This window comes from Leptodactylus fuscus, chromosome 6 (genome assembly GCF_031893055.1).
Source record: "Leptodactylus fuscus isolate aLepFus1 chromosome 6, aLepFus1.hap2, whole genome shotgun sequence".
NCBI lineage: Eukaryota > Metazoa > Chordata > Amphibia > Anura > Leptodactylidae > Leptodactylus > Leptodactylus fuscus.
In genome coordinates, this window is record NC_134270.1 from 76,454,871 (window position 1) to 76,599,049 (window position 144,179).

The following is a 144,179-nucleotide window of genomic DNA, read 5'->3' on the forward strand; positions in this document are numbered from 1 at the left end:
CGGCGGTATCCGCCACATGTCCGCAGAGTGACACTCCCTCCCAACTAGGCCCATTCATTTGGGCCTAATCTGTAGCAGAATGCTAGTCGCGGCTAGCCGTTTTTTGGACCGGATTCTGAGGCGGCCTCCACATCAAATTCTGGTCCAAAAAACCCTGTGTGAACTTACCCTAACAGTCACTGCAAAGTGGAATCTTATCCACACATATGCGCAATGGAAATGCTGCTATGTCAAAAACTGTTGCGTTTTTGGAAATCACAGGGTGTCAATCATACCTATGGAAATGCTGGCAGTTTTCCTATAAGCATAATGGAAGCAGCAAGTCCGCAGAGGAAACCTCTGCAGACTTTCTGTGGAAAGTGCTGCAGGAACAACCATGATGCGCTTCCGCCAAAGTTTTTCCACAGTGCTTATTTGCTGTGGCTGACTATGTGGGGCCATAGCCTTAAGGGGTTTTCCAGCCCCAAATAGATTTTTCACAGAATAAGTTATTAGTATATGATCCATGAAGTTTTGACACCAAGACCCCAACTTTTTTTATATATATCTTTTTTTATTATTATTTATTTCTTGGGTATTTTTGGACACAGCAGTGCCTATTGTGTTTTTATATACTTTTGTTTATTGTTATACCTGATTTATAAAATAGTTTTTACATTTTAATTATTTTATTTTTGCTTACTTTTATTTATAGACCCTCTAGGGCAGGGGTAGGGAACGTACGGCTCTCCAGCTGTTGCAAAACTACAACTCCCAGCATGCATACTGGCTCTGCTGTTCTTGGAACTCCCATGGAAGTGGATGGAGCATGTTGGGAGTTGTAGTTTCACAGCAGCTGGAGAGCCAAAGGTTCCCTACCCCTGCTCTAGGGTGTTTGAAGCCTAGCGACTCTGATCACCCATACTATATACTTTAATACTAATGTATTGCTGTATATTGTGAGATTCCTGGTCTTCCATCACACACTATCCATGGCTGTGTCTAATAAATATTAACTGAAGACAAGCCTGGAAGCCTTTAATAAGATTCCAGCTATCACCGCCACAGATTGCTGACCCCCAATGACATTACAGGGGGGAAACAATATGGTCTAGCCTCCTTGTTCGAAATTAACCAAGATAGCTAAAGTGTTAACAGGTTAATTCCTTAAATCTCTCCATATGTTCTGGCCATATATCTTGTTTCGGGGAGAGGAATATTGGTTTTCATTATCAAACAGCTGTATTCACAATACAACTCTCATAAATCTCTTAGAACAATACACTGTATAGTCAAATAGTTGAAATATTTTTACAAATATATATCAAATGTTAAGATAATATATAAATAATAAGTGTTTTCTCTTTAGGTGATGGAGCTTCAGAAGACTTGTACAGGAACGACAGCATCAGTCCAACTACTGACGCAGCCAACTGGAACAGCCCAGGAAGCCAGATCATGGTGGTTAGTTGGTTTCCATTTTTTTCTGCAAAGTGACAAAAACCCCTAATGTAACATTTATAAGACGACTGCAGTATTATACCCTGGTATGGAGTGCACGCTGTAATACCCACATGGTCAACTGGAATTCTCTCAGGCTGACAATGCTATTAAGACTGTAGGATAAATATCAACCTCTGCTGGTACCTTTTTATGATTCTTACAGTATTGCTAAGGTTGTTCTTTGCTTCACAGGACAGAAATCTGGCCCATGGCATGACACAAATGCAGATCTCTCATAGTGATGAAGGTAATTACTTTTATATATTAGCAATGTATTCTATATCAAACAAATTAAATAGAAACAAACAAACTTAAAATATACTGCAGAATAGAGATGAAATAGTAGTACATGCAAAGTACTTTTTATTTCATACCTCTCATTATTATTATCATTATTATTATTATCATCAGCAACACTGTTATATCATTATTATTCTTAAAGAGGACCTTTCACGTCCTCAGGGCACATGCAGTGTAATACACCGCTAGAAAGCAGACAATGCACAGTGCACAATGCATCGGCTTTCCCGTTCTGTGTCCCCGCTGAAAAGCTATCAGTGCCGGTACCATAGCTCTTCAGTGTCAGAATGGCGTTTCTGACAGTCAGTCAGGAATGCCCTACCTCACAGTAGCAACTATTGCCCTGTACTGTGAGAGGGGGCATTCATTACCACCCAGCCATGATGCTGAGCGGTGAAGAACGCCCCCTTCCATCATTCCATCACTTAATAGACGTGGCTCCAATTATTCCAGCACAGTTGGATTTTTTTCTCTAGCCCTATGTTCCCAAGCATTATGTGCTTTTACTTTTAGTGTCAGGCAGGAACAGGAAAAGAGGTGTGACTCAGAAGAGACTGAATAGCATATAACATTGCCTATTGCTCAGGAATGGTGGGAGCAAGAGAGAATATTAAAACAACTGTGTAGCAATGAGTGGAGCAGCACCTGTTCACAGATACTAAGAAATGGAGTTGGTGGAGGTGCTGAAAGGTCTTCTGTAAAGGCCATGTCCTTATATTGGAAACCTTTTCACAGTCCAATTAATCTAAAATAAAAATAAAAAAAAATAGGCAACTTGGAAAATAATCTTGCTGTAGATACAGCATCTATAAAAAAAAAAAAAAAAAAAAAAAAACAACCAGAACCAGAGCCATTTGTTCTGTTGTATTTTACTCAGACATCAATGTTAATATAAGGGCACATTCACATGGAGGAAAATGGCGCTGAATTTTGTGTGGAATCCGCCTCAGATTCAGCGCTGAAAAAAAAGCCTCCCATTGACATCAATGGAGGAGGAAAGAGAGGTGCTCAGACCAGGATACTTAGAAGAGGGAGGTGAATAGAGAGAAAGTATGAAGTATGCTCAGCAAGGAACACTAATCGAGCTATGAACTTGCAGCTCTGCAACCAGGCACAGAAATCAGGTCTTGAAAATAAAAGAAGCAATATAGACATCAACCATTCCAGGAATATTGTCTGCTGACTCCATACATTTATATTATGTCTAGATCTGTACCTTGCGCCAGAAGACATAGAAATCCCACTTGAATCACCAGGCCAAGAATGGTATCCTAGCATGTCCTCTCCTGATGTGTATGTGGCTGGTTCTGGTGCTAGTCCTGGCTGCTATAACAATTTAACATATCCGATATTGGAAGAGTCATCCGGTAAGTGCAGTACTAATGATAATCCTTATTATATCAGTAAACAACAATAAATAGAAGGTAACGGTAAGTCCTTAGGTTAAAGTTAAAGTTGATTTTTCCTTTTTTTTATTCTTATTTTTAACTCTCTGTCTTCCAAAAGTACTTCCAATTGTAATTTTTTATTTTTCAGTTCACAGAACCATATAAGGGCTTAATTTTTAATTGATAAATAGTTTATAGTGGTTCCATTTAATATTCCATATGATGTACTGGGAAAACCAATTCTTAGGGGTTTTGTTGTTAAGGCTTTCACTATGTAGTCAACTTGACATATTATTTGTCCTATAATAATATACTAATACATTTTATTTATATAGCACCAACATTTTCCGTAGCACTGTACAATTAGTAGGGTTCAAATACAGACAAAAAGATACATTACAAAGAAATAGTCACTTCACACAATGGGACTGAGGCCCAGCTCGATAGAGCTTACAATCTATGAGGTAGAGGGGGTGACACAAGGTAGCAGGGGCGGCATCGGAGGTAGCATTGCTTATACATGGGTCAGACAATTTTATAATAGAGGTTACTGTCATTACACAAACATAAAACTACGAGCCGACACAAGTTGTGTCCTATGTTCTGTAAGTCAGATGGGAATAAAGCACCTGGAAAAAAAATCTAAAACCATTATTTTTTTTTTTGCTTGGAGTCATCATATTCTCACCATATTCTGACACTCATAACATTTTTATATTTCCTTATATAAGTTTGAGTAAGGCAGGTCCAGGTGCACTTTTTATCGGAACCATTCTAGTGAATACAAGATGTTTTATATGTGTTCATGGGGCTGTTCCAGCCAAAATGACTGCCGTTAGAAAGATGGCGAGGAATCTTAAGGGCTACGATCAGAAGCATGTGTCCAGAAAGGGTTATTAACCACACTTTATTCACCTATAACCGAACAGTATGTATCATTCCGTTACAGATTTAGGGTGAATTCACACTGAGTAAACGCTAGCTTATTCTGAACGTAAAACACGTTCAGAATAAGCGGCGTCTAAAGCAGCTCCATTCATCTCTATGGGAGCCGGCATACGAGCGCTCCCCATAGAAATGAATGGGCTGCTTCTTTCACTCCGTGCAGTCCCATTGAAGTGAATGGGGAGTGCCGGCGTATACGGCAAGCTCTGCTCATGCCGAGCCGTACACGCCGGCACTCCCCATTCACTTCAATGGGACTGCACGGAGTGAAAGAAGCAGCCCATTCATTTCTATGGGGAGCGCTCGTATGCCGGCTCCCATAGAAATGAATGGAGCTGCTTTAGACGCCGCTTATTCTGAACGTGTTTTACGTTCAGAATAAGCTAGCGTTTACTCAGTGTGAATTCACCCTAAGATCTCTGCTTGCTGTCATTCAATAGGAACCTTCATTACTTGAGCCCAAGAGACAAAAATGCTACCCATTGTAAAAAGTACTACCCATTATAAAGGGGATATTAGACCTTTAATAAGTCGACATCACATCATTAAAAACTGAGTCACATCTGTTAAAAACTCTTTGTATAATGTTGTTTGTCTCCTTTGTATTTACAGGGCAAGGCGTTCCAGTCGTTCCAGTGGAGACACAAGAATCAGTGCAGCAAAACTTAATGAATCAGTTTTTCCCAAACAATAGCTTTGGTAACTTTTTTTCTTACTCAGTTTAATGGTTTCCAGATATTTCATAAAATATTATAGTTTATTTCACTGAACTGTAGGAATAAAGACTGCACATTCTAGAGCTCCCTTTGTCTGTACAATATAATAGACATGTCGGGTCACTTGATCCTTCATCTGTAGCCATGTTGAGACCAGAGCTCCAGTGATATAAAGTGGAATATACAAGGGTAGGCAGTATACAGAGAACAGACATCAGATCAGTGAAGATCTTCCAATTACATTATACAAGTAAGTGCCAGTCCCATCCAAGCAATGTCTTGGGTTGGAGGAGTTGAGCTCTATATCAAGCAGAACAAAACTCCGATTTCTATATAGATTTATTGTTATCATACTTCTCAGGCCTTAGACTTACATGAATTTTCTAGATCTCTCAGGCTGTCATATATCATACAGTGTGTTGACTTTAAAGGGATCCTGTTAGGTACATTTGGGACACTAAGCCACCTGAAGCTCCTTAAAGGGGCTCTATCAGCAAAAAATGGCCTGGGCGCATGCGCAGTAGCATACGGCTTCTACTACGGCTACTGCGCATGCGCCCAGGCCATTTTTTTAAATCAGTGTCAGCGAGCGCCGGAGGAGGACGGGATCCGAGGACATCGGAGGAAGAGGAGGCGTGGAAGAAGAAGAAGACACACCCTGAATGCCCGCCTAGCGTGCATGATACATAAGTAGATCATTCTTTGTTAGGTTTTCCTGACAGAGCCCCTTTAAAGATTGGTGGATTAGCATCCCAAATATTCCTATAGTATGCATGTATGTGCCTGGGTATTAAAAATAAGCCTGTATATAAGAGATAGGCCCTTCAGTGAACAGTGGCAAATAATGGGTGCACAAGCAATGAGGCCAATGAGAACATCTCTGAGCAGTAAGGTGCTTTTTTATACACTCTGGGCACAAGCAGCTGAACTATAGAGCTATTTGGGACATTATACCAGCAGTTTATAGAGACCTGCTGGTGGATTAGTGTCCTGTATTTACCTGACAACTTTCCTTCACCTAAACAAGATAACACGTACAAAAAGAGCAAGAGGTCGGGTGAACATAGTTCAGGGATTGTGCATCCATTTAAAATATGTTTTTAAATATGGCTGCTGTATATTTCTGTTTTTGTCTTGGAACAACTTCAAGAACGTAGTTAATATGGTAGTCAACATGTCAAATATGGCCCAGATGTGGCTACATCAAGATAATGAAAAAGGTTGTTGGAAACTGGCATATGCATAAATATGGTAGCTGGAGTGGCACTGACTAGCTAATCTTGGCTCATTTCTTAGTATATTCACATAGGTCTTAGCAGAGGTCAGATGTGTACGTGGTTAGCATGGGTAGAAGCCACACAAGTTTTGTTCCTTTCACCATGATAATTACATTGGCATGTCAGAACTACAGGAGTACCGATGTGCGCAGATGCACAGTAACATAACTCTTAGATGCCATTGTCTTTATTAATGGCTGTGATTAAGGGATTAAACAGTCACGATTGATGTTTTCACTGCTGACTGCTTTTGCAGCATGGTGTTAGTTGTGTTATACTGCTGCTCGTGGTGCCAGCTCAACTCCTGAATAGGTGATAACTCAGTGCCAAAATAGTACAGAATTTCATGTTAACCACTACCTGACCATGACATGATAGTAGGCCATTGAAGTCATTAATGGTGAAGCATATGTATGTTTGCCATACCTAAATATGCCCCGATAACCTGCCCGACAAGCAGCTCTCATGTGCCTGGTAAATAGATCATTTAGATCACATAAAAATGCTCATTGGGCACCAGCATATCTAATGCAAACAGGGGATATGCTGTGGACAAATGGAAACTGTATGGGAATGAAGGATTCTAAGTCATTACCATACTAATGCCAGTTATTGATTGTGTATTGTGTACTGGCTCTTGTTAAAGGATAGAATTGTTGTTTCTAGTATTTCAGCTCAGTTCCAGTTGAACTAAATAGGACTGGGCAGCAATACCACCCTCTTGTGGACAGATTTGTCACTGTTTCTGGAAGAAAGCATCCATGTTTTTTAACCCCGCAAAATTCTTGTTTGTTCTCCATTTTAGCATTATGTAAATGTAATTTTATTTCTTTTCATTTTTTGTTTTGTTTTATAGCAACTGAATTTGATGTGAAGATTTATTACCGTGGAACACTGGTAAAGAGCACCTTGGTAAAGAACTTAAATGGCTTCCACATCACTTCAAGAAGACATCCAGATCCTGAAAGTTATTTAGAGACTGTGACACTGCCACCACCATCTGCAATTCATGACCAGAGAGTCGCTGCTGAAATAAATAAACTTCTAGAGAACCTGCAACAAGGCACAGTGGTGGAAGTGCGAGATGGCTCAATATGTGCCAAGCGGCTGGGCAAGTGCAGGAGCTTTTGGTCAATGACGGATATGCCAACCATACCTCAACCCAATCCTATAGACAAAACAAACTATTGCGTTCTGTATAACTGTCAACAATTTGTCAAAGGTATGTCAAATAAATTCATGAATATTGCATTAGGATAAGTTCATACGGGGTTTTTTTTAAATCAATGGGAGCCGGTCAGTTCTTTTTTCCGAGATGCGAGATGCTCATTCTTCAGGCGGAGTCGCCTTGCAATTCCGCCTGAAGACACTCCCTCCTCCCAACTAGGCCCATTCATTGGGCCTAATCTGGAGCGGAGTACGCGACTGGATGCTGGTGCAGTGCACCAGCTTTCAGTCGTGGTTACCCGGTTTTTAGTCCAATTCTTATATATATCTCATCCTAAAAAAGTTGGCTAATAAGCAGGTCACCATAAATAATTCCCACAAAGGTTATTGCCCAGCATTCTGGGATTCTCATCATCCTGCCTAGTGATGCTGCAACATGTGAGCAAAACATGTAACAACCTCCTTAAGCTGGGATTTTTGGTCAGGATTTTGATGCAAAATCTGCGTCAAAATCCGGCTCAAAAAAACGCCTCCCATTGAATTCAATGGGTTCCCTTTTCCACGAGCGGTTTGTTCCCGCTCGCAGAAAAAAGAAGCGACATGCCCTTTCTTCAGGCGGATACTGCGGCTGATTTAGCTGCGGACATCTGCGGCTCGACACTCCCTCCAGACTAGGCTCATTCATTTGAGCCTAATTCGGCATCCAGTCGCGGCTTGCCGTTCTTTGGACAGGATTCTGAGCCAACCTCCATGTCAAAATCCGGTCCAAAAAAACCCCTGTGTGAACTCAGCCTTAGGGTATGTTTGCACAGAGCTTTATGCATACAGATTTTTAAGTGGAATCCGCCTCCTATTCATTTCAGTGGGAGTCAGTAACAGTTTTTTCCTCTAGCTGATTTTTTTTTCGGCTAGAAGAAAAAAAGTGACCTATCTTAAGGCGGATGCCACTGTCAAAACCCCACTGAAATTAATGAGAATTTTGATGCATTTTATGATGCAGTTTTTGCAAAAAATCGCATCAAAAACCACTAGCGTTTTTTTTAAAGAGAAGTTTCCCAGTCCATTCAGTGTGCTGGAGCAAAAAAAAAAAAAAACACGACAAGAAAACAATAAAAACTGCATAATGTAAAAAAAAAAAAAAGTTTTCTAATTCTTGGAGCAGATTTTTTTAGCTTACTAAATACTCCATGTGAACATACCCTCAGTGCTGTATTGGTGGACACTGTTAAAAGTCTTTGCTTTTGATTCATATTATGTTTTGGGTAGCATGTTAAAGTTTAATCGCTGACTAATAATACGGTGGTCTGCAAGAGGGCTAAGGGTACATCACGGGAGGGGTCTACAGCTTACTTCCTTTGCATTCCACAGAGGCAAAGTCTGTATGTTCATAGTGTTATCAATTCGGATATGCTGCAGGTTTCACCCTACACAATGCATAGTGTCATATCCGACAAAAAATTCTGCAGCTTGAAAATCCATGCCAAAGAGGTGTTCTGCTGCTGTTTTGTTTTATTTTGTAGCATGTGTATATGATCAGTTATAGTCTGATCGACTTCATGGGACTGTAAAATGAAGCAGATTTTCTATAGATGAGCTGCGAACCCATCCTGTGTGAACATAGGAGATTAAATATTTTTACACATGTATTGTGTAGCATATTCCTCATTCAGCATATCTTCTGGTGCAGTATAGCAAAGCATTAAACCAATACTTATAGAACATATCAAGATATTACCATGTTTTATTTATTTTTTATTTTTTTACAATATTACATTTCTACAATAAATTTCTTCTTCTCTTCAGAACTGATTGAGTTCATAGAACAAAAGAGGAAGGAATCCCCTCAGTATTCCATTTGGATTTGTTTGGGGGAACTGTGGCCAGATGAGAGATCTTGGAAAAAGAAGTTCATTATGGTGCAAGTAAGTTTCCTACCTGTGAAATGTGTAAATCTATTAGACTGTACTAAACATAAATTTTATGACTATCCTTTAAGTTATGGCTCCACGCAGCAGGCCGCAGAAAAAAGCGCAGCAGAAACTCATTGTCTCTTTGTGGTTTTTCCCACAGATCTTTTAACAGAAAGTCCGCAATTTTCCTCTACGGAGCATTTCTGCTTCGGGTATTTTTTTGCAATGTATGAATGGGGTTTACTAGAATCCCATCCACTTTGCAGGGACTGCAGGGGATTAGAACAGATTGAACAGAAAGTAGTATAAGGCTAGGTTTACACTTGCGCTGTGCTTTTCTTTGTTCGTATCTGCCATGGGACCCGAACAACGGAGAGCCTGCTTTCTAAAATAGTGGTTTCCACCAGTTTTAGCATTCCATGTAAAACTTTTCTCCTATTCATTTGAATGGGTTTTAAAAGTAAATCGCCAGTGTTCATATGCAGCCTCTCTGCGAGGAAACAGAGTTTTTTGCATGGACGCAAAGTTGGACATACAGGACTTTGTGTCTGGCCAAAAAAAACTGTTTACCCGCGGAGAAGCTGCATACGGACATTGGCTATTTGTTTTTAAAACCCATTCAAATGAATAGGTTTTAAAACTGACCTCCAGGAAGCCGTCCCCTATCCAGTTTCTCTGGGGAATAGGACGGAGACCCGGCGGGCGGAGACGAGTGCAAGTGTGAACGCCCCCTATGGAGACTACGGCGCAGATGTGAACGAAGGCTCAAAAAAGTGCAACAAAATTTTCAACAAAAAAAAGCTACATTTTTGCAACATGGGGCCTCAGCCTTGGATTTTTTATAGTTATGATCTATCCACAGGATAATTCAATAGTACATGATCTGGGAGGGTCTGACACCAAGATCCCAGACAGATAAGCTATTCTGGCAGTCTCCAGGAACAGGAAGCTGCTGCAGTGGATGAGGAGTGTGTGTAGTCTGTTTCTATTCAACTTAAAAAGTGGGCTGCTCCAGTCAAGTCCACTGTATATTGGTCATTTCAAGGAAGTAGCATCACCACTCTTATTACTTGAATAAGAACAGCCTACATGCACTCCTTGTCCACTATAGCAGCTTGTGGCGCAAGGAGGCTGCCAGAAAGACAGGTGTCAGGCCACTACTGTCACACACTTTAATCATAGGGCCAACAGTGCACTTGCATCGGGCCTCATGGTAGCTGGGGCCCTCTTTGGACAGCGGGACACTTCTGCATTTGCTGTCCCGCTGTCCAGGGCAGTAGGTCCAAGCTACCCAAACTTATTGAATTGAAGCCAGTGGTGAAGTAGGGAGCTGTCCGCTCTCTGCTTCACCACCTGGATACTTTCTTTGCTCCAGGCGGCCTGGGAGCCGGAGGTGTGATGTAGTGATGTCACTTACATCGCGCCTGTTACTCCTTAAAGACTCCGAGACCAGAGAGAGGAGGGAATGGGGGAATGGGGAAAGTTGAGTATTAAGGTTTGTTTTTTTCTTTGTATACAGTGGGGGGACATGATACGGGGGAAAAGGTTTGGACATAACCCTTTGGAGACAACCTGGGAGGTGGGGGGACATGATACTGTTGGGGTAACCTGGGGTGAGGACATAATACTGTCGGGGCAACCAGAGGGGCATGTCAGTGTGGGGGGACATGACACTATGAGGGCAACCAAGGGGGTTGGAGGACATGATACTGATCCTGTGGGGGCAACCTGGAGTGTAGATATGATACTGTGGGGGAAACCTGAGTGGGGCATGTCAGTGTGGGGGACATGATACTGTGATTGCCTCCCTAAAAATGCACCCCAATATAATATCCCCCTCCATGTCTCCCTCAGCTGGCCCCCACAGTTTAATATCCCCCTCCAGCTACCCCCACAGTTTAATGTCCCGCTCCAGTTGCCCGTAGTTTAATGTCTCTCACAGTTGCCCCCTGTTCCCCTGCAGTTGTCTCCACAGTGTAATGCCCCCCTCCTACCAAACAAAAAATACTCACTTCTCCTCACTCCCCTGCTGTCTTGAGTCTGGAGTCTTCAGGGAGTTGCAGTCGCAATGTAAGTTCCGTCAATACATCACACCTGCAGCTCCCGGGGAAGAGAGAGGATGAATGGTGAAGCAGGGAGTGGACAGCTCCCTACTTCACCATTGTATACAACTCATCACCGTCCAAAGGTGCCAATGAACTGACATTGGACCACCCCGAACGGCAGAGCAGCATATGCAGGACTGTCCTGCTGTCCAACGTGCACCGCTGACCCTATGGTTAAAGCGGCCCTGAAACTGTCATGAGTAGCAATGTATTTTTCAAAGGATCTGCAAATCGCTGTAGTAGAATATGTCCTTTGAATATTTATGCATTGTCCCTCTTAATATTTTAGATCACACCAATCTCAATGCAAATGCTTCATGAGCTGAGTTACAACACCGGAGCTTCGTCTCTACGTAGCAGTGAGGTCAACTTGCAAATCTCCGACTCTTTGTCTCTACAAAGTACGAGTGAGCTGCTGAATTTTCTAAAAGAGTTTGAGGAGAAAATGGAGTGTGCTTAGAACACACAAAGATCCGTGCTTCCACTGTAATGTTAAAAGATCATTTGCAGACAATAGACATGAATTAAACTATTTTAGAAACATAACAAAAAAAAGGCCTTTTCTGAGAATACCTTCTACAAAAGACTTGAGACTCTCAACATCCTTAAATGGGAGTGACTACTGGGATCTGCTGCATTTTAGACTTCTATCAACTGCTTATATACTGTATTAGGCCTGGTTCACATGTGCTGCTTGCAGGACTTTTCTATCCGCATGATTCATGCGGACACCGCATGGTAAACACACGGACCTCATTATAGTCTATGGGGTCCATGTGGTTTCTTAGCTAACCGCTTTTTAGTGCATTTGGTATTCCATTTGGGGGGTTCCCAAGTGGACTCCCTGAACGGAACACCAAATGCAGATGTGAACCAGGCCTTAGAAAATCTTCTCTGCTTTTGGTGTGCTACAAATTGGGCCTTGTTTGTCAAAATTGTTTAGCAGGAAAACAAGCGTCATTGCCCATAGCAATCCTCTATTATTGGTTGCCATGGATAATAAGGCCAGTTTATTGTTTAGATAGTTATGATAAATAAGACCAAGTCGGGACAGGACAATGGGACATGCAGGCTACATAGGTGCTAAAAGGGGAGGGGTATTTAGGGGTTTTAGATAAAAGTGGCTTCAAATGGGTTTGTACCACCAAGTACAAAGAGCACTAAACTAGTATGGATTCACTTCCATTTACCAGATATAGATGAGATGTAAAGGTGTAGGCTCAGAGAGAAGCTGCAGCAGCTGGTGGACCTACCTCAGATTTGTACCAAGGTGGTCAGCAGACCTTGTATTGAGGACTACATATGTATATTGATAGGGGTTGAATAGAAATGCACAGCATGCATTATAAATATAAACACTAGGGATTGGTTGTGAAGGAAGCAACAAGGGTTGGTCAAATGAATGACAACCCCCCAGATTTCAGCTGCCATGTCGAACTGAGGATGGTTAAGCTCACCTTACAGACCAAGTATTATATTCTGTATTTCTTAGTTCTACATCTTCTTGTTTTATTCAGAAGTTAAACAATTTCATATAGATTTTACTCAAGCACTCCTATAGTAAAGTCAAACCTATGTAGCATTTAGAGATAGGTTATTTTACTGTACTTAGAATTTCCTTAACACTTCTATACAAGCTCTTGAGGTCACCCGGACAAAGTTAAGAAGTTGTTAGGCTATCTGAAGCAAAGTCACTGTTTCCATAAGGGTTCATGCACATGGTTGTTTTAATCTTCCATGCATTGTCTTTGTTGTCACACTGACTTGTACAAGAACAGGGGCTCGTGCACACATCAAATTTTTTTGGATGGTTTGTGAATGGGTCTCTGAAAAAAACATTTGTGTGCCATCCTTTACATTTTTTTTTTGGATGATAAATGGCAATGGCTGTGTGCTTGAAGGCTTAGCCTAAGGCTGCTTTCACACGGAGTAACACGTGTCAGAGTGAGCGCTTCAAAACAGAATCCCATTGACTTCAATGGGTGCCATATTACGCGCGCTACACATTGAATTCAGTGGGTTAAAAAGCCTCCCATTGATTACACGCGTTTACGTGTCAGAATGAGGTGTGCGTTACTCTGTGTGAAAGCAGCCTAAAATAGAACTGGATTCGGCAGAAATTCACCATAACATTGTTATGTTTGTACGTACTGCAATAGAGTTTGGTTTTATGACTTGAGGAATCTTGTTTACATCTTAGCAAAAAACAGTGAATTGAAGATACATAAATACAGCAACTGTGAACACACATGTAATACAGACCATAATGTGCTCCTAATAATACTTGGTGTTTTGTTTTAATAAAAATGTTCATTTAATGTGAGAGATATTATCCAGTTTGTTATTGATGGGATTATGATTATAGCATGTAACTGGCAACAATGCCAATATCTTATGTTGGTGTAGCAAGTACCATGGTTGTTAGGATCTGTTATCATTTGTGTAATAAATGTGTGCATATGGCCAAAACCATACCCTGAACATTCTGCCACATCTATAAAATAAGTACCAGAATGCTCTCAATAACAACCAGTATACATAGCTAAAATTGTTCCTCGTGAATAGGGCAGGTCAAAAACTGAGAAAGAGTCTTCATTTAACTTTGCTAAAAGTTACCCGACAAAGACTGGCACCATTACAAATCGCCTCTGTTTCAGCAAACCACCACATATCTAGTGCCAGTCAATGATGGCTCCCATTAATAGTGATGGCCCAAGAATGCCCTATAAACAATGCTGTGGCCTTATTAACAGTGGCAGGCATCAGCCACCTACATTAAAAGTAACGCAAGGACACATTTGCCACTTGGAAGCCAGTAAGTGGATATTTTAAACTGATACATTTGACATTGAAATTTCTGCTTTCATGGAGCCATCCTGAGTTTCTCAAAGTGATACAATGCCAAATATCTTGAGGGTGGAAGGTACATATATGGTCCAAAATTATTTTAACGTACGGGAACATAGATTTTACATTTTCACTTGAAGCTTGGATTTTCATACTCACATTAAAGAAGTCCAGGCTCCCCAAATTAGATGATACAGGCTTGGAATCCTTAGAGGCTCCAATAACGCTAAAGAATTTTTGAGGGTGATTATGGAGATGCATACAGGAAAGGTCCCAGGTTCTGATGGACTCCCTCTTGTGTATTATTAAAGACTAAGTGAAGACTTCTCCTCATTCCTACAGAAAGCAGTCAATTGCCTCATATTGGGTTCTACTCTTCCTAGAGATTCACTCCATGTCCACATTGCAATTGTTCCCAAACCTGACAAAGATCACATACTATACTTCAATTACAGAGCGATTTCCCTCCTAAATGCTGATAATAAATTACTGGCCAAGAATCTCACCACCCAGGTAATACCCCTCATGCGAGAAGTAGACCACTTGGACCAAGCTTGGTTTGTAATAGAGAGAGGTAAGAGATACCATGACAAATCCATCAACCTAATCCATCGGGCCTTTCGTACTACTTTCCACCAATGCCAAGAAGGCCCTTGATCAAGTGTGTTGGCTCTTCATGGAGGAGACACTACAACATATAGATATTCGTGAATATATGATGAATTGGATCCTTTTCTTCCATTTGGGTACTATGGCAAAAGTATCTGGTCAATGGAATGCTCTCAAACAAATTGACAATAATGAATGGAATCCATCAAGGATGCCCTTTATTGCCCTTCATATTCACATTGACACTAGAATCATTCCATTGGAATTTTCAGAACAACGCCAACATTTCAGATATACCATCCAGACATCTGAAATTAAAATGACAGCTTTTGCAGACACCTGCAAATATCACTCCCTAATATTATAGTTGTTGAGTGTTGTGGGGGACTAGTATAGATTGCTGTCGTATAACTCTTTCCATATTTGTATGTTATAGCATTGTTGAAATAATAAATAAGATATTTGACATTTCCAGAGTCCAGTGGTCAGTCCAAAATATGTTATCAGCAATTCATGCCTTAAAGGGGTTATCTCACGTCACATACTCACCAGTCTTCGTTGCTGTGAAATCTTCTGTCTTCCGGCTTTGTTGCGTCATTGGTGGGCGGGGTCACATATGCAAAGCCAAGCGGCGAGATGCCGCTGGCCCTGCGCGTGCGCTCATAGACCAGTCTAGCCTTCACAATGCGAATACAGACCCGACATCCGCCTCTCTCTATTACAGCGGGTGCCGGGTCTGTATTCGCATTGTGAAGGCTAGACTGGTCTCACCATCTATGAGCGCGCACGCAGGGCCAGTGGCATCTCGCCGCTTGGCTTTGCATATGTGAATACAGACCCGGCATCCGCTGTAATAGAGAGGCGGATGTCGGGGAGTGTAGATGCCGGCACAGATGCCTGCAACATCGCTATGCTTCTGCCCTGCATGAAGCCAGCAGCGGCAGAAGCGATGCTGTTATTCCGCGACTCCACCCCCCCCCCCTCCCGGAATAGCAGCATCGCTCCTGCAGCTGCTGGCTTCATGCAGGGCAGAAGCATAGCGATGTTGCAGGCATCTGTGCCGGCGTCTAACCCTCCCCGGCATCCGCCTCTCTATTACAGCGGATGCTGGGTCTGTATTGGCGGCTCCTTCCCCCCAAAGGGTAAACTACCCCCCCCCTCCTTGCTCGCTCCCGTGCACTTAGCCCCTCCCCCCTCAGAGCAGCAGATACATCACTTGACTTATGACCAGATAAGTCAAGGGATGTGTCCCAAAAAAATTAATAAAGTAAGATAGTGGACAAACAAAGCAGTTTTGCTGAAGCAATGTATTTAGGAAAAGTCTTACATCCACATTAACAAGCAGTATAGATAGGATCCTTGTGATGGGACAACCCCTTTAAAATAAACTCTTAAGCTTTCTGAGGTCCAAAACATGGAATATCACAGCAGAGTTTAGGTCAAATATCATATATCTTATGGTCGCTACTCACTCTACTGTATATAATGAAGTATTTCATACTTGAGAACGAATTCTTCAGGATGACAGCCAATCTCAGAAAGATGGTGCTCGATTAGAAGTGATAAATGAATGGTGTCATTTCAGACAGTGGTAAATGAGCAGTAGAAGGAAACACATTTATGATTTATGCATAATGCTTTTTACGGCTTCAATATTCTTCCTCATCAAAATGCATCAAGATGCCTGACAGCTTGCATGAAGTGCGCTTTGGCTAAAACAGATTTGTATCATAGTATATGGACATGCACATCCTCAGTATAACTTTGGTCCTTGTAATCCCACAATACATACTATTTCATGCATTCCTGACTGATCCCAAAATGCCTCTTAATATTCGCTATACTTTCACAAGAAAACGCAGTTCATTGTCAAACTAGCCCCAATCTACTCATCTAATTATCACCAATGTGATAAATCAACTTAAGCATTACTTAGTAGTAAGAAAAAAATGGATCCCAGTGCCCCGTGACACAGCAGTGGTAGGTTAGTAAGGTGATAGAACAGTGTTTAGTTTCTCAAATGGGACTTGCTGCTGCTCTTACCCAGTGACCATCCAAACTTGTTTGGTAGTAAAGTAATGCTTAGAAAAGTGGTAAAAAACTGGGATTATTGGTTGATTGCTGCGGGTCAAGGCGAGTTATTAAAATAGTAGCAAAGAAAAAATGCTTTAGGTAAAATTACACATTGTATTGGTTCCAGTCCGGACCTAAATTAATAGGTTATGCGTTTCGATGCTGTGCTGGCATCTTCATCAAACATATATTGGTATTTTCTTGTGATAGACACCAGGAAATTTGTGTTGTCTCCAAATAGGCATTCAATGATTCTCAGTTGCATCCCATTGGACTATCTATGATTCCCAAGGAACATACAAGACACCTACAGGATTTTAATTCAAGTCAGTGTCTGAGCATATCCAAGTTTCAAGAGGATTCTCAAATTGCTGTAGCAAAAATTGTCTTGGCTTGTAGAGTTTCAAATACAGCTCCCATACAATATAAAGTCCTGTAGTGGTCTCCATGCAGTATAATATCCCATAGTGGTTCCCATACATTATAATATCCCATAGTGGTCCCCATACATTATAATGTCCCATAGTGGTCTCTATGCAGTATAATGTCCCTTAGTGTTCTCCATGCAGTATAATCTCCCATAGTGGTCTTGATGCAGTATAATGTTCTATAGTGGCATACCTCCCAACTTTTGAAGAACCGAAAGAGGGACAAAATGTGAGGCGCGCTACGCGCGCCGCAGCAATTTAGCCCCGCCCACTTTTGTGTTGACTCCGCCCATTCTCATTAATTTTCCATGTGCCCACACACTGTATAATCCTCCTACAGTCACCCGTAAATTATATGTCCCCCCTCTATCTCTCCCCCAGTTTCATATACACCCTTCATCTGCCCCCAGTTTCATGTCCCCTCCATCTCTGCCCCCAGATTCATGTCCCCCCATCTCTGCCCCCAGATTCATGCCCCCCATCTCTGCCCCCAGATTCATGTCCCCTCCATCTCTGCCCCCAGATTCATGTCCCCTCCATCTCTGCCCCCAGATTCATGTCCCCACAGCTCTGCCCCCAGATTCTTGTCCCTCCATCTCTGCCCCCAGATTCATGTCTCCACATCTCTGCTCCCAGATTCATGTCCCCTCCATCTCTGCCCCCAGATTCATGTCCCCACAGCTCTGCCCCCAGATTCATGTCCCCTCCATCTCTGCCCCCAGATTCATGTCTCCACATCTCTGCCCCCAGATTCATGTCCCCTCCATCTCTGCCTCCAGATTCATGCCCCCTCCATCTCTGCCCCAGATTCATGTCCCCACAGCTCTGCCCCCAGATTCATGTCCCCTCCATTTCTGCCCCCAGATTCATGTCTCCACATCTCTGCCCCCAGATTCATGTCCCCTCCATCTCTGCCCCCAGATTCATGTCTCTACATCTCTGCCCCCAGATTCATGTCCCCTCCATCTCTGCCCCCAGATTCATGTCTCCACATCTCTGCCCCCAGATTCATGTCCCCTCCATCTCTGCCCCCAGATTCATGTCCCCTCCATCTCTGCCCCCAGATTCATGTCTCTACATCTCTGCCCCCAGATTCATGTCCCCTCCATCTCTGCCCCCAGATTCATGTCTCTACATCTCTGCCCCCAGATTCATGTCCCCTCCATCTCTGCCCCCAGATTCATGTCTCCACATCTCTGCCCCCAGATTCATGTCCCCTCCATCTCTGCCCCCAGATTCATGTCCCCTCCATCTCTGCCCCCAGATTCATGTCTCTACATCTCTGCCCCCAGATTCATGTCCCCTCCATCTCTGCCCCCAGATTCATGTCCCCTCCATCTCTGCCTCCAGATTCATGTCCCCTCCATCTCTGCCCCCAGATTCATGTCCCCACAGCTCTGCCCCCAGATTCATGTCCCCTCCATCTCTGCCCCCAGATTCATGTCTCCACATCTCTGCCCCCAGATTCATATCCCCTCCATCTCTGCCCCCAGATTCATGTCCCCTCTATCTCTGCCCCCAGATTCATGTCCCCTCCATCTCTGCCCCCAGATTCATGTCTCCACATCTCTGCCCCCAGATTCATGTCTCCACATCTCTGCCCCCAGATTCATGTCCTCTCCATCTCTGCCCCCAGATTTATGTCCCCTCCATCTCTGCCCCCACATCGCATCTACAAGCCAGTAGGCGGCGTTTAGCGGCGACGCAAGGAGCTGACCTGTGTCAGCTCCTTGCTTCAGCCGCGTATGTGTTCAACTCAGATCTGCGTCCTCTGGACGCAGATCTGAGTTGAAATCGGGACATACCTCCCTCCAACCCAGGACCGCGGGACACATCACCGGAATTGTGAATGTCCCACGGAAATCAGGACGGTTGGGAGGTATGTAGTGGTCTCCATACAGTATAATGTCCCATAGTGGTCTCGATGCAGTATAATGTTCCATAGTGGTCACCATGCAGTATAATGTTCCATAGTGGTCACCATGCAGTATAATGTCCCATAGTGGTCTCCATGCAGTATAATGTCCCATAGTGGTCTCCGTGCAGTATAATGTCCCATAGTGGTCTCTATGCAGTATAATGTCCCATAGTGTTCTCCATGCAGTATAATGTCCCATAATGGTCTCCATGCATTATAATGTCCCATAGTGGTCTCCATGCATTATAATGTCCCATAGTGTTCTCTATGCAGTATAATGTCCCATAGCAGCCTTCTCCGCACAATATAATGTCCCAGAATGGCCCCAACATTAATAATATGAATGCAGTGTGCTTATTCTTTGCAGTCTTTCATGACTACACTGAACTGAGCTGGGCAAGGACCAAAGGAGTGAAAACTAATAGGCAGTGCCCTAGCTAAAGTTTTGGGGACCCAATGCAAACTTTGACACAAAAAAGCAACAAAATGCAATGTGTGTCTCCAGCCTTATACTTTGAAAAATGAAGTATTTCTAGAAAATGTCCTAAATCTTATTCTGATCTGTTTAGTGGAAGCACAAGGCTGTCATGTCAAACCATAATACAGACAAACACAGGCACAATATGTCACTCTAAAACTGGCATTAAAGATGCTTCAATACATTATATTCACTATAGCACAATTGTCTTTTTACTTACATTTCATTTATTACATTTCTTTTTCCTAAAATTTCAAATGAAAATTTACATAAATGTCATTGACTCTATATAAGGCATGGACAAAATCCACAAATATTGTAAAAGAAAATGTCTATAACGCCATCTAGAGGAGTAAAGATCCAGTTGTGTCACAAAAAGTGGGTGGAGCAGGAAACAATGCAGAGCTCCGGAAAATGAAACTTATGCTGGTATGAAAGAGACAGCTTTCCTGACAGCTTGAAACCAATGTACAGAGAGGAACCGCTGGAAGGTCTAGAGGGCTGCAATATATTAGGTCAGTATTGTTCAGCTTCTCAGGGGCATATCAGATATATCCTACAATTAAATAGCACTGTTTATTAGTGGACATCAATTATGAGCATAAGTTTAATATTGTCATATACGCAATTCTGTGTATATTTGAGGGAAATGCTCTGTTTGGACCTTAGGGAAAATTATGGGAATCCTTTGATAATATTTACAATGTGTGAACCTACAATACAGATGACACCTTGACGGTGATTCGTAGAGATAGAATTAACCCTCTAAAGAGAACTTGTCTCCTGTTCCAGTGCTAGTTTTTATTATTTGTGTATATAGATAGTGACATAGTCATATTAGGCTGCTTTCTGTGCAACGTTCAAGTCTTTTTACTACATTTTTCTGTACAAAATGGTAGGAATACAGAACCCTACAAATTGTACAGTGCTGCGGAATATGTTGGCGCTATATAAATAAAATGTATTATTATTATTATTATTATACATACAGACAGACTTGGTTCTACTTGGTTCTACTTGTTCACATTTTTTATTCAATATTTGAAGCCACAACCAGGAATACATTGAAATAAACAGGAGCGGCGTTCTGTACGTATTCTTGTACTTTACAGTGATAAAACAGCCACAACATAACTTTGAGGTGATATGTACATGAGGCAGTGGGTGCACTAGGAGTGGTCCTTTAGCTCTCTGGAGCACTACTTTTGTAAGTCATGGATGGATGATGGGATAGCAGTGTGAGGATCAGCTCCTACTGTATGGGGTAACACATCCAGGAGATAGTAGGGGTCTGAGTGCAAGAGCAGCAGCTAAAGGCCCACCCCTAGTGCACCAACTGCCTCATTTGCATAAGGCTTCAAGGTTATTTTTTGCTAAATGTACAAAAGTGACTCCCTTTAATGATCCACAACTGGTTTCAGTTTAAAAAATTGCATTAATGAACATGTGACGTTACCTTTTAGGGGTCATACACACCACAAACCCTGTACAGTCTGTGTGGATCCCTAGTATGAAAATATTCTCCTTTAGAAATCAGGGGCTTGGACCGGTATAATAGAGAGCTTATGGACTTCTATGATGTCCCTTTAAATGCATTGTACAAAGGTAAGCCATATTATGGCTCTGTGCATGCGCCTGTACATGCTAGCTCCCTCTCACCTCCCTCCCTGTCTCTCTAGCTATCCCGCTCACAACTACAGCCCTTCCCTATCTACTCAGCTCAACCCTTGACCCCATGATCTACTTACTGCTCTTCCTTCCATTCTGACTGCTATAGACCTAGCGCTGCTCTAACGCCTGCGCAGTAGATGGTGGATTATCGGCTGCACAGAGCAGTGCTGGGTCTATAGTGTGGGCAGATGTCACAGAAGGAGGAGGAGCCATCCCGCAGGAAGAAGCCTGGAAGGAAGAAGATAGGTAAGCATGATGGAGTGGATGGGGGAAAATGGATCCTCACTGGATAACCAGCAAATGTTCCTGGGGTGGTTATAGGATATGAATAAATATACATTTGTGATTAATTATGTTATTTAGAAAGTAGGTGGGGGTGTGTGTTTAGATTAGTGTAGGGATTTGCAGTTATCCCGGACAACCCTTTAATCAAATTTTGGACAAAAATAGAGGGCATAGTGTCCAAGGAGACATTGTCTAGGTTAAATTTACTTATTACGTTCAATAAGACAAAATAAAGCAAAATTGTGGTGCTAATCGGTGCAGACATACATTTTATTTTCTGACCATTTGAACGCTCAAAATGTACCTTATTAAGATGAAAGGACCTATTAAAGAGATTTTCCAAGACTTTCTTATTTATTTTACAGATTTTACACTTTGTCACTTTGGCTAGAATAAAAGTAAATGTCACTAAACACCAAACTTAGTCCTTAAACAACAACCAGTGGAATCCAAAGTATTCCACAAAAAACAAATCTGGTGGGCGCGCACTCCTTTAAAGGTGACAACTTGAGCCGGAAGTGGCAAATGAATCAGCTTTTATTAATAAACAGATAACGCGTTTCGGGGTCTATGGGTGCGCCCACCGGGTTTGTTTTTTGTGGAATACTTTGGATTCTACTGTTTGTTGATTCACCATACAGCCTGGTCTACGAAGATGTCTGTCCTCCAGGTGTTGGCAACCTCTTATTTGGCTCAAGAGCCAAACCCCTAAGGGTTAAGTGGTAGCTGCTTGGTCCAAAAGAAGGATCATAGACCCACTGCGTGGAAATACAAGCCGTTCCCAAGAAAGGAAGCACAGATCCTCCCATTGTTGCAATTCCTCACATTACCAAACTTAGTCCTTAGTCATACAAATAAGTTGCTGCTCTGTTTTGCTGTTTGTGATTGGACACACAGATCTATTTTAAGAGACCTGAAAGTCAATGGCTCAGTCAAAAAAAAAAGATGACACAAGCAATGCAACTTGGCACATTTTTATTCCTGTTACTGGTTGCAACACGTGCCTATGAGGATATAATAAAAAGTGATTCTTTTTGGCGCAGACATACGAGTGGGACTCTCAGTCACTAGCTATAGTCCGCCTCACTAAAAGTGTTCAATGAACCTTAGGGAAAATGAATGAAATTGATTTTCAATTTCAAAAATTTTACCAATAAAATCTGCTGTGTATGAATGCAACCTACATCATGTACTGTACAGACAGAGCCTCCCCGATCTTTCTAGCTTCTTTCAAATTTTTTTCCATGGCCACATCACTCCCTTTTCACAATATGGAGCCCTTGGGTAAGTGTTCATGTCATTGCCACGGCACGCTGCCTTTCCTGGTTTACAAAGTCATACTCGGTTTACCTTAGGTTCCTGAGTAATTTTAGTTAGATCCATTAAAATGGTAACCGGTGGTCTGGGTGTTGTAGGTAATATAAAAGCCAAAATACCACCATATGGCAAGTTCTTAAATCTAGAGGAAGAGTAAATCAGTACTTGAAGAAGTACTTGGAAGAAGGGGTGCTTCCTAAAGGAAAATGACACCAATATATTTTATTTGCATTATTTGCTAAGCTAAGGTTAAGACTACAGACACAAGGTAACTGACATGTTACTATTAGACTGTATCATGCAGTTGTAATGTCATTTCTGTCTTTTTTGCAGTCTCTTACCCCCCAATTTTCCCGTCATAAACATGAGCTCCCAGAAGCCTCGTATTGTCCCTTGGCTCATCAGTCAGATTGACAGCAAAAAGTACCCAGGCCTGGAATGGGTAAACAGTGAACATACCCAATTCAAGGTCCCTTGGAAGCATGCGCTTAGGCAGGACCGCTCTTCTGATGATTTTAAAATTTTTGAGGTAAAATAACATTTTTACTATTATTAATGTTTACAGATTAATGTATTTTTTTCATAATTGTGTTGTTTAATTCTGTACATCTGTATAAGGGGTGGTCCATGATAATTCAAAAGTCAGAAAATATGATAAAATAAAAAGAATCTATAATTAACCATTGATCTTTTCGATGCCCCTACACTGGGGCTTCCTACCATAACGCCATCCTGACTCCTGCTCACAGCTGCCTGCGCTGCCACTTCTACGGAGGACGTTGTGAACAGGACCCGGGATTGGTAAGTAAGGCCACAGGCCCGTGGACCCCACAAACACTATCATTATACTCAAGAGGTCTTTTCAGGTTCGGTTGGGGTCGTCGGGGATGGGGGGTTTCGGTCTGGTTGGGTGGGGGGGGGGTATGCCAAAAGTTTGCCACGGGGCCCCCCCTAGTTACACCACTGAACAGCGGCAACTGTTGATCAAGCTTATTAACCATTTAGATGCTGCAGTCTATTGCAACTGTGGCTACTGACGGTTGTAAAAAGGCCTTCTGGTACGTTCTCTTAGCCACCATTACTCCTCCAACATACCTTTATGGGGGAAGGAGTAGGTGCTGTTCACTTGTCATAACAACCAAGAGCCTATTGAAGGCTCACAAGCTTTTCAATGGAGTTGATAAACTTGGATAAAGACACAAGTCCATCAAATCCAACCTGTAACCATACAAAATTGATCCGGAAGAAAGAAAAAAAAAACCCACAAGGTTGACACCAATGTCCCCATTAGAGGAAAACATTTCTTCCCAACTACAGATATCGCAAATGGACTTAGTCCCAGGATCCTATCAGAAAAATATCTAAATCCTATAATCTATGATATTCTTAATTTCAATAATCCAACCCCATCTCTAACTTGTATAAATTATCTGTCATCACCACATCTGAGTTGCCCATAAACCATCTTTTTAGAAACTGATGTATTACAGGCAGCCAACAGCCTGTAATAGCAGACCAGTAAATTACAAGATAATGCAATAAAAAATGTATTCAAATGATGGTATGTTCAAGACAGTTATGGGGAAATATATAAAATATATGTAAAAATATAAAACACAACACAAGAAAAAACTCAAATATTCAGAGAAACAGGAAAAGGAAGCAACAGGGATGGAAGCCAAAACCAGGATGAAACCAATAGCCAGCATGAAAGAGAGAAGTGGAGGGGATTATAAAGACCCAGACCAGCACATAAATTAACCTTAATTTCTTAAAGGGGCATTCATTTCTGTGGACCCGACAGCCTTAAAGGGGCCACAGCAGATGTCTCAACTGTATAATTTTGTATAAAGCAATATAACAAATTTATAAGGGGCAGAATATGGAGATGAAAAGAAATAGTTTTTTAGATAATTTTTAAGTTGTAAAGTATAAAACAAGATGAACAAATATGATCTATGACAGAATCTTAACCCCATAAAGAATTTTTTTCCTGTTTTGCAGTACATCGTATGAAACATTAAATGGTGCCATTATTAGAGATGAGCGAACACTAAAATGTTCGAGGTTCGAAATTCGATTCGAACAGCCGCTCAATGTTCGTGTGTTCGAATGGGTTTCGAACCCCATTACAGTCTAAGGGGAACAGATACTCGTTAAGGGGGAAACCCAAATCCGTGTCTGGAGGGTCACCAAGTCCACTATGACACCCCAGGAAATGATGCCAACACCTCTGGAATGACACTGGGACAGCAGGGGAAGCATGTCTGGGGGCATCTAACACACCAAAGACCCTCTATTACCCCAACATCACAGCCTAACAACTACACACTTTACACACTCAATACCACCTCTCTGACAGTAGGAAAACACCTTGAAACATGTGTATTTGGCACTTGCAGTGAGGAGAGCTTGTCACCAGCAGTGAATTTGGCCCTTGTAGTAAGTTGAGGTTGGCACCAACATTTGTTTTGAAAATCAGGGTGGATTGAGCCTCTAACCAGCAGAGTTTGGGCAAATTCATGGTGGAGGGAGCCTCTAAACACCCCAGTTTGGGCAAATTCATGGTGGAGGGAGCCTCTAAAAACCCCAGTTTGGACCAATTCATGGTGGAGGGAGCCTCTAACCAGCCCAGTGTGGGCAAATTCATGGTGGAGGGAGCCTCTAAAAAACCCAGTTTGGACCAATTCATGGTGGAGGGAGCCTCTAACCAGCCCAGTTTGGGCAAATTCATGGTGGAGGGAGCCTCTAAAAAACCCAGTTTGGACCAATTCATGGTGGAGGGAGCCTCTAACCAGCCCAGTTTGGGCAAATTCATGGTGGAGGGAGCCTCTAAAAAACCCAGTTTGGACCAATTCATGGTGGAGGGAGCCTCTAAACAGCCCAGTTTGGGCAAATTCATGGTGGAGGGAGCCTCTAACCAGCCCAGTTTGGACCAATTCATGGTGGAGGGAGCCTCTAAAAACCCCAGTTTGGACCAATTCATGGTGGAGGGAGCCTCTAACCAGCCCAGTTTGGACCAATTAATGGTGGAGGGAGCCTCTAACCAGCCCAGTTTGGGCAAATTCATGGTGGAGGGAGCCTCTAAACAGCCCAGTTTGGACCAATTCATGGTGGAGGGAGCCTCTAAAAAACCCAGTTTGGACCAATTCATGGTGGAGGGAGCCTCTAAACAGCCCAGTTTGGGCAAATTCATGGTGGAGGGAGCCTCTAACAGACCAGTTTGGACCAATTCATGGTGGAGGGAGCCTCTAACCAGCCCAGTTTGGGCAAATTCATGGTGGAGGGAGCCTCTAAACAGCCCAGTTTGGACCAATTCATGGTGGAGGGAGCCTCTAAAAAACCCAGTTTGGACCAATTCATGGTGGAGGGAGCCTCTAAACAGCCCAGTTTGGGCAAATTCATGGTGGAGGGAGCCTCTAACCAGCCCAGTTTGGACCAATTAATGGTGGAGGGAGCCTCTAAACAGCCAAGTTTTGGGAAATTCATGGTGGAGGGAGCCTCTAACCAGCCCAGTTTGGACCAATTCATGGTGGAGGGAGCCTCTAAACAGCCCAATTTGGGCAAATTCATGGTGGAGGGAGCCTCTAAAAAACCCAGTTTGGACCAATTCATGGTGGAGGGAGCCTCTAACCAGCCCAGTTTGGACCAATTAATGGTGGAGGGAGCCTCTAAACAGCCAAGTTTGGACCAATTCATGGTGGAGGGAGCCTCTAAAAACCCCAGTTTGGACCAATTCATGGTGGAGGGAGCCTCTAACCAGCCCAGTTTGGGCAAATTCATGGTGGAGGGAGCCTCTAAACAGCCCAGTTTGGGCAAATTCATGGTGGAGGGAGCCTCTAACCAGCCCAGTTTGGACCAATTAATGGTGGAGGGAGCCGCTAAACAGCCCAGTTTGGACCAATTCATGGTGGAGGGAGCCTCTAAAAACCCCAGTTTGGACCAATTCATGGTGGAGGGAGCCTCTAAAAAACCCAGTTTGGACCAATTCATGGTGGAGGGAGCCTCTAACCAGCCCAGTTTGGACCAATTAATGGTGGAGGGAGCCTCTAAACAGCCAAGTTTGGACCAATTCATGGTGGAGGGAGCCTCTAAAAACCCCAGTTTGGACCAATTCATGGTGGAGGGAGCCTCTAACCAGCCCAGTTTGGGCAAATTCATGGTGGAGGGAGCCTCTAAACAGCCCAGTTTGGGCAAATTCATGGTGGAGGGAGCCTCTAACCAGCCCAGTTTGGACCAATTAATGGTGGAGGGAGCCGCTAAACAGCCCAGTTTGGACCAATTCATGGTGGAGGGAGCCTCTAAAAACCCCAGTTTGGACCAATTCATGGTGGAGGGAGCCTCTAAAAAACCCAGTTTGGACCAATTCATGGTGGAGGGAGCCTCTAACCAGCCCAGTTTGGACCAATTAATGGTGGAGGGAGCCTCTAAACAGCCAAGTTTGGACCAATTCATGGTGGAGGGAGCCTCTAAAAACCCCAGTTTGGACCAATTCATGGTGGAGGGAGCCTCTAACCAGCCCAGTTTGGGCAAATTCATGGTGGAGGGAGCCTCTAAACAGCCCAGTTTGGGCAAATTCATGGTGGAGGGAGCCTCTAACCAGCCCAGTTTGGACCAATTAATGGTGGAGGGAGCCGCTAAACAGCCCAGTTTGGACCAATTCATGGTGGAGGGAGCCTCTAAAAACCCCAGTTTGGACCAATTCATGGTGGAGGGAGCCTCTAAAAAACCCAGTTTGGACCAATTCATGGTGGAGGGAGCCTCTAACCAGCCCAGTTTGGACCAATTAATGGTGGAGGGAGCCTCTAAACAGCCAAGTTTGGACCAATTCATGGTGGAGGGAGCCTCTAAAAACCCCAGTTTGGACCAATTCATGGTGGAGGGAGCCTCTAACCAGCCCAGTTTGGGCAAATTCATGGTGGAGGGAGCCTCTAAACAGCCCAGTTTGGGGAAATTCATGGTGGAGTGAGCCTCTAACCAGCCCAGTTTGGACCAATTAATGGTGGAGGGAGCCGCTAAACAGCCCAGTTTGGACCAATTCATGGTGGAGGGAGCCTCTAAAAACCCCAGTTTGGACCAATTCATGGTGGAGGGAGCCTCTAAACAGCCCAGTTTGGGCAAATTCATGGTGGAGGGAGCCTCTAACCAGCAGAGTTGGTGGAAATCAGGGTGGAGGGAGCCTCTAACCAGCAGAGTTGGGGGAAATCAGGGTGGAGGGAGCCTAGTATTAGCAGAATTGTGCAACGCTTATGGTGGATGAGTATGAGGATGCGGAGGAATTGGAGAGGTTGAGTACAGACATGGAGTTTCATGTTGGGGTGCTTTACACAGGTGGGCACAAAAATGACGGCTCTACCCAGTGGTGGTTCATTTTTATCAAAGTGAGCCGGTCGGCACTCTCAGCTGACAGACGGGTGCGCTTGTCAGTGATGATGCCACCGGCTGCACTGAACACCCTCTCAGATAGGACGCTGGCGGCAGGACAGGACAGCACCTCCAAGGCATATAGGGCAAGTTCAAGCCACAGGTCCAACTTCGACACCCAATACGTGTAGGGCGCAGAGGGGTCGGAGAGGACAGGGCTGTGGTCGGAAAGGTATTCCCGCAACATGCGCCTATACTTCTCACGCCTGGTGACACTAGGACCCTCCGTGGCGGCACTTTGGCGAGGGGGTGCCATCAAGGTGTCCCAGACCTTAGACAGTGTGCCCCTCGTTTGTGTGGACCGGTGAGAACTTGGTTGCCTACTGGAGGAACTGCCCTCCCTGCCGCCAACGTTACATGCTGGAAACATCTCCATCATATTCTGCACCAATTGCCTGTGGCAAGCATTGATGCGATTGGCCCTCCCCTCTACCGGAATAAAAGACAAGATGTTGTTTTTATACCGGGGGTCAAGGATAGCAAAGATCCAGTACTGGTTGTCCTCCATGATTTTGACAATACGCTTGTCGGTTGTAAAGCACCCCAACATGAACTCAGCCATGTCTGCCACAGTGTTAGTTGGCATGACTCCTCTGGCCCCACCGGAAAGTTCAATCTCCATTTCCTCCTCATCCTCCATGTCTACCCATCCGCGCTGCAACAATGGGACGATTCGAAGTTGCCCGGAAGCCTCCTGTATCACCATCACATCATCGGACAACTCTTCTTCCTCCTCCTCCTCCTCCTCCTCCTCCTCCTCCATTAAACGCAGTGAAGCGGACAGATGTGTGGACCTACTCTCCAGCTGTGACGGATCGGATGCTATCCCTAACTCCTCTGTGTGATCTGAGTTATCCCTGATGTCAATCAGGGATTCTCTCAGAACACACAAGAGCGGGATTGTAAGGCTCACCATCGCATCCTCAGAGCTCACCCTCCTTGTGGACTCCTCAAAGACCCGTAGGATGTCACAAAGGTCTCTCATCCATGGCCACTCATGGATGTGAAACTGAGGCAGCTGACTTTGTGGCACCCTAGGGTTTTGTAGCTGGTATTCCATCAAAGGTCTCTGCTGCTCAACCACTCTATTCAACATCTGAAACGTTGAGTTCCAGCGTGTGGGGACGTCGCACAAAAGCCGGTGTTGTGGCACATGCAGGCGTTGCTGGAGAGATTTTAAGCTAGCAGCGGCTACTGTCGACTTGCGAAAGTGGGCGCACATGCGCCGCACTTTCACCAGTAGCTCTGGAACATTGGGGTAGCTCTTTAGGAAACGTTGCACCACTAGGTTGAAGACGTGGGCCAGGCATGGAACATGTTGGAGTCCGGCAAGCTCCAGAGCTGCTACCAGGTTCCGGCCGTTATCACAAACGACCATGCCTGGGCCCAGGTGCAGCGGCTCAAACCATATTGCCGTCTCATCGAGGAGGGCATCCCTCACCTCGGAGGCAGTGTGCTGTCTGTCCCCCAAGCTGATCAGCTTCAGCACAGCCTGCTGACGTCTACCAACGCCAGTGCTGCAACGTTTCCAACTCGTAGCTGGGGTCAATCTAACAGCGGAGGAGGAGGCGGTGGCGGAGGAGGAGGCGGTAGAGGAGGAGGAGGAGGGGGGTGTTCTTCTCGTGTCCCTGCCAGGAATGTTAGGCAGGGAGACGAGGTACACCGGGCCAGTTTGGGAAGCAGTCCCAGCCTCAACTACATTCACCCAGTGTGCCGTCAGTGAAATGTAGCGTCCCTGTCCGCATGCACTTGTCCACGCGTCGGTGGTCAAGTGGACCTTTGTGCAAAGCGCGGAACTAAGGGCCCGCCTGATGTTGAGTGACACGTGCTGGTGCAAGGCGGGGACGGCACACCGGGAGAAGTAGTGACGGCTAGGGACGGCATAGCGAGGTGCCGCAGTTGCCATCAGGTCCAGGAAGGCGGGAGTTTCAACAAGCCGAAACGCCAACATCTCCTGGGCCAGCAGTTTAGCGATGTTGGCGTTCAAGGCTTGCGCGTGTGGGTGGTTAGCAGTGTATTTCTGCCGCCGCTCCAATGTCTGAGAGATGGTGGGTTGTTGTAAAGAAACGCCTGATGGTGCCTTTGATGGTGCAGGAGAAGGAGATAAGACAGGACCAGGGGAGGATGAGGTAGAAGTCAACAAAGTGGCGGAGGCAGATGAAGTGGTGTCCTGGCTCGTCCTCTGGAGTGCATCGCCAGCACAGTCAGCAGTGGCAGTGGCAGAGGCAGAGGCAGTGGCAGAGGCAGTGGCAGTGGCGTGAACGGCAGGTGGCCTTTGTCCTGCCGTTGCTGCCTGCCACTGATTCCAGTGCTTGGATTCCAAATGACGGCGCATTGAAGTGGTGGACAGGTTGCTCTTCTCAGAGCCCCTAATCAATTTCGAGAGGCAAATTGTGCAGACAACACTATATCTGTCCTCGGCGCATTCCTTGAAAAAACTCCACACCTTCGAGAAACGTGCCCTCGAGGTGGGAGTTTTTCGGGGCTGGGTACGAACTGGAACATCTTGGGAGATTCCGGGTGTGGCCTGGCTTCGCCTAAGCTGCTGACCTCTGCCTCTGCCTCTAGCTACCCTTTTTGGTGCTGCACCTGCCTCAACATCCACACTACTTTCCCCGCTTGACATCCCCCCTGTCCAGGTCGGGTCAGTGTCCTCATCATCCACCACTTCCTCTTCCAACTCCTGTCTCATCTCCTCCTCCCGCACAATGCGCCGGTCAACTGGATGCCCTGACGGCAACTGCGTCACATCATCGTCGATAAAGGGTGGGTTGCTGGTCATCCACCACCAAATCGAACGGAGATGGAGGAGACTCTAGTGTTTGAGCATCTGGACACAGATGCTCCTCTGTTAGGTTCGTGGAATCGTGACGTGGAGAGGCAGGTTGAGGGACAATGAAAGGAGCGGAGAACAGCTCTGGGGAGCAGGGACAGTTTGGGTTATTGTTCTGTAAAGCTTCGGAATTTTGGGATGAAGGAAGACAAGACTGTTGGGTAATAGGAGGAGAGGAGGCAGAGTCTGACTGGCTGCTGGACAATGTGCTGTAAGCGTTCTCTGACAGCCATTGCAAGACCTGTTCCTGGTTCTCGGGCCTACTAAGGTTTGTACCCTGCAGTTTAGTTAATGTGGCAAGCAACCCTGGCACTGTGGAGTGGCGCAATGCTTGCTGCCCCACAGGAGTAGGCACGGGACGCCCTGTGGCTTCACTGCTACCTTGCTCCCCAGAACCATTCCCCCGACCTCGCCCACGGCCTCGTCCACGTCCCTTTCCGGGAGCCTTGCGCATTTTGAATTCCTAGTTAGAAATTGGCACTGTATACCAGTAGTAAAAATTGTGGGTGCACGTAACCCCAATATATTCTTTGAATTACCAGTCAGAAACTGGCACTATATGGCAGTAGCAAGAAATGAGGGTATTTGTATTCCCAATATATTCTTTGAATTCCCAGTCAGACAATGGCACTGTATACCAGTAGTAAAAATTGTGGGTGCACGTAACCCCAATATATTCTTTGAATTACCAGTCAGAAACTGGCACTATATGGCAGTAGCAAGAAATGAGGGTATTTGTATTCCCAATATATTCTTTGAATTCCCAGTCAGACAATGGCACTGTATACCAGTAGTAAAAATTGTGGGTGCACGTAACCCCAATATATTCTTTGAATTCCCAGTCAGACACTGGCACTATATGGCAGTAGCAAGAAATGAGGGTATTTGTATTCCCAATATATTCTTTGAATTCCCAGTCAGACAATGGCACTGTATACCAGTAGTAAAAATTGTGGGTGCACGTAACCACAATATATTCTTTGAATTACCAGTCAGAAACTGGCACTATATGGCAGTAGCAAGAAATGAGGGTATTTGTATTCCCAATATATTCTTTGAATTCCCAGTCAGACAATGGCACTGTATACCAGTAGTAAAAATTGTGGGTGCACGTAACCCCAATATATTCTTTGAATTCCCAGTCAGACACTGGCACTATATGGCAGTAGCAAGAAATGAGGGTATTTGTATTCCCAATATATTCTTTGAATTCCCAGTCAGACAATGGCACTGTATACCAGTAGTAAAAATTGTGGGTGCACGTAACCCCAATATATTCTTTGAATTACCAGTCAGAAACTGGCACTATATGGCAGTAGCAAGAAATGAGGGTATTTGTATTCCCAATATATTCTTTGAATTCCCAGTCAGACAATGGCACTGTATACCAGTAGTAAAAATTGTGGGTGCACGTAACCCCAATATATTCTTTGAATTCCCAGTCAGACACTGGCACTATATGGCAGTAGCAAGAAATGAGGGTATTTGTATTCCCAATATATTCTTTGAATTCCCAGTCAGACAATGGCACTGTATACCAGTAGTAAAAATTGTGGGTGCACGTAACCCCAATATATTCTTTGAATTCCCAGTCAGACACTGGCACTATATGGCAGTAGCAAGAAATGAGGGTATTTGTATTCCCAATATATTCTTTGAATTCCCAGTCAGACAATGGCACTGTATACCAGTAGTAAAAATTGTGGGTGCACGTAACCCCAATATATTCTTTGAATTACCAGTCAGAAACTGGCACTATATGGCAGTAGCAAGAAATGAGGGTATTTGTATTTCCAATATATTCTTTGAATTCCCAGTCAGACAATGGCACTGTATACCAGTAGTAAAAATTGTGGGTGCACGTAACCCCAATATATTCTTTGAATTACCAGTCAGAAACTGGCACTATATGGCAGTAGCAAGAAATGAGGGTATTTGTATTCCCAATATATTCTTTGAATTCCCAGTCAGACAATGGCACTGTATACCAGTAGTAAAAATTGTGGGTGCACGTAACCCCAATATATTCTTTGAATTACCAGTCAGAAACTGGCACTATATGGCAGTAGCAAGAAATGAGGGTATTTGTATTCCCAATATATTCTTTGAATTCCCAGTCAGACAATGGCACTGTATACCAGTAGTAAAAATTGTGGGTGCACGTAACCCCAATATATTCTTTGAATTCCCAGTCAGACACTGGCACTATATGGCAGTAGCAAGAAATGAGGGTATTTGTATTCCCAATATATTCTTTGAATTCCCAGTCAGACAATGGCACTGTATACCAGTAGTAAAAATTGTGGGTGCACGTAACCCCAATATATTCTTTGAATTCCCAGTCAGACACTGGCACTATATGGCAGTAGCAAGAAATGAGGGTATTTGTATTCCCAATATATTCTTTGAATTCCCAGTCAGACAATGGCACTGTATACCAGTAGTAAAAATTGTGGGTGCACGTAACCCCAATATATTCTTTGAATTACCAGTCAGAAACTGGCACTATATGGCAGTAGCAAGAAATGAGGGTATTTGTATTCCCAATATATTCTTTGAATTCCCAGTCAGACAATGGCACTGTATACCAGTAGTAAAAATTGTGGGTGCACGTAACCCCAATATATTCTTTGAATTCCCAGTCAGACACTGGCACTATATGGCAGTAGCAAGAAATGAGGGTATTTGTATTCCCAATATATTCTTTGAATTCCCAGTCAGACAATGGCACTGTATACCAGTAGTAAAAATTGTGGGTGCACGTAACCACAATATATTCTTTGAATTACCAGTCAGAAACTGGCACTATATGGCAGTAGCAAGAAATGAGGGTATTTATAACCCCAATATATTCTTTGAATTCCCAGTCAGACAATGGCACTGTATACCAGTAGTAAAAATTGTGGGTGCACGTAACCCCAATATATTCTTTGAATTCCCAGTCAGACACTGGCACTATATGGCAGTAGCAAGAAATGAGGGTATTTGTATTCCCAATATATTCTTTGAATTCCCAGTCAGACAATGGCACTGTATACCAGTAGTAAAAATTGTGGGTGCACGTAACCCCAATATATTCTTTGAATTACCAGTCAGAAACTGGCACTATATGGCAGTAGCAAGAAATGAGGGTATTTGTATTCCCAATATATTCTTTGAATTCCCAGTCAGACAATGGCACTGTATACCAGTAGTAAAAATTGTGGGTGCACGTAACCCCAATATATTCTTTGAATTCCCAGTCAGACACTGGCACTATATGGCAGTAGCAAGAAATGAGGGTATTTGTATTCCCAATATATTCTTTGAATTCCCAGTCAGACAATGGCACTGTATACCAGTAGTAAAAATTGTGGGTGCACGTAACCCCAATATATTCTTTGAATTCCCAGTCAGACACTGGCACTATATGGCAGTAGCAAGAAATGAGGGTATTTGTATTCCCAATATATTCTTTGAATTCCCAGTCAGACAATGGCACTGTATACCAGTAGTAAAAATTGTGGGTGCACGTAACCCCAATATATTCTTTGAATTACCAGTCAGAAACTGGCACTATATGGCAGTAGCAAGAAATGAGGGTATTTGTATTCCCAATATATTCTTTGAATTCCCAGTCAGACAATGGCACTGTATACCAGTAGTAAAAATTGTGGGTGCACGTAACCCCAATATATTCTTTGAATTCCCAGTCAGACACTGGCACTATATGGCAGTAGCAAGAAATGAGGGTATTTGTATTCCCAATATATTCTTTGAATTCCCAGTCAGACAATGGCACTGTATACCAGTAGTAAAAATTGTGGGTGCACGTAACCCCAATATATTCTTTGAATTCCCAGTCAGACACTGGCACTATATGGCAGTAGCAAGAAATGAGGGTATTTGTATTCCCAATATATTCTTTGAATTCCCAGTCAGACAATGGCACTGTATACCAGTAGTAAAAATTGTGGGTGCACGTAACCCCAATATATTCTTTGAATTACCAGTCAGAAACTGGCACTATATGGCAGTAGCAAGAAATGAGGGTATTTATAACCCCAATATATTCTTTGAATTCCCAGTCAGACAATGGCACTGTATACCAGTAGTAAAAATTGTGGGTGCACGTAACCCCAATATATTCTTTGAATTACCAGTCAGAAACTGGCACTATATGGCAGTAGCAAGAAATGAGGGTATTTGTATTCCCAATATATTCTTTGAATTCCCAGTCAGACAATGGCACTGTATACCAGTAGTAAAAATTGTGGGTGCACGTAACCCCAATATATTCTTTGAATTACCAGTCAGACACTGGCACTATATGGCAGTAGCAAGAAATGAGGGTATTTATAACCCCAATATATTCTTTGAATTCCCAGTCAGACAATGGCACTGTATACCAGTAGTAAAAATTGTGGGTGTATATAGCCCCAATTCTATTGCTAGGGGACTTGCAGGGTATTTCTGGGGTGAAGGTGGGGGGGCACACCGTTGGAACGGGTATCGGGGTATATATCGGGTATACGGGAATACACTGACAGTGTATTCCATTCAGGATCCTGGGAAAGCTGGGTTGCGGCGATTGAGCCCGTCAGTGCCACGTTACACTGACAAGCTTCTCCCTGGAATTTAGCTCTTACAAGAGCTGTTGTGGTTGTCTTCTCCTTCCTATCCTAGCCTGTCCCTGCCTACCCAGAATCTAAGCCCTAGCTAGCTGGACGGAAACCTCCGTCCTCGGTGAATTGCAAGCTCAGAATGACGCGAACCTGGGCGGCGCTGTTCTTTTAAATTAGAGGTCACATGTTTTCGGCAGCCAATGGGTTTTGCCTACTTTTCTCAACGTCACCGATGTCGTAGTTCCTGTCCCACCTACCCTGCGCTGTTATTGGAGCAAAAAAGGCGCCAGGGAAGGTGGGAGGGGAATCGAGTAATGGCGCACTTTACCACGCGGTGTTCGATTCGATTCGAACATGCCGAACAGCCTAATATCCGATCGAACATGAGTTCGATAGAACACTGTTCGCTCATCTCTAGCCATTATGAAATAAAACTTGTCATACATAAAAATATGCATCCATAGGCAGCACGGTGGCTCAGTGGTTAGCACTGCAGCCTTGCAGCACTGGAGTCCAGGGTTTGAATCCAGGCAACATCTGCAAGGAATTTGCATGTTCTCCCTGTGTTTGCGTGGGTTTCCTCCCGCACTCCAAAGACATAGTGATAGGGAATATCCTATTAATATTATAAATGTGAAATGTTTGTGAGTTTGTGACTTTGGATGTTCGGATGTTTGGCGGTCAATCACGCAAAACCCGCTCCACCGATTTGGCTGAAATTTTCCACATACTTAATATACCCGATTGCGCAATAGGCTACTTTTGAACACAATAACCCACATACGTTTTCCACACGAACCCCACAAAAAACAAACTGACATCACCATATCTGTAATCTCACACACTTTGGACCATAGCAAGCCCCTAAACTTCACATTACCCTCTACAGCCTAGCCCCTAACTCCACACACTCACATTCACATATACTTTCCCACTTTCACCCTCACCTTCACCATCCTGCAGGAGCCTACCTCTGTCACTCTCTGGACCAGCCATGTTTGCCGACCCCCACCGCTGGGAGGATCCGCGGCACCGCTCACCACACTACTCCACTACCTTCAAAGGAGCATGCACACTTTGCACACATAAACAACGTGTTACTAGCACGCCACCATTTTGCGCCTCCACCTTAGGCCGCAGCACACAAAATCCTGCCTCCAGCCCGCAACAGTACCCGACGCCGCTATCACCTCCCTGCTGTTTCCTCTGCATGATCCATCCACCAGTTCGACACTGGTAAGTTCACGTACGCCATAGTCCTTCCCTTACACAATTGCGCATACACTGCGCTACCCCCGTCATGTCTCCGATTCCTGCCAACTTTGCGTCCTCCGCCGCCTTCTCTTACCTGTCCCGCGGCTCCCGTCTGTCCCTCGCTGCGCGGAGGCATCCTCCTGCTCATCTCCGCCGCCTACACTGGGCTAGGCTGCCGCCGCGAAGGTTCCTATAGCAGCCGCAAGCTCTCCCACGCCTCCCACACAGCTCAGTGTGTCCAGGCTGCTGCAGGCTATGCTACGTAGCCTGCAATAGCACTGGCACGATTATGCAATACATAGCAATATATTACGATTGCAATGCATTGCATTGTTCAGGACACCCCCTGCTGGTGTACAACGGTATTGTTTTGCAAGTTGCTGGATGCAGCCTGCAAACCTCATTAGCATTAAAATAAAAAATAAATAAAAAAACAATAAAACAATACTGTGAAACACACACATTACCTATCCCCGCCTCTGAAATCCCCCACTCTACTAACTGAACTAAACATTACGCCTGCATACACTCACACTATTAGGCAATGCATTGCAATACATTACTATTGCAATGCATTGCATTATTCAGCGCACCCCCTGCTCTCCTTCACACCCACTAAACGCTCATGTATTTGATGAAAATACACGTCTACAAATACACGTGTAAGGGTCCATTCACACGGCGTAACGCGGCGCTCATTTGGTGCTTATTTTTATGCCGAGCGCTGCGTTACGGGAGCGTTTGCACCGCGCTATTTACGGTGTGTGTTTACGGTCGTAAAATTTCACCCGCGACTCGATTTACACACTTCTACAATCACTGCAGATGAAGTAGCAGTGGCAGCTAATATATATATATATATATATATATATACACACACATATATATATATATATATATATATATATATATATATATATATATATATATATATATAGATATATATAGATATATATATATGCACCCCCATAACCATCTTAATGGGAAAAAAAAAAGTTTGGTCTCTTGGGAGCTGTGGGACAAGGAGTTTAAAAAAAAAAATTAAAAAAATGAAAGTGATGGAACAGAAAATTGTTCCTTTTCTGAAAGGGTATAAGCAAAGATCAACTTGTTACTGTTTCTCCAGGCCTGGGCCATTGCCAGTGGATGCTATGATCCTTTGACTGGTCAACCAGATCCAGCACGATGGAAAAGAAATTTTCGTTCTGCCTTGATTCAGAAGGATGATATCCACATGATTGCTAACTGCAGCTCAGATTCTGTTAATCCCTACAAAATATATGAGATCAAAGGTAAACTATCCTTCTGAATGGGTAACATAAGAGTTACATAATAATTGTATCTACAGACACGGGAGAGCTTGATGATCCCATACCTTCTGCTACAAAGTATTCTCCTCTCCAGAGGAAATGCATTGTTAACAGGTAAAGGGTGGAGAATGAACCAATGGTCAGGTCAAGGGTGTGAATGGGGAAAAAAACACCCGACCTCTCTATTTTGGATGGCGGATCCAGCATAATAATTTGAGTGTCCAGCTCAATTTGTGGTATGGGTCTTCTGCCACTAAATCTTGTTGTCAGGACCCAAAGGTTCTACCCTAGTATTTTTCCTATCCTAACATAATACTATCACTTTCTAACATAAGAATACCCCTTTAAGCTGCCATCATGTTTTTACAAAGCAGAGAATGGATACATTGAGAGCCAACCTATTACACATTTATGACATATTCTGTGGATATGTGTCTAAAATGAGAATAACTTTATACCCTTAATAGGTTCAACAAGTAAGGAGCATCATTGTGTCACTCAGCTCATCAATTTCCTTAATTTTAGGATGTAACAGCAAATAGATTTCCAAATTTGACATTTGCTTTTACTACATTAACAATAACAGATGAATTGTTTCTTCCTTGGTATTCTATAGACCAGTATAAGAACTGATGAGACAGATGACTTGATTCATTCATCTCTGCTAGTAACTCAGAGTTCCAGAGTGCTTTGTTACACCTAGGCCCTTATGCAATGCCACAATAGTTTATACAATACCCACCAATAATACTGTGGGTATGGAAAGTATTCAGACTCCCTTAAATTTTTCATTCTTTGTTTCATTACAGCCATTTGCTAAAATCAAAAAAGTTAATTCCCTCTATGCCCAACAGCAGCACAAGATTGGGGTATTCCTGCTCCTGTGTGCTGTTAGGACAGGTGGAAGTTTTAATTAAACTAACAGATCCCCTATAAGAGGCCGGAGAGACCTCCCCCACCCTGTGTTTTCTTCTGTCCTGTGTGGGGACAGGTGGGGGAGGGGAGGTGTCTCTTCTTCATTTGTATCTTTTCAAAATGTCAATCAAGTCATTATGTTACCAGTTTTTTTTACATAAGTTGGATTTGGTAAGAGTCCTGCGGATCTTCTTAGATCGGACATCGCCTTTCTGAAGATCAGAGAACTTACTTATTAATACCTGTGGTTATAACAGAGGTATCAGAGCATCTAAACCCACTTTATCCAGGTGGGTTAGGGAGCAGGGTTGAGCCAATCTTGAAATTTCAGGATTGTTTTTAAAATCCGATTTCCGATCATTTTCCATTCAAACCCGATCCCAATGCAAGTCAATGGCATTTTTTAAATAATCGGTGATCAGATTTTAAAAACAATCCTATTCACTACACAGCATGTAGTCCAAAAATTGTTTCAATTTTTGGACCCCAAGCTGTGTAGTGATTAACCACCCACCACCACCACCGGTGTCCGCTTACCTGCAGCTCCCAGTTCTTCTTGGTCCGGTCCGGTCCTCTGTCCTTCACATGTCTTCAGAGCGCTCTGCAGTGGTTAGCAAGTGGTCTGCAAGGAGTTTGTATGTTCTCTCCGTGTTTGTGTGGGTTTCCTCCAGGTACTCCGGTTTCCTCCCAAAGACATACTGATAGGGAATATAGATTGTGAGCCCTATATGGGACAGTGACTGACAATATCTGTAAAGCGCTGTGGAATATGATGGCGCTATATAAGTAAGCATAATAAATAAATCTAACCTTTGCAAGACACTATAGGCTGGATTGGCACACCTCTGAAGCAGCTGCTTTTGGCCATTCAGTCTTGTCATCCACTTGCTAAGATCTCCCTCCCTAGGGGATTATACTTGCTAGCTCCCCAATCTTGTGCTGCTGTTGGGCGTAGGGGGAATGGAGGATTATATAGATAATCTGTTTTCCCTTAGCCCAAACAGCAGCACAAGGCTCCCACCCTGTTATCTTGTTGTAATATTTATGTTATATCTGTACTTATTTTTTCATATGTATGATACTTTATGACTAACACAGGGTGGGGGAGGTCTCTCCGGCCTCTTATAGGGGATCTGTTAGTCTAATTAAAAGGTCTATCTGTACTAACAGCACACAGGAGCAGGAATACCCCAATCTTGTGCTGCTGAAAATAGATTATCTATATAATCTTCCATTCTGTTTTTTTTCTGTCAAGATGGGGTGCTGAGTGTACATTAATGAGAAATAAAATGAACTTTTTTTTTTTATTTTAGCAAATGGCTGCAATGAAACAAAGGGTGAAAAATTTAAAGGGGTCTAAATACTTTCTGTACCCACTGTATGATGCCCTCTAGTGGTTTTATAAAACTTGTAGTAATTTCTCAAAGAAGTGTGACATATTTGTGTTAAAAGACCAATACCCTGTCTCTTTAAATTCCAGCACATGGAGCTGTTCCTGTAGAACAGCCTAACAGCGCTAATGCAAACCCAGCTTTAGATCCAATATCCTCCAACAACCAAATCGCCAATAGCGCAATGGTGAGTATAATTTTTTAGCATATCTAGTGATCCTGTCATACTCATTGAGCTCAGATCAGAACAACGGACAGATGGACAACTGTAATAAGTTTCACACAGGCTCCGCTGACTACAAAGGGTTTCGTTGTGTGTCTGTGATCAAAAACTGAAATCGGTTTTGTTGCTGGTTGTGTATAATAATTCTGTCATTATAATAAAATTTGCTCTTCAAGTACTGATTTGCTTTCGCTTATTAGCAGCCAGTCTGAAGAAGCAGAGCTGCTGTGTAAAGTATAGTGTACAAGCATTAGGCGATGCAGCTAAAAGGGAAACAAGGCGCAGGAGATGAGTGCAATGGAATTTCAATGACAGAGGAGAGGTAATAGAGCAGTGTTCAGACCACAGCGTGCGAGAGAGGAGGGTGGCGCAGAGACCGATCAGACAGATACATTACAGCTGTACATTTGATTTGATTTGAGTGTCCTTGGTTGAAAGGTTAGGTAGCTTTAAATATGGCAGTAATGTGTGTCATCCTCTATGTTATACACTTCATATTAACATATTCATTATCCTACTGTCACCTATTGTCCTATTCTGCTTTCCAGGGAACTTTATATCAAGACTTGGAATTTCTGAATCTATACCAAGACGAAGAAGGTAACCTTGATTTATAGATAAAGGAGGTTGTATGTTACGAGGTATATATTTTACAGGTCCTTTCTGTACATTGCTTTTCAGAGTTGTACCGTCCTTTTGATGATTTTCATACAATTATGGAACAAAATGAGCCAAATAAAGCATTCTTTCCCGAAAAAACTTTCCACAATAATATTACATTACCAGAAGAGCATTTAGATGGAGCCACTGCTGCAGCCGTCCCTGTTTTCCAAGAAGGTGAATATACTGTCTGCAATGATTATCTTATATACACAACTACAAGTTGGTAGGTTCTGCTTTTTTTTTTTTAACTCTATCTATCTATCTAACTTTAAATCTATCTATCTATCTATCTATCTATCTATCTATCTATCTATCTATCTATCTATCTATCTATCTATTTGTTCCATGAAAAGGAGCAAGACCTCCGTATCTTATAGTGTGCCCTCTATCCTTTATTTGTATCGCAGAAATAGTGAAAAATCACAGCCCAAAATAAGCAAAAATTATGAGAAAATAGCATGTATATCAAAAATGATGCACGAGAATGACTTCCCGATAAGAGGCATAACTTATGTATTTTCTAATTAAAAGTTATGTTTTAATATATTTCTTCTGACAAGAACATTTTTTGGTGCTGGAACTTTTTTACTTGAAGGTTACTTTATCCTTTAGGGCGGGTTCACATCTGCGCCCGGTCTCCTGCCTCTGTTTTGTGCAGGAAACGGAAACCTGCAGAACTCTCTCAAACATTCATTTGAATGGGTTTGAAAGATGTCCGGCCGTGAACGGCTGTGAGCGTTTTATGCTCTCCGCCACGAACCCGTTTTTTTAAAACCGGACACAGAGTTGGACATGCACTACTGTGTGTCCGATTTAAAAAAAAAACGGTTTAGTCGGAGAGCATAAAACGCTCACCGCCGCTCACGGCCGGACCCGATCTGACAGGTTTCCATCTTCTGCATGCAGAAGACGGAAACCACAGAATGGACTGCCAAACGATAGTGTGAACCTAGCGTCACTTGCAATTATACCGCAGCCAATTGTGTGGGGTCGTATGCTCTGTTCTGAGATGATAATTATACAGCAGGTTCTATCCTGCTCTATGATATTGGATTGAAATGGGACAATTCCTCCCCCTCCTTCAAGAAATGAATGAAGCATGGAAGACACTCAGGTGTCATATGAGTGTGATCCAAGTGCCTTCTGTTAAAAAATCCACCTGGGGCTCTCTTGGCCCGCAGACTCAGAACACAGTGCTCGAAACATCAGCACAATAATCCCACTTTGGCTAATAAAATGTGCAAGACACCGAATGCCCCTAGTTACAGTATGTATGTGGCCAACAAGGGTTACACAACTACGTCAGCTAACTAGAGGTTGGTCTTCACCCCTTTACTCATACAGGGATAATGTACAACATGGATGCAACGATTATATTGGAGTTTTATTTTCATTATAGAAATCATTTTTTTGCAGAACAAGTTCTGTCCCAACTAGATGAAGACCAAGAAACTTTCCAGCAAAAGATAATGAAACATTTCAGCAACTATTCATTTCGTAAGAACCTTATTATGTTACTACCTACTGAAGACTTAAAAATATATTGCTGGGGCTAGAGAGCATTGAGTAAAATCTACTATTATACTGTGGGTTTTCTTCAGACCCCCAGAGTATAATTAGCAGAGGCCCAGGAGAGGTGAGTTGGGAATTAGAAAGTGATTTTGGGATTTGTGTGGAGGGACCACTATGGGACATTATACTGTGTAGAGGAGGCGCAATTGGACATTATATTACATGAGAGCCATTATGGAATATTATTCTTTGTAGAGGGGTAATATGGGACATTATTCTTTGGCATAAATGGAGCACACTTTTTAAACAGCTCATGGTCCCCATAGTGCACTCTAGTGCTAAGTAATGAATGCAGCTTATCACAAACTTCTTAATTGTCACTGTGTGTGAGGGCAATTGTATTATGTGGGGACATAATATTATATATGGGGGTCACAATGGTTGCAGCTGAAACTGGGATCAGAAGCCAAGGGGGCCAATAGGTCACCAACAGCACACTAGGGCTGGGTATTCCTTCTGATTGTGATACCTTTGGACAACCCTGTATCTATGGTGTTATATGAGGGCAGCATGGTGGCTCAGCAGTTAGTCTTACAGCGCTGGAGTCCTGGGTTCGAACCCTGCCAAGGACAACATCTGCAAGGAGTTTGTATGTTCTCCCCGTGATTCCATGGGTTTCCTCCAGGTAATCAGGTTTCCTCCCACACTCCAAAGACGTACTGATAGGGAATTTAGATTGTGAGCCCTAAATGAGACAGCAACTGACAATGTCTGTAAAGTGCTGCTGAATATGATGGCGATATACAAGTAAATAAATAAGCTCTGTCCTCACTAACCACATAGGTGAACAGGTTGCTATCCTTATAACGTCATCACCATTATCTTCTGCAGCAGTTCCTGAGTATGTACTTATCAGAATTAAGCTGTTTTAGAAGCATAGACATTCATACAGTCGAAAAGGAAAGTCTTAAGAAATTGTTACCTCCCATGGCTATCCACAAGCTAGTCAGTAGACAGAGGCTGTTTTAATGGCAGTCTGTGTCTGCCCCTCCAAAAGCAGAGTAAAGAACCCAGCTGGCCTCCAAAAACTTGTAGCACTTACATTGAATGTTATCATATAGATGTGTTATTATTTTCTTCCATGAATCATCTCCCTATATCATAAAAATGAATTTCTGTCTGTCTGTCTGTGCTCTAATGCGAACCAAACGACTGGACCGATCTTCACCAAATTTGGTACAGAGACACTTCAGGTATCCGGGAAGGTTTAAGACGAGACTCCAACTCACTCGGACGTACCGTTGCTGAGATACAGCATTCTAAACACAGTGCCCCCCCCCCCCTTAGCCAATACAAACCTGCAAGTCTTTCACTCATATTCCAACTGCAATACACACGGTCACTCCACATGCACAATACAACACTGATATCCAAACTGAGATACACGCATCAGAGGATTAGATACACAGATCAGCACACAGTATCACACTCCAGAAGATTAGATACACGCGTCTGCACACAGTCCCACAAACCAGAAGATTACATACGCGCTTCTGCACACAGTTCCACACACTGAAGGATTTGATACGTGCTTCTGCACACAGTTCCACATGCCGAAGGATAAGATACACGCGTCTGCACAAAGTACCACACGTCGGGGGATTGGATACATGCGTCTGCACACAATACCACATGCCAAAGGATTGGATACATCTGCACACAGTTCCACACACCAGAGCATAAGATATGCACATCTGCACACAGTACCACATGTCGTCGGATTAGATACGCGCGTCTACACACAGTTCCACACTCCAGAGGATTAGATACGCGCGTCTGCAGACAGTTGTACACGCCATAGGATTAGATACACGTGTCTACACACAGTTCCACACACCAGAGCATAAGATATGCACATCTGCACACAGTACCACATGCCGTAGGATTAGATATGTGCCTCTTCACACAATACCACACGGGAGGATTAGATACGTGTGTCTGCACACAGTACCACACTTTGGAGGATTAGATACATGCTTCTGCACACAGTACCACAAGTCAGAGAACTAGATACGCGTCTCAGCACACAGTACCACACAGGGGAGGATTAGATACGCGCATCTGCACATAGTACCACATGCCAGAGGATTAGATACGCGCATCTGCACACAGTACCAAACAGGAGAGGATTAGATAACCACATCTGCACACAGTACCACATGCCAGAGGATTAGATACATGCATTTGCACACAGTACCACATGCCAGAGGATTAGATACGCACGTCTGCACACAGTACCACATGCCAGAGGATTAGATACGCACGTCTACACACAGTTCTACACGCAATAGGATTAGATACACGCCTCTTCACACAATACCACACAGGGGAGGATTAGATACGTGTGCCTGAATACAGTACCACACTTTGGAGGATTAGATACATGCCTCTGCACACAGTACCACAAGCCAGAGAATTAGATACGCGTCTCAGCACACAGTACCACACAGGGAGGATTAGATACGTGCGTTTGCACACAGTACCACACGCCAGAGGATTAGATATACGCGTCTGCACAAAGTAACACATGCCGTAGGATTAGATACGCACGTCTACACATAGTTCCACACGTCGCAGGATTAGATACGTGCCTCTTAACACAATACCACACAGGGGAGGATTAGATACGTCTGTCTGCACACAGTACCACAAGCCAGAGAATTAGATACGCGTCTAAGCACACAGTACAACACGGGGAGGATTAGATACGCACGTCTGCACAAAGTACCACATGTCTCAGGATTAGATATGTGCCTCTTCACACAATACCACACAGGGCAGGATTAGATACGTGTGTCTGCACACAGTACCACACTTTGGAGGATTAGATATATGCCTCTGCACACAGTACCACAAGCCAGAGAATTAGATACGCGTCTCAGCACTCAGTACCAAACGCCAGAGGATTAGATACGCGCATCTGCACACAGTACCACATGCTGTAGGATTAGATACGCGCCTTTTCACACAATACCACACAAGGGAGGATTAGATACGCGCATCTGCACACAGTTCCACACACCAGAGGATTAGATAAGCACGTCTGCACACAGTACCACATGCCGTAGGATTAGATACACGTGTCTGCTTACAGTTTCACATGCCAGACGATGAGATACGCACGTCTTCACACAGTTGTACACGCCATAGGATTAGATACATGCGTCTGCATACAGTACCACATGCAGCAGGATTAGATACGCGTGTCTACACACAGTTCCACACGCCGTAAGATTAGATACGCGCCTCTTCACACAGTACCACACTTTGGAGGATTAGATATATGCCTCTGCATACAGTACCACATGCCAGATAATTAGATACGCGTCTCAGCACACAGTACCACACTGGGGAGGATTAGATACGCGCATCTGCACACAGTACTTCACGCCAGAGGATTAGATACACCTGTCTGCACACAGTACCACAACGCCAGAAGATTAGATACGCGCATCTGCACATAGTACCACATGCCATAAGATTAGATATGCACGTCTGCACACAGTTTCACTTACCGGAGGATTAGATACATGCCTCTTCACACAATACCACACGGGGGAGGATTAGATACACACATCTGCACACAGTACCACACGCCGGAGGATTAGATATGTGCATCTGCAAACAGTACCACACCAACAAGGATTAGATACTTGAGTCTAAACACAGTACTACACGGGGAAGGATTAGATACAGCTTTACTCCAGGTATCCATAACAACTGATCATAGGTTTTTCACTGATATCCAAAATGAGATACACACAAACAACATACAAAATACACCAGTGCAAAATTGGACATTTCTTATGGGGCCACTACACAAACATAAAATATAATATACCCGTGCGAAGCCGGGTCCTCCCTCTAGTATTATAATAAAACTCATTTCATTTTGTTTGTTCCTTTATTACAGACACAGATTTTGAAGTCAAAATATATTATCGGGGAAACCTGGTTCATACCACAACAGTGACAAACCCAAATGGATTCTTTATCACTGCTGAGCGACAGCCTGGTCATGGGGGATATTTAGACTCTATTTATTTGCCACAGCCGGCATCAGTAGTCACTGATAGGTTATTGGTTTTAGCAGTTAACAGAATTCTGAGAAATCTAAAAGAAGGGACTCTAGTAGAAGTTCGGGAAGGAGTGATATGTGCGAAGAGGTTTGGATATTGCAGAAGCTATTGGAGTATGACAAATACACCAAGAACAAACATACCTAATAAAATTGAAAAGACAGAATACTCTATCCTATACAGCATTCATCAGTTTATTACAGGTAAGCCATCTTACTGTTCAGAATTAAACTAGTCTTACCAATGCATAGGATTTGTAGCTGGCCCTGGGGAAGGTGGAGACATAGTTATTAGGAGATAGAGCAGTCAGCTGGATTCCTTCCCCACCGTTCTGCTCCATACTTCCTTTTTCCTTAGAGGTCTGCTGTGGTGGCAATGGTCATCCACCTCATCACTCACTCCTCGCACCACTGTATGAAAATTAGTATCTCCAATGGTACAGATGAAAGCGCTCATTGTGCTTTTGTACTGCTGGAACAGCCTTTTAAGGGAATTCTATCATTAGAATCCTGTTTTAAGCTAAATCCGCATCAGAATAGCTTTAGCCCTTAAGTACTATCATGGTTTCTATCACACACATATCATTACGATAAACACCATGATAGTACTTAAGGGTTAGGAAAGGCTATTCTTCCCCTACTTTTAGAAGTCTTCTCTGCACCGCCGTTCCTTAGATATCCCGATTTTCATCTATATGCTACTTAGTTTTCTCGTAGCTCTGGGGGCGGTCCCCTGTGCTGCGAGAAAACTATCCAACACCGCCTTCTTCTTGTTCACCGCCTCCACCTCTTCTTTCCTGTGTGGCCACAGGAAAATGGCGACAGACATGCACAATTGGCACTTTTTTGAAGACGTGACAGGACAAGGAAGAAGAGGTGGAGGAGGCGAACAAGAAGAAGATGGCTTTGTATAATGATTAGCATATGGCCGAAAACTGGGATATCTAAGGAATGGTGGCACAGAGAAGACATCTAAAGATAGTGGAAGAATAGCCTTACTTAAGGCTATTCTGATGTGGGTTTAGCTTAAAACGGGATTCTAATGATAGAATCCGTTTAAGGCAGGCAGGCAGACCAAGGTTAAAGTAAAGAGGGTGCTTGTGCATTCATCCTGATTGAGTGGGGGGAACTTTGTAAGATGCATAGCCACAAAGCCACACACCCTATTTGCAACATTAGGGGTGAGGCTAAATCCACAAGCCACAGACGCCACATCAAATTAAGGTGTAGCATGAGTATTTCAACACAAATTGAGTGATGATTTAACAATATGCCTTGCAAAGTGTGAAACATTGCAGTGGAAATCCATGAAAAGTCCATAACAGAACGGACATGCCATGGATCTGAAAATCCACATGTCCTCTGTTTTGTGCAGATTTTTTGCTTTCTGAAAATCCACACTGCACTGTGAATTTACCCTACACATCTACTTACTATGAACTTGCTAGAAGGGACCAAAGCTGTGGCCCATGAGTCTTAACAGCTGTACCATTATGGTAAAAATAAAGAACTTCTTTTGGGGACAACATAAAAACTGGCCACTACCAGAGATTACAGATATTCCAGTCTTTGTACAATACAATGTATAGAGCTGCATGCATTATGTTTGTATACGTAAAAGAATTTCTGTTCATTCTTGGGTCAGAATTGATTGAATTTGTGGAACAACGAAGGAAAGAATCTCCACAGTATTCCATCTGGATTTGTCTTGGGGAAGAATGGCCAGATGTCACACCATGGCAGAAGAAATGCATCATGGTGCAGGTGAACGTAAAACCTAACATTATTACAAAAATATATAGCAATATGTAGAAAAATCCTGGTAATCCTTAGCATTGTAGATTACATTTCTCCTGAACATAATAGATTATGGATTAGATTAGGGCAGATTAGATTAAATTGAGATAGATTAGGTTGTGATATATAAATCAATCCCAGCAGAAAGAAAAGGGGAAAAAAGCCAGAATTTTTGACTTAAAGGGAATATGAAAATGACCTTTTTTTTAAAAAAAAAAAAAAAAATCAAGTTTCTTAACTTTTTAAAAATTTCCATGTTGTCTATAGTTAACAAAAAAAAAACAACTAAAAATCCAGCAGTGACTTTGCCCACTAGGCCATATAATATTCCGAGACTTCCTACTTTATGTAATAGAATTCTTTCCAGCAGCCACCTTACTTATCGACATATTGATGATCACAGCTATCATGTATATGTAGATAAGACACAGAATCCATCACAAAAAACATGCCTAGAAAACCTTCCCATACAACTAAATAGTGTAGTGCTCCTATGGTACTTCTATAGAAAACATAGGAAAATTATTAACAGCACCAAAAATTCTTAAAAAACATGTTCAACAGAAAAATGTGACAAAAGGTTACAAAAACCTAATTGAGAAACCTCACATAAAATTCAAGGCCTTTGGAGACATTTTAAAGGGATTCGACCATTAAAATCGAATTTTTTCTCGTTGACACGTAGGAATAGCCTTAAGAAAGACAATTGTTCTCCTACCTTTAGATGTCTTCTCTGCGCCGCTGTTCGGTATAAATCCCGGTTTTCGTCGGTATGCAAATGAGTTCTCGTGCAACACTGGGGGCGGTTCCCAATGCTGCGAGAGACCGCTGTGTAAGCAGACATTTTTCTTGTGGCTGCAGGCATGCACAGTTGGCTCTGCCTGACGTCTAGAAATTTGACGACCTGCGCCGAAAGAAGATGCGTGAACAGGCCGTTCCTGAAGAAGATGGAGGCGGTGCTGGAGAGTTCTCTTGCAGCATTGGGGACGCCCCCAGTGCTGCGACAGAACTCATTTGTATATCAACGAAAATCAGGATTTATACCGAACGGCGGCACAGAGAAGACATCTAAAGGTAGGAGAAGAATAGTCTTAAGGCCATTCCTATGTGTCAACAAGAAAAAAAAAAATTCGATTTTAATAGTAGAATCCCTTTAAAACTGATTTGTCTTCTTCCGAAGAATCTGCATGAACATACTGCTGCTTATGACACCAAAACCACACAGCAGTTTTGGCTGTTGTGGAAACAAAGATGAAAAAAAAAAGCAAAGTAAATTAGATTCTATTTAATCTCATCCCAACATTACAAAAAAAAAAAAAAAAAAAAAAAATGCAATGCACTCAAAAAGCATGCATGCTTGCAAAGCTCAACACGTTCGTTTTACCTGTGAAAATGTTGCATTTTCTCCATATACTTTCACTCAATGACATAAAATCTCTACCTAGATATAAATGTCAGATTGCTGCAAAACTTGGCATGCAGTTATAGCTCAGGTATATATGGAAATGATTAAGGGTGTGGTCTCAGACACTGGGTATTCCCAAGAGAAGGGTTAAAAGTGCTGCCCTGTAAAAAGACTCTCAGGGGCTTTTTTCTTCTTTTTTTTTTTTAATATTATAAGGATAGTTTACTTCTTGGTGAGCCTTGATGTTCTTGAAGACATTTTACCCAGTTGACAGACTTTGAGAGTTGGTTTATTGGACAGAGAAGCAGGATGGTTGCTTGATGAATTGCCCATCATCTAGGCCTGTGTTGGCTAACCTATGGCATTCGTTCCAAAGGTGGCACTCAGAGCCCTCTCTGTTGGCATGTGCAGTGTCACCCCATTCAGGCTCCCTCATATGGCACAGGCTTTTAGCAATCGCTTCTTTCTGCTGTATGTGCAAATGCATGTACGTGTGGGGGCGCCAACAGAGGCGGACCACTAAAATAGCAGTTAGACATGCAGCACGGCTGATCCCATTAATTATAATGGGGTCCCATCCAGGTGTCCGTCGTTTTTAAATTGAAAACAATGGAGGAAAAACTTCTTTGTGCAGCACTTTTTTCTCCATCGATTTCAAGCAAAATAGATTAAACTACAACTCTCAACGTTTGTTTTTTTTGTTTTTCACCTCCCCAGATCTCCGATCATTATTCTCTGGGGTCTAAAAAGACCCCAGACTATAATAATAGTTCATGGGTGGGCCACAATGGGGGATAATACCATGAGCAGGGGCCACTGTGGACCATAATGCAATAACACAATACAGTGTAGTTAGTTAAAAGCATTATTTTTTGCAGTGACAGACTCCCTCTAAAATGTGCTCCTGAAAATCCAAAATACTGTTTAAGGCTTAGGCCCCACATAGCAGGCCGCAGCCATAAAACGTTGTGGGAAAAACCAAAGCAGAAACACAATGCGGTATTTTCCGCAGAGCTTTTCACAAAAAGTCTGCAGAGGAAAACTGCGGAATTTCTGCTTCCTTTATACCTATACAGAAACCACTAGCATTTAGGAGCAATAATTGACATGCTGTAAGTTGCAAAAAGTCAAGTTTTTTTTCAAATTACAGCATTTCCGCTTTGGATTATTTTCTATAATTTGTGGATGGGATTACAGGGACTGTAAAATGCCATGTTTACTTTGCATGGGGCCCCCAGCATAAAGGGGTTATCCTATCTTTTAGATACACAAGCACTGGGCACCCCCTTCAGGTGATCGGCCTGATCTAATATTGATGACTTCTCTAAGTTTTCCAACTTTCTCCAGGTGGAATTTTAGAAATGCTAGGAATTACAGATTAGAGATGTTCTCACAGATTGTCTTGCATTATATTTGTTATCCCCTAAATATCATTGTCCTCTTTTCAATATTGCAGGTGACTCCTGTAGCAATGCGTCTTCTTCATGAGTTAAGTTACAGTACTGGAGCCTCTTCTCTAGACAGTGACATAAACCTGGAAATCTCAGACTCCTCGAACAACACAAGTAGCCTAGTGTCACTTCTAAAGAGCATTGAGGACATGATGGACTGCCAATAGAGAATTAACCATGTCTATGTATCTTCCATACGTGAAAGTATAAGGTGACATATCACTTAAACATTAAATAAAATCCTGCTGTAAATAGGAGCAGTCCTACCACTTCATATTACATGGTGGAGATTGAAAACCTGTCACTTTTGCTTTTAACAAGTAGACAGGGTTGTCAGGGCATGCTTTTATTTAGGCTCGCCAGCCCACACACGGCACTAATACAGACAAACACCATCATGCTCATTTACAGACCATCAATCAAAAAGGAAGATTGGGATAGCTGTCTCCTCTATGTAGTGTGGACTAGAGATCAAAGCATATGGATGAAATCTTACCCACACAAATTAGTCAATGGAAACACTTGAACCAACTTAGAATGCCTTGTACACCAGTTTACTATTATGCAAAGAAATAAAAGGTAGCAATTTACTAGAATATTGTGCAAAATGTGACACTTTTTGGAAAGAGGGCAGAGCAGGGTAGGGATGCCTTGGCCTAACAAATTACTAATGCTAGATAACTGGCTCAACTTACAGCTAAACCTTGGTGATAAGAGAAGCTTTACGGACTTTTAACATCATTTTTAATCAGCAAAATTTATACCATTATAGTGATGACAAGTGAAGTGAAAGACTTCCCATTTACTTTGGTGCTAGCTGAACTTTGTTCCCGGTCAGCTCCTCCTCTCTCGATGTTTGCTCTGTCTCAGCAGGGAGTCTAGCTAGAGATAACACCAGCAGTTTACAGTCATCTAGTTTCCTAAACTACTGGTTAATTTGCACATGCCTAGAGGTCCAGAGAATAAGCCATGCCGAATATAAAACCATATAAAATCTCATTCTTGTTGAAAAACTAGATCAATGTGTAGCCCCTGGGCTCAGAAGAACTAGGGAAGCAAATTTTAACAGATTTACCTGCAATATTATATCTAAAATCAATTTTGTTTTAGGTAAAACTTCATTTTACATTTTTTCACATTTTATACCATTTAAAAATATTCAAAAATATAATGCAACTTATTGAACAAATAACGCTAGTTATTCCTCTGTTAACTAGCATATTAACTAAAATTGGATAACAAATTAAAAAAAACAAAAAAAAAAAACAAAAAAAACAAAAAAAAAAAAAACACACCTTACTGTATATACTCGAGTATAAGCTGACCAGAATATAAGCCGAGGCCCCTAATTTTACCACAAAAAACTGGGAAAACGTATTGACTCGAGTATAAGTCGAGGGGGGGGGGAAATGCAGCAGCTACTGGAAAATTTCAAAAATTAAAATGATCAGATTTTTTGGGTGCAGTAGACACCTTTGGGGAAGGGGGTGTTTTGGTGTCTTCCCTTCCCTGAGCTTGAGGACTGTTTTTTCTTCCTCCACTTGGAATTCAGCCTGTCTGAATATAGGGTATCTGCGGTGCTCCTATTAACCCCTTCCAATGGAACAGGAGCACTGCAGATACCCTATATTCAGTAGACCGGGCACTGTCAGACACAGGGATACCTAATGTGTATGTGTGTCACAGTAATTTTCTACTTTTATATGTATTCTAGGGAAAGGAGTGATTTCGAACTTTTATTTTTTTATTCTTTTTAAATTCTTTGTTTTGCACTACTTTATGGGAGATTCTATACATTGATATTGTGGCCGGTCATAGATTTTTTTTTTTTTTTTTGCTGACTCGAGTATAAGCCGAGGGGGCTTTTTCGGCACAAAAACTGGACTGAAAAATTCGGCTTATACTCGAGTATATACAATTAGTATCATGTCACCGCTCTTCATAATGAAGAGCGTAGCTTAAAGACAACCAGAAGGAAGACAAGAAGACAATTAAGAAACGGGCAGAGAGGCTTACAGGATGGCATTTTTAATACAACTATCAGGAAAAGAAGTGTATAACAAGAACTTGCTACCCTGGAGATGAAATTGTGGAGATGTGTAAAATCATGCAAAATAAAATAATAATAATAATAATGGGGGAAAGGGAGGATAACAGTGTTAAGAAATAAAATCCAGTAGAGAATATGGATAATAAAGCTGCAAATCTGTGAAGCAAAAATATATTTACAAGAGACGACTATTTAAAACGAGACCGCACAGCAAACAAATGGCCTGTGCTGGACTATCTAAAGTTCCCAGCTCTGACAGGTCTGTGCCCACAGTACGAGCAGAGCGAGGGGACTTGTCAAGAGTCACATATATGTATTTCTAAAGATCAGTATCTCTAAAGTTCAACAAATATTTGCATAAAAGTTTTTTTTCCTTCTTTTCTCTAGCTTTTCTTTTTTTTTTAAATTTTATTTTTTATTTAAATTGACTTTATTTAAACAGGTATATTTCAATAGTCCTCTTGAGCTTAAATTAACGGTAAAGGGGGTATTGACTTATCCAAGCTCCCCTGATCCTTTCCACTACGGTAACTGCTGCTGCTCTCGTCATCCTCCATTTTCTTGCCGTGTTTCCGGAAATACTTATAACGCTGTACATAGGCTTTTACCAAGTTATTGACCTTAACTGGGTTAATTTCTCCACTTTTACTATGGCAGATCTGTAGGGGGAAAGAAACAAATTCATGATTTATATTCTGCTAAACACACACAATTCTCCATGCCATCACACTGGATAGAATACGGACGATTTTAGTGTTGTGCTCTGGGACAGATTTCCAGCTATAAAAATCTCCATGAACAAGGTTGGGTGCTTTACTGAATTGGTTTAGATTTGGGTTAAACATAATCCATGGAACCAGCACTGACCACCAGAATGAATTAGCAGTAGCCCCCTCAATGGAGTACCAGACACGGCCATAAAAATATAGATGATATGTGCCACGAGCTATACTGTATGAATGGGTTTTAAAGCTGACCACCGGGTTTCCGTCCCCTTTCCTGTTTCGCCGGGGCTAAGGACGGAAACCCAGCGGAATGCACACAGTGTAAACGCCCCCTTAGCAAGCCTATAACAGATTTTAGGGAAAGACCATACACAGGTATAAATAAGTTGCAAATATGCAGATGTGAAGCATTTACCAAGGAGGGTGGCCACTTCAAATGGCTGTTTTATACCGCCTAGAAACATGGTTCTGGTATCATACCAAAGCTGAGATTTGAGAACTAGTTATAACGTAATCTGACATATCATTAGTTAAAAAACACAGTTGGGAATTTCAACTTAATATGCAGCAGTTTGTTAATGTTGCATATAAAATTATATTCCCGAATGTGTTTTCAACTAATGATATCTTAGATTATCATCATATGAAAGCTGAGAATCTTTTCAAGACGACTTCTTATAATACGGTACCAGAACCATTTTTCTAGGGGTATAAAACCAAAGATACAGCCATTTGAAGTTATCATCCCCCTTTGGTAAATGCTTCAGCTCTATGCAATACATTGAGTACAGACAGTCTCTAGCATTGCTTAGTTAGATCATTGCTTATAGGAACTTTACAGCCTGTTTTCTATTTAAAGAAAATTTGATAGACAAAAGTATATTACAAAAATGTTCACTACCACAACCCAACACATCAGCGAAAAAAAAACAACCCACAATAAAATGGGAGTTGAACTTTAATTTCATAACTCTGTTTTTATTAGGGGTTGGTTTGTCGTGCAACTGTTTGTATTACCTCTCCTTTACTAAAAGTTCAAGATATCTAAAACATATAAATAAGTTAGCACATTACCTCCCCACTGGGGTCAGTGGATGCTGTAGAGGAGGCGAGAGAATAGTAACAGATAGAGAAGAGCTAATACTATTCAAAACGGCAGTTTCAAATAGCACGCTCCCATAGGAATGAATGGACGCAGCCGGCGCCGGCCGCTTAACTCCCTGCGTGCCGGCAGCTCCCGTTCATTCCTATGGGTGTGTGCTATTCAAAACTGCCGTTTTGAATAGTATTCGCTCATCTCTAGTAACAGACTATTTTTCATGACAGTTACAGTTTCCCTCAATTCCAACCATTTCATGAGCATGCACATGCCCGCACACCAACACACGCGAAAGGAGGTGTAATTGTTCACACATAACTTCCCAGCTTTAAATGAGTGTTGCAACCCAAATACTTTCAGTAGATTAAACTTGGCATCAAAAGATCATAGACTGTAAGCCCTCCATCCCACTGTGCAAGTTGGTCACTGTTAGCATTATATTTGTTTGTATATTTTGTGTATTGTATGTAAACTTTCAAATGTAAAGCACCATGGAATATAATAATGTACAGCACAATGGAATTAATATAATAATGTACAGCACCATTGAATTAATGGTGCTATATAAATACATAATAACTAAAGATTATGCACTTTGTATGCAAAAGAAAGACTAATGCTCTAACCCTTTTAAAGATGTATTACATCAATCTTTGCAGAGAAAGGGTTAAAGGATCCATTCTGGCTCCTACTGGTCACTTAGACTATATTTTGTATCGTTACTTATAGAACATCATCACTTGCATAATAACATATCCTATAAAGAGCACAGAAGTCATGGCCAGACAATGGAATAAACAGCTTAGTTCTGCTGAAGACGACTTGCGTGTATTGATATAATTAGATTAAGGCTAAATCTTGCAGATGAACAGATATACCCACCTTATGTACCGCCTTTCTCAGTATATCTTTATAATCTTCTTTAGTGATCTCTTTCCTCTGATAATAGGGCTTAATGGCCAGTTTCACCTCTTCCACTGCTCTCTCCTGTGTATGCAGCTTCTTCAAGTACTGATTTAAAAAAGAAAAACAAAAATTCACCTTAGATGACCAGGCCCTTGCTCAATGGTTCCCACTGGCTAACAGTGAGTTTTTTTGGGACTGGATCCACATCTGCATGTTGTATACCCAACTATTTATATTCACAATCCAAAGTCATAATCGTAGATTAACTGGCTTTACCGCTGCAAAGATTCCAAGTGTGAATGACACAGAGGAACAGACTAAGTGCCAAAACCCATTGAATAGTATTGTGCACAGTATCTATTAGGTACCTTGTCAGTGTCTCCTCTGCCTTCAGAGCTTGTGCTGCCTTCCCGTTTTCCCAGCTCGGTGATAGCTGTAGTGTTGAAGAATGAGCTGGATGTGGGACCAGACATAGTCTGTGTGTTTAGGCCTGCAAGACCAGTAGGGGTAGGAGGGCTGGAGCTACTACTAAGGGGTAGACCACCAAGTAGATACGGAGGAGCTGAATGACCCATAGATGACAAGACAGGTGGAGGTGGAGGCTGGTTAACCAATGAGGTAGAAGGCTTGCTTTGACTGAGGATCTGCAGTTAAAAAAATACAGAACAATGAGTCATCTAAATGCCCCTTCATCATTAAAGGGATTGGCCCATGTTATAATGTTCTCCTATATGCAGAGAAATGGATAACATAGTAATTGGTAGGGTTAGACCATTGGAACCCACCGATCACAAAAATAGGCAAACCATTCCCCCATCAGAATGGAGTTGCAGGCTGAGCATGTGTACTGCTGCTCCATTCAATGTCTGTGGGACTGCTGGAGATAGCAGAGTATAATGATTCACTATCTCCAGCAGTGCCATAGAGAATGGAATGGCATAGTGGGCATGTTTAGCCTGCCACTCCATTCAGACATAGGAACATGACTACTGAATTCAGCGCACTGTCGGCTTTCTAGTGGTGTATTATACAGCTGGTGCCCCAGGAGGTGAAAGGTCCTCTTTAAATCTGTTTAGTCTAAATAAGAGGCGTTTAATGAGAGATATGATAAATCTATAAATTCTGCACACAATAAATAAGAAGAAAAGCATTTCCATGTATAACCCCCCTCTCCGCACTCCCTCCATCTGGACAAAAAAAAAAAAAAGTTTACTCTCCGGAGATGAAAAGACTTCTTCACTGTAATAACTGTGAATCTGTGGAATAGCCTACCCCAGGATCTGGTCACAGTAGTCATAGCTGACAGCTTCATGTTACCTGGGAAAGCTGGGTAACATAACTGATAATACAATAATATAGACTGCTGAATACTAAATATACCAAATAAATCCCCTTCCTGCCAGGGTTTTCTGAAAGCTGAGTAGCATAGCATGTGAAGTTGTGAAAGGGAATAGAGTGCTACATTTACCTATATAAATTCTAGTCTTTGCTATATAATTGTTCCATATAATTTTAGATATCCTTTTCAAGGTCCTGGAAAAGCTGGGTAGCTACTAAGTAATGTTGCCTCCTGAATGATGAGTATAGAGAGATTATAAAAAATAAATGTCCCTCATAGATCCAACATCATGCCAGACCTTGCCAGATTTGCCTTTCAGGGCTGTAAGAAAAAGCTGCATAACATATGTGAGCTCCATACTGGCAAATAACTTCCATCCCATGTATGAGACAGTGATAGCACTGGGCAGTACTGTCAGTGACCGAATGCTTCACCCCAAGTGAATCGTGAGAGTTTTCGGAATTCTTTCCTCCACAATGTGGTTAGGCTGTACAACCAACACTGAGCTAAGCAGAGAGCGTTCCACACAGAGAACTGAACGATCCTTAAGTTGTGATATCCCTCCTACTATGTTTTTACCTTTATCTTTTATCTGTACCAATTGTCACAGCAATACCTCTACCTTGGAGCTTTTGTATTTGTATATAGTATTATCCACCAAGAGCAAGGAAAATACTCCTGCAACACCAAAGTGCCATCCTATAGCCTTTGAATGCAGCTAGCCTTGATATAAGCATTCACTGTAACTTTACCTGATTAGTCGCTTGGATTAACTCTTGCGCCTTGGCTCTGCTCGCCATGTTGGCTTCTTCCATTTTAAAGAGTAAAGCAGTCACTGAAAAGCAAATCACATACAATAATGTAAAATATTTCACACACTAAAATCAAATCCAGGCATGTATTGAAATTTCTACAGGCTTCACAGCTTAAATCGTAGTGTTTCTTCCTGGTTTAATGTCTGCATAGCGTTGCTTGTATGAAATGTCATATTAAGTAGGTGGTGTACAGTACATTATAGCAGCTCAGCTACAGGTTACATATGTAGGTGTGTGGTTATAAGCTTGTTATCAAACACCTAGTAGATTTGTGAATGCAGTTGTGGAGTACAAACCACCACCACTAAAAGAAAGAAGAGTCAACATTTTCACAAAGATTAGATGTACACATTGTAAAATGGCGCTCAAAAGAGGGTAAACTTACCTTTTAACTACTGACGTATGTGCCATGACTTTTCTATCCAGAATGATGCCAAATATAGGGCAGTGATCACTAACTGATCACTGCCATGCTATGGCCAGAATAGGGGATGCATGACCATGTAGTCTACCGATCAGATTAAACTATTGTAAATTTAACCCTTAAAAGGCGCTATAACTTGTTGATTTGAATTATTAACTTATGAGGGGAACCAGAAAAAACCTGCAATTATAAATTTTACACCACTGACTGCGGACCCTATACAGTATGTTAACTTTATTCCACAGGTCTGTACAATTATGGCATTGCCCAATATGTGCAGGTTTTGTGGACCCTGATCATGGGAATTAGCGCTGGGTGTCTGCTCCATAATACATATTTAAGCCATATAAGACATATTTAAATCTGCCGCACTGATGGCGGATGTCGGGAATGGGTTTTTATTGGAAAAAAAAAAAAGTTTCTACATCACCCTCTTCTAAGAGCTACAACTTTATTTTCTGGTGGGTGGAACATAGGGTACATCTGACTATTTATTTTCGCTTTTTATTGTTTTCAGGAGGGTTTTTTTAAAAAAATAATTTTTACAGTGCTTGCTGTGGAGGTTAAATAAATAGTGTGGTATTTTCACAACTGGATAGATTACAGATGAGGCAATATCAAATATACATTTCTCATTTTTCTTTTCTCAATGGGACACAATAGATGCCATAGAGGATGGGGATCCCTATTTCAAGTCTGTAATTTTTACATTTATATACTGTATACATTGTTATTGTTATTATGGCAAGAGTTTGAGTTTTGCATCGACTCCCCCCCCCCCCCCCATTTATTTTTTTCAGATTTTTTTTTTATTTTTATTTTCTGCATCGTGTCCCCCATAAGGTCAACGCCCTGTGGGATTTTTTTATTCTTTTTATTTTCAGATTTCCCGTGTAACTGAGGCATAGTAGCTCCAGTTACACGAGGCCTTTCAAAGTGCAGCACTGATCTGAGTCACCTCAGATATTTCTTAGCTAGACTTGTTTCAGCAAAAAACCTTTGCCAGTTTCCCACTCCAGCTCGCCAAGCACCCTGAATGGCAAAGTTACGTAGTGGTAACAGAAAAATTGGGGCTATATAACCAGGCAGATCGGTTATTTAGGAGCAAAGATGAGAGGACACCTGTAGTGGCCAGACCAGAGTACTGCAGGTCAACTCAGATCACTTGTATAGGAGCTGAGCCTTAGTTACTCAGTTCAGGCACTATACAGAGAACACAGCTGCCTGCTTCCTGCTCCATTCATCGTGCATCAGCTGCTGAGAACAGCTGAATCATGGAATTGTGGGGTGTCAAACACTCACCAATCTGATACGGATGACCTATCCCTCATCAGGTCACCAATATTTTACCTTGGAAAACCCCTTGAAAAATTCTTTAAAAAAATTCAGCAAGATCTAATCTTCTGACTGTTCCGTTGCATTGATCTATCATGCAACTCCTCGTTAAAATGGCTCAAATGTAGCAGAGGAGCAAAAATAGCCACAATGCCAGTAACACCATTCTTTCAAACTCTGACAATAAGCAATAATTAACCCTACTAGCAATCCTTAAGAAACACGTATATTTATTACAAGCCTGACATATATACTCACATGCCAAAACACCACTCGTGGCGCAATCGACTCCCGACTGTAGATTCCATGACATTGGCGCAGGAGGTGGTGGAGGAGGTGGTGGTGGACGAGGAGCTTCCTCCTTAGGTTCCGAAATACTATCAACCTCCAAATCTGTAATTCTCTCTGGGTCTGGAGGCAGTTCCACTGGCATGAATGAAACATCTGGAGTCTTGCAGCTACTGTCTACAGTTTGTGAATCAGGAGTGAGCTCCTGTTCATTGGCTGGCTTGGGTGGACTGGGTGGTTTCACTTTAATCTCAGTCTTCTCAGTATCTGACCAAATTGGTTCTTCTTTGGCTTCAATGGGGCTTAGGATCTCCTGACTACAGCTGTCTGCCTTAGACTTCTTGAGTGAGGCTTTAGTTTTCAGTTTTTTCTTTTTCTTCTCTAGAGTTCCCTTGGTTTTAACAAGCGCTCCTCCAGCTCCTGCAGTCTTTACTTTCTTAACACCAGTCTTGGTTTTCAAGCCTTTTATTTTTTTAGGCCTCAAGAGAGGTTCTTTAATATCTTCAGTTTCAGGTTTGGGCCGGCTACTCTTAATTTCTGCCATTTTATCTTCTGACTTAAGGAATGGAGAACGACTTTCTCGGTCTCGACTAAATTTAACCCCAATGGAACCTGCTTCTTTCACAGAGGTTGTGCTGCTTACTCCTTCACGGATCAATACAGCCACTTTAGACTGGAGTTTGACTTTCCTGGTCGAACTTCCTTTGCTGTCTTTATGACTTGTTTTAATTTTCTTTGGAGTCTTATCCTTCTCTGCACGAACCTTTTCTCTGTCTAACTTCAATGGCTCCGATTCTGGTTCAGGGGGATCTTTGAATCGCTTTTTATATCGCTCACGGCTGTCATCCGTGTAGGATCTATCTCGCTTTCGATCACGCTCTTTAGAGATTTTCTGCCTAGTTTCTCGGTCTTCCTCAACACGCTTTGAGTCAAATTCCAAGGGTAACCTCCTCTTGCCAGAATCAGACTTCCCAGAATGTCTGTCAAAAGGCCTATTACATTTACCATCCCTGTCATCGAGAGTTTCACGATCAGAATAAGTTTCAAAGCTTAGTCCTTCCGAATCATAGAGAACTTCCCTTTTGCCAGAGAGCTCTGGTGTGTGAAGTAACTCCTCCCTATCCAATTTGTCTTCTGGGTTGACTGTAATAGTTCGCTTAATAGTAAAAAGATCTGCATTATTGAGATCCTGAATTGACGGTGGCACAACTGACCGACTGTCTCGCCGTCTCCTTTCTAACAGTGGAGGATTTTCAACCTTGGGTTCATCCAAAGAATGCCTTGATCTTGGTTTATCTTTTTCCTTCCGCTCATTTGAGTGACGTGAAGACCTTCTGTCTCTGTCTCTTTCCCTGGATTTAGAACGTGATCTTTTTTTCTTTTTCTTTGCATCTGACCGATGTTTTTCTTTATGTTTATCTTTTCGAGACCGGTCAGTACTACCAGAATGGGACCACCGACGTCTTTTCTCCTTTGATTTTGATCTACGACTTTTTCTCCTTTCAGCTGATGTACGAGAGGACCCAACAGCAGATAAACTGGTGCTAATAGAAGGCGACCAAGAGCGTGACCTCCTTCGGTCTCTAGATCTAGATCGAGAAACCTTATTGTCCTTATTGTAAGAGCGTGACCTGGAACGTTTACGGTCCTTGCTGTCCTTTGCCACTTTTTTTGTACTGGACCACGAACCAGATGTCCTTGGTTCTTTGGACCTTTTCCTTTCTCTTGATCTTTTTCTCTCTCGTTTGTTTTTTTTACGGCTATGTGAGCTGGAAGGAGAACGAGATTTTGAAAGTTTTTTAGATCTTGTGGGCGATGCTGACTTTTTACGATACCTCTCCCTGCGCTGATTTGTGATCTTTCGTCTCAGGTCCAAGCCTTTCCATCGGTTATCAATTTGATTTTCACCAAAATCTATCTGCAACGCCCCTTCCTCATCTGAATCTGCATGCAAAGACAAAAAGTCATCTCCTTCAACAATTCTTAGTGGTCTCTCCATAACACGACACCGGCTGCGGAACAAGGGCATTGGACTAAAACAATCTTCATCTGGTTGAACAATTTCTCCTTCTTCAATTTCAGAATCATATTTCCGATCAGAGTCATCATCACGATCCCTCCTTTCAGAGGAATGTCTCCGTTTGTGACGTGACCTAGACTCGCTTCCAAGTTTTGCAATTTTTTCTAACCGTAAGTAGGATTTCATGTCTGGTTTTGCCAAAGATTCTAGTGATACTTTGATTTCAACCTTAGATTTCGATTCTGCTTCAGAGGTCAAGTCTGTTTTACGACTGAAGTCCGTTCCAACATCTACAGTAAATACTCGTCTTATTGGCTCCACTGAGGTATCTGTTGGACTGGTTTCATTCAAGGTTGAATCAGCAGCTGGTGGGTCATTTACATTTTTTTCCTCAGATACTTTTGCAGATACATCTTGTACCTCCACATCATCTGTAGTGTCCAGGTCTATGCTGGAGCTAGGACTGTAAGGTTCAAAATCCAATTTAGAAACAGTTTTGCAAGTAGAGTCCAAAGAATCTCTGGAAAGTCTATGTTCCATTTTATTACCGTCAACCTCAGTACTGCTCTCATGATCAGTAATGCCTTGAAATTTGTCACATTCAGCAGATTTTGAACCTTCCTTGTTTTTGTCTATTCCAGGATACTCCTGGCTTAAACTGTTTTCATCATAGATACCTGCCAAGGCTTCAGATATTCGACCTTCTGGGAGAGATTCACTCCCAATATCATCATCATCATCCTCATATGGTGAAGGGCTGCGCTCAGAAGAACTTGGATTTGAGCCAGTAGGATCAAACGGATCATATTTTTGATCCTCCTGCTCTTCCATTTCTTTTTCTGGGGAGTCCTCATAAATATAGTCTCCATTTACATTCTCCTCATCTGTTGGGTGAAAAGGATCATAAATATCTAAGTCCTGTGACCTATTTGACTGTGTACCACTGCCACCTGCAGAGAGTACAGGATTCTGTGACGAGGACGATGAATAGGAGGAACTTGTATCTGTTTTTTCTAAAGAACCAGCTGGCTGTGAATGTTGGTTGTTGGAGGAGGATCCTTCTCCACCAAGTGGTCTTTGTTGTCCACCTGATACTCCAGTGCCATTTCCTAGAGCAAGTCCTAAGGACACTAATCCATCAGGCTGAGTCTTAATAAATTGAGTATTGCTATTAATCAGACTAGTCCTGTTTGAGCAAAATTTATATTGTACCCTAGAGTCGGAGAGGGCATCCAATGGACTCTTGTCAGGCAACATAAGTCCTGGTACCACAGTTGCTGTAGAAGTACTTTTATGTTTTAAAGTCCAGTCCCGATCATTGTGGTAAGCATTCTTCGTGTTCTGAATCACATCATGCTTTGTGCTCATGCTAGTTCTGTACATTGTCCTGGGAATACAAGGTTTGATACTTTGAGGGCATTTAAAGTGTTTCAGCGATTCCTCAGTTCTGGAGGGCCTAGATGATGTCTTTATGAATGTTGATTGTCCGTCAGTGAGTTGCAGCCCTGAGGTACTTAGGCACACTGCAAGAACAGGAAAACAAAAATGATAAGCACACACCTAAGTAGCAATCTAAAAAATACCCTTTGGTAAAATGTTCCGAGAGAATGCCACAAACCTGATTTCTGGTGTCTGTTTCTTCTAAAGATTCCTGACTGTGTACTTGAATAAGCTTCCACATCTCCAAGTTTAATCTCTGCCACAAATTCAACTACATCCACTTCCTCCAAGGAACTTGAGGGGGGGAAAAAAAAAAAAAACGCAAAAATTAAGTCTAAAGTTATTTTATACAGTTATTATATTTTTTACAAAATTATGTGGCAACTAAATTACCAAGTTAATAGAAATCAAAAGTTAACGAGAATGTTTTAATAGACTTTGATGGTATACTGGACAACGAGTGATCTCAAGTGATGCAAGTCCCATAATCAGGCCAGGCCAGGCCAGAGATCAAGAGTAATATATGGTGGCCACTGAAAAGAAACATCTTTGGCCTTAAGGACCAGGACAATTTTTACAAAATTTTGGTCATTTAAATTATTTAAAGTAAATTATTTTGGAGCCATTAGGGAATAATTGACTATTCTTTTGAACATAATGTATTGTCTACGTGACATTAGTGTCTGTACCCAAGGTATGACTTAGCAGACACTTATTAGACAGCCGTGAGGACCGTTATTAAGCTTAGCTCTGTCAAGACCTTCTAGTTAGCTTTAGGGATTGTAAACCAATGAGACTGGAACTGTAGTCATGTTCTTGATAGTATGGGCACAACTGGTGTGTCTGTGCAATTAGCAATGGCGTACATATACATTTTGCGGGAATTCCATCCTGGCAATGCAGTATATATACATACACACACAATTTGCATTAAAGGGGAATATCCAGCCACCAAACATTATCTGCAAATAAATCAAAACAGTGCTAAATACTCGCTGTTCCCTTTGCAACCTTTTCTTGGCTGTATTTGACTTCAGACTCCTTATATCACTGTTATTTACATGCAATAAATCTGTGGGGAAAAAAAACTACATTTCCCACAACTCATCACTCTCTGTATACCCCTTCCTTCTTCACGCTCTCCTGCCATGAAATCCCAGGTAATAAATTGCTCCCACATCTGTGGTCGCATGTTCTGTGATGTTTTGTTCAATCTCACTCCCCGCTGTGATAATCAATACACAAATTGAGAGCAGGAAGATGAATCATGGGAGCTGTAGTTTCTTCACTGACTCAGTGTAAATAACTGAGATACAAGGAATAGCAAGTAAAATAAAGCCAAATAAAGGCTGTACAAGAGAACAATAACTAGTTTGCACTGCTGTGGATGTATTTGCAGATCATTTCTGGACGCTGATTAACCCCTTTTGGGGTTAAAGTAAAAAAATCACACAATATAGCAGTTCAAATGTATATCATCTTATTAATATATTCCAATAACCAAGAAGATTGATACTCACTATACATCTTCATATTCTAGGTTGTCTTCTATTGAAGACTGGGCAGGAGACCCTTGTGTGATTGTACTACAAGTCTTTTCAACATATTCCAATGCACTAGCCAAACTATACAGGAGATCTGCTGTGGGTTCAGAAACCTAAAGATAAAAAAACAAAGGTCAACAAATAATGATAGCTATTTTGTTGTAGTCAAGTTACTATGCAGTCACAAAAAAATAGCTACTACTATTGTACATGCAATATGGCGACAAAATATACCCTGCATAACCAGGAATATTTGTCACTCAAGTGTCATCCAATAACCCCAGCCGAAGCTGTAATAATGGTTTTTGGGAAATACAATATGGTGGAGGAGATGTGTCAATCTTACATTCCAGTTTGAAAGAAAAAGCCTTGAAAGTTGCCATGATACATACAGAATTTTCATTCTCTGCATGGAGACATTTTGCATCTTCTGAATTCCCTGGTCTCTTCAATGGTTTCTTTTTACAAGTCTTTTTTGAACATTTTGATTTAAGATCTAAAAAAATAAAGATATGAGGCTTATACACAAAACCAAGGAGAAGATAAACAGACGTCTTCATTCTTAATTCTGTCCCTCTTAGATGCAATATTTTAATGCAGTCTGTGAGCAAGCCTTAGAATGCCCACGCAAATTGAATAGCTGTCAGCTGAATGCTTGAACACCCAATGGCTATTCCTGCTTACTCTTCACCTTAATATGCACACATCGCATGCATTCTTAAAGGGGTTGCGCAGGACTTGGCTTTGGACTCCGCTTTTTTTTTTTTTTTTCAGGAAGTGACATATGTCAGTTGATCACATGGCCATGCTGCAGTTCAGTCCAATTCATTATAATGGGATGGAGATGTGGCATTGCCATGTGACCAATGGACATGATGTCACTTCTTGAGAAAAAGAAAGCAGCCATGTTTTTTGAAGTCCTGCATAACCACTTTAGGAATGCATGCGTATTAGGGTGAAGAGTCAGAAGGAATTGCCATTGAGAATTTAATAGGGAAAGAAGAGTAGGCCACAGCCAGACAGCTTTGGTGGAGACTTCTAACCCTCTGACAACCGTTGTATTGGAATACAATTGCCTTAAACTATTCAGCCCGGCCTCCGACTTCTGCCACATGAAGAAAGTCAGGACAACGGCAAACATATTCCCTCTACACCAGAAGTATTGTGGGGCACATGACGCAAAAACCCTTTCTCACACCAAACGTTCTTCATCCTCGCTGACAACATAGTAGAAATGTAGAAAGAGGCCCCATTATCAATCCCCTCTGAAATTAACAAATTCAGCCTACATTAAAGGGGTAATACATCTTTCTAATACTAACAGTCAATCAATATTATATCTCCACGGGCCCAACGGCTGGGACCTCACTCACTGTATACTATGTAAGCACTCTATCCTGAAATAGCTGATTTGTAGGGTTGCCAGACGGTGATCTAAAATTGATGATCAATCCTAAGGATAGGCCATCAATATTGCAAAGATGGATAACTCTTTTAAGCCAAAGCTTATTATTTACCCAACATACCTGTAACCCTGTGGAGAGTCTTCGTTCCTTCACTGACAACTTGTTGTAAAGCTTTCTATAAAAAAAACAAACAAAAAAAAACAATATTTTAAAGAGATAACGGGGAAAATGCCTTAAGTTTGTGAATTGTCACCAAGAAACTCAATATCAATCACAATGCACTGTAGGTGACATTATGCCGAGCACCGATAGATAGATAGATTAGATAAGAGATAGATAGATAGATAGATAGATAGATAGATAGATAGATAGATAGATAGATAGATAGATAGATAGATAGATAGAGGCTGGTCTAATACGGAGTTCCCTGGTGACAGACTTCATTTAAATGTATAGACTTCATATAGAGTGCATGACAACGCAGAGCAGAGAGCTAAAAATATAGAGGATTTGGTACAGCCATGTATTACGTGGTTACCAGTTCATTTGGATGTGCACTGTTGGACACCACAATCCCCCTAGTGGCAACTGTAAGGAATTTAGGTTGCAGGCAGCAAATTGCACAATTGACAGCTATGGCCCCTGGCCATCTGAGTTGTCTATGGTTGTCACATTTAGATGACCCCTTTCAGGTGCAAATGAAAAAATAGATTTATGCTTTCTGTTCAATGTATATGACATGCTCAGTACAGGTTACCAAAATGATGTGTCCGGGGCAGAGTATTTCAGAAGGATCATGTTCGATGACGTTGGCAGAGAGCTCCTGTTTATCCTCTGATAATGTTGGTTCTGTTGTCAGTGTTGATTCTGCTGTTTCTTCCTCTTCTACATCTTCCTTTGTTTGTTTCTGATCTTGGTGGTCTTCTGCCATTACTGCAGCCTCCAATTTAAAACCTAGCAGAGAAAAAACATGATAAAAAAATGTTAAGAATGAAGAACAGTGACCTCCAGCCATATGAGAGAATGGTGGGAGATGTTTGCCACAGCGACCTCTGGAAGCACAATGGGTTGAAAAGGAGGATGACCTGGCATCCTATTTCAGGGGTACAATAAATGCACAAAAAAAAAAAAATTACTCAAAGAAGTAGATATATTGCAACAGTTGAGGAGTGCATAGCAGACAATATCTCATCTGCAGACCCTTACTATGGCACTGGGTAAAGCACATGCCAATGCCAACTTACTGCTCTGTAGGATTCGCGACTTGTGACTTTGTTGCACAGTGTCAGGGCAAATGTGGACTAGCTTTAGAAAAAAACTTGGATACTTATATGATGGGAAACTTATGACTTTGCCACCAACAAAATTTCACCATTAAAACTATGTGTTCTGACCGGTTGTGTAATTTTCCAAATTTGGGAACAGATCATTTTCAGTGCCATTTGTACTGATAACTGTAATTTACATGCAAGCTTAAAAGGGGTTTCCCAGGATGCACATTATGATGACCGATCCTTAGGACATTAGTATCTGATCAGTTGGGGTCCAGCACCCGCACCAACAATAATTCAAAGCAGGAGTGCCATGTCTGTTTCACGAACCAGTGGTGTCACATTAAAAGGAATAGGGATCAGGCCGTTTGATTCCAACATGCTCAATACTTTAGTGAAGATAAACTGTGCCAAAGGTGTGTAGCCGTGGCTTATTCCCCTCTCACTGAGCCATAAGTGAAAGTGTGTGTGTGTGGGGGTGTTGAAAAGAATAGCAGTAGGCTAAAAGAACACTTAGCTATGGTGTAAGACCATCTTAAAGGGGTTGTGCCACAAATCACACTCATGTCCTATCCATGGGACAGGTAATGTGTCACATTGGTGGTGTTGAACACCCACCAATTGGAATAGCATGGGATCAAAATACCACCCCCCCACCCCCACCAAGATTTATGAGGATTCTTGGCTTTAAATACATTTTTTATACCGATATACGTCATCTGTCAGGGCCTGGCACCTAGATGCCGCACAGGTCTTGGAAGCTGCTAGTAAACAGGCAATATGTGCAGCACCACTTCTATTCAGATAATAGGAATGACATTGCAGTTCCCCGATCAACCACTTTGCAGTGGACAGGGCTGCTATGGATAACAGATAAGTGTCTTCAGCGCCACAAATACTTTAAGGATCAGTTCACACTGAGTTTTTTCCAGGCAGGTTTTGGCACGGAATCTGCCTCCCACTCATTTCAATGTTGTGACTAGCAGCTTTTCAACTAACAAAATAAAGCAACATGACCTATCTTCAGGCAGATTTTTCCTGGAAAAACCCATTGAAGATAATGGAAGGCAGAAAAACGTGAGGCGGCTGTTGCAGTTTTTGCAAAAACTGCTTGCATTTTTTTTTTTTTAAAGAGAAGTTTCCAGGTCCATACAGTGTGCTGGAGCAAAAAAAACATCCTGAAAATTGCGTCAAGATACTGTTTCCCAATTCCTGAAGCAGATTTTTTCCACCTGCAAAAAACTCTGACCTCACAGGACAGCTCGCTTCTTTTTTCTGCTACTAGCTAGCGGAAAAAAGAAGTGAGAGGCTCCCACTGAAGTCAATCGGAGCTGTTTTTGGCAGCGGATTCCACCTCAAAATCCGCTGCCAAAAAACTGTGTGAACAAACCTTTAGAGCACATTCAGTGGCAGATCGTGCCCTGATCCCGCCTTGGTTTTGCCACGGATAATTCAAAATCTGTGGCTTGAGACTCTCTGTTGATCAGGCTCATTTATCTGAGCCAAAACAGAGCTTAGGCTTCCAGCCACGGAGACAGAAAATGGAAAGGAATCTGAGGCAAACCATAAGGGTAGCAGCCAGCCATGTTGCAGACAGGGACTGAGAATCGGCTCTATACATCTCACTGGGGTTGTTTGGCAGGAAACACATAGATTTATTCAGATGAATGGGACAAATAGTATACATACATAGATTTAATAGTCAAACTGTCTGGGGAGGAATGCGCAGAACTGTCCAGCATACATATGGTGAAGTCTGGGATCTGCTGACCATCGGACTGGAACGTGCAATAGTAAGATCAGATCATTTTGGCACTGCACAGAGATATCGATCACTGAAGTTGACACTACATTTTCAGAAGACAGCCATTACTTCACACTTACATTCTGAAATCGCTTGAAACCAAACTGATCTACTCCTTCAAGTTTCAAGAACCTGAGAGTACATATACCACAGCAGCATCTTGTACATGGTGACACAACCACTTACCTACAACTTTAACCAAGTAGTGCAACTAAATATACATTTGTATCGCATGTGAACAAGTACAGAAGTACTTCTAAAATTGACCGGTATGAGGGACACTTTCAGCGCTCCAAAAATCTGGAATTGTGTACGCCAGAAATTTCTCTAAATCATTAGGATGGAGAACATGGAGGGACTAGGATTCCTGCTATTATAACAAGGAAATGGAAACCCATACAGTTTTGATCTATCAGGGCCGCTGGGTGTAAAATAGGAAAAACACAAAGTATTGAAACACAGAATATAATTCTTGTTCCAGCAGTCATATTCCCTTTACGCCTTTCAAAATATTTCCATAATCCACATATTATTCAATATGATAATAATCCTCAAACACATATGACAGCTATGGTATGTGCCGACAGGTCAAGACGATATATATATATATATATATATATATATATATATATATATATATATATATATATATATATGTTTTCATGATAGCTGTATAGACATCCAATATTCTGGACTATATATAGCAGCAGATCAGTGTGATATGACATATCCTGCAGCATGACATGTATACATGTAGTGATTTCATTGTCAGTATACATGACTGCACACAACCCTCAGCAGTCCTCTCCATGGATTGCAGCAGCAGGCCACACTCACAGCACAGGCCTGCAGTAATGGAGGGAGACTGCACAGACTGATTAGAAATCAGACATTGGATCACATCTTCCCGATGGCTCCACATCCCGCAGCTGCAGCAGCCCCATCCGGTAGCCCCGGCAGGAAGACCCCTCCCAGCCCCCGGCCTTCTCCCTGGCCCTCATCCGCTGCTTGCTCAGCCCCACCAACTCACACAGGCGCCTGCTGCTTACAATCCGCCTCTACTGGGACGGCCGGCACTGACGAAGAACGATTCTGGTGGGTTTCCCAGCTTTACAACAAAGGGAGCTTTCCCATCCTTCCAGCAGCCGCCATCTTACCCCGCTGCTTCAGCGGGTCCTAGCAATTGCACGGCATGCTGGGCGTTGTAGTCCTATAGCGCAGATGGTCACTGCGTAGGTCGGGAAGCCACACTCCGTCACTTACTACAAATACCAGAGCGCACCGCGGCTTACGTATGCTGTCGGCTCACACCTTGGCGAAAGGCACGACGGGAAGTGTAGTTTTGTGTTTGTGCGGTAATGTAGAGGGCAGAGACCAAATAGTGAGCACGCACTCAGTGACCCAGAATACGAAGCGCCACAGCGGAAATGACTCGGAACAAACCTCGCATGGGATGCCGGGACTTGTAGTGCTCGTCGGACCTGCAGCAATTGCGCATTTAATCTTGAGCTTGTCGAGTTAAAGTCTCGTTGTATGTAAGACATAGATGGTGATCCAGTCAGGGCACTCTGTGAATAAAGTGACTGGCCGAGTGTGTGGACAGCTGTCTTCCAGCAGAATTCTTGGGAATATCAGTGTGACGTGTTGTGCTTATGGTCAGGCTCATTAGCAATACATTTAGGGCCGTTCTTTTTATCCTCCATGGTGTCTTAAAGAGGCCCTTTCACGTCTTTGGGCACATGCAGTGTAATATACTGCTAGAAAGCCGCTGAATTCAGTGCACTGTCAGCTTTCCCGTTCTGTGTCCCCCCCCCCCCCCTGCTGAAAAGATATCGGTGCCATTACTGTAGCTCTTCAGTGTCAGAAAGTCGTTTCTGACAGTCTGTGAGGAACGCCCCTCCTGACAGTAGAGTCCATAACCTTGTACAGTGACAGGGGGCGTTCCATAGCGCCCAGCCAGGACACTGGTGAGGAACGACTCCCCAGTACTAGTCTATGGCTGTTCCTGCCTCTCACTGAGTAACTGTGTATGGAATACAGACTTAGGGTACGGGGCTATGTAAAATGTAGAGAAAATGAGGGGAGAGGAGGGTCACTTCAGACAGTTATATCTCCAGCATTGCTTTTAGTGTTATATGAAAGAGGAGCAGCTAGTGTCCGATGCTAATGTCCGCGCAAGATTTTAGCATCAGACACTAGCTGTGTCCGTTACAATTTGCATTATTTTAAATGGGACACCATGTAGTGTCCTTTACGGTCCGAGTGTGTCCTTAAGTGTCCGTATACAAAGATGTCCGACTTTTCAAGCAGACAGCTAAATCCTGTCTGATCCTTCGGGCAGACCCCTAATTTTAATATTTTTGCGCCAGCCCTTGTTATCAAGGTCTTCAAGGTGGCACTACATTATCCTCAGAGCTTGGGACTATGTGAAATTGGTATCATGAAGCCAGGCTCTGGTGGCATCCTGTTCGTCCTCCAAAGTCTCAACTCTGGACCCCAGAAATCCCCATCCTGCATGTCTTAGTAACTTCAGCCACAAGCAATTTAAAGTCCAGGGCTTGGCTTCAGGCATTAGGTGTAGAGGCTGGGGAGCATGGGGCCCTATCTCTCTGGTGAATGGCTGGAAACAGAATAGGAGACTCCGCAAAATCAGTGCCCCTGGCCCAATCAGCAGCAGCAGGATCCTGAGGGGAAGGGATAGCAGAGGTGGGCCCCTGAAGTAGTGGCAGCTGTAGGGAACCAGCAGGAGATCATGCTGGGGACGATTCATTGTCTGTCAAGCCCTTATATGGCTATATCACCATAAAAAGTTAATAAAAATATACCTTGTACAATGTGATTACTAAAACCCACAAAATCACCACATCTTTAGAGCAAAACTGGCTGCGGAAGAAAGAGAATGTATAAGCTGTGCAATCGTATATTAGGGTAAACCACAAATTTAGAGCTTATGAGGAAAAGACCCCAGAATTGACCCCCAGAGTGACTCCCACTCGTAGGAGCTATCAGTACTCTACACAGCTTACATATTTACTTTTCACCATCCACTATGCTTTCATGCATGCTGGGAAAACTAATTCTCACTACACCCCTTGATAAATTGGGGTCGATCCAGAGCTGGATTGGGAGGTTTAGAGCCAATCATTGAAATTGTTTCTAGGGGTCCACTGCCAGCACCCCTGTAGATCAGCTGTACCGAGACAGCACAGTGTGAGAAGGTGACAGGCAGAGTGCTGGAGTCCAGATATATCAGGCCGAGGTTTCATATGTTTGGTCCAGGGCGGATCTGGAGTAGGCCTCAGCCCAGGTGCAGGTCCTTGGCTCATTACTGGGCCAGAAAAGTCTGCAGCTCCTGCAATGCAGTGCAGTTCCATGAGGTGAAAGAAGTGTATGGTTCTGTCCTGTAACCCTGAGTCCGGTGAGACTATATTGCTCCTGTTTTGTTCGTGTGGCTGGAAGTAAGCCACACGTATAGTTAGGTTATCCATTCTGTTTAGCTAGTGTCTCAGACAAGCAGGTATTTATTTTGTTTTTACCTGGAGTTGAGGCCTGGTTTACACCTGTGTTCGGTATTCTTTTCGGGGAGTCCGCTTGGGGACCCCCAAACGGAATACCGAATGAATTGACAAGCGGTGAGCTTATGAAAGCACATGGACCCCATAGACTACATGTTTTCCACACACTGTCCACACGAGTCATGTGCAGAGGAAAGTACTTCATGAACTACTTTCCTCTCCGCATGACTTGTGTGGACACCACACAAAAATCACATGGACCCCTTTATAGTCTATGGGGTTCGTGTGCGTTCATAAGCCCACCGCTTATCAATGCGTTCAGTATTCCGTTTGGGAGGGTCCCTAAGTGGACTCTCCAAATGGAATACCAAACACATATGTGAACCAGGCCTCAGGGCTCGTTCACATCTGTGCCCGATCTCCGTTCTGCAGGTTTCCGTTTCCTGCACAAAAAAGAGGCAGGAGACGGAAACCTGGAGGACTCTTTCAAACTCATTCATTTGAATAGGTTTGAAAGATGTGCGTTTTATGCTCTCCGCCGCGAAACCGTTTTTTTTTTTAAATTGGACACAGAGTCGGACATGCAGTACTCTGTGTCTGGTTTAAAAAAAACGGTTTTGCGGCAGAGAGCATAAAACGCTCACCGCCGCTCACGGCTGGACCCGGTCTGACAGCTGAGAATGGACTGCCGAACGCTAGTGTGAACCTAGCGTCAGGCTGTATTTTGTTTTGTTTATTTTGTGCCTGAAGTCAAGGTTTATTTTTCTGTTTTGTTTTGTTTTTTTTCAAAATAAACCAGTTTGCTACATGTTTTGTGTCCTTGTCTTGACTGTTTGGGTCTGCACCACTGCTGCTACCGAGCTAACTTCGCCACAGCAGCTACAGGTGCTACAATGCCACACTGCTCACACACCATAAAATGTGCACCACTGCACTACTTAAACCCCCTGCTACACTCTGTATGACAAGCTGATCTACAGTGGCCCTGGCTGCTGCACCCCCGCAGATGTAATAATATTGATGGCCTATCCTTATTACAAAGATGGCTAAACCCTTTAAAGAGGTTATCCATGAACTGGAATAAACCATGTGGCTGGTGGGAGGAGTCCGCCACCAGTGTCTATTCAGTCTTATGGTGGTGCCTTATTACTGGGAGTCTTACACCTCATGTGACCACTAAGACCAAATAGGTATATGAGTTACAGGATTTCCAGAAATGAGGTGTCGCCATGAGCAGACCCTAGCTTAAATAACAGGGTGCTGGAACAGGTGAATATGCAGGTGAATTATATTTTTGAATTTTACACCTCCCTGGCCGCCACAGGGGTTGCTCTACTTTATGGACAACCTCTTTAAACAGGTTATCTTGGCCTAATTTTTTTATGGCCACTTCACTGAGCCCTCCTTCCCAATGCAATGCCCTCTTCATTGGTTCCTCATACGGTACTGAGGATATGCAAAAAAAAATTAGGCATGGACAACTCCTTTAATATTCCCATCTAATGCCCAATACACTTTAATAACCCACCACAGTATATACCCCCATCACTGCCCCCAAACATTATAATGGCCCCATGACTATAGCGGCCACTGTATTGGGGAGGACAGTGAAGTGGCCACTGTATGGGGGAATATAGTGAAGGGGCCTCTGTATGGTTTGTGGCTTCCTGCTCTAACAGAACTGGGTCGGGTGCCTCTTCTTCCTGATTCTGCGTTCTAGTTGCATTTTTAACAATTGGATCGCCTGCATCACTTACCAATTCCCACTCCTTTACACAACCTCTTCTTCCCTTTTCAGCCTTCAAAGGGCCCTGTGTGTCGCACATCACATCCACGATTATGTAATGTGCGGTATATGGGGGCCCCCTGGAGGCTGAAGAGGGGAGTGGAAGCTACGAGAAAGAGCGGGGATTATACCAGTTTATGACCACCAGTTTATGACCACATGTATGACACTGTTATAGCCAGAATAACATACTTAATGTCATATGTGGGTATAAACTGCTGTTTGGGCACAGAGCTGGGTACAGAAGGGGAGGAGCGCTATTTGATTTTTGGAGCACAGATTTAGACATTTTGTTTTTTGTACACCATGTCATTATTGCAGAGCCTCTGAAATGCAAGTATAGTGGAATCCCATGACACGTGACTCCATTTTGGAAACTACACTTCTGAAGGAATTTATACAGGGTATGGGGAAGATAACTCGGTAGCAGCAATAGTGCAGACTCAACCAGTCAAAGAGATGACCACAATATCTGCTGTAAACAGATTTATTTGAAAACATAGCAAAATAAATAAACTTTCACTTCAGGTGCAAAAAACGTCAAACACAAAAAAACCTGCTCGTCCAAACACTAACTAAACAGGATAAGGCTAATTATACGTGTAGCTTACTACCAGCCACACGAACAAACAAATACCACACTTGGTCTCACCGGTCTATCAGTCTTTCAGGACAGACTCAGGCGACTCATCTCACTCCCAGGATCTGCCCTGAAGTATATTATGGACCAGTAATGAGCCCAGGACCCACACCTGGGCTAAGGCCTACTTAAGACCCACACTGGACCACACATAAGACAGAAACTTGGGGGAGATATATCGTGACTCCAGCACTCTGCCTGGGCTACAGACAGTGTTACTTTAATTTATTTTCCAGAATGGAATGTGAAGGGGAAGCAGAGGCGGCCAAGAGGAGCGGGGATCGGTAAGAGTATTTTTGAGGCAAACTCCAGCAAATACTGCTGCTTTTATTATACTCTGGGGTCTCTTGAGACCCCAACGTATAATAATCGGAGGATCAGGGAGTAGATTGAACATAAAACTAGTGTTACTCACCTCTCTGGTGTGACTCCCTGCTGTCTTTGGGCCTCTCCCATGATGTCACAGACGTCACATGTTTCAGGCAACATATAATGACGCTGGTGTAAACCATGTCGGTAACATCACTGAAGAGAACCAAACAAAGTAGGGAATCATGCAGGACAGGTGAGTACTAGTTTGTCACCTCCACTGGGCCTCCGATCATTATACTTTCTTGGGTCTGAAAAGATCCCAATTTTGGGATTTTGCTGAAAACAAAATGTTTGTAATATTTTCAATGAACACTGTTGAGGCCACAATGGACCATACAATTGTCCATTCATGGGTGGTCCTCTATACGGCATATTGTTGTGTGCAGGGGCCACTTGCGGCATAATACTGTGTGCAGGAGCCACTACGGGACTTTATATTTTGTGCAGGGGCTGCTATGGGACATTATACTCTGTGGAGAGGCTGCTATTGGACATTATACTGTCTGGAGGCCACTTAGTGTCTACAAATAGGATGTTATACTGTGCAGGGGTCAGCAAAGGGGGCGCTATGCCGTGGGAGGAGGGGCCCAAGTCAAAAGTGTGCCCATACCCTTTTTGTACAAGTCATAAATGTATTTAAAACACTTGATATGGCGCACAACATGTTACACTAGATTAATACTAGCATTCGGGTTTCCATTTTTGGGTCCGCTTGGGGACCTGAAAAATGGAAACCCTATCTGCTTATGGACAACACATAAGGGGGCAGTATATCAATGACCTACCTAGGCAGGTGCATCTTTTAGACAGTGGTGTAACTAGGAATGGTGGGGCCCCAAGGCGAACATTTGACATGGGGGCCCGCCACTCCATAGCAAACAATCAAATCCACCATTATATTAGTATATAAGAACTGAAGAAAACTACAGTATATGGAATAGAAAGCTAGAGCTCCACCATAACAGTCACTACATTTCACCTCTCTCGTCCTTAAAGAGGACCTTTCATGGTTTGGGGCACAGGCAGTTCTATATACTGCTGGAAAGCTGACAGTGCGCTGAATTCAGTGCACTGTTGGCTTTCCTGATCTGTGCCCCGGGTAAAGCGCTTTCAGTCCCGGTACCGTAGCTCTTTACAGTCAGAAGGGCGTTTCTGACACTCAGTCAGGTACGACCTTCTTCACAGCAGCACCTATCGCCCTGTACAGTGTGAGCGAGGACGAACTCCCTGCTCACACTGTACAGCGCGATAGGCGCTGCTGTGGAGAAGGACGTTCTTGACTGAGTGTCAGAAACGCCCTTCTGACTGTAAAGAGCTACGGTACCGGGACTGAAAGCGCTTTACCCGGGGCACAGATCAGGAAAGCCGACAGTGTGCTGAATTCTGCGCACTGTCGGTTTTCCAGCAGTATATAGAACTGCCTGTGCCCTAAACCATGAAAGGTCCTCTTTAAAGGGGCTCTATCAGCAAAATTATGCTAATAGAGCCCCACATAGGCATGAATAGGCTATTAAAGGCTATTCAGGCACCGCTAATGTTATTTTAAACCCCCCGTTTTAAAATAAAACCATAAAAACATATATGCAAATTATACTTATCATGCACGCTGGGTGGTCATGCACGGTCCGACGTCATCTTCTAGCACGCCTTCCTCTTCTTTCTTCTTTTGTCGACACCCTCCGGTCCTGGCTCTTCCCCAGCTTCATCGTCCTCTTCTTCCTGCGGGATTGTTACAAATCCGGCACGTTCGTAGTATCGCTTGTCTCAAGGACGCGAGTGTACTGCCATTGAGAAAAGTGGTGCCGGAGCGTGCGCAGTAGTGCTCCGGAGGGAGTGATACTGCACACGTGCCGGATTTGAACCAATCCCGCCGGAATAAGAGGATGATGAAGCCGGTGAAGAGCCAGGACCGGAGGGTGTCGCCGAAAGAAGAAGAAAGAAGAGGAAAGCATGCCAGAAGATGATGTCGGACCGTGCATGACCGCCCACCGTGCACGGTAAGTATAATTTGCATATGTTTTTATGGTTTTATTTTAAGACAGAAGGGGGGTAAAATAACAGCGGCGCCTGAATAGCCTCTTTAAAGGCTATTCACGCATATGTGGGGCTCATACAGCATAATTTTGCTGATACAGCCCCTTTAAAGATAAGATGCGAGAACCTTGGCATCCTAGACTAATAGGAATACATTCTATGTCGTTACTATATTAGCAATGAGGAATTATTGGCAACCACTGTATTAATATCATTCCCTTGCAAATACATGTACTATTATTATTCATACAGTTTACTTGTAGAGTAGCCATGTTCCCTGTGTATTGCTAATAATATGTGACATAGAGTCAGAGATGAGTGGGGGAGGCGTCACCCCTGCACAAGGCACCTGCACTGCCCAGCCCTTGTCCCTATCATCATATCATGTGTCCTGCTCTCAGCCAATCACAGGAGGCTACCCTGAGTCTTTAGCATCACAGCCTCTCACTGCATCCACAGACTGTACCATTCTCCATTCAGAAAAGGGGAGAAGCTTCCAAGAGCCAAGTCATCGCTGTCTGTCTGCAGGATTTCCTTGGAGGTCCAGGTAAGTGTGTCACTTGCCTGAGCTGGATTTTATTTAGCCCCATATCTATCCTAGATCTTTGCTTCCAAGTCTTGCATCTCAGTTAATAATTGATGGCAGTGGAGAGGCCCAGTGTAACTGCACCCCAGCAGCTGATATAAGGAGACACATGAAAGAGCTTTGTTCCTGCAAATGGCATCATTTAACCCCATCAGTCCTAAGCAACACTGTCCCTGGAGCTGGAACAGATAGGTCACCATGTCTGCAGAACATGATCTGAGCCTGAATACCTGGCACTGACAGATACCCATTAACCCTGCCAGTAATATGAGATGCCAGTCCTGTTCTGACACCTGACACCCCTCACACACATCACACTTGTTCCTTTCAGAATCACATTAGAATGTAAAATATTGTTATTTTATAACACACTTGTCTCCAAATGTTATGATACTACAACACCCAGCCATAGGCTGTTAGGGCATGCTGAGAGTTGTAGTTCACAACAGTTGGAGGGTCACAGTTTGCAGACTACTGATAGTTCATCCTTTTCCTCCACTTGGTAATGCATGATAGGAAACATTGCAAGAGGACACTTTAAATCTGACTACTTTATATTATATTTTAGTATTTGTCAAATAATCTAATTAATAATGATATAATATTATATGCAGGTGCTTAAATGTTTCCTGAAGTGTTATGGACTGTGTTAAAAATGAATATTAAAATTAAGAAATATGCTAGTTTTAATAAAACAGAGATATAAAAATTCCATTTGTTCTTCCTTGAGTATTAAGAAAGCCTCCAAGCAGTCTACTACAGCCTTCCAAGTTCTGCTCAAATATGGCCCATTAAAGTAATTAGAATAATAAAATACAATGACCTAGAAATCCACATTTCCATTCCGCAATCCCAGTGGTGTTGCTAAAACCAGCAGCTCAGCAAACTATAGGGGAAGAGTTATGAATAATGGTGAAGCAAGCAGTTTGTGCGCTAGTATTCTACAAATAACTACTCAAACATGTCTATGAATGGTTTCTAACAGGATCAGGCATTATTCTCTTGCCACCAGTACAGAGATCAAATATGTATACTTAAAGACTTTCTCTAACACGAGAGATTGAGGCCCGGGCCCCACGTAAGCACTGCAATTTTTGGAAAAGCTGCAACGTTTTACATTACCTGCAAAGTGGATGGAAGTCTAGCTAATCCCATCCGCACACTGCAGAAAACTATCCACTGCTATTGGGGCAACATGGTTGCTCAGTGGTTAGCACTGCAGCCTTGCAGCACTGGAGTCCTGGGTTTGAATCCCGCTAGGAACAACATCTGCAAGGAGTTTGTATGTTCTCCCTTTGTTTGTGTGGCTTTCCTCCCATTCTACAAAGACATACAAATGAGAAAAAAATAAAAAAGTACATTGTGACCCCTATATGGGGGTCTACATTAAAAAAAATAAAAATATCCACTGTGGATATTCTGCGATTTCAAAAACTTGCATTTTGTAAATCACAGCATGTCAATTATACCTATAGAAACGCTGATGATTTCCTTATAGGTATAATAGCAGCAGAAAGTCCACAGAGGAAAACTGTGGCTTTTCTGTTAAAATCGATGTGGGAAAAACCTCAGTGCGTTTGTGCTGCGTTTTTTCCCGCATCACTTTTTGGCCGCAGCTCACTGTGTAGGGCCTTCGCCTAAAAAGTAGGGTTTCCAGCCAGATAAATTGATGGGCGATCCTCAGTAAAGGCTATCAGAATAAGATTAGTAAGGATCAGACTCTTGGCACATTCACCAAAGAGTTGTTTGATGGGGCTACAGATCACGAACATTGCAACTCCCTCCCCTTGCAAAACTTCATTATGTTCCATAACAGCTGTCAGTGATAGTGCAGTTTCCCATTTTTTTTTATTAGAAGATTGTAATACTGTGAAAAGCTTGTATGAATTATAATAGTGTTTGCAAGTGAGTGCATTGAAACAGCCGATCGACAGGAATGGTGAGAGTCAATCTCCAAGCAATCTAATCTTGGGGATCAGCCATTATTTAGCTGGAAAATCCCTTTAGGTTATGGCCCCACGCAGCGAATTACTGCAGAAATGCATGGCGTTTTTATGTGTATCGTTTTTCACAGAAAGTCTGCTGAGTTTTCCTCTTTGGACTTTCTGCCCCTATTATACCTATACAGAAAATGGCAGCATTTCCGTAGGTATAATTGACAGGCTGCGACTTTCAAAAAACGCAAGCGCTTTTTTCTACAATGAGTGGATATGATTAGCCAGAATCCCATTTCAGTTTGCAAATACTGTAAAACTAAGCATTTTTTGCCGCATTGTTTTCGCAACGTGGGGCCCGACCTTAATGACATTTAACAGCTTATGCCAACAATGCCTGATTGGTGGTATGTAACCTGTTGGACTCACAGAACTTCCTACAGCACAAGGGCTACAGAACTGGACTTGCTAAAGGTGATGAAAGGTCCTCTTTAACCCCTTAGTGACCAGCCTGTTTTGGACCTTAATGACCAAGCCACATTTTGGAAATTTGCCCTGTGTGACTTTATCAGTGAATAATTCTGTAACAGTATAGCGCATCCAAGCGATTCTGATATTGTTTTTTCGTGACATGTTGTACTTTACTGAGAAGGTACAATTAGACTGATATAACTTGCGTAAATTTATTAAAAAACTCGCAAATGCGGAAAATTTTTAAAATTTTTCAATGTTTTCCATTTTCAGCTGCGATATCTCACATATGCACAATAATACAGGGCAAAAAAAGTTAGTAGTTATATATTTCTAAATATTCCTTTTGTGTTTCAAGCATATTTGAAATAATTTTAACATATTTGAGTAATTTAGACAATTTAGAAGTTTATCAAGTTTATAAGCAAAATTTGGAAATTTTGAGTTTGTGATTTTTTCCTGTACCAAGCGATGTTTGCAGACAGGAATAGGTGGCATAATGACAGAAACCCCCATTAAATGACCCAATTTGTAAAACTAGACCCCTTCAGGTATTCTTTGAGGGGTATAGTGAGCATTTTGATCAAACAAATATTGTTTTGCAAGAATTATTACAAATGATGAAAAAAATAAAATTTTCATTTTCTTCAAATATGTGTCATTTTAAAGCCAGTTTTTTTGCACACAACACATCAAAAAGAAGAAACACACCCCAAAATATATCACCCCACTTCTCCCGTGTTAAAAAATGTACACTTTGTGGCCTTCGTCCTATGTACACACATACAGCAGGGCCCAAGAGGTAGAGAGGGCCAAATGGATTTCAAAACACAAATTTTGCTTGCAGATATTTTAGGCCCATTGCACATTTCAACAAGATTTGAGTTACCAAAGCAATTGAAACCCCCCATAAATGACCCCATTTTATAAACTAGACCCCTTAAGGTATTCATTGAGGGGTATAGTGAGTACTTTGGCCCCATAAGTTTTGAGAAAATTTGCATCAAACAAAAAAATTTCATATTTTTTTTACACAAAAGTGTCATTTTATAGGCAGTTTTTTTGCACATATCACATGAAAATGAAGAAAAACACCCCAAAATAGATGACCTCATTTCTCCTGTGTTCAAAAATGTACACTTTGTGGCCTTAATTCTATGTACGGACGCACGGTAGGGCCCAAAAAGAAGGGAGCACCAACTGGATTTTAAGACACAAATTTTGTTTGCAGATATTTTAGGCCCATTGCGCATTCAAACAAGATTTGAGTTACCAAAACAATTGAAAACCCCAATAAGTGACCCCATTTTATAAACTAGACCCCTTGAGGTATTCATTGAGGGATATAGTGAGTATTTTTACCCCATAGATTTTAAAAGAATTTGTGTCAAACAAAAAATTATCATATTTTTTACACAAAAGAGTCATTTTTTAAAGGCAGTTTTTTTACACAACAACGCATGAAAATGAAGAAAAACACCCCAAAATAGATGGCCCCATTTCTCCCGTGTTCAAAACTGTACACTTTGTAGCCTTAATCCTATGTATGGATGCACGGTAGGCCCCAAAAAGAAGGGAGCACCAACTGGATTTCAGAACACAAATTTTGCTTCCAAATGTTTCAGGCCCATTGCACATTCAAACAAGATTTGCATTACCAAAATAATTAAAAACCCCAATAAATGACCCTATTTTATAAACTAGACCCCTTAAGGTATTAATTGAGGAGTATAGTGAGTATTTTGACCCTATAGCCGTTTCACAGATTTTACTAACCTTGGGATGTGTAGGTTAAAAATTACTAAAATGTCCCTTTATCCCCAAAGTTTTCATTTTCACAAGGGGTTAAAAGAGAAAAAGCCCCCCACAGTTTGTTACACAATTTCTCCTGAACACGGCAATACCCCATATGTGGCCATAATCTGCTGTATGGGTACATGATGGGGCTCAGAATGGGAAGAGCGCTATTTGGCTTTTGGAGGGCAGATGTTGCTGGAATAGTTTTCAGGTGCCATGTCGCATTTGCTGAGCCCCTAAAGTACCAATACAATGGAAACCCCTCAAAGGTGACCCCATTTTAAAAACTACACCCTTCAAAGAATGTATCAAGGCGTATTATCACTTTGAGCCTAAAAATTCTTCCAAAAAATTAATGTACAAAATGAAAATTGAAATTTTGAAAGAAATATGCCATTTCGGTGCCCAATACGTTGCCCCCACTTTGTGTTGTCAGAGACCTGCACTCCTAAAACTATTAAGTGGGCCATCCCGGGTAGAAAAAAGTTATATATGTGGGTGTAAACTGCTGCTTGGGTACACAGCAGGGCTCAGAAGGGAAGGTGCATTGCACTTTTTAGATTTTGGGGTACAGAGTTAGAGGGACCCTCTGGGCGCCATGACATTTTTGCAGAGCCCTGGAGGTGACAGTAAACTGGAATTCCCCAAGAAGTGACCCCATTTTGTAGGGGCAATTTTAGGGTCTTCCCAAATGTGACATGGTGTCCAAAAACGAAGAATCTAAATCTGAACTCCAAAAGCACATATCGCTCCTTCACATCTGCTCCCTGCTGGGTACCCAAATGGCAGTGTATGCCCACATGTATGACACTGGTGTACCCCGGATAACGGACTTAATGCCATATGTGGGTAGAAATGGCTATTTGGGTACAGCCGCGCACAGAAGGGAAGGAGCGCTATTTTGGTTTTTGGCGCACAGTTTGGTTTTTGGACGTCACTTTTGCAAAGCCCCTGAAGTGCCAATAAAGTAGAATCCGCAGACATGTCACCCCATTTTGGACACTACCCCACTGATGGGATTTATCAAGTGGCGTAGCGAGCGTTTTTAACCCTTGAGTGTTGCATTTATTTAGTTTCCAGAAATGAAATCGTAGCTGATAATGAGAAGTTAAAAATGAAATTTTTCCAGAGATTCGCCATTTCAGTGCCCGGTATGTGGTGCCCAACTTATGTCAGCAGAGATACACACTCCAAAAACTGGTAAGTGGGTATCCCGGGCACAACAGCTTTCAGAGCGTTCATCTCTGATACAAGTCGGGCACAATATATTACGCACTGAAAGGACGGATTCCTGGAAAAATTGTCATTTTCACCTCTCACAATCAGCTTCGTATTCATTTATGGATAATAAGTTATAGCAACACTTGGGGGTTAAAAATGCTCTCTGTACCCCTGGAGAAATCCTTCAGGGGTGTAGTTTCCAAAATAAGGTCACATATCAGGGGATTCCACTTTACTGGTGTTTCAGCTCTGCAAAAGTGTCATGGCATCCAAAAACCAAACCGTCTGCGCTCCAAAAACCCAATAACCCTTCTTCCCTTCTGTGTCCAGCTGTGCCCTAATATCAGTTTATACCCACATATGACATTACGTCCGTTATCCCGGATACACCAGTGTCATACATGTGTCATACAAGTGGCATAAACTGCAGTTTGGGCGCACAGCAGGGCGCAGAAGGGAAGGAGCGCGATGCGGCTTTTGGAGCACAGATTCATATGTTTGGTATCTGGACGCCATGTCATGTTTGTAGAGCCTGTAAGGTACCAGAAAAGTGGATTCCCCAAAGGAGTGACCGCATTTTGAAAACTGCACCCCTCAAAGAATTTCTCAGGGGGTGTAGTGAGTATTAGTATCCCAGACGTGACTGCACAGCGGATGGCGAAGAGGGAATATTTAAGCGGTGCGGAGGACATTGCAGACACCAAATTGCCTACTATGTCCCAGTAGCTCCTATGATTGGTGGAGTCACTCTGGGGGTCACTTTGGGGGTCACTTCTGGTGTCTTTTCGCTCATAAGCTGTAAATCTGGGGTATCCCCTGATATCCGCTCGCACAGCTTATATATTCCCTTCCTGATGCAGCCAGTCGTGTTCTAATAATTTGGCGATTTTGGGGTTTTTTTGCCTTCACATTGCTAGATGCTATATTTTCTTTATTTTTATGGTGACATGGCCATATAAGGGCTTGCTGTTTGCGGGATGAGATGCATTTTGTAATGACACCATTTTTGGGTGCCTACAACTTATTGAATACATTTTATTAACCCTTTTTTGCTGGATTTAAAAAAGAAAAAATCAATTCTGGCATTGCATTTTACCTTTTTAATTTGCGCCATGCAGCGTACAGTATAAGTAACATGTGACCTTTATTCTGCGGGTCGGTACGGTTATGGCGATACCTCATTTGTATTATTTTTTTATGTGATACTAATTCTGTAGAATAAAAACACATTTGGGGACATAAATCAGTGATTTTTGCATCGCCATCTTCTGAGAGGCGTAACATTTTTATTTTTCAGTTGACAGTGTTGGTTGGGGGTTTATTTTTTGCGGGACAACCTGTGCTTTTTATTGGTACTGTTGTGGGGTGCATATGACTTTTTGATCACTTTTTATAGCATATTTTGTAAGGTAAGATTCGAAAAATCACTACTTTCGGCGGGTTTTTTCCTTTTTTTTTTTCCGACGTGCACCGTGTACATTAAATGTTGCTTCAGTTTTATTGTACAGATTGTTACGGACGCGGTGATACCAAATATGCATTGTTTTTATTAATTTTTAGGTTTTTTTTTTAATATAATTCATTTTCTATAAAAAGGGCATTTTTGGGGCTTTATAACTTTATTCACTTTTATTATAAACTTTATTTATTTATTTTTCACTTTTTTTCTCTTACTTTTTCATGTGTCCCTTTAGGACACTTGGATTAGTGATGCTTTGATAAACGCATCAAAGCATCAATGTCTGCAAGATCTGAGTTGCAGACATACGCGGCTGAAGCAAGGAGCTGACCTGTGTCAGCTCCTCTCTTCGCTGCTGCCGCCTCTCTCGCTGGCACATATGCGGCTGAAGCGAGGAGCTGACACAGGTCAGCTCCTCGCTTCAGCCGCATATGTGTCAGCGAGACCGGCGGCAGCAGCGAAGAGAGGAGGTCAGCTCCTCGCTTCAGCGCTGCCGCCGGCTACCCGGCAGTGTAGACGCGATGTGATGACGTCACATCGCGTCTACAACTGTGCGCCAGTAAGAGAGAGAGGCGCCGAGAGAGCAGCGGGGGAACGAAGGAGAAGGTAAGTCTAATGTGGAACGTGAAACTGGGGGCAGATGAAGGAGAGGACGGCATGACACTGGGGGCAGAGATGGAGGGACATGAATCTGGGGGCAGAGATGGGGGGCATGAATCTCGGGGCAGAGATGGGGGGCATGAATCTGGGGGCAGAGCTGTGGAGACATGAATCTGGGGGCAGAGCTGTGGAGACATAAATCTGGGGGCAGAGATGGAGGGGACATGAATCTGGGGGCAGAGATGGGGGGACATGAATCTGGGGGCAGAGATGGGGGGCATGAATCTGGGGGAAGAGATGGGGGGCATGAATCTGGGGGCAGAGCTGTGGAGACATGAATCTGGGGGCAGAGATGGGGGGCATGAATCTGGGGGCAGAGCTGTGGAGACATGAATCTGGGGGCAGAGATGGGGGGACATGACACTGGGGGCAGAGATGGGGGGACATGAATCTGGGGGCAGAGATGGGGGGACATGAATCTGGGGGCAGAGTTGGGGGGACATGAATCTGGGGGCAGAGATGGAGGGACATGAATCTGGGGGCAGAGATGGAGGGGGGACATGAATCTGGGGGCAGAGATGGAGGGGGGACATGAATCTGGGGGCAGAGATGGAGGGGGGACATGAATCTGGGGGCAGAGATGGAGGGGGGACATGAATCTGGGGGCAGAGATGGAAGGGGGACATGAATCTGGGGGCAGAGATGGAGGGGACATGAATCTGGAGGCAGATGAAGGGTGTATATGAAGCTGGGGGAGAGACGGAGGGGGGACATATAGTTTACAGGTGACTGTAGGAGGATTATACAGTGTGCGGGCACATGAAAAATTAATGAGTTGTCGGAGTCAACATAACAGTGGGTGGGGCTAAATTTCCCACGGCGTGCAAAGCGCGCCACACATTTTGTCCCTCTTTTGGTTCTTCAAAAGTTGGGAGATATGGGTACTGGGGGCAGTGGAAAGATGTTAGAGGGTGGACGGGGGGGGGAGGGGGATTGTTGGGGCATCGGGTGTGCGGCACTGCGGCGAGGAAGCTGGGGCAATAATATATAATATATAAGTTTTTAGCTGGAGAACTACAAAGCACACAATCCCTCCAAAGGTCTGTGTGCTTTGTATTAATAATGATGTAGGCTGATATGTTACTAGCATAGCAGCCTGTTTTGGGGGTGGGACTTTCACTTTAAAGGAGTGTTCACATTGCGTTTTTGGCCTCCCTTGCCGGGATACGTTGGTAACCAGTCACAATCAGCTCCCCACTTATCCCTGCACGGAGAACTGCAGGCCCCCTTTTTTTTAATGGCCAGTTCTTTGTGCAGGGATAAGCTGATTCTGACTGGTTACCAACGTATCCCGGCAAGGGAGGCCAAAAACGCAATGTGAATAAGCCCTGAGGATTTATTAGGAGGCTCTTATAGATGGTGTTGGCTCTCTATAGGCGCTGTCACACAGAGCAGATTATATCTGCAAATAGAATCTGATTAAGCCTTGTAATGCTGCTAAATAAAGGGAAATGTAATACAGAATGGGTATGTCGCAAAATAAGGTAGTTTTAAAATGGCGACGGGGGGGGGGGGGGGGGGGGCCCAGACACTTAGGCTGTATGGGGCCCCAAAATTCCTGATGGCGGCCCTGGCAGGATCAACCAGGTATTGGGGGTCTTTAGCAGTCTGGGGTCACTGGCCAGACCCCAGACTGCATGTTTTTCATATCGGCACCCCCCGATCTCGCCGCAGGGGGTGCCGATCATACCGGCAGCATCACGGAACCGCTTCAGTTCCGTGATCATGTTTGATCATGGAACTGAAGGGGTTAAAAAACCCCGATCGGAGACCCCTCCGATGGGGGGTAATGGAGCAGGGTCTTAGCTGTCAGGTACAGCTAAGATCCGCTCCATTTACGTCGGCACTGACAGGGAATCCTTCCCTGACTGCCCGACGTAATTTTACTATAGGGCAGTCAGGAAGGACCTGTCAGTGCCGACGTAATTTTACTATGGGCCGGTCGTTAAGGGGTTAAGGGTTGTTCAGAAGTGAAGGTTTTGCATTTATCCAGCAACAGTGCCACTCTTGCAGTGGCGGATCCAGGGTTTGCGGGGCCCTGGGAAATTGACTTTGGCGGGGCCCTACGCGCAGCACGCCGCAGCAAATTAGGCCCGCCCACTTTTATGTTGACTCCGCCCATTCTCATTCATTTTTCATGTGATTCCACACAGTATAATCCTCCTACAGTCACCCGTAAATTATATGTCCCCCCTCCATCTCTCCCCATTTTCATATACACCCTTCATCTACCCCTAGTTTCATGTCCCCCCCCCTCTATCTCTGTCCCCAGTTTCATGCCATTCTCCCCCTTTATCTGCCCAGTTTCATGTCCCCCCCGTCTCTTCCCCAGTGTCGTGCCGTTCTCCCCCCTTCATCTGCCCCAATGTCATGCCATTCTCCCCCCCTTTCATCTACCCCAGTGTCATGCCATTCTCCCCCCCTTCATCTGCCCCAGTGTCATGCCATCCCCCCTTCATCTGCCCCAGTATCATACCATTCTCCCCCCTTCATCTGCCTCAGTGTCATGCCGTTCTCCCCCCCTTCATTTGCCCCAGTGTCATGCCGTTCTCTCTCCCTTCATTTGCCCCAGTGTCATGCCGTTCTCGCCCCTTCATCTGCCCCAGTGTCATGCTGTTCTCCCCCCTCCATCCACCCCAGTGTCATGCTATTCTCCCCCCTTCATCTGCCTCAGTGTCATGCCGTTCTCCCCCCTTCATTTGCCACAGTGTCATGCTGTTCTCTCCCCCTTCATCTGCCCCAGTGTCATGCCGTTCTCCCCCCCTTCATCTGCCCCAGTGTCATGCTGTTCTCCCCCTCCATCTGCCCCAGTGTCATGCCGTTCTCCCCCTTCATCTGCCCCAGTGTCATGCTGTTCTCCCCCCCTCCATCTGCCCCAGTGTCATGCCGTTCTCCCCCCCTCCATCTGCCCCAGTGTCATGCTGTTCTCCCCCCTCCATCTGCCCCAGTGTCATGCTGTTCCCCCTCTCCCCTTCATTTGCCCCCCAGTTTCTTTGAGCCCCCTCCATCTTTGTCCCCAGTTTCATGCCGTTCTCTCCCCACCCCCTTCATCTTCCCCAGTGTCATGCCGTTCCCCCCCTCCCCTTCATTTGCCCCCCCAGTTTCATGGGCCCCCTTCATTATGTTCCACCTTAATATTTAATACAAAACAAACACTTACACTCACCTTCTATCACTCACCTTACATCGTTCCCCCGACGCTCCTCTCTCCAGTCACATACGTGATGCAGGAGCTGTGACAGCTCAGCTCCTGCTTAGCTCCGGCCTGGCTTGCGTGTGTAAGCGTGATGTGATGACGTCATCGCGCCTACACACGCAAGCCGGGCCGGAGCTTTAAAGCGGGAGTTGAGGTCACAGCTCCTGCATCACGTATGTGACTGGAGAGAGGAGCGTCGGGGGAACGATGTAAGGTGAGTGATAGAAGGTGAGTGTAAGTGTTTGTTTTGTATTAAATATTAAGGCGGAACATAATGAAGGGGGCCCATGAAACTGGGGGAGCCGGACGCTGCGTTTTTCCTTCTTATGCTGGCCATGCTGAGCGCTTTTTAAATTTTGTAATGGATATTTCCCTACTTTAAAATGGAAAAATAAAGGCTGAGTTTTATTCAAACTTGAGAAATGTGTGCTGGATGGTGACTTCAAGAACATGAAACTGGGGGGGCAAATGAAGGGGAGGGGGGGAACGGACGGACGCCGATGAGCTGAAATCGTGACAGGCAAGTGCCGGGGGGCCCCCAGAGGCTCTGTGGGCCCCGGCACTTGCCCAACTATGCCGAGGGACCACTTTATTAGGGCCGGGCCACGGGGCCCCGCTAAGCGCGGGGCCCCGGGCGGTTGCCCAGCTCGCCCGGCCCTGGATCCGCCCCTGCACTCTTGTCTGTGGGCTGTAACTGGTATTACAGGTCACCCTCTTGTGCTGAACTGTAATACCTGACACAGCTGAAAGACAAGAGTGCCTTTGTTTCTTGGAAAACAGACTCTTTTTTTTTTTAGTCCTTGGCAAGTCCCGTTAAAGGGGTTCTGAAAAGTAATTTTAATATACTTTAATAAGAAATTCTGTTTTAGTAGAGTGTTATACATTGCCTAGGATCCTTATCTCCTAGGTAAAAAATAAAAGTTATGAACAGGATCTCTCACTGTGGAGGACCTATCCTGACCTGCATTGTACAGACAACCCTTTGACTTGAGTGAATAATGTGTAATATTTAACCTGCCATGTGGTGGCAGTATAGGAACATTTACTCTCAGGTCTCCGGCATATTATGCTATTCACAGGGGAATACTATGTGATCAGCTTGTTCCCCCTACGCCCAAACAGCAGCACAAGATGGGGTATTCCTGCCCCTGTGTACTGTTAGGACAGGTGGAACTTTTATTAAACTAACAAGTTGCCCTCCCATAAAGGCCCAGGAGACCTCCCCCTCCCTGTGTTTTTTTCTGTCCTGTTACCAGGACAGGTGGAGGGAGAGGTCTCCTCTCCCATCTGAATTGGGTGGGCCTCCGCTCCCCCTTGGGACTTACCGGGGGGTAGTGGGGGTCACCTTCTTAGGAAGTGCAGCTTCTGGTCCCGCGTCGTCGGCACCATTCTGCGCTCCGGCGCCGCTCCCAGCCGCCTAGGAACATAGTTTCCTTTGGGCGGAGGGGGGAACCTGCCGGCGCCTCTGTTGTTCCGGCCGCGGACACTGTGTGTGCGCCGCGGCCTTCCGGCTCTACCGCGCAGGCGCGGGAGCCGCTTTGCGCAAGCGCGCAGATCCCGTTTCGTGGCCCGTACCGCGCATGCGCGGCCCTCCGTCCGGCGCATGCGTACCAGTGAGCCGAGGCGCCGGACGGAGATTTTTTTAATTACAGGTAGGGGCTTGTGAGGGGAGAGGTTTTCCCCACCTAGGGAAGCCAGAAAGGCTTCCTTTTTTGGCTAGGATTGCCCAGTGTGCCCCCTGAGTTATTTAATTAGGCTGAGGTGGTTGGGGGCGTGGTCAAGGTTACCCCCGCCCCCCTCTGCCCTATTTAAAGCTGCTGGCCCAATTTAGTTTGCCTGTCAGCTCTTGCTAACAGGTTGCTACTGCTTGGGCAACCAGAAGGCAGCTAAGCAAACCTTTGTGAAAGGATTTCTGAAAAGATTAAGGTGATGTATTCCCCCTAGTGGGGCCTCAGGGTAAAGCTCAAGTTAAGGTAAGAGATTAATTGATTATATATCTCTCCTTAGATGTCGTCTTCCTCCTCTGTACCTGAAAACCCTAAGAGGAAGGCTACCGCCAAGCGACGCCACCTAGCCTGCATTAAGTGCGAGGTGCCCCTTCCGGACGGCTATGCATACCAGTGCTGCCGTGGGTGCCGTGGGCCCCCGTCAGAGGACACGTCCGTCCGAGATGTTGTTGGCTGGGTGAGGGAGTTTGTGGAGGAGTCAATGAGGGAGATGAAAGTTTCTATCTCCCAATTATCAAAGAAACCTCGTTTGGAGTCATCCCCTCCTTCTCTCTCCCCTATGGAAACTCTACAGATCCTAGATGAGATCTCCTCTGAAGAGGACATCTTGGAACCAGTTAAACCGGTCTTTGCTGTAGAGAGGATGCCCAAATTGCTAAAAATTGTACGGGCCAAGGAAGTGGGAGAGCCTACTGAGGAGACTCCATCTACCTCCCTTAAGTCTTTCCAGGCCAACTCGGAAATGGTTAAGAGGATGGAAGCGGAATGGAGGTTTCCGGAACGTCCATTTAACGCTTCCAGGCGTTTCAGGGCACTGTTTCCCCTAGCAGAAGCCCAGTCCAGCTCTTGGGGCCCTCCGCCTAAGGTAGATATAGCGGTCTCTAAACTATCTAAGCGCACCGTGGTACCAGCGGAGGATGGTTCGAACCTCCAGGATGTGATGGACCGCAGGGCGGAGGGGTCCCTTAGGCGCATCTATGCCTCCTCTGCAGCGCAGGCCTCAGTAGGCATTGCGGCCAGTGAGGTAGTCACCAGGCTACGAGCTGAAGTCTCAAACCTCGAGAGAGACATCGACTCAGGGGTCCACAGAGACGATCTGCTGACAGACATGACAAGTATTACTCTAATGTCTGACTACCTCTCTGAGGCGGCTTTCTACCAGGTCAAGCTGGCAGCTAGGGCTATGGCGTTGTCAACTGCCGCGAGGCGTCCCCTCTGGCTCAAGCCCTGGAGGGCAGACAATGCCTCAAAGTTTAATTTGTGCGCCTTACCATTTGAGCCGGGCAGATTATTCGGTAGTGAGCTCGACCGCATAATGGAAGGGCTGGCCGACTCGAAGGGCAAAAGCCTCCCCCAGTCTGCAGGGGCTAGGCAACGGTCCTTTCGGGGCTATGCGGCCTCCAGAGGCACGTCAAGAGGCCAATTTCGGAGGCGCCCAGGCGGCCAATCAAGAGGCGGTCGAGGTTCCGCCCGTGGTGGTGAAAAGAGATCCACCTTCTGACTATCACCATCCTCTCGCCTGCAGAGCCGCAGTGGGGGGTCGCCTCTCTTTACATCTAGCCGCCTGGCATCAATACATCCAAGACCCATGGGTTCTCCAGCTTATACAGGATGGCTACAGAATAAGCTTTCTTTCCCCCCCTCCAGACAAATACAGGAGGACCCGCCCTCTTCAGGGCACCAAGCAGCTTCATCTTCAGAGATCCGTGTGGGAGTATGTGGACAAGGCTGCATTGGAACCAGTCCCTCTAGACGAGCAGGGTCAAGGCGTCTACTCGCCCGTGTTTTTGGTGCCAAAGTCGACCGGAGGGTGGCGCATGATTATCGACCTAAGGTATGTAAATCAATTCATCCGCAAGGTCCGGTTCCTGATGGAGACCATAAGGTCGGTTCTCCCGTTTTTGCAGCCAGGAGACCTATTCGTCACCTTGGATCTGAGGGACGCATACCTCCACATTCCCATCTATGCTCCACACAGGAAGTATTTAAGAATTGCCATACATCTAGACGGAAGATTACATCACTTCCAGTTTACGGCTCTCCCGTTCGGTATATCTTCGGCCCCCCACACCTTCACAAAGGTAGTGGCTCCGGTCGTAGCCGCCCTGCGCCTCCAGGGGATATTTATTGTCCCGTATTTAGACGACTGGCTATTAAAAGCCCAGTCAAGGGAGGCTCTCGCCACACAGTTGGGTACCACAGTGGCATTCATAAGCAAGCTGGGCTGGCTAGTAAACTGGCAGAAGTCAGTAGTGGTTCCATCAACCCGGATTCAGTTCCTGGGCTTCAATTTGGATTCTCTCAGTATGACGATCTCCCTGCCCTCTCCTCGAAAGGAGAAGATTGGTCGAGCGGTCCACCACCTATCCCGAACCAGGAAGGTTACAATCAGGACAGCTATGAAGGTCCTAGGACTTATGTCCGCGGCCATCGAGGCAGTTCCCTGGGCACTGTGGCATATGCGCCCTTTACAGCTCGAGATCCTGAGAGAATGGAACCACAGTCCTTCTGGACTTCAGAAGCCTATCCAGTTATCCATCAGTACCCGTCGATCACTGGAATGGTGGTCCCAACTCAGAGACGGGAGGTCCACGGTCCAGACTTCCTGGACCCTGTTGACCACAGATGCCTCCCTCACAGGTTGGGGAGCGCATCTGGGGGAGACCCTGATAAGAGGAACCTGGAGCCAAGAGGAGAGGACTCGCTCCTCCAACTGGCGAGAGCTTACCGCAATATATCTGGCACTTCGGAAGCTGACTCCCCATGTGCAGGGGAAGGCGGTCAGAGTGAGAACAGACAATATAACGGCCGTGCAGTATGTCAACAAACAGGGAGGCACCAGGTCTCCCTCCCTGATGCGGGTGACCAACCAGATCTTTTCCTGGGCAGAAAGGAACTTATCCAGGTTGTCAGCGGTGCACATCAAGGGCCATCTCAATGTCCTGGCGGATCAGCTAAGCAGGGGCCTAGTAACAACAGCCGAGTGGTCTCTGAGCCAGGAAGTCTTCCAACAACTCACCAGGATGTGGGGTCTCCCTGAGGTGGATCTGATGGCCACCCAACACAAGGCCAAGGTGGGAGTCTTTTGCTCCCTGTATCGGGAGGGCAATCCCTTGGCGATCGATGCCCTGTCAATACCCTGGAGCTTCAAACTAGTATACGTTTTTCCTCCGATTCCGATGATTCCCAGGGTATTGGCAAAACTCAGGCAGGACCAGACGTCGGCCATTGTCATCATGCCGTTCTGGCCGAAAAGGGCATGGTTTACCCACCTCATGTTAATGAGTCGAGGGACATACTGGAGGCTTCCGCGTGTCCAAAACCTGGTAACTCTAAACAGTCAGCTCTGCCAGGATCTGGACAGGTTCAACCTCACTGCCTGGAGGTTGACCGCACCGTACGTGGAGACAGAGGATTGTCCCAGGCCGTCTTAAGGACATTGGCCCACTCTAGAGCGGATTCAACCAATCGCAGTTACCAGAGGATTGCTCAGGTATTTATGGACTGGGGGGCCAGAAGGCAATGCGATACATCATCCATTGAGGCAGTTCTGGAATTCTTACAGGAAGGATTGGACAAGGGTTTGTCCCCAGCCACTCTAAGGGTGCATGTCTCGGCACTATCCGCTCTATTAGGGACCAGATTGTCGCAGAATCCTCTCATAAGGCAATTCCAAAGAGGGGCCTCTAGGCTCCGACCCCCGGTACGGCCCCCGGCTCCCCAGTGGGACCTAGCTGCGGTCCTACAAGGGCTATGTGCCCCGCCATTTGAACCCCTGACAGAGGTAGAGTTCAAATACCTCTCATGGAAGGTAACCTTTCTGCTGGCAATCACATCGGCCAAGCGAGTAGGGGAGCTTCAGGCCCTGGCGGCCTCGGAACCATATACAACCTTCTTTCCGGACAGAGTCCAGCTCAGATTTATCCAAGGATTTCTGCCAAAGGTTCCCACGATGGAAAATATTAACCAAACAATAACCTTACCAACATTTTTCCCCTCTCCCTCCTCCGAATGGGAGGAGAGAATGCACAACCTGGACCTTGTGCGAACACTGCGGATTTATCTAGATCGGACACGCCTATTCCGCAGAGCAGATAACTTGCTCATTAATTTTTTGGGTCACAATAGGGGAAGTAAGGCATCTAAGGCCACACTATCGAGGTGGATTAAAGAAGCTATTTCAGGGGCCCTGCAGGCACAAGGTCTGCCGGTCCCGGAATTTTTGCGAGCCCATGCTACTAGGGCAGTAGCCGCGTCTTGGGCAGAGAGACAATCTCTCTCGGTGGACCAAATCTGTGCGGCTGCATCTTGGTCCTCACATTTAACCTTTGCAAGGCACTACAGACTGGACTTGCACACCACCAAAGCAAAATCCTTTGGTTACTCTATCCTGTCTTCAGCTTGCCAGGATCGCCCTCCCTAGAAGGGGTATTACTCGTTAAATCCCCATCTTGTGCTGCTGTTTGGGCGTAGGGGGAATGGAAGATTATGTAGATAATCTGTTTTCCCTTAGCCCAAACAGCAGCACAAAGCTCCCTCCCTTTGACTTATGTTGGTTATACACGGCTATATTCTGTATGATGCTTGGAGACTAACACAGGGAGGGGGAGGTCTCCTGGGCCTTTATGGGAGGGCAACTTGTTAGTTTAATAAAAGTTCCACCTGTCCTAACAGTACACAGGGGCAGGAATACCCCATCTTGTGCTGCTGTTTGGGCTAAGGGAAAACAGATTATCTACATAATCTTCCATTGTCAATGGATCTAACAAGTAGGGATTGTCAATAGTAAAGAACCCTTATATTTATTATTTTTTTTATTGAGACTGGTCATCCAACTATTACCATACCATTACTATTACCATTTCTAAACATGAATAATATAGAGGAAGATTTAAGATAGGAATCGGGCCTGACAACCAAGACAGGAGATTAAACACGTTTTTTCCCCTGCATGTTATTACCTTGACTCACTTTGCTTTGTCCTAACTCACCTGGTTTGGGTATTATGTAATTTGTTTTACATGGCAGAAAGTAACCACCTATGGTGATGACCATTCAGCTGAGCATTGTTTAGACGTGTGACCTTCTTGTCCTACAGTAATCTAAAGCAGATGCTAGAAAAGTACCTGCTACCAGATAACAGTACTTTTTCACAGTGGAAAAAATGACAAAGTGGGTCAAGGTAAGGTGAAGCAATCTGGTATAATGCAGTGGAATAGGGGCTTAGTTACCCAAATGTACTTTATACTTGTTAGGTGAAAATAGCTATTTATACCGGCAGTAATCAAAAATCGCTTATGTTTTATCTGCCCTTTGAAATGGACTGAAACCCTAGCAGATGTCTGATTGTCCTTTATGGTGTATTGCACAAGTGCATCTTTAGATAAGTTAGGAAATAGGCTTTTTGTGCTTTGTACCAGGCACCTGGGAGATATACATAGTACCATGAATCTCTTTTTTTTTTTCGCAGATGAACTGCCACTTCTCAAAAAGTTAATATAATTTCTTGCACAGAACAAACATGCTTGCTCGGAAGGGGCTGATCCCTGATGAATACTTGATAACTCGAATTGCAGAAGATAAAGCCAATCATCCTCAATATAAGACCAAACCCAGAAAAGCACGCTTTGTATCCAAAAATGGTGCCTGTAACGTGGCCCATAAGAATATTCGAGAGCAAGGACGTTTTCTCCAGGATGTATTCACCACCATGGTGGACCTGAAGTGGCAGCATAGTCTATTTATCTTCACAATGACATTTATCTGTAGCTGGATGCTGTTTGCTATGGCCTGGTGGCTTATTGCCTTTGCCCATGGAGATCTAGACCCCAAGAGCAAGTCCTCCATACCATGTGTCACTAACATTCAGTCTTTCACCTCAGCTTTTCTCTTCTCCATTGAGGTCCAAGTGACCATTGGCTTTGGAGGTCGTATGGTTACAGAGCAGTGCCCATTGGCCATAACAGTCCTCATCATCCAGAACATATCTGGATTAATTATCAATGCAGTCATGCTGGGATGCATCTTCATGAAGACTGCTCAAGCAAACCGCAGAGCCGAGACCCTAATCTTCAGTAAGCATGCCGTCATAGCCTGTCGGGATGGCAAATATCGCTTTATGTTTCGAGTGGGTGACCTACGCAAGAGTATGATTATCAGTGCTTCAATTAAAATGCAAATAGTCATGAAGACCACTACAGGTGAAGGGGAGGTCGTTCCAATTTCACAGGTAGATATCCAGGTAGAGAACCCAGTGGGGACAAATTCCATATTCTTAGTCTCACCTTTAATTATAAGCCATACAATTGATGAGAAAAGCCCTCTTTTCCATTTCTCAGCCTATGACCTTGGCGATCAAGATCTAGAGGTTGTAGCAATCCTGGAAGGGGTAGTAGAGACAACTGGTATTACTACTCAGGCAAGGACATCCTACTTGCCTGATGAAATACTCTGGAGCCATCGTTTTGTCCCAATTGTAACAGAAGAAGAAGGTCGCTATTCTGTGGACTACTCCAAATTTGGAAACACAGTTAAAGTTCATGGACCTTTGTGTAGCGCTAAAGACCTGCTGGAAGGCAGATATAATCCACTTTCTAGTGGTCATCCTTCGAGAACAGTGAAGAAAAGGAAAGGTGACGGCCATCAAGCTTCACTTTTGGAAAAGAAAATGGTTGCATATATGCAATCGAATGATTCTTCATCTGATTCTTAGTTTTTGCCTTTATAGTGAGGAGCAAATTCCATGTATTTTCATCTCTTATATCAGAATGGAAAGTGGTAACATAAAAGGGAATATTTTTGTAATTAAGGTGCTTTCATGCAGTAGGGGCCGCCATTTTGTAGACTAAATTAATGGCCCTGGGAACGCAGCATATCAAAATCGGTTCAGTATAGCTTCTACCATTTTTAATTGTCTACTTTTTCTACTTTGAATGAATATTTAAGAAGCAATTTGTAAAATACCTTATATATTAAAAATATGAAAACTTTTTTATACATTATATATTCATTGCTGATATGTGATTTCTTGAATTACGGTAATTATGTGTTATAGGGCCATAGCCTGAGGCTGCACTACTGAGAGATCCTTATGGCAAACATTCCTTTTGGGATTCCAGTGCATTATTGTCATGTAGATCTGGAGTGATGGATTCAAATGACCAAATACATCCATGCCCACATACATACACAAGTATTTTCCACTATTTACACAATTATCCATATGCCCTATTATTAGGCCAGATTGAGCAACTGCTCTGTAACAACGGCACAACATGTCGTTCTATATTACCCCACGTGTAAAAAATGTAAATGTGCTTAGGATAAGGCCCTATAGGCCGCAGCCAAAAAGCGCTATAGGAAAAACTGTGGCGGAAACTCATTGCGGTTTTTCCTACAGCACTTTTCATAGAAAGTTTTCCTCTGCAGAATTTCTGCCTCAATTATACCTATCCAGCATTTCTGTAGGTATAACTGATATGCTGCAATTTCCAAAAATGCAATGATTTCTGCTGCAGGTATTTTTCTGCAATGTGTGGAAGGGATTTGCTAGAATTTGCATGTTGCAGTGACTTTAAAACGCTGCGGTGTTAAAAAGTAGGGCTTCAGCCTCACCCTTGGTTCACATCTGTGTTTGGTAATCCGTTTGGGAAGTTCACATGGGGACCCCCCGAACGGATTACTGAATGCATTTGCAAGTGTTGTGCAGGAAACCCACACGGACCCCATAGACTATAATGGGATCTGTGTGCTTGCCACAAGATCTCCACATGAGTGATGGGGACAGAGAAGTACATTGTAAACTGCTTTCCTGTCCGCGTGTTCCCTGCGGAGATCTCGCCACATGCACACGGACCCCATTATAGTCTATGGTTATCTGTGTGCTTTCATTGCACACCGCTTGCAAATGCGTTGGCAGTCCGTTCGGGGGGTCCCAATGTGGACTCCCCCGAACGGATTACCGACGCAGATGTGAACGAGGCCTAAGACACATAAGGGCAAAGTCAGTCAAAGTCGCTGATTTTGGTAGGACTAGTTGGCTGGCAGTAGCTTATTCCTCTCTCTTCATTGAACACACGTATGCTTATTCAAGCAGAGCATGTGTGTATGGAAGAGTTGGAATAAATATCTGTTGGAGGTGTGTGGGCACCTTCAGACTAGACACAGCTTTCTGTGACGATAACAGGTAATCTGCCTTGTCTTCTTTTTAAAAACAAGGTGTCTCAGACTCTCTATAGGTGCTACAACTAACCAGTAGTCACAGATTCCACCTCTGCTCTAATGATGAGCTAACAAGTGGCAAGTCAAATTTGAGAATGAACAGTAGGTAACTAATAAATTTTTAGTTTGTGACCAGAGAGATCTTTAGTAGATACTGTTGTGTTCGGTGATTAGAATCCATGCAATTTTCCCATGTGAACCCAGCCCCTGACAAAAGTAATAAATAGGGTATGCAACGTCAGGGTCTGGGCCTATAATGTTAAGCGATCATATCTCACCATGTCATGAGGATATTTTCGCTATTTAAGGCCAAGGCCCCACATTGCAAAAACACTGTGTTTAACAGTACCTGCAAAGTGGAAGGTGTTCTTTCTAATAGCAACAATAGGAAAAGTTCAAGGCACTCACCACAGCATCTAAAATCAGAAGTTTTTATTCCATATTCTTAAAAACGCCCGTACATAGGGAGGATGGTAGCAAAAAGTAAATCAGCAACAACTGTTTATAATAGCATCCATACATTGCAGAAAACATTTGCAGCGGAATACCTTTGTTTTCAAAAATATCTGCGTTTTAGAAAATCGCCAATGTCAATTAAACCTACAGTAACGCTGGAGTTTGCCGTATAGGTATAATAGGGGCAGAAAGTCTACAGAGGAAAAAGCTATGACACGTTATCACCAAAGTCTTTTCCTCGCCGTTTGTTTGCAATGGCTCTCTACGTGGGGCTTTAGCCTAAGGGTGCATTCACACTGAGTAAACGCTAGCTTATTCTGAACGTAAAACACGTTCAGAATAAGCGGCGTCTAAAGCAGCTCCATTCATTTCTATGGGAGCGGGGATACGAGCGCTCCCCATAGAAATGAATGGGCTGCTTCTTTCACTCCGTGCAGTCCCATTGAAGTGAATGGGAAGTGCCGGCGTATACGGCAAGCTCTGCTCATGCCGGAGCGTACACGCCGGCACTCCCCATTCACTTCAATGGGACTGCACGGAGTGAAAGAAGCAGCCCATTCATTTCTATGGGGAGCGCTCGTATCCCCGCTCCCATAGAAATGAATGGAGCTGCTTTAGACGCCGCTTATTCTGAACGTGTTTTACGTTCAGAATAGGCTAGCGTTTACTCAGTGTGAATGCACCCTAAAGCAGTTTTCCAAAAGGATATTTGTTAGCAAGTCACAGACTGGGGTTAAATGTCTGACCATTGGGAGCCGAGTCATTCAATCCCCCACCGACTGGTAGATCACTGTTTGAAGAACTTTTAATTGAGCATTGTTCTTCACATACACAGTACCACTCCATAGAAAGTCTGAGACTAAAAGAGAAATCCAAGTACAGTGCTCATTTGTTTCTGTCAGGCTCATTGAATGGATGAGCAGGCGCATGACCGATACTCCATTCAATCTTCTCTTAGCTATGGTCATGTGATGAGGAAGAATGGGATAATCTGGATGTCAGTTCTAATGTTCAACCAGTCAATCAGACATTTATCACCTATTCTTTAAATGATAAATGACCATTGTTGGAGAACTCCTTTTAGGCATGCTAAATCTCTTTTTATACATTTCTTTTGGTAGGTCTTCTTGAAGGTGTAATGTGGAAATAACTGTTTTTATGGACTTAAAGAGGACCTTTCATGTCCTCATTGATATGTGGTATTATATACCGCTAGAAATCCAACAGTGTGCTGTCAGCTTTCCTGGTATGCGCCCCCTTGTTAGAGATATCTCCCCACTTTTAGAAAGGTGGACCTTACAGCCCAACGCCAATGCTGGCCAGTAAAGAATGCCCAACAGTAAACAGTCACCTCTATTACAAAAGTGTCTGGCCACTGTATAAGCAATGCCGCCCCTGCTACCTCTTGTGTCACCCCCTCTACCTCATAGATTGTAAGCTCTTGCGAGCAGGGCCCTCAGTCCCATTGTGTGAAATGACTTTCTTTGTAGTGTATCTTTCTGTCTGTATTTGAACCCTATAAATTGTACAGCGCTGCTGAATATGTTGGCGCTATATAAATAAAATGTATTATTATTATAATGCCCTATCACAATACAAGTCTACATAAGAAGACAGTGATGCTAGGCTATAAGGCCCGCCATTCTGACAGTGGGGCGATATTGGTAAGAAAACTTAACAGTACCAATATTTTTGGCACAGGGGCGCATATTGAGTCAGCTTTCTAGCTGTATATAATACTGCACATCGATGAGGACGTGAAAGGTCCTCTTTATGTACAGTCCAGTGAACCACAGACATCATCTCTCTATATAGGTTTGCTAGTATATAGGTTGCTTTGTATTGAGGTAATCAAACCCAAAAATGACTCCTTATGCTAATCCTACAAGCAGGTACATACTGTACTTTACTGTATACTGATAGCTTCATGATGTGTTTGCTAACTCTTTACAGAGAAGTCTGTTCTTTATGGCTGCTTGTTATGATATTTACGTTCATATGAAATCAAAGGAAATGTAAAAAATTTTTCTAACTTGCTTTTTATTATTCTGCATATTGTACAGAACCAAACTCAGTACAATCAGAAAAAAGCTCCAGCATCCACCATCTACAATCTCAGTGTTAATGTATCAACTATACTGTGCTATCTGTGATGTATAGGACGAATTGAAGAGGATGTAGGGGATGCTGAAAGGGAAACGGAGAGATTGTAAGGAGAGAATTAAAATCATCCAATTCCCATGACTTTCACTAGGTGTCCATTTTTCACTAAACCTAATACTTTCATTGATGCCTTATACATTCATTGTATGTCCTTTATGGTCAGGCTAGTGTTTAATGGTCTATGATAGTGTGTCTTCAGGTTATTAGACCTGTGGTCGTTCCAGGATTTGCAGGCATAATATGGTCACCTATTTAATGTTCATCTGAAACCATTAGCTATTCATCTGAGCTATATAAGAGATGCAGTATTTTATGCCAGTCAATCACGTTTAAGCTCCAGTTGATCACGTTTTCTTTTTATACACCCACCCTTAAATTGACATATGATTTGTTGATCAACTATCCTTCTCTATATTATCGCTGCTACAACCACAACACTTGGCTCAATCTCTCACTGAACTGTTTCCTTTAGCCCCATAGACATGAGGAGGAACAGGGGGTCAGGATCCATGTTTTTATGATTGTAGGGTAAGGGGGGGGAGGTTGGCAGTGGCAGCCATTTATCATCTATCCTGTGAATGGCTGATAAATGATTTTCATGGGCTAATCCCTTTAAAGAACAAATAGAGAAACTCTATGCTATGTTGAAGCCCCACATTGCGGAATTGTAGCTTTTTTTGTTGCAGATTTTGCTGTGGTTTTCGGAGCCAAAGCCAGGAGTGTATTGGGGACAAGGTAGAAGTATAAGAACTTTCTATATATTTCTCATTCCTTATGTAGCCATTCTTGACTTTGGCTCAAAATACTGCAGCAAAATCTGCAACAAAAAAATCAGCATTTCCACGAGGAGGGGTCTCAGCTTTATGCATCATCTCCCTACGCTCTGCACTAGATATAGCAAAACATTCAATGTCTGTATACATAAATGTATTTCTATTAGTCCTCAGTGTCTCAGCTTATTGATTCTGCCTGTACTGAACCATAACAGAGACAGGGTAAAAAAAAATTTGCCCTAAATGTATTTTTATTAGGATCTGATTAAAAGGATTGTATATTTCCATAATACTGTGCACCATAGACAGCAATAAGTGCGACTTTCTAATACACAGCTATAGTGCAGCTTGCACTGGAGCAATGGTAGAGTTGTAGGAGAGCAGAACCTGAGTACCTCATCCAGGGTATACTTTCCTATGTGCAGCAGTGCTTATGATATAGACCAATACAACAATATACAACTGTTCAAAGCTATAATCTGTCACTTTTCTCTACTTGTAGGCTGACCTGGAGTTAATAGAATATTCTGGGAATTAGATATTGATGGCCTATTCCTAGGATAGGTGGTTATTATCAGATCACTGGGAGCCAGACACCCAGAACCCCACCTATCAACTGATATTGGAAGCTGTTGTATTGAGTGTATGGAGCTGAAACAGACAATTATGTACTCTGTGTAGTGGTCATGTTGGGTTACTGCTTCTCAGCTCCCATTTGTCAGCTAAAGTAGCATATGCCATAATGGTGCAAAAAAATGGTACAAAAATTGCTACACTGTAGGTTTTTCAAGTATACGTGCCTTTCCAGGATAATCAAAATATAATAGGAGAGTCACCACCTAGTATAGGAAATATTAAAAAAAGAAATACTAGTACACTAAACGTACATAGACTGACCATGGTCTAGAAAGTAAGGTGTAAGGTCCTGTTCACACGGGGCAAGAGGGGGTGGATTTTGTCGCAGAATCCACGCTGTAATCCGCCCCCTCACAATGGTGGTCTATGTAGACCGCTAGCCCTTTCTTCAGGTAGAATCCGCGGCAGCCACGACAGAATATGCACACGCGGAATTGCCTAAGAGCTAAGGATCTAGATACACCTATCTGTTACAGTGGAGTAGCATATCCAGTAAAGCCAGTGTAATGTGCCACCATCTTATCAAACTTGGCATCTAATATAAACATGGGAATGGATAGTTATCTCATCTTGACCAGCACAAACAGGTCAAATTGCCCTTAGTAGCGTCACCAAAACCAAGGGTACATAGATATAATATATGGATGTGGCAACTGACTCGTATAGCCTCCATTAAAGCAAAAAAAGACATAAAATTTTCAGTTCTGCCATATACTAGTGCCGATGGGGGAGCAGAGGTTTATGTGGAAGCTCTAATGAAAACTATGCAACATAGACTTTACACTGCTACTAGTATGCACCTCTGATCATGTGTTGAACATGTTTTCCGACACAGAAACGCGTCAAGTGTTTTTTGTGTCAGCGCCAATAAGAAATCATGGCAGTTCACTGTTCATCCTGCAATCAGATGTATAGCAGGCAGATTGAGGGTGCACTAGATGGTTGGCTGAGGGTTGGAGTGGCCAATTGCAACCTCTAGCTGTGACTCTTTAATGGTCAGTGGTTTGAAGGGAATTTTTTCAATTTAAATGCAGAACTAAGAATTTTACGCTTTTTTTTTTGCTTTAGTGGAGACTATATTTGTCAGTTTCCACATCTCTATACACCTCAGAGGCCAGTGGCATAACATTCATCAGTTACATGGTCTGTTTGCATCTCAGTCCCATTCAAGAGAATACAGCTGAGCTGCAATGCCAAGTATAACTACTATACAAAATATAACGCTGAGCTTGGTAAGCAGTCATGTTCTTCAAACTGCTGATCAGAAAGGTGGGATGGGAGTGTGTCTGGTGTCGGACCCCACTGATCTAATATTGATGACTTATTCTAAGGATAGATCACTATCATAATGTTGAATAAGTGAATTTTTACCAGTCAGCCCAGTCTCCCTCCAAACCATAGTAACTAATAATCAATTTACATTTAGATGCCTTACACAAATTAGACATGGTATGCAAACATCTACTATAATTGGTTGTCATGGTTTTACTGCATGTTTTCCCAAAATTCCAAGTAAGAATATTACCTCTTTATGTTTTACATTTACATTCCTTCCTTAATTTGGAAGTTTTATTGTAGGCTGTAAGAGCTTTTATTGTTTCCCAGTCATTTTCTACAATAATATTTTATCATGTAAAAGACAGGGTCAAAGTCCTGCCATATCAGTAACTACCTCATGTTCTCTGCCAGCTTGTTTGCCTTCTTTTTCAGCTTGGATCATTCTTTTGGTAAAATTTTTATATGAATGTATGTAAAAAAAAAATTGCATGGTGATCATAGAATGTGGACATGTTACCTGTGACTAAATAAAATGACCCATGTTAGAACAATATATTGGAAAGTCTGTTTTTTCCCCCTAAAATAATATGAGAAATACGATACAATATTTATAAGACATTATACAATATATATGAAATACCTGTAAATCTGTGGAGTTTTAGTTATGCATGGGAGGGTCTAATTCTAGATTAGTATGAGGCTGGATGTACACATTGTAGATACCTCGAAGGGGGCATTCACACGGAGTAACGTGGCGCTGATTCTGGCACGATAACTCGCGTAAGAAACAGCGCTGCAAAACAGAATCCCATTGACTTCAATGGATTCCATTTAATGCGCGTAACACATTGAAATCAATGGGTTAAAAAGCCTCCCATTGATTTCAATGTGTTACGCGCTTTAAACCGAACCCATTGAAGTCAATGGGATTCTGTTTTGCAGCCCTGATTCTTATGAGAGTTATCGTTGCCAGAATCAGCGCCGCGTTACTCCGTGTGAATGCCAGGATCAAATTTCATTTTTTCATTTTTCTTTTTAAATTTTGTTGTCCACTTTCCAAAACCCATAGAATTGTATTTTGCAATGGTGACAATATTTAAATTCTGAATAATGCAATGAGAAGCTGGAAAAAAAAATCAGAATGGAGTGAAATTGAAAAAAAAACAATTGTGCCACTTTTTAATGGGTTTTGTTTATACTGCATTTACTATATGGTAAAAATTCAAGGTATTCTGTGTCAGTACAGTCACAGCAGTACAACAATTATATAGTTTTTGTTATCTTTTAAAAACATTTAAAATTTTTAAAAAATAAAGTTTCTTTGCATCGCCATATTCTGACCCCCATATTTTTTTTAAATTTCCATGTACAGAGCTGTGTGAGGTATCGATGTTTTATGGGGCATGACGGAATTTTCGTTTATAACACTTTGGGGAAAGTCTCATGTTTTGATAACTTTTTATTACATTTTTTTTTTTTCGTTTTCAGTTGTGGTGATGCCTAATATGGTTATTTTTAAAAGTAAACTATGGGGAAGAGGAGAGATTGGAATTTTTTAATTTTTTTTTATACAGTTTTTTAAAACTAGTGATCATTAGATTGCCATATTCAAGGTTCTCTAGTTGGCAGGGCTAGGAATCTTCGGAAAACTCCTAGCTGCCATGGCAACTGAACGGCTCCCATGATCTTGTCCTGAAAATAAAGTGATAGTAAAAAGCTGCACAGATGCCATGGTGCAGCTTCAAGGGGGAGTCATTTTAATGAAAGCTTTCCCTGACATTAAGGCATAAGCAACAGGAGATGGTTAGCTTCCAGCTACAAGTATTTGTAAAACAAATCCTGGGCACACCTTGGACACGGAATATCTGCAACATGTATAGACAGTCTGAAAAGGTTTGTTCTCAGGTGGCTGAAGTAGGAATCGGGGAGACGATTTAGAGGGGAATTCCAGGCACAAGTATAACATATTGCTAGGATATAGTGTTACATGGCAAATCAGATGACTGGCCAGCCATATTAGGCCCAAGTTGGGCCCCTCTGCTATCCATATACCTCCCAACTTTCAAAGGACAGAAAGAGGGACAAAATGTCAGCGCACATAGCGTGCCACAGCATGTTTAGCTCCAACCAATTCTAAATTGATCCTGCCCATTCCCATCCATTTCTCTTTGTGCTCCCCACACAATATAATGCTCCTGTAGTCACTCTAATATTATTTTCCCCCCACATTAATGTTCTCCTCAAATTAACCCCACAGTATAAAGTCTCTCTCCTGGTGCACCCATAATTTAATGTCCCCTTCAAGCTGCCCCAGTTTAATGTCACTCTCCAGTTGCTCCATAGTTTAAATCTCCCTCCAGCTGCCCCAGTTTAAACTGGGGTAACTACAGGGGGCATTAAACTGTAGGTTAGCTGGTGGGGGACATTAAACCATGGGGGAAGCTGGAGGGGGACATTAAACTGGGGGCAGCTGGAGGGGGACATTAATGTCCCCCTCCAGCTGCCCCCAGTTTAATGTCTTCCTCCAGTTGCCCTCAATTTAATGTCCTCCTCCAGTTGTCTCCATTTTAATGTCCTCCTCCAGCTACTCCCCGGTTTAATGTCCACTTCCAGTTGCCCCCAGTTTAATGTCCTTCTTCATCTCACCCCCACAGTTTAATGCCCCCTCTATTTGCTCCCAGTTTAAATTCCCTCTTCATATGCCCCACAGTTTAATGTCCTCCTTATATGCCCCCAGTTTATTGTCCCCCTCATATGCCCCTCAATTTATTGCCCCTCTCCATATGCCCCAACAGTTTAATGTCCCTCTCATCTGCCAAAGTTTTACATAAAAATCACTGATACTTACTTCGCTCCCCTGCTGCGCAGTCTGCAGTTTCTTAGTCTCTTAGTCACATAGTGCTTTCTTCTCCCGGAGCACATAGGGGGCACAATGATGAGGCAGGAGCTATCCGCTCCTGCTTCAACACTGTATTTAACTCATCTGCATCCTCTCCGGAGACAGATGAGTTGAATCCAGGACATACCTTTCTCCAAAAAGGACTGCAGGACAGGACCCAGAATCCGAGACTGTCCCCCTGAATCCAGGACGGTTGGGAGCTATACATCCATATGCCTTAACAGGGATTATATACATAGGTGTATAGCAGATTTCTAGAATGTGTAGACATGACCAACTGAGACTATAGTGGGGGGATGAACTATAATGTAGGTTAAATCTGACTTCAAAAGAAGGTTTGTTACCATTACTGATTCTCAAAGGAAAATGGGTCTGGGTTTTTGTTGAATGGAAACCTGTTACATTGTAGATACAGTTCTATTTGCAGGCAGCATATTACAGAGTAAAAATAGCTGAACAGTTGGTATATCATTTGTTATGAGAAAGTTTCATACAGCTTGTCTTTACTCACTGAAAACTGTACTCTTTCTATGCATAGGAGCGAAGTGGAAGGTCCTACTGAGTAATGTACAGCCTTCCCTATATGAATGTCTATGCAGAGAAATAGCAGGTCACCCACTGGACTCTGTAGACTAGAATAAACAGATATGTAAATTAATAATGTTATACTGGAATGTCTTCCACAAAGCTATATATCAATCTGCTCAGCATTTCCTGCTCTGTTACATTGCCCATAGATAGCACTGCATGGACAATATAGCGGGTTTTTGACTCCACACAAGGGGCGTACACAGATACAGTCCTATGAAAAAGTTTGGGCACCCCTATTAATCTTAATCATTTTTAGTTCTAAATATTTTGGTGTTTGCAGCAGCCATTTCAGTTTGATATATCTAATAACTGATGGACACAGTAATATTTCAGGATTGAAATGAGGTTTATTGTACTAACAGAAAATGTGCAATATGCATTAAACCAAAATTTGACCGGTGCAAAAGTATGGGCACCTCAACAGAAAAGTGACATTAATATTTAGTACATCCTCCTTTTGCAAAGATAACAGCCTCTAGTCGCTTCCTGTAGCTTTTAATCAGTTCCTGGATCCTGGATAAAGGTATTTTGGACAAACAATTCAAGTTCAGTTAAGTTAGATGGTCGCCGAGCATGGACAGCCCGCTTCAAATCATCCCACAGATGTTCAATGATATTCAGGTCTGGGGACTGGGATGGCCATTCCAGAACATTGTAATTGTTCCTCTGCATGAATGCCTGAGGATTTGGAGCGGTGTTTTGGATCATTGTCTTGCTGAAATATCCATCCCCGGCGTAACTTCAACTTCGTCACTGATTCTTGAACATTATTCTCAAGAATCTGCTGATACTGAGTGGAATCCATGCGACCCTCAACTTTAACAAGATTCCCGGTGCCAGCATTGGCTACACAGCCCCAAAGCATGATGGAACCTCCACCAAATTTTACAGTGGGTAGCAAGTGTTTTTCTTGGAATGCTGTTTCTTTTTGGACGCCATGCATAACGCCTTTTTTTATAACCAAACAACTCAATCTTTGTTTCCAAAATGAAGCTGGCTTGTCCAAATGTGCTTTTTCATACCTCAGGCAACTCTATTTGTGGCGTACGTGCAGAAACGGCTTCTTTCTCATCACTCTCCCATACAGCTTCTATTTGTGCAAAGTGCGCTGTATAGTTGACCGATGCACAGTGACACCATCTGCAGCAAGATAATGCTGCAGCTCTTTGGAGGTGTCTGTGGATTGTCCTTGACTGTTCTCACCATTCTTCTTCTCTGCCTTTCTGATATTTTTCTTGGCCTGCCACTTCTGGGCTTAACAAGAACTGTCCCTGTGGTCTTCCATTTCCTTACTATGTTCCTCACAGTGGAAACTGACAGGTTAAATCTCTGAGACAACGTTTTGTATCCTTCCCCTGAACAACTATGTTGAACAATCTTTGTTTTCAGATCATTTGAGAGCGGGCTGTCCATGTTCGGCGACCATCAAACTTAACTGAACTTGAATTGTTTTGTAGAAAGAAATGGTCCAAAATACCTTTATCCAGGATCCAGGAACTGATTAAAAGCTACAGGAAGCGACTAGAGGCTGTTATCTTTGCAAAAGGAGGATCTACTAAATATTAATGTCACTTTTCTGTTGAGGTGCCCATACTTTTGCACCGGTCAAATTTTGGTTTAATGCATATTGCGCATTTTCTGTTAGTACAATAAACCTCATTTCACTCCTGAAATATTACTGTGTCCATCAGTTATTAGATATATCAAACTGAAATGGCTGCTGCAAACACCAAAATATTTAGAACTAAAAATGATTAAGATTAATAGGGGTGCCCAAACTTTTTCATAGGACTGTATAGGCTGCATTCACACAGAGTAACGCCAGGCGTCATTTGTGTGTAATTTGTGTGTCTTTTACGGCCGTCATAAAACGTTTACATAGAGTTCTATAGGAAAAGACGTCCGTAATTCACTGCCGTCATTTACGGCCGTCATTACAATGACGTCCGTAAATGACGTCCGTAAATGACGGGCGTCTTTTCCTATAGAACTCTATGTAAACGTTTTATGACGGCCGTAAAAGACACACAAATTACACACAAATGACGCCTGGCGTTACTCTGTGTGAATGCAGCCTTAAGGTGAAATATAGCAGGTCCCCCCATGTTTTTATAAATTCAAGGAATTTTGTAATAAATATAATTCACACTCCACACTACTGGTACAGGAGCTGTCTGCTTAGCCAAGGTGTGCTCTCAGGTTCTTGTGAATATGCACAGGCAGCGCTGTGCATGCAGAGAATTCTGGGAGCTGTAGTCTCTGATACGTGCGGAGGGACCATGTTTATAGTGTTTGGGACTATGAAACAAATAGGACAACACCAGGCAATACAGGGTAGATATGTGTGGGTAAAACCCATGGCCATTCAAGGAGCACATCAGTTTAAAAAAAAATTACATTTAGTCACTGGACAACCCCTTTAATGAATGGCCCTGATACTGAAATGCACCAACACCTCCAAGTAATTTTTGTGTATCTGTGCACCAGAAATTGAAATGTACACCAGTTAGGAGCCATTATTTTCACCAGCTGAAGCCATGCCACCTCCCTGTAAACATTTCAGAAAAGTGGTAAGCATGGCCATTTAACAAGCATTGCTACTTTTGACATGTATGTCTTGAATATGAATCAACCGCTATATTAGAAACTTGTATAAATACATTGACAAATTTTTCCTATATACACTAGATTGGCAAGACATGTTGCCTACAGTCGCCACTACAGGAACTCATGGAATCTACCATTAAACCTAAAGGTAGCTGTTAAAATTTTGTTACACTATGATCACCCTAGTGGTGGCGGCATGAAAAAGTCAACGTCTGGAAGAGGAAGATCATCACTGGGGCCCCTCCCCTTCAGTAGCTCCATAGCAGTGGCATGAGCAGCCTGCATGTTAGGTGCAGCACCAACTCCAGTCATGAAGCAGGTCACACCATAACTTATGTATAGTACGTATAAAGTCATGAGCGCTCCACTGTGCAAAGGAACATGGGAAGAATATGCAAATCTGACTTCCATGATGTAATTAGGAAGCCAGTGCCTCAGAAATGCACAACAATAGAGGGCGCTGACTGAGAGTGTGCAAGTCTAACTTCCATGATGTAATTAGGAAGGCAGAGTCTCAGTCAAGCAAACCAATAGAGGGCGCTCCCTTTAACATCATGCCGACCTTCTCAGAGGCCTTTTGTTTGCAATGATGTTGGGATTTTACCAGGTACAGTCCTTCAGCAAGAACAGCTGTTTCAATGTTCTTGCATCTCATCAGCTTGGCACAGAGAGGACAAACCTGGCAGAGGTGAGAGGCTTAGACAGGGTTTTGGGGATATCGTCACTCCATAGGGAGAGAACCACCATTTAGGTGTGTGGAGTCTTATTAAGCCATGAGCACTCCACTGTGCAAAGCAACATGGGAAGAATATGCAAATCTGACTTCCATGATGTAATTAGGAAGCCAGTGCCTCAAGAATGCACTGGCTTCCTAATTACATCATGGAATAAGATTTGCATATTCTTCCCATGTTCCTTTGCACAGTGGAGTGCTCATGGCTTAATAAGTCGGTGGAGCAGACGGTCACTTACAGTGCTGCCAAGTGCCATCAAGGTCTCATACATGGGGTGGGATTTGTTCTCCCGCATGGAGGTCACCACGGACAGTATCCTTCTGTCACCCACCACCTGTACTGGGTCCAGGGGCCTCCCCAGGATAGAGCTGGCCCTTCTGATCAGCCTGTCAAATGTGTAGGAGTGAGTGTATGTATATATGTGAGTATATACAGTATTCATACATTCATATAAGTATATATATGACATATATGGTATATGAATGTATATAAATGTATATGTGTGTATATACAGTCCTATGAAAAAGTTTGGGCACCCCTATTAATCTTAATCATTTTTAGTTCTAAATATTTTGGTGTTTGCAACAGCCATTTCAGTTTGATATATCTAATAACTGATGGACACAGTAATATTTCAGGATTGAAATGAGGTTTATTGTACTAACAGAAAATGTGCAATATGCATTAAACCAAAATTTGACTGGTGCAAAAGTATGGGCACCTCAACAGAAAAGTGACATTAATATTTAGTAGATCCTCCTTTTGCAAAGATAACAGCCTCTAGTCGCCTCCTGTAGCTTTTAATCAGTTCCTGGATCCTGGATGAAGGTATTTTGGACCATTCCTCTTTACAAAACAATTCAAGTTCAGTTAAGTTTGATGGTGGCCGACCATGGACAGCCCGCTCTCAAATCATCCCACAGATGTTCAATGATATTCAGGTCTGGGGACTGGGATGGCCATTCCAGAACATTGTAATTGTTCCTCTGCATGAATGCCTGAGTTGATTTGGAGCGGTGTTTTGGATCATTGTCTTGCTGAAATATCCATCCCCGGCGTAACTTCAACTTCGTCACTGATTCTTGAACATTATTCTGAAGAATCTGCTGATACTGAGTGGAATCCATGCGACCCTCAACTTTAACAAGATTCCCGGTGCCGGCATTGGCCACAGAGCCCCAAAGCATGATGGAACCTCCACCAAATTTTACAGTGGGTAGCATGTGTTTTTCTTGTAATGCTGTTTTTTTTGGATGCCATGCATAATGCCTTTTTGTATGACCAAACAACTCAATCTTTGTTTCATCAGTCCACAGGACCTTCTTCCAAAATGAAGCTGACTTGTCCAAATGTGCTTTTGCATACCTCAGGCGACTCTGTTTGTGGCGTGCTTGCAGAAACGTCTTTTTCTCATCACTCTCCCATACAGCTTCTCCTTGTGCAAAGTGCGCTGTATTGTTGACCGATGCACAGTGACACCATCTGCAGCAAGATGATGCTGCAGCTCTTTGGAGGTGGTCTGTGGATTGTCCTTGACTGTTCTCACCATTCTTCTTCTCTGCCTTTCTGATATTTTTCTTGGCCTGCCACTTCTGGACTTAACAAGAACTGTCCCTGTGGTCTTCCATTTCCTTACTATGTTCCTCACAGTGGAAACTGACTAGTTAAATCTCTGAGACAACTTTTTGTATCCTTCCCCTGAACTATGTTGGACAATCTTTGTTTTCAGATCATTTGAGAGTTGTTTTGAGTAGCCCATGATGCCACTCTTCAGAGGAGATTCAAATAGGAGAACAACTTGCAATTGGCCACCTTAAATACCTTTTCTCATGATTGGATACACCTGGCTATGAAATTCAAAGCTCACTGAGGTTACAAAACCAATTTTCTGCTTCAGTAAGTCAGTAAAAAGTAGTTAGGAGTATTCAAATCAATAAAATGATAAGGGTGCCCATACTTTTGCACCAGTCAAATTTTGGTTTAATGCATATTGCACATTTTCTGTTAGTACAATAAACCTCATTTCAATCCTGAAATATTACTGTGTCCATCAGTTATTAGATATATCAAACTGAAATGGCTGCTGCAAACACCAAAATATTTAGAACTAAAAATGATTAAGATTAATAGGGGTGCCCAAACTTTTTCATAGGACTGTATGCTATAATAATGTATGTATGGTATATGTATAAGGCCTGGTTTACATCAGCATTTGGTAATCCGTTCGGGGAGTCCGCATGAGGGCCCCCCGGAATGAACTGCGAAAGCATTAGCAAGCGGTATGCAGTGAAAGCACATGGACCCCATAGACTATAATGGAGTCCGTGTGCTTTCCGCGCGGTCTCTGTACGGAACATGCGGACAGGAAAGTAGATCGTGAGGTACTTTTCTGTTCGCATGTTCCGTGTCGACACTGCACGGAAAGTACACGGACTCCATTTTAATCTATGGGGTCCATGTGCTTTCACTGCACACCGCTTGCTAATGCATTCAGTAGTCTGTTCGGGGGTTCACCATGCGGACTCCCCAAATGGATTACCGAAAGCAGATGTGAACCAGGCCTGAGTGTGTAGGTATGTAGTGTGTGCAATCCCATCCACACATTGTAGAAAAATACACGCAGTGGACACACTGCAATTTCCAAAACTGTTGTGGTTTTGGAAATTGCAGCATGTCACTTATACCTACATAAACACTGGCGGTTTCCCTATAAGTATAATGGAAGCAGAAAGTCCTCAGAGGAAACGTCTGCGGAGTTTCTGCAATAAGTGCTGTGGGGAAAACTGATGCGTTGCCGCCGGGGTTTTTCCACAGCATTTTTTTCTGCAGGATGCTACATGTGGCCTTAGCCTTATAGTGTAGTACACAGTATATATATATATATATATATATATATATATATATATATATATATATTTATTTATTTATTTATTTTTTTTAACGTAGATTGTGAGCCCCATATAGGGATCACAATGTACATTTTTTTCCCCTATCAGTATGTCTTTTTGGAATATGGGAGGAAATCCACGCAAACACGGGGAAAACATACAAACTCCTTGCAGATGTTGTTCCTGGCAGGATTTAAACCCAGGACTCCAGCGCTGCAAGGCTGCAGTGCTAACTACTGAGCCAACGTGTTGCCCCTAGTACACAGTATATTGAGATGATCAGGATGAGGCCCAACAGTGAGACGCATCTCAAAAACCCTGTGAAATAAATAGCGGCAAATTTCAATGTATTTTTTCCACAGCGTTTTTTATCACGCTTTTGATGCATTTTCCCGATACTTTCTCCCGATTGCGCATCTGAAAGTAACCGGTCATGTTTTTAGAAGCGCACGCTTGACAGCTGCAGAAACACTGGAGCAGGCGGATCATCAACGCCAACAACACACTCATTTTATGGCATCCCAGCGAGCTGCTGAGATGCCGGAACAATCTCAGGAACGGTGCGAGGAACAAGTTGAGCAGCAGGACAGCTTAAGAACTGCCAGAGCAGGCAAACCATTGACAGCAGCAATTTGCTGAATATAGGCGGATCATCAACGCCAACAACACACAGACGAAGTCACGGCAGAGGCTAGTTCTTTATATGTGTACTGTAGTATGTATAAAGTAATTCTTTATATGTATAGTACGTATAAAGTAATTCTTTTTATGCGTAGTATATATAAAGTATGTATTTACTCTAAGTTAGCTCTCACTTTATTCCCTGGTACAATCCTTCTGTTGCCTTTCATTACCATACTAAACATTCTCAGTTTATTGTATTCTGCAGACTGCTTCCAGCAATGGACTTGTATGTGAAAACAGTGGACACCTGTTATGGTCTAACCCCGAGGATATTTCCCAAACTAATAATTTTTTTCATATAATGTTGAAAATAAACTGTGAAACTGCATTTTTGCACTTTCTGTACTTTTAAAATGCAAATCGTCACTACAAAAAACGACACAGTAACTTCCTAGAGCGGTGTTGCTTCACAAATGATCAGCAGGTGGCAGCACTAAATCTATGATCCTTACATGTGAGTGCGGATACACCCTGGAGCCGGATGATTCTGAAGTGCTGGCTAACGCATTTTTCTGGATGTTTCATAATCAGTCATGTCAAGTGCCCAAAGGGGAAAAAGCAACAGTTTTGTGCCTCTCTCTCTCTCAGGACCTCACATGATATATATATATATATATATATATATATATATATATATATATATATATATATATATATATCTCCCTATATTATAAAAATGAATTTCTGTCTGTCTGTCTGTCTGTCTACACTCACCGGCCACTTTATTAGGTACACCATGCTAGTAACGGGTTGGACCGCCTTTTGCCTTCAGAACTGCCTCAATTCTTCGTGGCATAGATTCAACAAGGTGCTGGAAGCATTCCTCAGAGATTTTGGTCCATATTGACATGATGGCATCACACAGTTGCCGCAGATTTGTCGGCTGCACATCCATGATGCGAATCTCCCGTTCCACCACATCCCAAAGATGCTCTATTGGATTGAGATCTGGTGACTGTGGAGGCCATTGGAGTACAGTGAACTCATTGTCATGTTCAAGAAACCAGTCTGAGAGGATTCCAGCTTTATGACATGACGCATTATCCTGCTGAAAGTAGCCATCAGATGTTGGGTACATTGTGGTCATAAAGGGATGGACATGGTCAGCAACAATACTCAGGTAGGCTTTGGCGTTGCAACGATGCTCAATTGGTACCAAGGGGCCCAAAGAGTGCCAAGAAAATATTCCCCACACCATGACACCACCACCACCAGCCTGAACCGTTGATACAAGGCAGGATGGATCCATGCTTTCATGTTGTTGACGCCAAATTCTGACCCTACCATCCGAATGTCGCAGCAGAAATCGAGACTCATCAGACCAGGCAACGTTTCTCCAATCTTCAATTGTCCAATTTCGATGAGCTTGTGCAAATTGTAGCCTCAGTTTCCTGTTCTTAGCTGAAAGGAGTGGCACCCGGTGTGGTCTTCTGCTGCTGTAGCCCATCTGCCTCAAAGTTCGACGTACTGTGCGTTCAGAGATGCTCTTCTGGCTACCTTGGTTGTAACGGGTGGCTATTTGAGTCACTGTTGCCTTTCTATCAGCTCGAACCAGTCTGGCCATTCTCCTCTGACCTCTGGCATCAACAACGCATTTCCGCCCACAGAACTGCCGCTCACTGGATGTTTTTTCTTTTTCGGACCATTCTCTGTAAACCCTAGAGATGGTTGTGCGTGAAAATCCCAGTAGATCAGCAGTTTCTGAAATACTCAGACCAGCCCTTCTGGCACCAACAACCATGCCACATTCAAAGGCACTCAAATCACCTTTCTTCCCCATACTGATGCTCGGTTTGAACTGCAGGAGATTGTCTTGACCATGTCTACATGCCTAAATGCACTGAGTTGCCGCCATGTGATTGGCTGATTAGAAATTAAGTGTTAACGAGCAGTTGGACAGGTGTACCTAATAAAGTGGCCGGTGAGTGTATCTGTCTGTCTGTCTGTGCTCTAATGCGAACCAAACGACTTGACCGATCTTCACCAAATTTGGTACAGAGATACTTCAGATATCCGGGAAGGTTTAAGACAAGACTCCAACTCGCTCGGACGTACCGTTGCTGAGATACAGCATTTCAAACACAGTGCCCCCCCCTTAGCCAATACAAACCTGCAAGACTTTCACTCATATTCCAACTGCAATACACACGGTCACTCCACATGCACAATACAACACTGATATCCAAACTGAGATACACGCATCAGAGGATTAGATACACAGATCAGCACACAGTATCACACACCAGAGGATTAGATACACGCGTCTGCACACAGTTGTACACGCCATAGGATTAGATACACGCGTCTTCACACAGTTCCACACTCCAGAGGATTAGATACGCGCGTCTGCACACAGTTGTACACGCCATAGGATTAGATACACGCGTCTTCACACAGTACCACATGCAGTAGGGTTAGATACGTGAGTCTACACACAGTTCCATACGCCAAAGGATTAGATACGCGCCTCTTCACACAATACCACACAGGGACAGATTAGATACGTGTGTGTGCACACAGTACCACACTTTGGAGGATGAGATACATGCCTCTGCACACAGTACCACAAGCCAGAGAATTAGATACGCGTCTCAGCACACAGTACCACATGGGGGAGGATTAGATACGCGCGTCTACAAACAGTACCACATGTCATAGGATTATATACGCGCGTCTGCACACAGTACCACATGCTGGGGGATTGGATACATGCGTCTACACACAGTTCCACACACTGTAGGATTAGATACGCACCTCTTCACACAATACCACACAGGGGAGGATTAGATACACGTGTCTTCACACAGTTGTACACGCCATAGGATTAGCTACACGCGTCTTCACACAGTACCACATGCAGTAGGATTAGATACGCGCGTCTACACACAGTTCCACACGCCAAAGGATTAGATACGCGCCTCTTCACACAATACCACACAGGGGAGGATTAGATATGTGTGTGTGCACACAGTACCACACTTTGGAGGATTAGATACATGCCTCTGCACACAGTACCACAAGCCAGAGAATTAGATACGCGTCTCAGCACACAGTATCACACGGGGGAGGATTAGATACGCTCATCTACACACAGTACCACATGCCATAGGATTATATATGCACGTCTGCACACAGTACCACATGCCGGGGGATTGGATACATGCTTCTACACACAGTTCCACACACTGTAGGATTAGATACGCACCTCTTCACATAATACCACACAGGGGAGGATTAGATACACGTGTCTTCACACAGTTGTACACGCCATAGGATTAGATACACGCGTCTGCACACAGTACCACATGCCGTAGGATTAGATACGCGCGTCTACACACAGTACCACATGGGGGAGGATTAGATATGCGCGTCTGCACACAGTACCACATGCCGTAGAATTAGATACGTACGTCTACACACAGTTCCACACTCCAGAGGATTAGATATGCGCGTCTGCACACAGTTGTACACGCCATAGGATTAGATACACATGTCTGCACAGAGTACCACATGCCGTAGGATTAGATACACACGTCTACACACAGTTCCACACTCCAGAGGATTAGATACGCGCGTCTGCACACAGTTGTACACTCCATAGAATTAGATACACGCGTCTGCACACAGTACCACATGCAGTAGGATTAGATACGCGACTCTTCACACAGTACCACACAGGGGAGGATTAGATACGTGTGTGCACACAGTATCACACTTTTGAGGATTAGATACATGCCTCTGCACACAGTACCACAAGCCAGAGAATTAGATACGCGTCTCAGCACACAGTATCACACGGGGGAGGATTAGATACGCGCCTCTTCACACAATACCACACAGGGGAGGATTAGATACAGGCCTCTGCATACAGTACCACATGCCAGAGAATTAGATACGCGTCTCAGCACACAGTTCCACATGGGGGAGGACTAGATACGCGCATCTGCACACAGTACCACACGCCAGAGTCATTAGATACGCGCGTCTGCACACAGTTTCACTTACTGGAGGATTAGATACGCGCCTCTTCACACAATATCACATGGGGAGGATTAGATATGTGCATCTGCACAAAGTACCACACCAACAAGAATTAGACACTTGCATCTAAACACAGTACTACACAGGGAAGGATTAGATACAGCTTTACTCCAGGTATCCATAACAACTGATCACAGGTTTTTCACTGACATCCAAAATGAGATACACATAATCACATGACGCTTATGGACATACACACAAACCACATACAAAATACATCAGTGCAAAACTGGACAATTCTTATGGGGCCAGTACACAAACATAAAATGTAATATACCCGTGCGAAGCTGGGTCCTCCCTCTAGTATATATATATATATATATATATATATATATATATATATATCTCCCTATATTATAAAAATGAATTTCTGTCTGTCTGTCTGTCTGTCTATCTGTCTGTCTGTCTGTCTGTTTGTGCTCTAATGCGAACCAAACGACTGGACCGATCTTCACCAAATTTGGTACAGAGATACTTCAGGTATCCGGGAAGGTTTAAGACGAGACTCCAACTCGCTCGGACGCACCGTTGCTGAGATACAGCATTCCAAACACAGTGCCCCCCCTTAGCCAATACAAACCTGCAAGACTTTCACTCATATTCCAACTGCAATACACACGGTCACTCCACATACACAACCCAACACTGATATCCAAACTGAGATACACGCATCAGAGGATTAGATACACAGATCAGCACACAGTATCACACGCCAGAGGATTAGATACACACGTCTGCACACAGTCCCACAAACCAGAGGATTAAATACGCGCATCTGCACACGGTTGCACATGCCGAAGGTTTAGATACAGGCGTCTACACACAGTTCCACACTCCAGAGGATTAGATACGCGCATCTGCACACAATACCACACAAGGGAGGATTAGATACGTGTGTGTGCACACAGTACCACAAGCCAGAGAATTAGATACACGTCTCCGCACACAGTATCACACGGGGGAGGATTAGATATGTGCGTCTGCACACAGTACCACACGGGGGAGGATTAGATACGCGCGTCTGCACACAGTACCACACGGGGGAGGATTAGATACGCACGTCTACACACAGTACCACATGCCATAGGATTAGATACGCGTGTCTGCACACAGTACCACATGCCGGGGGATTGGATACGCGCGTCTACACACAGTTCCACACGCCATAGGATTAGATACGCGCCTCTTCACACAATACCACACAGGGGAGGATTAGATACACGTGTCTTCACACAGTTGTACACGCCATAGGATTAGATACACGCGTCTGCACACAGTAACACATGCCGTAGGATTAGATACGTGCGTCTACACACAGTACCAGATGTTGTAGCATTAGATACGCGTGTCTGCACACAGTACCACTTGCCGTAGGATTAGATACACGCATCTACACACAGTTCCACACTCCAGAGGATTAGATACGCGCATCTGCACACATTTGTACACGCCATAGGATTAGATACACACGTCTGCACAGAGTACCACATGCCGTAGGATTAGATACACGCGTCTACATACAGTTCCACACTCCAGAGGATTAGATACGCGCGTCTGCACACAGTTGTACATGCCATAGGATTAGATACACGCGTCTGCACACAGTATCACATGCAGTAGGATTAGATACGCGCGTCTACACATAGTTCCACAAGCGGAAGGATTAGATACGCGCCTCTTCACACAATACCACACAGGGGAGGATTAGATACATGTGTGTGAACACAGTACCACAGTTTGGAGGATTAGATGCATGCCTCTGCACACAGTACCACAAGCCAGAGAATTAGATACACGTCTCAGCACACAGTATCACACGGGGGAGGATTAGATACGCGCGTCTACACACAGTACCACTTGCCATAGGATTAGATACACGCGTCTACACATAGTTCCACACACCGAAGGATTAGATATGCGCCTCTTCACACAATACCACACAAGGGAGGATTAGATACGTGTGTGTGCACACAGTACCACACTTTGGAAGATTAGATACATGCCTCTGGACACAGTACCACAAGCCAGAGAATTAGATACGCGTTTCCGCACACAGTACCACACGGGGGAGGATTAGATACGCGCGTCTGCGCACAGTACCACACGGGGGAGGATTAGATACGCGCTTCTACACACAGTACCACATGCCGGGGGATTGGATACGCGCGTCTACACACAGTACCACATGCCATAGGATTAGATACGCGCGTCTACACACAGTACCACATGCCGGGGGATTGGATACGCGCGTCTACACACAGTACCACATGCCATAGGATTAGATACACGCATCTGCACACAGTACCACATGCCGGGGGATTGGATACACGCATCTACACACTGTTCCACACGCCATAGAATTAGATACGCGCCTCTTCACACAATACCACACAGGGGAGGATTAGATACACGTGTCTTCACACAGTTGTACACGCCATAGGATTAGATACACACATCTGCACAGAGTACCACATGCCGTAGGATTAGATACACGCATCTACATACAGTTCCACACTCCAGAGGATTAGATACGCACGTCTGCACACAGTTATACACACCATAAGATTAGATACACACGTCTGCACACAGTACCACACGCCAAAGGATTAGATACGTGCCTCTTCACACAATACTACACAGGGGAGGATTAGATACATGCGTCTGAATACAGTACCACACTTTGGAGGATTAGATACATGCATCTGCACACAGTACCACATGTCAGATAATTAGATACGCATCTCAGCACACAGTACCACACGGGAGAGGATTAGATACGCGCATCTGCACACAGTACCTCACGCCAGGGATTAGATACACCTGTCTGCACACAGTACCACACGCTAGAGGATTAGATACACGCGTCTGCACATAGTACCACATGCTGTAAGATTAGATATGCACGTCTGCACACAGTTTCATTTACCGGAGGATTAGATACGTGCCTCTTCACACAATGCCACACAGGGGAGGATTAGATACACACATCTGTACACAGTACCACACCAACAAGGATTAGATACTTGCATCTAAACACAGTACTGCATGGGGAAGGATTAGATACAGCTTTACTCCAGGTATCCATAACAACTGATCACAGGTTTTTCACTGATATCCAAAATGAGATACATAATCACATGACGCTTATGGACATACACAGAAACCACATACAAAATACACCAGTGCAAAATTGGACATTTCTTATGGGGCCACTTGACAAACATAAAATGTAATATACCCGTGCGAAGCCGGGTCCTCCCTCTAGTATATATATATATATATATATATATATATATATATATATATATCTCCCTATATTATAAAAATGAATTTCTGTCTGTCTGTCTGTCTGTCTATCTGTCTGTCTGTCTGTCTGTCTGTGCTCTAATGCGAACCAAACGACTGGACCGATCTTCACCAAATTTGGTACAGAGATACTTCAGATATCCGGGAAGGTTTAAGACGAGACTCCAACTCGCTCTGACGTACCGTTGCTGAGATACAGCATTCCAAATACAGTGCCCCCCCCCTTAGCCAATACAAACCTGCAAGACTTTCACTCATATTCCAACTGCAATACACACGGTCACTCCACATGCACAATACAACACTGATATCCAAACTGAGATACACGCATCAGAGGATTAGATACACAGATCAGCACACAGTATCACACACCAGAGGATTAGATACACGGGTCTGCACACAGTCCCACAAACCAGAGAATTAAATACGCACTTCTGCACACAGTTCCACACACTGAAGGATTTGATACACGCGTCTGCACACGGTTCCACATACCGAAGGATTAGATACAGGCGTCTACACACAGTTCCACACTCCAGAGGATTAAATACGCGCGTCTGCACACATTTGTACACGCCATAGGATTAGATACACGCGTCTTCACACAGTTCCACACTCCAGAGGATTAGATACGCGCGTCTGCACACAGTTGTACACGCCATAAGATTAGATACACGCGTCTTCACACAGTACCACATGCAGTAGGATTAGATACATGCGTCTACACACAGTTCCACAGGCCGAAGGATTAGATACGCGCCTCTTCACACAATATCACACAGGGAAAGATTAGATACGTGTGTGTGCACACAATACCACACTTTGGAGGATGAGATACATGCCTCTGCACACAGTACCACAAGCCAGAGAATTAGATACGCGTCTCAGCACACAGTACCACATGGGGGAGGATTAGATACGCGCGTCTACACACAGTACCACATGCCATAGGATTATATACGTGCGTCTGCACACAGTACCACATGCTGGGGGATTGGATACATGAATCTACACACAGTTCCACACACTGTAGGATTAGATACGCACCTCTTCACACAATACCACACAGGGGAGGATTAGATACACGTGTCTTCACACAGTTGTACACGCTATAGGATTAGATACACGCGTCTTCACACAGTACCACATGCAGTAGGATTAGATACGCGCGTCTACACACAGTTCCACACGCCAAAGGATTAGATACGCGCCTCTTCACACAATACCACACAGGGGAGGATTAGATATGTGTGTGTGCACAAAGTACCACACTTTGGAGGATTAGATACATGCCTCTGCACACAGTACCACAAGCCAGAGAATTAGATACGCGTCTCAGCACACAGTATCACACGGGGGAGGATTAGATACGCTCATCTACACACAGTACCACATGCCATAGGATTATATACGCACGTCTGCACACAGTACCACATGCCGGGGGATTGGATACATGCTTCTACACACAGTTCCACACACTGTAGGATTAGATACGCACCTCTTCACATAATACCACACAGGGGAGGATTAGATACACGTGTCTTCACACAGTTGTACACGCCATAGGATTAGATACACACGTCTGCACACAGTACCACATGGGGGAGGATTAGATACGCGCGTCTGCACACAGTACCACATGCCGTAGAATTAGATACGCGCGTCTACACACAGTTCTACACTCCAGAGGATTAGATATGCGCGTCTGCACACAGTTGTACACGCCATAGGATTAGATACACACGTCTGCACAGAGTACCACATGCCGTAGGATTAGATACACACGTCTACACACAGTTCCACACTCCAGAGGATTAGATACGCGCGTCTGCACACAGTTGTACACGCCATAGAATTAGATACACGCGTCTGCACACAGTACCACATGCAGTAGGATTAGATATGCGACTCTTCACACAGTACCACACAGGGGAGGATTAGATACGTGTGTGCACACAGTATCACACTTTGGAGGATTAGATACATGCCTCTGCACACAGTACCACAAGCCAGAGAATTAGATACGCGTCTCAGCACACAGTATCACACGGGGGAGGATTAGATACGCTCATCTACACACAGTACCACATGCCATAGGATTATATACGCACGTCTGCACACAGTACCACATGCCGGGGGATTGGATACATGCTTCTACACACAGTTCCACACACTGTAGGATTAGATACGCACCTCTTCACATAATACCACACAGGGGAGGATTAGATACACGTGTCTTCACACAGTTGTACACGCCATAGGATTAGATACACGCGTCTGAACACAGTACCACAAGCCGTAGGATTAGATACGCGCGTCTACACACAGTACCACATGGGGGAGGATTAGATACGCGCGTCTGCACACAGTACCACATGCCGTAGAATTAGATACGCGCGTCTACACACAGTTCTACACTCCAGAGGATTAGATATGCGCGTCTGCACACAGTTGTACACGCCATAGGATTAGATACACACGTCTGCACAGAGTACCACATGCCGTAGGATTAGATACACACGTCTACACACAGTTCCACACTCCAGAGGATTAGATACGCGCGTCTGCACACAGTTGTACACGCCATAGAATTAGATACACGCGTCTGCACACAGTACCACATGCAGTAGGATTAGATATGCGACTCTTCACACAGTACCACACAGGGGAGGATTAGATACGTGTGTGCACACAGTATCACACTTTGGAGGATTAGATACATGCCTCTGCACACAGTACCACAAGCCAGAGAATTAGCTACGCGTCTCAGCACACAGTATCACACGGGGGAGGATTAGATACGCGCCTCTTCACACAATACCACACAGGGGAGGATTAGATACAGGCCTCTGCATACAGTACCACATGCCAGAGAATTAGATACGCGTCTCAGCACACAGTTCCACATGGGGGAGGATTAGATACGCGCATCTGCACACAGTACCACACGCCAGAGTCATTAGATACGCGCGTCTGCACACAGTTTCACTTACTGGAGGATTAGATACGCGCCTCTTCACACAATATCACATGGGGAGGATTAGATATGTGCATCTGCACAAAGTACCACACCAACAAGAATTAGACACTTGCATCTAAACACAGTACTACACGGGGAAGGATTAGATACAGCTTTACTCCAGGTATCCATAACAACTGATCACAGGTTTTTCACTGACATCCAAAATGAGATACACATAATCACATGACGCTTATGGACATACACACAAACCACATACAAAATACACCAGTGCAAAATTGGACAATTCTTATGGGGCCAGTACACAAACATAAAATGTAATATACCCATGCGAAGCCGGGTCCTCCCTCTAGTATATATATATATATATATATATATATATATATATATATATATATATATATATATATCTCCCTATATTATAAAAATGAATTTCTGTCTGTCTGTCTGTCTGTCTGTGCTCTAATGCGAACCAAACGACTGGACCGATCTTCACCAAATTTGGTACAGAGATACTTCAGGTATCCGGGAAGGTTTAAGACGAGACTCCAACTCACTCGGACGTACCGTTGCTGAGATACAGCATTCCAAACATAGTGCCCCCCCCCCTTAGCCAATACAAACCTGCAAGTCTTTCCCTCATATTCCAACTGCAATACACACAGTCACTCCACATGCGCTATACAACACTGATATCCAAACTGAGATACACGCATCAGAGGATTAGATACACATATCAACACACAGTATCACACGCCACAGGATTAGATACACGGGTCTGCACACAGTCCCACACACCAGAGGATTAAATACGCACTTCTGCACACAGTTCCACACACTGAAGGATTTGATACGTGCGTCTGAACACAGTTCCACATGCCGAAGGATTAGATACACGCGTCTGCACAAAGTACCACACCCCGGTGGATTGGATACATGCATCTGCACACAGTACCACATGCCAAAGGATTGGATACACGCATCTGCACACAGTTCCACGCACCAGAGCATAAGATTTGCACGTCTGCACACAGTACCACATGTCGTCGGATTAGATACGCGCGTCTACACACAGTTCCACACTCCAGAGGATTAGATACACGCGTCTGCAGACAGTTGTACACGCCATAGGATTAGATACACGTGTCTACACACAGTTCCACACACCAGAGCATAAGATATGCACATCTGCACACAGTACCACATGCCGCAGGATTAGATATGTGTGTCTACACACAGTTCCCCACGCCGTAGGATTAGATACGCGCCTCTTCACACAATACCACACAGGGGAGGATTAGATACGTGTGTCTGCACATAGTACCACATGCCAGAGGATTAGATACGCGCATCTGCACACAGTACCACACAGGAGAGGATTAGATACGCACATCTGCACACAGTACCACATGCCAGAGGATTAGATACACACATCTGCACACAGTACCACACGCCAGAGGATTAGATACGCACGTCTACACACAGTTCCACACGCAATAGGATTAGATACACGCCTCTTCACACAATACCACACAGGGGAGGATTAGATACGTGTGCCTGAATACAGTACCACACTTTGGAGGATTAGATACATGCTTCTGCACACAGTACCACAAGCCAGAGAATTAGATACGCGTCTCAGCACACAGTACCACACAGGAAGGATTAGATACGTGCGTCTGCACACAGTACCCCACGCCAGAGGATTAGATATACGCGTCTGCACACAGTAACACATGCCGTAGGATTAGATACGCGCGTCTACACACAGTTCCACATGCCGCAGGATTAGATACGTGCCTCTTAACACAATACCACACAGGTGAGGATTAGATACGTGTGTCTGCACACAGTACCACAAGCCAGAGAATTAGATACGTGTCTAAGCACACAGTACAACACGGGGAGGATTAGATACGCGCGTCTGCACAAAGTACAACATGCCTCAGGATTAGATATGTGCCTCTTCACACAATACCACACAGGGGAGGATTAGATACGTGTGTCTGCACACAGTACCACACTTTGGAGGATTAGATATATGCCTCTGCACACAGTACCACAAGCCAGAGAATTAGATACGCGTCTCAGCACTCAGTACCACACACCAGAGGATTAGATACGCGCATCTGCACACAGTACCACATGCCGTAGGATTAGATACACGCGTCTACACACAATTACACACGCCATAGGGTTAGATAGGCGCCTTTTCACACAATACCACACAAGGGAGGATTAGATACGCACATCTGCACACAGTTCCACACACCAGAGGATTAGATAAGCACGTCTGCACACAGTACTACATGCCGTAGGATTAGATACACGCGTCTGCTTACAGTTTCACATGCCAGACGATGAGATACGCACGTCTTCACACAGTTGTACACGCTATAGGATTAGATACATGCATCTGCATACAGTACCACATGCTGTAGGATTAGATACGTGTGTCTACACACAGTTCCACACGCCATAGGATTAGATAAGCGCCTCTTCACACAGTACCACACTTTGGAGGATTAGATACATGCCTCTGCATACAGTACCACATGCCAGATAATTAGATACGCGTCTCAGCACACAGTACCACACTGGGGAGGATTAGATACACGCATCTGCACAAAGTACCTCACGCCAGAGGATTAGATACACCTGTCTGCACACGGTACCACAACGCCAGAAGATTAGATACGCGCATCTGCACATAGTACCACATGCCGTAAGATTAGATATGCACGTCTGCACACAGTTTCACTTACCGGAGGATTAGATACGTGCCTCTTCACACAATGCCACACAGGGGAGGATTAGATACACACATTTGCACACAGTACCACACGCCGGAGGATTAGATATGTGCATCTGCAAACAGTACCACACCAACAAGGATTAGATACTTGAGTCTAAACACAGTACTACACGGGGAAGGATTAGATACAGCTTTACTCCAGGTATCCATAACAACTGATCATAGGTTTATCACTGATATCCAAAATGAGATACACACAATCACATGACGCTTATGGACATACACACAAACCACATACAAAATACACCAGTGCAAAATTGGACATTTCTTATGGGGCCACTACACAAACATAAAATGTAATATACCCGTGCGAAGCCGGGTCCTCCCTCTAGTATATATATATATCTCCCTATATTATAAAAATGAATTTCTGTCTGTCTGTCTGTCTGTCTGTGCTCTAATGTGAACCAAACGACTGGACCGATCTTCACCAAATTTGGTACAGAGATACTTCAGGTATCCGGGAAGGTTTAAGATGACACTCCAACTCGCTCGGACGCACCGTTGCTGAGATACAGCATTCCAAACACAGTGCCCCCCCTTAGCCAATACAAACCTGCAAGACTTTCACTCATATTCCAACTGCAATACACACGGTCACTCCACATGCACAATACAACACTGATATCCGAACTGAGATACATGCATCAGAGGATTAGATACACAGATCAGCACACAGTATCACACGCCAGAGGATTAGATACACGGGTCTGCACACAGTCCCACAAACCAGAGGATTAAATATGAACTTCTGCACACAGTTCCACACACTGAAGGATTTGATACGTGCATCTGCACACGGTTCCACATGCCGAAGGATTAGATACAGGCGTCTACACACAGTTCCACACGCCAGAGGATTAGATATGCGTATCTGCACACATTTGTACACACCATAGGATTAGATACACGCATCTGCACAGAGTACCACATGCCGTAGGATTAGATACACACGTCTACACATAGTTCCACACTCCAGAGGATTAGATACGCGCATCTGCACACAGTTGTACACACCATAGGATTAGATACACGTGTTTGCACACAGTACCACATGCAGTAGGATTAGATACACGCATCTACACATAGTTCCACACGCCGAAGGATTAGATACGCGCCTCTTCACACAATACCACACAGGGAAGGATTAGATACGTGTGTGTGAACACAGTACCACAGTTTGGAGGATTAGATGCATGCCTCTGCACACAGTACCACAAGTCAGAGAATTAGATACGCGTCTCCGCACACAGTATCACACGGGGGAGGATTAGATACGCGCGTCTGCACACAGTACCACACGGGGGAGGATTAGATATGCGCGTCTGCACATAGTACCACACAGGGGAGGATTAGATACGCGCGTCTACACACAGTACCACATGCCATAGGATTAGATACGCGCGTCTGCACACAGTACCACATGCTGGGGGATTGGATACGCGCGTCTACACAAAGTTCCACACGCCATAGGATTAGATACGCGCCTCTTCACACAATACCAGACAGGGGAGGATTAGATACACGTGTCTTCACACAGTTGTACACGCCATAGGATTAGATACACACGTCTGCACAGAGTACCACATGCTGTAGGATTAGATACACGCATCTACATACAGTTCCACACTCCAGAGGATTAGATACGCATGTCTGCACACAGTTATACACGCCATAAGATTACATACACACATCTGAACACAGTACCACATGCTGTAGGATTAGATACGCGCCTCTTCACACAATACCACACAGGGGAGGATTAGATACATGCGTCTGAATACAGTACCACACTTTGGAGGATTAGATACATGCATCTGCACACAGTACCACATGCCAGATAATTAGATACGCATCTCAGCACACAGTACCACACGGGGGAGGATTAGATACGCGCATCTGCACACAGTACCTCACGCCAGGGATTAGATACACCTGTCTGCACACAGTACCACACGCCAGAGGATTAGATACACGCGTCTCCACATAGTACCACATGCTGTAAGATTAGATATGCACGTCTGCACACAGTTTCATTTACCGGAGGATTAGATACACGCCTCTTCACACAATGCCACATGGGGGAGGATTAGATACACACATCTGTACACAGTACCACACCAACAAGGATTAGATACTTGCGTCTAAACACAGTACTGCATGGGGAAGGATTAGATACAGCTTTACTCCAGGTATCCATAACAACTGATCACAGGTTTTTCACTGATATCCAAAATGAGATACACATAATCACATGATGCTTATGGACATACACACAAACCACATACAAAATACACCAGTGCAAAATTGGACAATTCTTATGAGGCCACTACACAAACATAACATGTAATATACCCGTGCGAAGCCGGGTCATCCCTCTAATATATATATATATATATATATATATATATATATATATATATATATACTGTATATATATATTTTAAGCTCAGTAGGAACAGCTTATATTTTGGAGTGTGGGAAAAAATAAAATAAACCCAAAGTAAATAAAAAACTATTGCCATCTTCAACCACAGTGTCTGATTAGTGATGTTCTGTCCATTGATATAGATTCCCCTGCCCAAAGGCGGAACACATTATAAGTGATGTGACACTAAATTTCCTTTCTGATAGGTGCCCAGAAACGTGTGTAATGAAGGTGTCACCTGTGCCTGGATGGTGGACAGAGAAACCGTGGGAGCTACTTGTTCTTATCATCTACTGGTGGTCATGCCCTCACTTAACCACTGCTTCCAACACTATCTAACAGCTAGGTCACAACAGCCTAGATGGCGGCCAATTCATCTAAACTATCATCTTGGTTTTCTTAGACCAATGATGTGCCCTCTCAAAGTATGTCAGGTGGACAAAATGTATTTCAGTGCATTGTAGAGACATGTCTAACAGTTCAACAATCCCTCACCAGGATTTATACTACCCAAAAGTAGCATCTGAGGGCAGCAAGGAGAGCACTTTTATATCCAAGATCCAGTATTTAAAGAGGACCTTTCACCACTTTTGGGCACAGGCAGTGTTATATACTGCTGGAAAGCTGACAGTGCGCTGAATTCAGCGCACTGTCGGCTTTCCCGATCCGTGCCCGGTGTAAAGAGCTTACGGTGCCGGTACCGTAGTGCTCTATGGTCAGAAGGGCGTTTCTGACCATTAGCCAGGAACGTCCTTCTGCCTCGCGGCGCCTATCGCACTGTGCTGTGGAGCCGGGAGGAACGCCCCCTCCCGCTCCTGATAATACTCGTCTATGGACGAGCTGTGTGAGCAGAGGGAGGGGGCGTTCCTCCCTGCTCCACAGCACAGCGCGATAGGCGCCGCGAGGCAGAAGGACGTTCCTGGCTAATGGTCAGAAACGCCCTTCTGACCATAGAGCACTACGGTACCGGCACCGTAAGCTCTTTCCACCGGGCACGGATCGGGAAAGCCGACAGTGCGCTGAATTCAGCGCACTGTCAGCTTTCCAGCAGTATATAACACTGCATGTGCCCAAAAGTGGTGAAAGGTCCTCTTTAATCAGACCACACCAGATATCATTTACGCTGGGTTCACACCTGCGTTTGGGGTCTCCGTTCTATGGTTTCCGTCTTCTGCATGCCAGAAGACGGAAACCATAGACCGGGTCCGGCCGTGCGCGGCGGTGAGCGTTTTAGGCTCTCCGCCGCGAAACCGGATTTTTTTATCCGGACACAGAGTACTGCATGTCCGACTCTGTGTCCGGATTATAAAACCCGGTTTCGCAGCGGAGAGCCTAAAACGCTCACCGCTGCGCACGGCCAGACATCTCTCTCACCCATTCAAATGAATGGGTGAGAGAGACTCCTGCAGGTTTCCGTCTCCTGCCTGTGTTTTAGGCAGGAAACGGAAACCTAAGTACGGAGTGCTGGGCCGCAGATGTGAACGAGCCCTTACATAATTGCCAGAGACAACTGCAGGCAGAGTTTTGTAGCATTCTTCACATTTCAATCTGGGTGTTATGCTATATGTGTACAGTGGAGCACATTCTTTTTTAGGTTATTATTTTAAAACTGGGGGGTAGTGTAATATAACTTTTACGTTGCCTGAATAGCCTTTTTAAAGGCTATTCACGCATATGCGGGGCTCTATCAGCATGATTTTGCTGATAGAGCCCCTTTAACAGGCAGGAGCACAGGGACAGAATTGCCAGATCAGTTAGATTCATAGACTGCCACTCCATGTTCCTATACTTAAATTTCAGTGCACAGTTGGCTTTCTAGCAGTATATAATACCACACTTCTATGAGGACGTGAAAGGTGTTCTTTAAAGGGGAATTCCCATAACTCTTGTTCTGCAGCCTGAAGGCTCTGTACTCTCTTCACTTCCTGGATTTCTTGCACATTGGTAGGCGGGGTTTCAATTGCTCTATCTACTATGATCCATAGTATGACGCTGATGTGGAAACTGATGTAGCAGAGCTGGATTTGAGTCAGCTTGCATTACATACAGAGGTAACGGACTCCTTATCTCAACCCTTATCAGCCAAATTCAATTAAACTGGCTGATAAGTGGAAAAGCTGAAGATAGACAGCACAGTAATCCCGGAGCTCTCACCTCCCCCTCCCCTATATGAGGAGCTCCGTTGCTTGTCAGCCCCTCCCTCCCCCCTGAGAGCAGGCAGCTACCTTACTTGATAAATGAGCAGATAATCCCAAGGGCCAGTGTCAACAATGAAGTGAATAAATTAAGATAAATAAATACAGAAAGTTTAATTAGATTCAGATAATGTGCTAGGAACCTGATGCAAAAAATAATACAGTAAGTCCTGGGCAACTAGAATCCCCAAGCACGGATGCAAAAACAGTCCTGGGTGTGCTACGCTCTCCCAACCGGAGCGGAACCAGACCCCGGAGTTCTTCACCAGAGCTCCTGATGGTAGAGTTGGACTTGGTAAAAGTCCAAGGCCCAGATCTGCAACTGCCCAGAGAGCGACGCACACCCAGCGAACCCAAAGAAGGAAGACCCAGAAGGACCCAGACATTAACCTTAGAGTGAAGTCCAAGAGAGAAGGAAGGAATGGAGTCGAAGATGAGCAGGAGGGTAATCCGGGTCGATAACTGGAGGTCACTTGGTGGAACAAGGCAGAGGCAGAAGCGTAGTCAGGTAAGCTGGGTAATGCACAGAAGGTCAATGAAGTAGCCAAATCAGGATTCGAAAGGGAGGTCAGGTGGAACCCAAAGGTCATACACAGGAGGTCAGGAAGGTGCCAAATCAGGATCACTGAGGAGAGGTCTTAAAAGCTAACCGGGTCATACAAACGCAGAGTGTTCAGGAATAGCAGTGACAGGAGACAGGCAGGGAGAAAAGCTAGGGAGCTGAAGCTGCAGAAAAACGAGTAACCAGTGGTGGGCCAGGAGCAGAATGAGGCCTAAATAACCTTAGGCTCGCTGCTGATCCCCTGACGATGGAAGTTCTTGCTCCGGCACCAAGGGAAAACCGGAACCTCCGCAAACTCCAGTGGAGGCTTCCGGCCTACCCTGCTCCAGAACTAGCAGCCATCCCAGCATTGGACACGGAGCAGACTTGGAGCAGCACAGTGGAGGCCCTGGCCCCTCCAAACCTAATGATAGTATAAGTCTGGTAGTCAAGGAAGTAAAAGTGTCCATACATATTAGTCTAAAGTTGTCAACTGTAAATGGTTTTTCGTTGGGTAGAATTTGGGTAAAAAAGGAAGCCTCATGGAGGTGATTAAACAAAATAAAGTGTTACTCACCTCTCCTGGCTCCAGCACTCGTCTTCTGGCATCTTTATGTCTTTGAGACGTAATGAATGATGCCATCATGAAGAGCCTCTAGAGTATAAATGGTTTTGGTCAGGTCCTAGGCGAACCTTGCGCAATGAATCTCGTGAAATTTGTCTAACACATACACACAGTGATGCCCAGTGGATTTCTCTCCACTCCGTGCTCCACCACTGGGCTGCAATCTGCAGCAATAGTCCGGATAAATCCTAGGCCCACTGGGAATTTTCCCAATGGAATAAAGGCTCAATCTGCACCTGGTACTGAGAACTTTCACAGAAAGATTTTTCACTGTACGCACAATATGATGTAAATGCATATGGTGATTGTTCAGTTATCAACCTACTTCTGTGTAGTGTGTATGGCCACCTTAACATCTCACACACATGACAGCAAAGTACCTAGATCTACCAAAAATATTGTATGTTTACTTTATCTTAGTCTTTTCAATGATAGGTAATCTAGGTAGTTGGCCTGACACCCCTGTTGGTGCATATCTTACTCAGTTCTCTCTGGCCCAGAGGCGTAGCTAGGGGTTCAGCTCATGGGGGGAGAACATGTTCATGTAGGCCCCCAACGTAAGGTATACCGATATTATCACTACATGGTGACCGTATAGTGGTATATATCGTCTCTACACAGGGCTCTGAAGACAATTTAGGTGAATACAGTGTAGTAACATTTAGTGACGTACAGATGATGCCTCTTGCTGATTGTTCACATTCCCCATCTCTTCCATCTAGACAGCCATGACCACTTCTTCCAGTCACTGTAAAGTTTGCAGCACAGACATCTTTAGCTGTACATTTTTCCATGCACCTGACCCCCAATGTCCAACCTGCTCCTGTCCCCAATTATAAAATATATAATATAATATAACCCCCCATAATGAATAATACCCTCAAGTGCATCTTTAAAGTAATAACTTCCCTGTGTACCCCCTTTACATAGTGCCCCTTATTAATAATGCCCCAGTTGTTTCCTAATTAAAAGGTTAAAAAAAGGCAAAAAAAAAACCCATGGGGGTTTCCAATACCTGGACCCCCAGGATCAGCTGTTTGAATGTCATTCATCTCATAGCAGCCATGTAATGTAACTACAGCCTCATCCTATACACATCTATGTGACAAGACTGTAATTACATCACAAGGTCACAATAAACAGCGTGTGATATAAACAGGTGCCATGGCTCCTTCATACAACTGATCAGTGGGGAGTCACTGATCTCTTATTGATGATTTATTCTGAGGAGAGTTCATCAATAAAAATGAGGTGGAAAACTACATTAGGCCGGGCCACCCGTGATGGAAACGTGGGGAAAAAATGGTACAATAGCAAATCCCATCCATATATCCGCTAACAAAAATTGCTGTTGCTTATGTTGGTGGTAATTCAGTAGTTTCTCCTATAGGGGATATTGGTGTCCCCACACAAAGTAAGGGAGCCTTCGCACGATGTAATTCTGCGCTCATTCTGATCGTAAAAAAACGTTCAGAATGAGTGCGTAAAAAGCAGCTCCCATTGACTTGAATGGGAGCCGGCATACGTGCGCTCCCCATTGAAATCAATGGGAGACTTTTTTCCCTATGCTTTCAATGTATCAAGTCAATGGGAACTCCTTTTTACGCGCTCATTCTGAACGTCTTTTTACGATCAGAATGAGCGCAGCGTTACATCGTGTGAAGGCTCACCCAAAATGGCAGAAAATTAGATCAAGATCATGAGAATCCATAACAGGTGTTGGTAGTATGGCAGTTAGGACAGGACCATGAATATGGTGAAATACCCCATGATCAACTCCTGTGTCATGGTGATATATGGTGATACTGGGACAAGCTGTGAACTGTCTTGTGGCTGCTTTCTAAAGCTGTTACATCCTATTGGTAAAAACTTCTCAGTCTAGTAGTTTGCAGCAATGAAACTTTATGAAGTCAGACAGCTAATTAATCTTGATTTCCTAAGAGCTAACATATTACATCACTGGGGCGGAATTTATGACAAGATTCTTCTTCTCATTTTAATAGAGAACAGGCACTGGGTCTTTTTTTGTAGCAACAGATCTACAATAGGAGACAGACAGTGTGCATTTTACACTTATAAAAAGGGACAATTCTAACTATAGTATTATTATGTACTACTTATTATTAGAAACATGGTATATTTTTATACCATGTACAAGCAGCATGACAAACTTAAATGGTTTGTCTGGGTTAGAAAATTTCTAAACCAAAAAGCCATCTGAAAGACTCTAGGGAATTCTGAAGTAATAGAGAAAGATCCCCAGTTCAGGCTTCTGATCTATATATATCAGGAAGGTAAAAGCAGATAAGGCTGGAGGACCGATGGGATAAGCGCAAAAGTCCTTAAAATGTGCGGAGACCAGCTGTATGGTGTTATTACACACATGTACAATATGAGCCTGAAGCTGGGAATGGTACCAAAATTGTGGAAAACATCTTGTGTGGTACCAGTTCCAAAGACCCCTCACCCTACGGACCTCAAAGGCTACAGACCTGTAGCACTGACATCCCACTTGATGAAGGTCCTAGAGAGACTGGTCCTGGCACACCTGTGACCTCTAATGAGCTCTGCCATGGACCCCCTTCAGTTTGCCTATTGCCCAAGCATCGGGGTGGATGATGCCATTATTCACATTCTTCACAGAGCTCTTTCACACCTGGAGAAACCCGGGAACACTGTGAGAATAATGTTCTTTGATTTCTCAAGTGCTTTTAACACCATTTAGCCAGGGCTACTGAGAGACAAGCTGGACCTTGCTGGAGTTTACCATCACCTGTCCAACTGAACTGAACTAATGTTTTCATAGGGCAAACTCTCTCTGCATATGTATCTTTAGCAGGGTTAGATCCCAGGTGCCGTATTCTGCCCAGCTCCTGGTTTTATTGTCTCTAAGTCAGAGATTCCATCTGTGATACAGGACCCTGATAGCATTGGGTGTTATGCATACTAAGGAGACCTTTAATTTTAATATTGAGGTCTTTTATGGTGTGAGGCTTTTAGGAGACTAGTTTGGACATTTAAGTGGTTAATATTATACACCACATGCATTATATTGAAAAGCCTGACTCCCTACACACTTTCTTTAGGACTAGTCCATTTTGTAAATCATTTTAATTGATCTAATAAAAGTTACATTTTAGCTACTCCTTCAGTGAACTATTTGCTACAGCGTGACAACCCATCAGTGACTTGTAAGATACAGTTCTTGCCCATTTCCTCTTCACACTGTACACTGCTGACTTTAGGTGCAACTCATCTAGCTGTTACTTGCAAAAGTACTCCAATGACTATGCAATAGTAGGCTCATCACAGATGGTGACGTCAGGGAATACAGAAATTAAACCAGGACTTTGTGGAATGGTGTCAGCGGAACCACCTCAGGACAATGCTGGGAAGACCAAGGAGATGATGGTGGACTTTAGTAAGCAGAGAAATGCTGCAAATCCGGTGGACATCCAGGCAGTGCTGCACCTCCTATGAGGCGACCTGAAGCGAGCGCTTCAGGCGGCGCTATGGCAATGCCTCAGGGAGGGCGGCATTTTTTCTTACCTAAGTACGGAGCGGTGGATTGGGGAGGCCACTGAAGCAGCGCTGCTCCGGCAGCCTCCCCTCACACTCAGGCAGAGCGCAGGCCTGCTCTCTGCCTGCGAACGACGCTAAGCCCCGCCCCCTCACACTCAGGCAGAGAGAAGGCCTGCTCTCATGCCTGTGAACGGCGCTAAGCCCCGCCCCTCCGCCAAGCCCCACCCCCTCCGTTAAGCCCCGCCCCTCCCCGGCGGGGGGGCGGCTGTCTCTCGTTTGCTTCGGGCGGCGAGAGGGGCAGGTTCACCCCTGCATCCAGGGGACGGGTATTGAGATAGTCAAGACCTATAAGTACCTGGGTGTGCTCCTTAATAATAAGCTGGACTGGGCGGATCACCTGGATGCGCTGCACAGAAAGAATTACAGCAGACTCTACCTGCTCAGGAGGCTGAGGGCCTTTGGAGTCCAGGGGGCACTTCTTAGGGCCTTTTTCAACTCTGTTGTAGCATCAGCCATATTCTTTGGATCTAGAAATAGATTTATGGAGCGGGGTTATCCCCGATGGACATTGGATAGGGCGGAGGTTATAGTGGCAAAAAAAGATAGAAATAATTTATTGACACAATGTAGTAACAACAGAAATAACAATAACACTGAGATTGGGGCAAAATCAAATATTTATTTTTCTACCAGATTTAACAACAACTATAAAGAGATCACCAATATTATTAAAAGGAATTTGTCCATCCTTAACCAGGATCCAATACTTAACATTCTGTTGAAACCTGGTTGCAACTTTGTTGCTAAACGCGGCAAAAGTCTAGGGAATGTGTTGTCTCCGAGTCTTTTTGTTAGGGAGTCTGCTAGTGGTGATACCACCTGGTTAAGCCTTACGGGCTTTTTTAAGTGTGGGCAGTGCCGTTGTGGCGTCTGCAGGTATGTGCATAAAAGCACAATATTTTGCAATTCCAACAGAAACAATACGTTCACAATTAGAACATTTATGAATTGCTGTACCACCTATGTTGTATACGTTATTACATGCACCAAATGTGATAAAGATTATGTAGGCAGTACCATCAGGCCTATTAAGGTGAGGATTTCAGAACATATCCATAGCATCAATGGCAAAATTACACAGAAATCAACTGGTGTATCACAACATTTTTTGCAGGAACATGGAGGTGATTTGTCATCATTTTCTTTCAAGGCTATTGAGCACATCTCTAAGCCGGTGCGAGGGGGTGATAGGGAGCATTTACTCAGAATAGCTGAGGCCAGATGGATTTTAAAGCTGGGTACCAGGCAACCCTCTGGCCTCAATAAAAGAAACGATTTAGCTTATATATATTGAGTTTTTACTTATCATGTCCATCTTAACCTCATATCTCCCTATATTATAAAAATGAATTTCTGTCTGTCTGTCTGTCTGTCTGTCTGTCTGTCTGTCTGTGCTCTAATGCGAACCAAACGACTGGACCGATCTTCACCAAATTTGGTACAGAGACACTTCAGGTATCCAGGAAGGTTTAAGACGAGACTCCAACTCGCTCGGACGCACCGTTGCTGAGATACAGCATTCCAAACACAGTGCCCCCCCCCCCCCTTAGCAATACAAACCTGCAAGACTTTCACTCATATTCCAACTGCAATACACACGGTCACTCCACATGCACAATACAACACTCATATCCAAACTGAGATACACGCATCAGAGGATTAGATACACAGATCAGCACACAGTATCACACGCCAGAGGATTAGATACACACGTCTGCACACAGTCCCACAAACCAGAGGATTAAATACGCACTTCTGCACACAGTTCCACACACTGAAGGATTTGATACGTGCATCTGCACACAGTTCCACATGCCGAAAGATTAGATATAGGCGTCTACATACAGTTCCACACTCCAGAGGATTAGATACGCGCATCTGCACACAGTTGTACACACCATAGGATTAGATACACGCGTCTGCACACAGTACCACATGCAGTAGGATTAGATACGCGCGTCTACACATAGTTCCACAAGCGGAAGGATTAGATACGCGCCTCTTCACACAATACCACACAAGGGAGGATTAGATACGTGTGTGTGCACACAGTACCACACTTTGGAGGATTAGATACATGCCTCTGCACACAGTACCACAAGCCAGAGAATTAGATACGCGTCTCCGCACACAGTATCACACGGGGGAGGATTAGATACGCGCGTCTACACACAGTACCACATGCCATAGGATTAGATACACGCGTCTGCACACAGTACCACATGCCGGTGGCTTGGATACGTGCGTCTACACACAGTTCCACATGCCATAGGATTAGATACGCGCCTCTTCATACAATACCACACAGGGGAGGATTAGTTACACGTGTCTTCACACAGTTGTACACGCCATAGGATTAGATACAAGCGTCTGCACACAGTAACACATGCCGTAGGATTAGATACGCGCGTCTACACACAGTACCACATGTCGTAGCATTAGATACGCGTGTCTGCACACAGTACTACTTGCCGTAGGATTAGATACGCGCATCTACACACAGTTCCACACTCCAGAGGATTAGATACGCGCATCTGCACACATTTGTACACACCATAGGATTAGATACACACGTCTGCACAGAGTACCACATGCCGTAGGATTAGATACACGCGTCTACATACAGTTCCACACTCCAGAGGATTAAATACGCGCGTCTGCACACAGTTGTCCACGCCATAGGATTAGATACACGCGTCTGCACACAGTACCACATGCAGTAGGATTAGATACGCGCGTCTACACATAGTTCCACAAGCGGAAGGATTAGATACGCGCCTCTTCACACAATACCACACAGGGAAGGATTAGATACGTGTGTGTGAACACAGTACCACAGTTTGGAGGATTAGATGCATGCCTCTGCACACAGTACCACAAGCCAGAGAATTAGATACGCGTCTCAGCACACAGTATCACACGGGGGAGGATTAGATACGCCTGTCTACACATAGTTCCACACGCCGAAGGATTAGATACGCGCCTCTTCACACAATACCACACAAGGAAGGATTAGATACGTGTATCTGCACACAGTACCACACTTTGGAGGATTAGATACATGCCTCTGGACACAGTACCACAAGCCAGAGAATTAGATACGCGTTTCCGCACACAGTATCACACGGGGAGGATAAGATACGCGCGTCTGCACACAGTACCACACGGGGGAGGATTAGATACGTGCGTCTACACACAGTACCACATACCGGGGGAATGGATACGCACGTCTACACACAGTACCACATGCCATAGGATTAGATACGCGCGTCTGCACACAGTACCACATGCCGAGGGATTGGATACGCGCGTCTACACACTGTTCCACACGCCATAGGATTAGATACGCACCTCTTCACACAATACCACACAGGGGAGGATTAGATACACGTGTCTTCACACAGTTGTACACGCCATAGGATTAGATACACACATCTGCACAGAGTACCACATGCCGTAGGATTAGATACACGCATCTACATACAGTTCCACACTCCAGAGGATTAGATACGCACGTCTGCACACAGTTATACACACCATAAGATTAGATACACACATCTGCACACAGTACCACATGCTGTAGGATTAGATATGCGCGTCTACACACAGTTCCACACGCCAAAGGATTAGATACGCGCCTCTTCACACAATACCACACAGGGGAGGATTAGATACATGCGTCTGAATACAGTACCACACTTTGGAGGATTAGATACATGCATCTGCACACAGTACCACATGCCAGATAATTAGATACGCATCTCAGCACACAGTACCACACGGGGAGGATTAGATACACGCATCTGCACACAGTACCTCACGCCAGGGATTAGATACACCTGTCTGCACACAGTACCACACGCCAGAGGATTAGATACACGCGTCTGCACATAGTACCACATGCTGTAAGATTAGATATGCAGTCCTGCACACAGTTTCATTTACCGGAGGATTAGATACACACATCTGTACACAGTACCACACCAACAAGGATTAGATACTTGCGTCTAAACACAGTACTGCATGGGGAAGGATTAGATACAGCTTTACTCCAGGTATCCATAACAACTGATCACAGGTAAAAACCAAATATCCAAATATCCACTGATATCCAAAATGAGATACAAATAATCACATGACGCTTATGGACATACACAGAAACAACATACAACATACACCAGTGCAAAACTGGACAATTCTTATGAGGCCACTACACAAACATAACATGTAATATACCCGTGCGAAGCCGGGTCCTCCCTCTAGTATATTATATATTTTTTTCCCTTTGGAATTTTTGAGCCCATACATACTTACCTTTTCCATCCGTGTATGTTATGTTGTGATGTATTCCTTCAGCGGCTTTCGTTCCTGAATTTATCTTTGAACGCATGCGTGAGAATGTCTGTGGTTAACATTTGAGCGCATGCGTAAGCCCGTATCTTGACTCTTCGTTGACCATCTTTATTAAGGGCAGAGGGGTGGCGCAGTTCCCTTGAGCTTTGTGTGTAAAACATATATAGGAATTGTAGGTGGGGACCCCGTTTATTTAGAGGTGGGATCTTAGATTTTACGGATCCACCTGGGAATAGGTGAGTCTTACCTTATTTTCCTTCATGTGTATGGTGAGTTTTGTAGTATATTTTTCACACAGGCCATGTATTCGCTTCCATAAACTTTTGTCATGATCATTTGTGTACCATCTCGATTCAGTTGTGTGAGGGGATCAAGTGTCCTTTGGAAATTATTCAGAAATGTAGAATTTGTTATTTATATTGTATATTTTTGATTTTTTCGATTTCAGTTTTGCCTTGCGTATAGCGTGGGATAACAATTTTTGTAATAATTTTACATTATCTTTATTACTGCTGTATTCAGGTTGTATGATTCACATGCTTGCCATCAACCTTTGGGGTATCTTTCTCAGATATATGATCCTCCTGGTTTTAATTTTATTTTGTTGTTTTATTTGTGTTACGTATGTACTCAGTTCACCTGTGGTAGGCACTATTTAACATACGTGAGTGTAGTGGACGTTTGGACTATGACTAAGGCACTTACGTGCTGAAACGCGTCAGTCAACGTCATTTTGTATCTCGGTGTGAAGGGGTGGGGATCACCTCTGCTCTAATGGACTGTTATGTGTTTTAAAAATTGGACCCAATAAAGTATTGCGAATTTTTATTAATCGTGGATGCTGGATTCTTCAAATTTGTAAGGACCAGCTCTGTCCTGGGGAGCCCCCTGGACCCAGTACAGGTGGTAGGTGACAGAAGGATACTGTCCGTGGTGATTTCCATGGTGGAGAACAACTCCCATCCCATGCATGAGACCGTAATAGCACTGGGCAGTATTGTCAGTGACTGACTGCTTCACTCCAAGTGTGAGAAGGAGCGCTATCAGAGATCCTTCCTCCCAACCACAGTCAGACTGTATAATCTACATCAGGCTAAGTGAAGATCACTCTGAACAGAGAACTAAATGATCCTGAGTCTTTCTTTTTCTTCTTAGTTGCTATGGCTCCTATTATCTTTTCTATCTGCTATTTCTAAGCTTGTATGTGTTCTTTCTTGTAATGTATTACTCTATTATTCATGCTACTGTGACACACTGAAATACCCCATGGTGGAACTATTAAAGGATTATTTTATCTTATCTTATATATGGTTGGAGTGTGAAGCATACATTTCTCCTGATGACACAGCACCTAAATGCATTACATTACCAATCCTTTGATTTCAATGAAAATTGTTTGAGACTTCTTTCTGTTGAGGTGCTTCAGGGGCAAAAAAAAGTGGTATTCCCATCTTAGCAAGTTATCCCATATCTATAGGATAGGGTATCACCTGCAAATTGGTAGGGGTCCAAACATTCAGACCTAAGTCCATGGGAGTAACTACAAAAGACCATACCTCTTAGCAAGCTTTAGACTGGGTCAAAACCAAATAGCAGGCAACTGGTTGAGCAGGAACTGGGTTTAAATATTCCTCCCTAGATGCTGACTGGATCAGCATGACAGCATGGGAGAGTCTTCTGAACC

The 144,179-nt window shown here is 43.7% G+C and overlaps 4 protein-coding genes across 8 annotated transcripts in view; 3 read left to right on the forward strand and 1 right to left on the reverse strand.

The window, feature by feature from the left end:
- LOC142210845 (interferon regulatory factor 3-like) overlaps positions 1 to 11,949 on the forward strand; it is a 16,147-nt gene extending 4,198 nt beyond the window's left edge. Inside the window, exons 4-10 of the mRNA XM_075280304.1 lie at positions 1,349 to 1,443; positions 1,675 to 1,729; positions 2,991 to 3,149; positions 4,728 to 4,814; positions 6,965 to 7,330; positions 9,079 to 9,197; positions 11,580 to 11,949. Coding sequence (XP_075136405.1) covers positions 1,349 to 1,443; positions 1,675 to 1,729; positions 2,991 to 3,149; positions 4,728 to 4,814; positions 6,965 to 7,330; positions 9,079 to 9,197; positions 11,580 to 11,750 — 1,052 coding nt within the window. The 3' untranslated portion in view covers positions 11,751 to 11,949. The remainder of the gene's footprint in view (positions 1 to 1,348; positions 1,444 to 1,674; positions 1,730 to 2,990; positions 3,150 to 4,727; positions 4,815 to 6,964; positions 7,331 to 9,078; positions 9,198 to 11,579) is intronic.
- An 8,162-nt stretch (positions 11,950 to 20,111) lies between these two features.
- On the forward strand, positions 20,112 to 52,128 carry LOC142209582 (interferon regulatory factor 3-like). Its single transcript, XM_075278592.1, has 10 exons — positions 20,112 to 20,158; positions 23,250 to 23,445; positions 38,158 to 38,323; positions 40,737 to 40,834; positions 41,419 to 41,470; positions 41,552 to 41,707; positions 42,950 to 43,030; positions 47,019 to 47,387; positions 48,829 to 48,947; positions 51,842 to 52,128. The coding sequence occupies exons 2-10, from the start codon at positions 23,281 to 23,283 to the stop codon at positions 52,001 to 52,003; spliced, it is 1,368 nt and encodes a 455-aa protein (XP_075134693.1). The 5' UTR covers positions 20,112 to 20,158; positions 23,250 to 23,280; the 3' UTR covers positions 52,004 to 52,128.
- A 1,659-nt stretch (positions 52,129 to 53,787) lies between these two features.
- On the reverse strand, positions 53,788 to 71,561 carry SCAF1 (SR-related CTD associated factor 1). Of its 4 annotated transcripts, none has more exons than XM_075280283.1 (11): positions 71,460 to 71,561; positions 67,985 to 68,181; positions 67,348 to 67,402; positions 66,214 to 66,317; positions 65,798 to 65,934; positions 64,456 to 64,571; positions 60,788 to 64,360; positions 58,708 to 58,790; positions 56,985 to 57,260; positions 56,593 to 56,721; positions 53,788 to 54,545 (listed from the first exon to the last, which is right to left on the reverse strand). In XM_075280283.1, the coding sequence occupies exons 2-11, from the start codon at positions 68,156 to 68,158 to the stop codon at positions 54,354 to 54,356; spliced, it is 4,839 nt and encodes a 1,612-aa protein (XP_075136384.1). In that variant the 5' UTR covers positions 68,159 to 68,181; positions 71,460 to 71,561; the 3' UTR covers positions 53,788 to 54,353. The 4 variants fall into 4 exon arrangements, with proteins under 4 accessions (XP_075136384.1, XP_075136383.1, XP_075136382.1 ...); XM_075280282.1 differs by having other exon boundaries at positions 71,352 to 71,551; XM_075280281.1 differs by having other exon boundaries at positions 71,333 to 71,551.
- A 7,593-nt stretch (positions 71,562 to 79,154) lies between these two features.
- Positions 79,155 to 98,980, forward strand: LOC142210853 (ATP-sensitive inward rectifier potassium channel 11-like). Of its 2 annotated transcripts, XM_075280316.1 has the most exons (3): positions 79,155 to 79,196; positions 97,171 to 98,332; positions 98,755 to 98,980. In XM_075280316.1, exons 2-3 carry the CDS (start codon positions 97,222 to 97,224, stop codon positions 98,760 to 98,762), a joined length of 1,119 nt encoding a protein of 372 aa, XP_075136417.1. In that variant the 5' UTR covers positions 79,155 to 79,196; positions 97,171 to 97,221; the 3' UTR covers positions 98,763 to 98,980. The 2 variants fall into 2 exon arrangements, with proteins under 2 accessions (XP_075136417.1, XP_075136416.1); XM_075280315.1 differs by lacking the exon at positions 98,755 to 98,980 and having other exon boundaries at positions 97,171 to 98,643.
- Positions 98,981 to 144,179: the final 45,199 nt, after the last annotated feature.

Coding starts and splice junctions, on each gene's coding strand:
- LOC142209582 (XM_075278592.1), top strand. CDS start 23,281: ATGAGCTCCCAGAAGCCTCGTATTGTCCCTTGGCTCATCAGTCAGATT. Junction 38,324..40,736: donor CAAAATATATGAGATCAAAG/GTAAACTATCCT, acceptor TTTAAATTCCAG/CACATGGAGCTGTTCCTGTA. Junction 43,031..47,018: donor TTTCAGCAACTATTCATTTC/GTAAGAACCTTA, acceptor CCTTTATTACAG/ACACAGATTTTGAAGTCAAA.
- SCAF1 (XM_075280283.1), bottom strand. CDS start 68,158: ATGGCAGAAGACCACCAAGATCAGAAACAAACAAAGGAAGATGTAGAA. Junction 65,935..66,213: donor ATGCAGAGAATGAAAATTCT/GTATGTATCATG, acceptor TTTTATCTTTAG/GTTTCTGAACCCACAGCAGA. Junction 54,546..56,592: donor TGAGAAAGGCGGTACATAAG/GTGGGTATATCT, acceptor TTCCCCCTACAG/ATCTGCCATAGTAAAAGTGG.
- LOC142210853 (XM_075280315.1), top strand. CDS start 97,222: ATGCTTGCTCGGAAGGGGCTGATCCCTGATGAATACTTGATAACTCGA.